Source organism: Lactuca virosa, chromosome 5 (assembly GCF_052849685.1).
Source record: "Lactuca virosa cultivar CGN04683 chromosome 5, Lactuca_virosa_CGN04683_v6, whole genome shotgun sequence".
In the NCBI taxonomy this organism is placed as follows: domain Eukaryota; kingdom Viridiplantae; phylum Streptophyta; class Magnoliopsida; order Asterales; family Asteraceae; genus Lactuca; species Lactuca virosa.
The window spans coordinates 354,768,849-354,913,027 of record NC_136430.1 but is presented as its reverse complement, the minus strand read 5'-3'; positions in this window follow the sequence as shown (position 1 = coordinate 354,913,027).

Here is a 144,179-nt window from a genome sequence, read left to right as displayed (position 1 = left end):
TTTCAGAACTATGAAAAGGGATGCCGTAATCATAGTCTCAATTGTTTAGACCTTTTGTCATCTGCTTCAAATCTACTTGGTGGAAGTGTTTCCTCACCATCATTTTCATGAATCGGAGAGAAACCTTATGACCCTTAGATTTTATGGTGTATGTGTTCTTATCCATGTGAATCTTCAAAACCATAGTCACAAGACAAGGATAATGACAAATCCAAACTCATATGGACTGAACTTATGCAATCTTAACTTCTTGCCACCTGGCAGTACAGGGCCTGCCAGTGCTTCCAAGTTGTTATGCAACCAATTGAGAACTTTCAGAACTCCTATGCAAAGCCAACTTTAACTGGAATGGGCACAGAATATGTCAACATGATAGGTTATAAACCTCAAGTCGTGTGCGAGTGAAGAACCTCAGGTTTTATTCTTGATTAGTTCTTGAAATTCTTTTTAGGATCTTTAAGACTCCCACTATCCTCTTGACATATAAGACTATCTTGCCAAATATTCAAGAGACAGTGCGGATTCTTTATCAAGACAAACACTTCACACAATTGGCCTTAGTTGGTCTTTGTTTTATCCAAAACATCACAACTTACCAATTTCAAATGTACAAGAGTAGGACACTTTTACTCTTACATTTGACAAGTGTTTTAAACCTTTCTTTAAGATATGTCACTCAAGTTACAATCTTGGACTATGACTCTAAGAATTGTTTTGGAACGAAGTATGACTCATCTTCCTGATCTAACCATTTCAACAATTCATGACTCCTCTTCTTAGTCATAAGAATGCACTAAGATGACCTTTAGAGGACTAATTGTGATATGATTTCTAAATCATTAAGATGATCACAAACATGATACTAAAGTACTCTCCCATCTTTTCAGATTTGAGAAACTTTTATCTTTCTGCCTAATTTGATTCTTCCCATTCGTTCTGCCATACATTGAGACTTTTCCAATGTTTCAGAATTATACTTAAACTTGTAAGTATAACCATATTTACTAAACTTTAGTAAATCAAATAGTCTTAACGAGCTTTGTGGTGGACATGACCAGTGCACAAGAATGTGTACTCGATCCCTTTAGTCCTTCACTTGACTCACACATCCATGTGAACAAGTAATTAGTCTTGATTTTCCAATGCTTGAAAGTTCTCATTCATCATACTATTCAACTTGCATGATTCCAAGTTTCGGTCCAATTGAAACTTGGGTGATGAGGAACTTTCCTGATTTGGTAAATTTAGACACTACCACAAATGAAAGAATCAAATCCATTTTCCAATATTGCTGTCAGTGGAATCATATAAGCAACAATTTTCCACAAATGCCATTGTAAGGATACTTCAAATAAATAAAATTAAACAATTTTCTTTTATTTTAAAACTTTGCGGAAAAACTTATCCTTACAATCCACATGGAAAATTGTTGTTATCTATTCCTTAGCAATATATCATAACTTCTTAAGCAACTGCTCAAAATTCTGATGCGATCGAAATCCACCTTCGCGATCAGAATCAGCATATACTTCCTTTAAGATTTCTCTCTATTCTTTGATTCTTAAAACATCAACATGTGACCCAGTCACATCATGTAATGAGGATCTCAGAATAGAACTTAACAGAGTTAGATAATGGGCTCTACCTGATGTAGAGTCAAACTTATTGACTTTAACATCCTTAGGTAAATTTGGCAGCTTTGCAATCAACGCCCCTTCCTTTGGCAAAATAAACATATGGACCCTTTGGTAATGGGACTATCTCAGACTTAGCCTTTCTCTTTACCATTTGGTCAACCGGGTTGACTATGGCCAATCCATTTCCATTGGGAAGAGAATGCTTTTTCTGGATTTCCAGTGTCACCATTATCACTGTCCATAAAGTTTTTGGGAAGTTGATCTTCTAATCAAATTTGCTTTACTATCGTTCCAAATCATTGCTGATTCAGCAGCACCAAGCAAATAGATATGATCATTAAGGTTCATGTCATAGTCTGTTTCATAGTAGTCCCAAAGGAACTCACTATGTGACTTAGAAAGTGATTGAACATCCAACTTTCTCAAGACTTTGACACCCAACTCTCCCGGCTTGTCAATATGTGACTTCATCTCTAAGATGTGATCACACATAGACCTTGCTTGCCATTAGAGCTTGAGTGACCTTGAACTTGTGGGTTAGGGAGAATAATTGGAGGAGGTGGAGGAAGAGAAGTATGACTTCCAGGAGCCAAACTCGGGAAGTCATATTCATTAGGAAAGCTTGGTTTGGGAAGATCATTGTTGTCTAAACCAGACATCAACAATGGGAGAAATTCACGTAAAGTTGATTTAAGTCCTTAATATAACACCCAATATGATATATTAAGGCTAGGACCCAACAAACTATTTTATAACTTGGAAGAGGGATGCCGTAATCCAAGCTATAAAATATTTGAAGGTAGGTGAATGACGATTCACCAATTTCCACCAAGATAAACGAAATGTATTATTAGGTTTTAATTGGTTTTGAAACTCCTAGATTCTTTTGAGATTCATTGAACTTTTCAATGGCGTGTCTCAATCTCGAGTGTGCCCTTCAGGTTTTGTGATTGGGATGCCGAGGATCACAAAACAAGGTGTGAAGTAACCATAACCTATGAGACTTAATGACACTTTAAAAAGAAAAACTCTTCACTTTCCATAACTTGAGGACAAGTTATGGAGTTCATAAAAACCATTAAGATCAAATATTCCAATTAACACAATAATCAAATAATTTTTCTATGATCTAGATTAAACTCATAAGTAAAGATAATTCACATCAACAATTTTCAAGAAATTAGATAATCATATAAACTAATACAAATCTTGAAACTTTGACAATTATCCTTTGAAGACTCTTGGAATTCATAACCTAAAGAGTTAATAAATGAGACATTTCACATCCATAACTTATGGATGTTTCAAAACTCTTAAGATCATAACTTTAAAAAAAACTTTTAAGTTCCAAAATTTTATGACAAAATTTGTAACTCCTTAAAACCATTTAGATCAAACTTTTAAAACAAATAAAATAATCATATCATTCTATCTTTTAATAAATTGGCCTAATTCAACTCTTGTAGTAAAGTGACTCAAATTTTATAAATAATTAGTTTTTCATAAAATCAAGTAATTATCATAAAATTTGACAAACTTCATGTTTTTTTTTTCTTTTTTTTCCTTCAACTTGAAAAAAAAATACATTTGCATCAAATATAATAGAAAACAACCCATGGCTCTGATACCACTGTTGGGTTTTAGTATACTACAACATCTTATGGTGCACATACAACCCTAAATACCTTGGATCTATGTTTTCTCTATTATACATGCAAATGGTTTCCAAGGCATTAAACCTATAACTAGCATGCATTTGACATAAACCATATAATATACTAGTTAGGGAAACATACATTTTATGTGGCTTGAAGTCTTGATGTATTTGGCCTTAAGAGCTTAGCACCAATAGTATGAAATGCCTCAAATGGAATCACAACACACCTAGGACAAAGGTGGCTCTTGAGAGAGAATTCCATGCACCAAAACACCTCCATATTTCTCTAAGAAAAGAAGTGGTGATTTTGGCTATGGAGTAACCTATTTATATGTAGGATTCCAAGGGTCATGGGTATAACCCATAATCCATACCCATGGGTTTTATGATCCATGGTTCATGTGGCCCAACTCTTTATGTATCCATACATAAACTTGGTCCAACATGGATCATAAGCCCAACACATATAAATATAACTAATTATCATAATTAGTCCCCATAGATTTAATTAGTCTCTTTTGATCACTAAATTAATTCCAAATTAATTCTTGATCGATAGTAATTAAAACATATGATTTCATATTAATATATTATAACTTATAATATATTAATAAACCATAAATAACCTTCTCTCAAAAGTCCATCCTAACATATTGTCCTGATGATATGCAACCCAAATGGACCATGCTACTCTCGGGTCAAGTACATACCAATAATAGTTATGGGCTTAGACATCTAATCCAACAGTAATTACACTTAATTTCATCTTTTAGACTTGTGATCACATGGCTAGAACCCTAGTTTCTCCAATTTCATGTTTTGACGTTTTGGTTGTGAATCAAATCATATGACCTGATGTTTGTGTTTAATTTCTATCTAGTGAAACTGATTTTACTTCAATCGAATGTTTGATTCTAATAATGATTCTTATTGGCCATTTGAATTAGGGTTAGGTCATTCAAGTTATTCATTTTGCAAAATCCGTAATTGTTTTGTGAATTGAACTAAGTAACAAGCATTAAATTGATTTCTTATGAATGAATTTAGTGTAAATCTTTTCACACATTCTTACACTCCCGAGCTTGTGAGGAGTATTGGGTGTTGTTGGGAACATTCACAATAAGCTTAATGCAATCTTTTAATCTACTTCTAAGAGCTTGTTTAGATTAGGTTAGTAAGGTTCGGATTAATCAAAGAGCTTGTTTTGATTGATTAATGTGGTGAATGGAAAGTGTTAGAGCTTGTTAACACTTTCAAGTACCAACTTAGATAGAATGAAACAAATGTCTTGTCATCTTTGATTCACATTGCTAGATTATCATACATGGAGTTGGAGTCCTTACAAAATCTGAACTTAATTCATTGGTTTAGTTGTTTACTCGTGTTTTAAATTGATTTGCTACATCATTACACTCAAACCCCCCCTCTTTACTGTTGGTGACCATAGTACCTTGCGCAAAGAGGTATAGACTATTTATCCCGTGTCTCTATGGATCGACCCTGCTTGCCTTGTACTACCTTTTAGTGCAATATAGTGGGATTCTTTTGGAGTATATCGTACCCCTATTATTTGTTGGGTCTGACACGTCCTAACAAATTGGTGCCGTTGCCGGGGACACGGTGTTACTAATTGTTTATACCAAGATTTTTGTGAGCAGGTACATCTCTATAAAAAAAACAATAAAAAACAATAGAAAAAACAAAAAGTGTGGCTCGGAGATGAACACTCCTTACATTAAAGACCAACTTTCTGAGCTAGCACAAATTGTTATGATGATTGAAAATGACCAAAGTATGCAGCCCACACCTATTCCTTGTGATTTTTGCACTCAAAATGGACATGACACCAACAAGTGTCCATATTTACAAAGGGAATGGGAAGAAGTGCAGGAAAGGGGAAGCTATTACTGGCCAAATCAATGGAGTTATGATCAACCTCAACATGATCAATGGTGGGAAAACAACCAAGCTTAGGGAAACAACCAATGCCAAAACCCATACCAAGCTTGGGGAAATGACCAATACCAACTAATTCCACAGTTCCAACCACCATAGTCTGCACCTCCCCAACAAGCTGAAACTTCGAGCATGTCCTTGGAAGACATTGTGAAAAGTATTGCCACTACTACCCAAATATTCCAGGAAACAACCAAAGCTAGCCTCAAAAGCTTAGAGGAACAAATTGCACAACTTGCTCAATCTGTGAGTATATTGGAAACTCAAGGCAAATTACCATCGCAGACTGAAGAGGACCCAAGGCATACCGTTTCTGCCATTACCTTGAACGATGGGAAAAATTTTGATGACCCAAGATTGCAATTTGAAGACTGGGAGGAGGAGGAAAAAGAAGTAGAAGTGGAGAAGGTTGTCAAGGAAGAAGTAGAAATGGAGAAGGATGACATGGAAGTTGTAGAGGAGGTGTTGGAGGTTGACAAAAAAGAGGCTGAGCCACCCACTACCAATGAGAAACTCCTTTCACCGGTAGACCAACCACAAGAGCCGAAAACGACAAATTTGCTGGACCCTTCAAGGGATATGTACCCTGAGAAGGAAGACACCCAACCAGTCATCAAATCAACCACCTTATCAAAGAAGGAAGATTTGACCACCTTACCGGACAAGTACAAGAAAGGGGTCGACTGGACGATTTTTTTCATTAAGGGTCTAAGTCCAACATGGTTCCCACGCAAAAAGAAAGTCAAGTACAAGATAAGTGTTCCATTGAAGGAGGTGGCGAAAAGTTTAGTAAGTTGGAGAGCCCCACATACTTAGATTGATGCATATTCAGGGGTCATGTCGAGCCAACGACTTTAAAAAAGGGCGGCTAACCGGGAGGCAACCCGGGGTTATTTTTGTCCTTTCTTTTAAAACTTTTTAGTCTTTGGTAAATTTCAAAATTTTAATGTCCCAAATGGTTATAAACTTGTTTTTGCCTAGAAAATGACTCTCGGGCTCCAAAAATATTTCACGAATAGCTTGGGGAAGATGAAGAGAAGGTTCTCACCACAATTGTTAGACTCTAAGAACGATTCGGTAAATTCTTTCCATATCTTTAATCATCCACATTTTGCTTAAAATTTCAATTCGTGTGCACTTATGACTGTTTTGGACCTTACCCGACCCGACTACCATCCCGCACCACCTTCCTGTGATTAGGTTGTTCCACCCTCTCCGAGCATCGGGAACGATGCTTATCTTTAAGCTTGGGGAGGGGTAGAGTTGTACATTAGGTTTATCCATGCATTTCATGTTCATATTCATGCATAAAAAAAAACTCAAAAAAATTTTAGCCTTCTTATTTTCTTTTTCTTGCATTCTTCATTTTAAAATCTATAAAACCCAAAAATATTTTCTAGTTTTTGCATCCCATTTTCATTCATTGTTTCCAAAAAAAAAAAATTAATATGAGATGAATACAATCTTTACATACAATAGCTCCATGAAGTGGGAAAATGAGAATTCAAATGAAAAAAATTATGAGGCGACCGGATAGTTACCGGAAGTGTAGAATCAGCTGTCATAACTAGGGGGCCCAAACACCGTAATTCGAGACCCCAGCCTTAGATAATAAAAAAAAATGGCATACTGAAACGTTTTTGTGGGCGGTAATAACAACTTTAGGATGATTTGCTTCTGAATGTTTAAAAAGAATCCTTATCGACAACTCTGAACCCACAGAACACAGACCTATTTGTTGACACGTGTTACCCTCACGGTAACAGAGAGCTTAAGTATCAGATCCACACAGTCAAGAAGGAAGAAAGGGTACAACTGTCATATTCAGTACCCAAATCAGAATTTCAAGTACTCAAACGAAGAAATTTTCAGAAATTCAAAAGATTGAAGAACTCAAGCTCAAAACGAAGATACAAATCCAAGTTCAATCAAAAAAAATCAAAAGCCATCTCAAAGTCAAATCTGGCGAATGAAGAACTGTGTGATATGATACTTGTGGCTCTCGAAAAAGTGAAAGCATAGGAGCTGGGCCCCTTCGGGTGGGCTCACTGTTTCAAAGAAAGTTGATTCGCCGTGACGGGTTCTTAAGGATGCGTCGATTCTGATTCTTGACTATCTAGTCTTAAGGACATGAGATCCCGAACTGTGTTATTTTCGCTCGCAAAAGCTAATTAAGGTATGAAGTTTAAATAAAACTATGGTTGGATTATTGGATTACACTGTTTCGTGGTCTTCCTCACTTTGGGAGTCTGTGATATGTGGAAGGTAGCAGGATGGTCGCCTAGGTATTAATGATTGGAGCCCCATTGATGTAAGGTTTGATCGTATATGTCCATATTTATAAAAATAAATAAAAAGATTACCTGTGTTCTTAAATCTTTCGTTGGTTCAATGTTTGTTCCTTAAGTATCTTTTGTACATATGTTTCATTTTCATGGTTTTCATCGCATGCATTCATTCTTAGCTTTTAGGATCTTTCTGTCCACATTTTTTCTATGTTTCTCTTTGCCATCTAGAAATCGTCCTGTTTGTCCGGTTCTTGTTTTTTCTTGAGGACAAGAAAGGTCTAAGCTTGGGGAGATTTGTTAGGTGCTATTTGTGCACCTTTTTGCACACCTTTTAGTCCCATTTCATGCATCTATTTAGCATAATTGTTCTTCCTTTTTCTTGCATTTCATCATATTCATGTTAGTCTCTAGAACAACCTTATTTGCACACTTTCATGTCTTTTTCAGGTAAACCGGAGGTTGGAACGCGCTTTGGGAAGTGCCGGGAAGCATTGGTGAAGATTTCGGGATGATCGGGCGAAGAATGAAAAAGTTGGAAAAATCAAGTTTGGAATTGGAGTCAGAGAGGTACACGGGGCGTGTTGAATTTACACTGAAAAGTGGGCACGGGGCGTGTTTGACCAAAATGGGAGCTGTTGACCATGCTGACACGAGGCGTGTCAGTTTAGTGCAAATCAACACGGGGCGTGTTGGCTGCTGAACACGACCCGTGTCAGTTTAGCCTATTTTAACACGGGCCGTGTTCGACCCAAAAACCAACTTTTGGCAGTTTTTCCTATCTTTCATATTACGGGTTGAGGGCCATTTTTACAGACACACAACATATCAGAGCACCATTGGAGAGGAGAATTCGAAGGTTTTTGCAAGGGTTTGTCCGTTAATCATTTGGAAACATTAATTCTCGTTTTTGTAAGTTGTAATTACACTTAATTTCATCTTTTAGACTTGTGATCTTGTCCTAGCCATGTGTGGCTAGAACCCTAGTTTCTCCAATTTCATGTTTTGACTTTTTGGTAGTGAATCAAATCATATGACCTGATGTTTGTGTTTAATTTCTATCTAGTGAAACTGATTTTACTTCAATCGAATATTTGACTCTAATAATGATTCTTATTGGCCATTTGAATTAGGGTTAGGTCATTCAAGTTATTCATTTTGCAAAATACGTAATTGTTTTTTTGAATTGAACTAAGTAACAAGCATTAAATTGATTTCTTATGAATGAATTTAGTGTAAATCTTTTCACACATTCTTACACTCCCGAGCTTGTGAAGAGTATTGGGTGTTGTTGGGAACATTCACAATAAGCTTAATGCAATCTTTTAATCTACTTCTGAGAGCTTGTTTAGATTAGGTTAGTAAGGTTCGGATTAATCAAAGAGCTTGTTTTGATTGATTAATGTGGTGAATGGAAAGTGTTAGAGCTTGTTAACACTTTCAAGTACCAACTTAGATAGAATGAAACAAATGTCTTGTCATCTTTGATTCACATTGCTAGATTTTCATACATGGAGTTGGAGTCCTTACAAAATCTGAACTTAATTCATTGGTTTAGCTGTTTACTCGTGTTTTAAATTGATTTGCTACATCATTACACTCAACCCCCCCCCCCCCTCTTTACTGTTGGTGACCATAGTACCTTGCGCAAAGAGGTATAAACTAATTATCCCGTGTCTCTGTGGATCGACCCTGCTTGCCTTTTACTACCTTTTAGTGCAATATAGTGGGATTCTTTTGGAGTATATCGTACCCCTATTATTTGTTGGGTCTGACACGCCCTAACAGCGCCGTTGCCTCATGTTCAATTCCTTCTGATTAAGGAGATATTGAAGACTCTTATGATCAGTGAAAAGTTTGCATTTAGTACCGTAAAGATAGTGCCTCCATATCTTTAAGGCGAATACTACCGCTGCCAACTCCAGATCATGAGTGGGGTAGTTCTTTTCATGCTCTTTCAATTAACTCGATGCATACGCTATCACTTTATCCCTTTGGGTCAGAACACAACCTAACCCAACTCCAGAGGCATCACTATAAACTGTGAAGTCATCAACTCCTTCAGGTAACGAAAGAATCGGTGCTTCACACAATCTCTTCTTTAATTTCTCAAAAGCTTCCTTATGCTTCTCATTCGAAGTATAAACAGATCCTTTGTGGGTCAAAGTTGTTAATAGAGTAGCGATCGAAGAAAAGTCTTGGATAAACCTTCAGTAATATCCAGCTAATCCTAAAAAGCTTCAGATCTCCATAGGACTTTCAATCGTAACCTTCAAGTTACAAAATAAATCCTTATTGAGGACTCCTTCTTCTTCTTCTTAGAATAAGTACTTTCCTTCATTTATTGTAACAGACCGATGGGTCATGTTCTAATGATCTCTCATCGTATAATGCACTACTTAGACTCAGATCTCCTAGGGACAAATTTCGGAACAAACTATACCTTCCTTCATGTTCTAATGTGATACAATCACAGTTCAACATGTATCATTTCTAACTACCAACTTCTTTAACAATGAGTGCGATACTTCTATTGATCGCTTTGATCATCTTTCACTTCAATCTTCTGGCTTAAGTCAAATGCTACATCGAACTTGGTTCTCTGAACCACGTGACATACTTATCTTAGTCGGACTTGATTCGATATGACCTCTAAGGTCAGAATAACAATTATCTTCTTAGTCATTACCGAAACGATGGTAACGACAGACTAGAACAAGACGGAATCAATTACTAGCTCCTTGCTAACCTTGTGACTTTCCTTGATCCAAGTACAAGTCCTGTGCTTCCGGTAGTATAGGCCTCTACTACTATTCACACCTACTCATACTCGTCCCAAGTATTGTCTCGCAGTTCCCCAAATCACCATACAAGAATTTCACATAGTCATTCAATTCAGCAGATGACAAAACTAGGGTTTATATTATTTCCTTGAAACGATTACATAGAGCTTCAAGTTTACCTTATACTATGCCTCTAATAGGCTAAACCACTTGTTACTATTCACATTACTACTTCATAACTTGATCTTTGGGTATCAAGTCTTTACTTCTAATTCCTAGCGTTGTTATTTGCTTCGTCAAGGATATTCTGAAATTCCCTTGGCATTGGCGGTGCACTTGGCCTTGTTATTTCATTTTTCTTCAGGCAGTCCTTAGAAATATGGCCTTCTTCCTTACATCTGTAACACACCCCCTTGGGAATCGTACACTCATTGGCGTAATGCCGAATTTCTCCACACCTAAAGCAATTCACCTTCCTGCCACAATTCCCAGAGTATTTATTTTTGCACTTCCCGCACCATTTTCCTTTACCTCCTCCTTTGCCAGACTTTGAGAATATGTTGCTCTTGTTGGGCCTTGAAGACCCCTCAAATTTCCTCTTCTTGCCAACTTCAACCTTGTTGGCGGTCGTGTCATTGATCATTTCTTCAATAGACTTAGCAATCCAGATAGTTACCTCAAGAACAGATGCCTGACGTACTGGCACAGTAAGTTCATCCTTACTTTGTTGAAGTAAACGTTTTATTTCTTCCATCTGTTGATCCAACATCGTACGCACCATTTCCTGCATCCCAACCATCGTGATTGGCTCAGGCTGCAGGTTATCATTTCCGAATTCACTTTGCGTACTCGCCATTTCGATATATACACAAATCGTAGGTGAATTTAGATCTTTATTTTCGATAGACGTTAAATCTTCGTTATTACTCCGAAACGTTTATATGTTAGTTCTAATATCGTAGTCATACGTTTAGAATCCTACACACATAAGGTTTCCAGATCCGGTCGGCAACAGACCATAGATCCGAACAAATAATGGTATATATGGCAAACATATAGCATTTAGCACATAAAAGCATTTTAGGCATCTTTCCTAAAATAAACTAGTGCTCGTGTCTAAAATATGGTAGACACTCATCTCACAATCATCACTTAGCATTCTAAGTTTAAGTCTAGAAATCCTACAATTTCTTAGTTCGCTTAAACTAATGCTCTGATACCAACTGTGACATCCCCTAATTTCTCGGCCAGAAAAGACCGATTTAATTTATGCTTTTTAAAATAAAATCAGAGAAATCCTTTTAAAAGATGTTGCGGAATTGGTCCCCAAAACAAAACATGATAAAAGTTTATCAAAACCTTTCTTTAAGAAATATATAATTTCCTTTTATATCAAAACCTCGGGATGTCATGTTCCGATACAGATCAAAAGCATAAACAAGACATTATAAGCCTTACAACAGTTATTTACAACTACTGGCCTATAATCCAAAAATCTCTCATTATCATCATCCGACTATGCTCGGGGTCCACTACCTGTAATATAAAAAGCTGAGTGGGTCAGGCTTGGAAGTCTGGTGAGCATATAGGGTTTTCAACCCACAATAAATAAATTTATTATACTTAAACATCAATCAATAAACCAAATTACCCCAACCCCATTATCTTATTTATTTCTTAAGGATTTACCCTAAGATTCAACTATCACTCATTCCTAAGGACTCATCCTAAGGAATAGGCATGAAGTCACATCGTCGCCAGGGTTTATACAACAGGCACTAAGTTCATAGCTGCCAAGGTTTATTCAACATGTGCTAAGTCCATAGCTCTTATTTATCGACAATATTATTCATGGGAATCCCCCCTGTAATACATGTCAATGGGTTTTTAGAGTACAACTGATGAACATATAGTTCACACACCCACAGGTTGTGAGCCTGCTAGTGTTCCACAGATCATCTAGAATAATCCATGGTTGTCATCGATACTCTGCTGAATGACGGGGGCCAACGTTTGGGTAAGGGCTTTTCTCATATTTCACCACTCACCGTCAACTCATGATCTATATCACTGATCATCTAATTTATCCAACTCACCTTTCATCACACACCCACTATTTCATCTACCCATGTTTTACCCAACATTTTTGTAGATAAAAATACATATATAGTTTAAATTATTTAAAAACCTGTATAAATCATTCCTTCAACATCCATCTCAAATAAACAAACAATATATATTCACACATCACGTATTTTATATAAAATACTTCATATTTATGTGTAAGGTGAAAGTAACTACACACTCACATGATTTAATGATAATCGGGCAGCACTTCGTTTCCTAAAACGATCGTTTATAATAAAACCGAGAGTTTTATTGAGAAACCGGGCTCTACGAGGGTCGAGCTTCGAAACCGAAAATATAATTTTCTCGGGCTTCTCGGGCACTTCGGGACGTGTTTAGGGTGCTATGATTGATACCGGGGCTTCGGGGGATGTCAAAATAGTAAAAATATTGAAAAAGGGGTGAAAATGGCAAAATCTCCAAAACTACCCGGGAAGGCTCGCAAGCCTTCTATTTATAGGCGAGTCCGAAGGTCGGCTAAGAAGGCTGAGTCAGCAGCGAGGGAAGGTGGCAGCAGGAGGCGAAGGCACGCAGATGGCTCGCACGTGAGAGGGGTGAGCTATTGGCCTCTGATTGGACCGAGGTCTAGGTCCGAGACTCGGAGTCCTGGTACACCGTGCGAAGGTCGGACACCCGAGAAAGGACACGCGTCAGATTCTTATTGGACCACTTCGTATGGCTCTCCGGTTCAGACACGCTTCTGATGACACGACAATTTTGGACACGTGGCACGCATGTGGTGAAGGTGACGTGGCCGAAGTCCACCTTGTGAAATTTCTCGGATTTGGCAATTTTTCTCGATTTTTGTGCCAAAACTTCTAAAATCCATAACTTTTGTATACGGGCTCCGTTTTTGACGTTCTTTATATGCATGCGTAGGTACAATTAGGCTCTACAACTTTCGTTTAGACTTCGTCGGCTAATTTTGACTTTAATTTTTATATTATTATTTTTAACAGACCGGGACAGAAATCCGTTAAAAATTCATAACTTCTTCATCCGACGTCCGTTTTCGTCTGTCTTTTTACCGTTGTGCTACTATTGACGAGACCTTCGATTCTCGTTTAGGTTGTGTCGGTTAAAAATCACTCGATCTAACATTCGAGTTTTTAGTTGTCTACTGCTAAGCTGAAACATAGAAAAATCATAACTTCCTCATACGAAGTCAGATTTGGGCGTTCTTTTTATACATACTCTCGGTTTAACGAACACTACGACTTTCATTTAGATCACTAAGGCTAAAAAGTAGTTTATCAAAAACTCACTTTTTACGACATTCGGCACCGTGCCGGTTTTGTCGCGAAACTTCGACAGGTCATAACTTCTTCGTTATAACTCGGATTTCGGTATTCTTTATATATCCGTAATCTTTGTCATGACCACTACAACTTCCTTAATAGATATCGGCTTTATCTAATATTTATTTTCGATGCTCATTTTTACTCTTAATTAATTAAACTCTAATAATTAAGCATAAAACACATAATATTCACATAATTCCTTTTCATTTCTTCAAAATGAGTTACAAAGGTTAACCTAGACTATTATGTCAATATTAATGCCTAGCCTAGAAATACGGGCGTTACACTTGATCATTCTTTTCTTAGATCTATTTACTTCCATTTTATAAGGGTTTTGGTTCAAGAATCTTGGTCTTTGGGATTTGGACGTCCCAAGTGACTGATATCTCAGATCTAAAATCTAGAAGGGGTTCCATGGCATAAAGGTGCAAACTTTATGACCATGGAAGCCCTATGCAAGCTTATAAGCATTAATATGGCCTTTTTAGCCCTAAGAAGCCATGCATGGGAGGAAAGCTAGGAACTTTACGTGTCCAACTGATGTTTAGAGCCTAGATCTGGTATAGTGTGCCTTGGTTTAGGGTATTATGGCTTGTGGACCAAGATCTATGTTCTAGAGAGTTAGGGTTTGAGCTAAACCAATTAAGAAGGACTAAGAGTAGGTAAAGTTGGAAACTTTACCCTTAAAAGTGTATTCCCATTGGGTAGATGAAGTTTGGAGCTTGGATCTGAAGAATAGGAGCTTAATCCATTAAGATGGATCAATCAGACAGGGACTCGGTGAGTCCATAGAGGGACTTGACGAGTTAATTTGGTATGTCCCGTTTTAGATTAAGGCAGAACTCGATGATTCGGTGAAGGGACTCGGCGAGTTAAATCGGTAGATCGTGACTGTGAGTAGCCTGGAAACTCGACGAGTCAGGGGGAGACTCGACGAGTTAGATCGCGATTTCAGGATCTAGGACTCGGATAGTTGATGGAGCAACTCGACGAGTTGGGTCAACCAGAAGGTTGACTTTGACCCAAACGTTGAATTTGACCAGGGGTAAAATTGTCATTTTACCCTGAGAAGGATTATCAGATTTTGATTAAGTGTTATTATGAAATTGATAGTCGGGGAGTCGCCGGAGCAGTAGTCATAAATTCCTCACTCGAGTTTTTAGCAGTCAGCCTTGCGAGGTGAGTTTCCTTCAGTAGGAACGGGTCTACGACACCAAGGACAGCCTGTTGTATGATTAAATTAGTAGCTGAGTGTGGGCGAGGCCCGTATCTCCGAGTTAGCTGAGTGTGGGCGGGGCCCGTATCTCATAGCCCAGTTTCATTATGGATATGTGCCTGATTGATAAAATAAGTTATACTTGTTGTCTGTGTGATACTTGTATGTATGTTTAGTAGCTGAGTGTGGGCGGAGCCCGTATCTCATAGCATCTGAGTATGGGCGGGGCCCGTATCTTGTAGTAGCTGAGTGTGGGCGGGGTCCGTATCTCCTAGTTAGCAGAGTGTGGGCGGGACCCGTATCTCCTAGTTAGCGGAGTGTGGGCGGGGCCCGTCTCTCCATGAGTGTGGGCGGGGCCCGTATCTCCTAGTTGCATGTTATGTGTATGGTATGTGGTAGTTTGGGGAGACTCACTAAGCTTCGTGCTTATAATTTTCAGTTTTGGTTTCAGGTACTTTCGGTAGCAAGGGGAAGGGCTCAGGATGATTGCAGTGCACACACCATTCGTTAAGCCTTGGATGTTTTTACTCTGATGTTATGATATACATTGATATGATGTTTGAGATATTATGACATGGGTTTTGGATAACTATGGTTTTATTAATAATTAAAAATGAAATTTTTGGTCTGTATTTTTGGGATGTTTCAAGTTGGTATCAGAGCCTTGGTTTGAGGGATTCGGGCACACTCTTGGGTGTGTTTGAACTCAAACTAAGGACTTGGTATAAAATTTTTCAAAAGAAAAGCATTTTTACAAAAAGAATTTTGAAAAGAGAAAAGAACTATGAAAAGAGAAAAAGGGTGTGGTGCATGCAATCGGCCGAGATCAAGTAAGTACTCCCAAATTACCCATACAAGTTTATGTTATGATATGTTTATGAGAACTGCATGCTAGATTAGGACTAAGGATCCAAGAAGGATGCCTTATGTTCCTGTATTATGTATTTCAGCTTTATGAACCGCATGCTAGTACAGATTAGTCAGGGATAGCCTGAGAGAGATATGATTGATTATGTTTACTTGATGCTTGAATGCTGCTTGCTTTGTGCTTTTAGGAGTTCTAGTTATCCCTAACTAACTAGTAGACGAATATGTTAAGCTACATATTGCATGGATTAAATAATTTTAGAAGGTTAGGTTTAGCTCTATTTCATAGCTCTTGTTTGAGTCTAACCGTTGTAGGGTAGGACCATCATTCGAAGAATTATCTAGTCTTAGTGATATGTAATAGTATTCGCGAACTAGTTAGGGGGAGATAGGAGGGACTTCTTATGCAAGTGATGGCAGATAGTGGATTGGTGATTAACCTAAGGCAAGCCTAGGATGAGATTAGCAGAGAGCAGTAGTAGTAGAAGGGACTTGGTGGAGTCAAGGCAGTTCTTGAAGAAAGTACGGATAGATGTGGAAGGTAGTATGGGCCTGTACTACTGAAAGCATAGGATCCGTACTCGAATCAAGGAAGGCTGAGATGAACCCATGGAACTTGTAGTGTGTGTGATCCCTTGATTTATGATGAGTATTCTGATATTGTTATAGTATACTTGAGTATGGTGACACTACGTGGTAGACCAGATTTCAGATCTGGTGCCGGCAAGGGATCAAGCTCGGACTCTGGAGCCGGGCAGCTTGATGATCAGATGAGGGAGTTCATTCCATCTAATAGTATGCATGGTATCACTTACCAGACTCCTATGATCTTCGGTATGGTCAAGGAGGGCATTTGGAGATTTGTGATGAGAGGATGAGTGCGTTCTACACTAAGATAGCAGCCATGATAGGGACGCGTATGTTAATGTTTCGGGAGTTCAGAGCTTGTGAAGATCCAGATTATCATGGGGCTAGGGACCCCATTGCTAGCAGTAGATGGTTGGCAGATGTCGCCAATGCTTTTCGTACTAGTCGTTGCTCAAGAAGGACAAGGTCCGACTTACTTCCTGCCTCCTGAAGGACATGGCACGAGAAAGATAGGAAGAGGTTGGTAGTGAGTGGGGTGATGATGCGGTCGATGTTATGCCATGGGATGACTCTTCGACCAGATTCTGGGCAGAGTTTTCCCAGGCGATTGAGGCGCAGTAGTTGGCGCAAGAGTTATTAGATCTCCGCCAGATGACAGAGACTGTGGCGGAGAGCACCGCCAAGTTTAGGGAGAAGGCCCTTCTCGTTCCGCAGTACGTGGAAGACGAGGAAATGAAGAACGCCCGATATCATGAGATGTTGCGGAGTGATATCCGCCAGTTTGTGAGCCACTCCAGCTGCAAGACGCTGGAGGACATGATTGCTAGGGCTTGTGAGTGAGAGATTGATTTAGAGATGGAGAGGAAGAGGAAGCCAGAGTCTGTGTCTGGCATGGAGGGCTCGGGCAAGAAGCCCAATACAGATTCCCGAGGGAAGGGCCAGCAGGGCCGAGGCTGCTGCGGAAAATGCGGTAGGTCGCACGAGGGGACGTGCAGGGCGGGTAGTTCGGGCTGCTTCAAGTGCAGCCGAACTGGACATGTGAGCAGGGATTGTACTGCTGCTTCTACCACCACTACCACCACATTATCTGATCTGATTTTCTTTCAGTGCAATCAGAGGGGCCACAAGAGGTCCCAGTGTCCGAGTTTGGCACTAGCAGGGAAGGTGGCGGTACCCGCCCCTGCTACATTGAGGATTATAGATGGCCGTCAGGGCCAGGCAGAAGCGCCAGTGGCGAAGAGCAGAGCCTTCCAGTTGATAGCAGAGGAGGCACGTGCAGCTCCTGATTTCATTACAGTGTGTACCTTCTCCTTATCTCTTTAGTTGTAATAATTATTGCTTATGTTTATGTGTTTGTTATAGGATCATTCTTAGTGAAAGGTATATCTGCCTTGGTACTGTTTGATTCGGGTGCCACCCGATCTTTTGTGTTGCTCGCACTCAGCAAGAGATTTGTAGGAGCTACAGGAGAGCTTGATTGCCTACTTGATGTGGAGATAACAGATGACAGGACCGTTAGGGTTGCGAGGGTTCACACAGGTTGTCTACTACAGTTATTCGATGAGAAGTTCTCAGTAGATCTGGTTCCTATTCCCCTGCGAGGGAATAAGGTTATAGTGGGTATGGATTGGTTGATCCCTAATGGGGCAGTGATCGATTGCGAGCAGCAGCTAGTGAGGGTTCGGACTCCCAGTGGGGGAGGGTTAGTGATTCAAGGGGAGAGGCCACAGCGCGGACCGGTTTTATGTTCAACAGCGAGGGCGAGGCATTACCTTCAGTAGGGTTGTGCATGTTATGTCGCTCATGTGATGGATACCTGGGATAATGGTAAGGCGACATTGGATGATGTGCCAGTCGTGTGAGAGTACTCAGATGTATTCCCGGAGGATTTGCCTGGGATACCTCCGGAGAGACAGGTTGAGTTCAGGATCGACTTAGTCCCTGGTGCATCTTCGATAGCCAAGGCACCATATCGGTTGGCTCCTCCCGAGATGCATGAGTTGTCTATGCAGCTGCAAGAGCTTCTGGATAAGGGATTTATCAGTCCGAGTAGTTCGCCATGGGGAGCACCCATCCTTTTTGTGAAGAAGAAGGATGGTTCGCATCGGATGTGCATAGACTACCGGGAGCTGAATAAGGTAATGGTGAAGAACCGTTATCCCCTCCCGAGGATCGATGAATTGTTTGACCAGCTACAGGGTGCATCTTGGTTCTCCAAGATTGATCTACGATTGAGTTATCACCAGATGCGAGTCAGAGAGGAGGATGTACGGAAGACGGCTTTTAGGACTCGCTATGGTCACTATGAGTTCGTGGTGATGCCGTTTGGGCTCACCAATGCTCCAGCCGCGTTCATGGACCTCATGAACCGCGTGTGCAAACCGATGCTGGATCGGTATATGATAGTATTCATCGATGATATCTTGGTCTATTCCAAGACTCAGGAGCAGCATGAGGAGCACCCGAGGGAGGTGCTGGAGACACTGAGGAGGGAGAGACTTTTTGCAAAAATCTCCAAGTGTGAGTTCTGGTTGAGTGTGGTGCAGTTTCTTGGGCATCTCGTCAACCAGAAGGGTATTCTGGTCGATCCGGCCAAGATAGAGGTCGTGATGCAGTGGGAGGTTCCGAGGTCTACTACTGAGATTCGGAGTTTTCTGGGTCTAGCAGGTTATTACCGGAGATTCATCCAGGATTTCTCCAAGATCGTCGTTCCTTTGACCTGACTGACCAAGAAGTCGGTGACATTCCGCTGGGCGCCTGAGCAGCAGGCAGCCTTCGAGACTCTTAGACAGCGGTTATGCGAGGCACCGATTTTGACTCTGCCCGAGGGAGTTGATGACTTCGTAGTTTATTGTGGCGCGTCGATTATGGGCATGGGTGCAGTTTTGATGTAGAGGGGTCATGTGATAGCTTACACGTCGAAGCAGCTGAAGCCTCACGAGGCTAACTATCGGACGCATGATTTAGAGCTGGGGGATGTGGTTTTCGCCCTCAAGATTTGGCGTCATTACCTCTTCAGAGTCCGTTGTACCATTTACACGGACCATAAGAGTTTGAGGTACCTCATGGATCAGCTGAATCTGAAAATGAGGCAGCGTCGGTGGTTAGATGTGGTGAAGGATTATGACTGTGAGATCCTTTACCACCCGGGCAAGCCCAATGTGGTGGCCGACGCCCTGAGCCACAAGTCGGTCGCAACTCCGATTAGAGATATATGTTTGAGGATGACAGTGATTACTCCACTTCTAGAGCAGATTAGAGAGGTGCGGGTTGAGGGCCTGAAGGAAGAGTGCCAGAAGTGTGAGCGGATTGTAGGCCAGGTGGCCTCGTTTGATTATGATAACTGAGGATTGTTGACCCTTCATGGGAGGGTATGGGTTCCGTACTGGGGCGGAGTGCGGCAGGTTCTGATGGATGAGGCCCATAAGTCGAGGTGCTCCATCCATCCTGGGGCGAAGAAGATGTACCAGGATCTTCGCCCTGACTACTGGTGGCCATACATGAAGCGGGACGTTGCTTGGTACGTGGAGCGGTGCTTGACCTGCATGAAGGTCAAGGCTGAGCACCAGATACCACATGACAAGATGCAGCCATTAGACATTCCCGTGTGGAAATGGGAGGATATCACCATGGATTTCATTACCAAGCTTCCCAGGACCGTACGTGGAGTAGATTCGATATGGGTCATCGTGGACCAGTTGACCAAGAGTGCTCATTTTATCCTGATCCAGGACATCATATCGGCCGAGAAGTTGGCCGAGATATACGTGCCTGAGATAGTGGCAGGGCATGGAGTGCCTATCTCGGTGATGTCAGACCGAGATGTCCGTTTCACTTCCAGATTTTGGAAGCAGTTGCACGAGGAGATGGGTACTCGTCTCCACTTCAGCACCGCTTTCCACCCTCAGACAGACGACAGAGCAAGAGGACGATACAGACTCTCGAGGACATGCTACGCGCATGTGTTTTGGATTTCGGTGGCAGTTGGGATACGTATCTTCCGTTCGCGGAATTTTCGTATAACAACAGTTACCACGCCAGCATAGACCGGCCTCCCTTCGAGATGCTCTACGGGAGGAAGTGTAGGACCCCAATATGTTGGAGTGAGGTCGGTCAGAGAGTCATGGGGAGTACTGAGGTAGTAATCAAGACTACATAGCGGATCCAGTAGGTCCGAAGTAGGCTCCAGACTGCTCAGAGTCGGCAGAAGAGCTACGCCGACAAGCGGCGTTCAAATTTAGAGTTTCAGGTGGGCGATATGGTCCTCCTGAAGGTGTCACCTTGGAAAGGTGTCATCAGGTTCCGGAAACGGGGCAAGCTGGGCCCCATGTACATTATTCCTTTCAGGATTATAGCCCGGGTGGGTAGGGTGGCTTATCGGTTCGATCTACCGGCAGAGCTCAGTCAGATCCACAACACTTTCCATGTTTCCCAGTTGCGGAAGTGCTTAGCGGATGACTCAGCGATTGTGCCCGTGGAGGATATTCAGTTTGACGACAGCCTAAACTACATCGAGAGACCGGTGGCGATTCTGGATCGCAAGACGAAAACCTTGAGGAACAAGGTTGTTCAGTTAGTGAAGGTGTAGTGGCAGCACCGCAAGGGTTCAGAGTGGACATGGGAGCCCGAGGAGGAGATGAGGGAGCACTACCCGAAGTTGTTTTCAGACGCATCAGACTTCGAGGACGAAGTCTAATACAAGTAGGGGAGAATTGTAACGCCCGGACTCTGGTACACATTTATTTAAAAATTATTCTTGTTTGAAAGGCTAATCGACGAGTTGGAAGCCCCAAACTCGTCGAGTAGAAGTTAGTCTTGGACGTGGGATTCAGCCACCTACTCGACGAGTCAAGAGCTCTGGACTCGGCGAGTAGGCCTGGCAGAGTGAAACCCTAATTTCGGGGTTTTGCACCCTATTTAAGCATCTTAATCCCCACCCATGGCCTCATTTACAGCCTCCTTGTCCCAAACCCTAATCCACGAAACCCTAGAGCTTTCCTTGAGTGTGTGAGCCATTTTGAGTGATCTTTGTGCACTTTTGAAGCTTGTGGAAGAATAAGAAGACAGAAGGCTCAAGAGGGAAGGAGTAGATCCAGAAGCTACACTCCATTTGCTACATTTTCTGGTAATCAAGTCTCTAACTTGATCATTTTTTTCTTAGATCTATTTACTTCCATTTTATGAGGGTTTTGGTTCAAGAACCTTGGTCGTTGGGATTTGGATGTCCCAAGTGACTGATATCTCAGATCTGAAATCTAGAAGGGGTTCCATGGCATAAAGGTGCAAACTTTATGACCATGGAAGCCCCATGCAAGCTTATAAGCGTTAATATGGACTTTTTAGCCCTAAGAGGCCATGCATGGGAGGAAAGCTAGGAACTTTACGTGTCCAACTGATGTTCAGAGCCTCGATCTAGTATAGTGTGCCGTGGTTTAGGGTATTATGGCTTGTGGACCAAGATCTATGTTCTAGAGAGTTAGGGTTTGAGCTAAACCCATTAAGAAGGACTAAGAGCGGGTAAAGTTGGAAACTTTACCCTTAAAAGTGTATTCCCAGGAGGTAGATGAAGTTTGGAGCATGGATCTGAAGAATAGGAGCTTAATCCATTGAGATGGCTCAATCAGACAGGGGAACTCGGCGAGTCCATAGAGGGACTCGACGAGTTGATTTGGTATGTCCCATTTTAGCTTAAGGCAGAACTCGACGAGGCGGTGAAGGGACTCGGCGAGTTAAATCGGTAGATCATGACTATGAGTAGCCTGGAAACTCGACGAGTCAGGGGGAGACTCGACGAGTTAGATCGCAATTTCAGGATCTAGGACTCGGTGAGTTGATGGAGCAACTCAACGAGTTAGGTCAACCAGAAGGTTGACTTTGACCCAAACGTTGACTTTGACCAGGGGTAAAATGGTCATTTTACCCTGAGAAGGATTATCAGATTTTAATTAAGTGTTATTATGAAATTGATAGCCGGGGATGCGCCGGAGCAGCAGTCAGCCATGCGAGTGAGTTTCCTTTAGTAGGAATGGGTCTACGGAACTAAGGTCGACCCGCAATATGATTATGTTAGTAGTTGAGTGTGGGTGTGACATCCCCTAATTTCTCGGCCAGAAAAGACCGATTTAATTTATGCTTTTTAAAATAAAATCAGAGAAATCCTTTTAAAAGATGTTGCGGAATTGGTCCCCAAAACAAAACATGATAAAAGTTTGTCAAAACCTTTCTTTAAGAAATATATAATTTCATTTCATATCAAAACCTCAGGATGTCATGTTCCGATACATATCAAAAGCATAAACAAGACATTATAAGCCTTTCAACAGTTATTTACAACTACTGGCCTATAATCCAAAAAATCTCTCATCATCCTCCAACTAAGCTCGGGGTCCACTACCTGTAACATAAAAACCCGAGTGGGTCAGGCTTGGGAGCCTGTTGGGCGTATAGGGTTTTCAACCCATAATAATAATAAACTTATTAAGTTCATCAATCAACAATAACCCTGATTACCCATTCCCGTTATCCTCACTTTACGTCCCTAAAAACTTATCACAAGGGACCTAGCCTAAAGAATATCATCGGGATGGACACTACTGATAAGGGGGCTCCTCACCCATACATGTCCTAAAGGCAACTATGAGGGGGATGGAGTACAGCAAATGAACACCCAAGTTCATTAACACCTGCAGGTTGCGGGCCTGCCATCGTTCCACTGGACTGTCTAGAAAAGTCTGTGGTCGTCATCCATACTCCACTAGATGACTGGATCACTATCACATCGAGGCCTCTCATCATTTTATTTCATCACACATCAACTATCTACCCATGTTTTACCCAACATATTTGTAGATAAAAATACATATACAGTTTAAAACTTGTATAAAACATCTATTCAACAGTCACCTCAATTAAGCAATTAATATAATTACACATAGCACGTATTTTATAGAAAATACTTCATATCTAGGTGTAAGATGAAGGTGGCTACACACTCACTTGATTTGATGATAATCGGGCATCACTTCGTTTCTTAAAACGATCGTTTCTAATAAAACCGGGAGTTTTATTGAGAAGCCGGGCTCTGCGAAGGTTGGGCTTCGAAACCGAAAAGATAAATTTCTCGGGCTTCTCGGGCACTTCGGGGCGTATTTCGGGTGTTTGGTATAATATCGGGGCTTTGGGGGAAGTTGGAATGAAAGAAATATTGAAAAAGGGGCTAAAAATGGCAAGTTTTCAAAGTATCCCCGGGAGGTCTCACACCCTCCTATTTGTAGGGGCGAGGCTCCTGATCCAAGGGCTGAGAAGCCTCCACGCGTCAGCAGATCCGAAGCGAAGTCACGTGGGTCGCACATGCGTGGGTCTTGCTGTGGCCTTCTGATTGGACTGAGGTCTAGGTCCGAGGCTTTGGTCGTGGCACACCATGCGAAGGTCGGACACGCTTCTGATGACACACGAGATCGGACACGGGGCGACACGCGAACTGCTTCGGTTCGGCCTCCCTTCAGTTGAATCAGCAGTGAGCACGTGGCATGCATACGAGATTCCGGGTGACGTGGCCGAAGTCCCACCATGCAAAATTCCTCGGATTTGATATTTTTTTCTCGATTTTTGTGCAAAAACTTCTAAAATCCATAACTTTCGCATACGGGCTCCGTTTTTGACGTTCTTTATATGCACGTGTAGGTAAAATTACGCTCTACAACTTTCGTTTAGACTTCGTCGGCTAATTTTGACTTTAATTTTTATATTATTATTTTTAATAGACTGGGACAAGAAATCCGTTAAAAATTCATAACTTCTTCATCCGACGTCCGTTTTCGTCTGTCTTTTTACCATTGTACTACTATTGACGAGACCTTCGATTCTCGTTTAGGTTGTGTCGGCTAAAAATCACTCGATCTAAAATTCGAGTTTTTAGCTGTCTACTTCTAAGCTGGAACTTAGAAAAATCATAACTTCCTCATACGCAGTCAGATTTGGACGTTCTTTTTATACATACTCTCGGTTTAACGAACACTACGACTTTCGTTTAGATCACTAAGGCTAAAAAGTAGTTTATCAAAAACTCACTTTTTACGTCATTCGGCACCGTGCCGGTTTTGTCGCGAAACTTCGACAGGTCATAACTTCTTCGTTATAACTCGGATTTCGGTATTCTTTATATATCCGTAATCTTTGTCACGACCACTACAACTTTCTTAATAGATATCGGCTTTATCTAATATTTATTTTCGACGCTCATTTTTATTCTTAATTAATTAAATCCTAATAATTAAGCATTAAACACATAATTCACATAATATTCACATAATTCGCTTTCATTTCTTCAAAATGAGTTACAAAGGTTAACCTAGAATATAACGTCAATATTAATTCGTAGCCTACAAACGCGGGCGTTACAATTCTCTCCCCCTTAGGATGATTCCGTCCCCAGAATCACACATCAGCAAACAAATGTGGGTAGCGACTTATCATGTCACTCTCCGTTTCCCAGGTGAGATTTGGCCCATTCGTATGTTTCCATCGCACAAGCACTAAATCGACCATCTTTCATCGCAACTTCTTAGTCTTACGGTCAACGATTGCCTCAGGTTCTTCAATCAACCTCTTGTTTTCATCCAACCTTAATTCAGAAATGCGAACTATGTCGGGCACATCCCCCGTGAACTTTCTCAAATAACACACATGAAAGGTGTTATGAATACCCTCTAGTTCTTCCGGTAACTCTAGCTTGTAAGCTTGATTCCCGATCATCTGAAGAACTTTAAATGGTCCAATAAACCTTGGACTCAACTTTCCCCTTTTACCAAATCTTATAAGTCCCTTCCACGGCGAGACTTTAAGTAAAACCGAATCTCCAACTTCGAAGGATATCAGTTGTCTTTTCTTGTCAGCATAACTCTTTTGCCGATCTTGAGCTGCCAACATCCTTTCTCTAATCACTTTTAACTTTTCAGCAGTCTGATGAACTATTTCAGGCCCCACAAACTGCTTTTCCCCAACCTCCAGCCAACATGACGGCGTTCGAGACTTTTCTCCATACAAAGCGTGATAAGGTGCCATCTTGATGCTTGAGTGGAAACTATTATTATAGGAAAATTCTACTAGAGGTAAGTGTTCATCCCAGTTACCTTGGAATTCTAGGGTACATGCTCTCAACATATCCTCCAATGTTTGAATTGTTCGTTCGCTCTGACCATCGGTTTGCGGATGGTAAGCTGTACTCAAACACAACTTGGTACCCAATTCCTCTTGTAGACTTCTCCAAAACCTTGAGGTAAAACGGCTGTCACGATCGAATACAATCGTTAACGGAACACCGTGAAGCCTCACAATTTCCTTCACGTAAGAATTCTCAAGTTTATCCATAGACCATTTCTCGTTGGCTGCTATGAAATACGCACTCTTAGTGAAGCGTTCAACGACCACCCAAATCATGTCGTGACCGTTCCTTGTTCTGGGCAGTTTAGTCACAAAATCCATGGTGATGTCTTCCCATTTGTTGGGTCAAAAATATGGTTTATACTTTGCTTTTCTAGGAAAATGTATTTATGTGTCTTTGGTCAGAAAATGTGTTTGCGACCGTAAACACGTTTACGGCCGTAAACCCAGTTTACGGTCGTAAACCCTGTTTCCGGTCTTGTTCAGTATAAATAGTGGAGGTGTAGGTCATTGTGTGGTTTTTGATGCCATTGCGTTTACAGAGTGTTCCATCGAGTTGTACCTGACGTTTTTCTGAATATAAACGTGTGCAAGCTCGATTTCTTTTCATCTTATTCTTCTTTTTGTGATTGTTTGTTGCTTGATCATTGGTAAAGATCCTTTTCAGGACCTTACAATTGGTATCAGAGCAAAAACCGATGTCAAAGCTTCATTCAATCGTTTTTTGGGCTGTTTACACTGATATTCTTATTGTTCGAGCCTGGTTTTAGTGTTTTAGTGGTTAAAGGAACTGAATCAACTGCAAAAATGTGTTTTTGAAGGTTTTCTTGGAGTTTACTGCCAACCGTAAACCCTGTTTACGGTTGTAAACTCAAGATCTTGAAGAACCGTAATCTGTGAATCTTCAAAAACCGTAAACCAAGCTTCATTAACCGTAAACACATAAACCGTAAACTCACCAACCATAAACTCATCAACCGTAAACATAGTTTACGGTCGTAAACTGCTCAACCGTAAACCAAGTTTACGGTCGTAAACCTTCAACCATAAACTCAGTTTACGGTCGTAATCATCATCAACCGTAAACACCTTTGTGACTTTAATTTGCTTCAATTTCAAATGGAATCTCAAAGTCAAAATCATTTTCACGAACTTGATACTGTCATGGGCACTACCATGCACATTCCAAGATTAATGTCTGCAGATGGTTTCCCTGAGTGGAAGTATAGAATTGAAAAGTACATCAAAATGAAGGACTTTAAAGTCTGGAGAAGCATACTTAGAGGACCTGTCAGAATCACTGTTACAGTTGGAGGACAGGTGATTGACAAGGCTGTTGAAAACTACACAGATGAGGAGTTTGAAAAAGTGGAAGAACAGGAAAGGGCTTTAGCCACTCTAACCATGGCATTATCTCCTGATATTGCTCAAGGTTTCCGAGAGTACACATCAGCTAAAGATTTGTGGGAAGCCCTAATTGAGGTATATGAGGGCAATGAAGATATGAAGGAGAGTCGCCAGGACATGTTGAGACAAAAGTTCAACATGTTCAACTACATTCCCGGAGAGACTCTTGAGATACAGCTGCAACGGTTCACAACTCTCACCACTGACATGAATATATCTGGGATTTTCTTGACCAAGTCAGAGATTAACAAGAAGCTTCTAAATGCTCTTCCTAGATCATGGGATATGAATGTTGTTGTGATTAAGAAGACCAAGGATCTAAACCGCCTTACTCTTGCTGAAATCATGGCAATCATCAAAGCTTGTGATATTGATGACAAGCAGAGAGAAATCAACCATGTGAACTCGTACTCTACTGCGAATCTTGGAATCTCATCCAACAATGCTCTCTCATCAATCATGACTTCCTCAGGCCAAGTGTTTGCTGCTCAACAACCTCAGATTCAAACCTTTGCTGCTGCATCATCTATTCCACAAAGTCAACCATTTGTCACTCCACAAGCTGTTCCCCATCCAAATGTACCAGTTGTAGCATCTTCCTCAAACACAAAGGACACTGATGAAAATCTGGCTCTAACCACTGGGCTTGTTAACTGCTACAATGCTTTCGTAGCTGGAGAGCTTCCACCTCAGCTGTCATTTGCTGATCTGGATCAGATTCATCCAGAAGACGTGGAGGAGATGGATATCACATGGCAGATTGCTATGGCTGTCTTTAGGGCCAAGCAGTTTGCTAAGAAGACAGGGAAGAGAAACTGGGGCATGAATGCTGACAAGAAGGTGGGATTCAACAAAGGCATGATGCGCTGTTTCAACTGCCACGAGCCGGGTCATTTTGCTCGTGAGTGTCCAAAGCCAGATCGTAGGACGAACAACAACAGGACGATGGTTGCAGTGGGAAACAACCGTGCAGGTGCTGCGGTCAATGGTGAGACTGCTATGGTCGCTCAGTCTTTTGACTGGGAGGACCAGATTCAGGCTTTGAATATGTCAGGGCCAGAAAATGCTCACCTAGCTCAGATTGATGATGCTTCCTTGAAGAATGATGCAGCTAATCCCGAAGCAGAAATGATGGAGCTGCAGTTTGCTCTAATGGTGTCTACTACTTCCGAGCCCAGGAAAAGTGAGGTAAATCTACCGTCTTGTTCTCAGGCCTGTAATGAATATGTTAAACTTCTTCATGATGAAATTCAGTTATTACGTAGAGAAGTAGAGGACCTTAGATATGAGGGCTACTAACTTAGGAAAGGACAAAAGCCCCTTAAGGCCCAGTTAGAAACTAAGATAAAAGATTTTAGAAGAATTCAGGCAGAATATAGTGAGAAATGTGAACTATATGATTATGTTAAAAGACAAAATGATGAGTTAATTACCGAGCTTGATACATTGAAAAGACAATTTGAAACTGCAAATTTTAATTTTAGAAAATTTGATGGATCAAGCGAGGTAGTTGCCAACATGATTGATCACTGCATGCAGTTCAAACGAAATCAGTCAAAGGGTTTAGGATATGATAGTATACCTCCTCCTTATAATCATACATATCAGTATCAACCCCTATCCAAGGATGAGATTGCCAATGAACCATTTATGGTTTATGGCAAGCCATCTGGTTTCGTTTCAGGCGGACTTATTAACGTTGAAAGTTCTAACATTTCTACTTCCCCTGCAGATCAACCATTAGATCAGGCAAAGCGTGAAGCTGGAGATTCTGTTTCTGTTTCTGTTTCTAATCCTGATGTTTCTGTTTCCAATGAACAACCTTCTGTTTCTGATATTAAAGTTGATGATACATCTTGTGATGATTTTGATGCTTTTGCATCGGATCAGGTTGAGTTAATTTTTTTGACATATTTGATTATTTGTTTGAAAATACTGATGTTCCTGTTTCTAGCACATCTACTTCATGTGCAGGTAAAGTAGTAGAGGATGAGAACAAGGAGAACACCACTGAACAAACCAACATCTCCTTGAGCCCTGAATCTGTTGCTTCGAACTCAGCTGCTTCTGATAAACCTGCTGTTGAGAAATACAGGCCACCAATTCCAGCGAAACAGAGTGCGTCCTGAAATTGTGCTTGTGGGAACAATAAGAAACAAGGCAAAGATACACCACCAGGGGCAGGAAGAAACAACTTCACAGTGAAGAAAAAGATATGTTTTCACTGTGGAACACCTGGTCACATTGCCCGAAATTGTCCTAATCGCGCATACGTTCCTTACTACGCACAAGGCTGGCAGAACGCGCCAAGAGGGAGATACTTCAAAAGAAACCCCTCAAAGTCACGTTCAGACCATGGTGACTGGAACGCGCAGAAGGCCAAGAATCAAACCTACAAGGCCAAGAATCCGAATCCCAAGGGCAAAAAGGAAATGTCGGCCAAGAAGCCCAATCCAAGAGATGCTCCAGTGAAACAAAGACCGGTTAGGTCAAAGTCATCTCAACGGCCGACATCAAGCGCAAAAGCAAGTACTGAGCCACCCATCAGATCTAAAAAGAAATGGGTTAAACCCAACTACAAATGGGTTCCAAAGGTTCAATCTCCCAAATCTTCTAACGATTCTAATATTTCTACATCTTCTGTTTGTGATAAACAGGACATGTCGTGGGAGAATGTATCTTGTGTAGATGACAAAGGTCGACCCAGTTTCAAAATGGATTGGGTTCCAAAGACCAACTAATCCCGCTCTGTGTCGGAGCAGCTATGGAGGCATATCTTCAGACTTTGGTTTGTTGGTAGTGGCTGTTCCAGGCACATGATAGGGGACATCTCTCAACTGTACAACATTCAGACCTTTGTTTGAGAGTATGTGTCCTTTGCGGGAAAGGAAGAAAGGAAGGGATCACTCATGGGGTTAGTGCTTAACGATGTGAAGAATTTTTGGATCTGTTCTGAGATTACGCGTGCTGTTCTCAGACCTTCTGGATGCAAATTCAATCGGTGACTTACGGTTTGAGTTTTCTTCTTTATACTCCTGAGTTTTTCTTAAGCTGATTCACTTTAAAGACTAATTTTTGTTTTAGGATAGTTTAAATTTGTGCATTTACTTTCGTTTCTCTCCTATGCACAAATTTAGGGGGAGAAATAAAAACAAAACAAAAATTAGAAAAGTTTAAAAAAATCCAAAAAAAAAAACATTAGAAAATCAGAAAATCAAAAATATGTTGTTAATGGAATGTGCTTGAGGGAGATGTTTTGGGAAGTGATATAATCATGTGATAACAGGCAATCTGAATCTGTGTAAGGGACTGAATCTGAATTGTCTAGGCTCTGTGTTCGATGCGCTGGTAGGCACGAGAGATTAAAATGGACTTGACTAGGCATTAATAAACTTAAGGAATCTAGAGACTTGAAAAATCTTGACCTAGATAGATCCATTTAGCCTGACAATACGACGCTCAGATAGGTTGAGCAGGGAGATATACATGATAATCCACCGGTCACACTAAAATAATCTGTATCTAGAACCGTGGTTTAACTCTTCCTCGATGTACGGACTTTATCCTTAATTCCGGTATTGATGGGGCGACTGGGGAATTCCGATAAAGTAGGTCGGTAGGAAATTACTTTCTTGCTTTCTATCTGTTAGTCATATGTTGCCTCCTCTGCGTGATCGAAAGATCCGACCTGGACTGCAACATATGCAACTCTATTTCTATGCATCTTTTATCTATGCAATTCTTTCTATCTGTTAGCCATATGCTGTCTCCTTTGCGTGATTAACCATCCGACCTGGTACACAACATATGCACCATTCTACTTCTCAATCCCTCTAAATCTGGTTAGTCATATGTTTCACCCTTTGCATGATTGGAAGAGATCCGACCTGGGTGTATAGAATATGCATTCCAAATCTGACTTCTCTCATAATAATTGTCTGCTCACCTAAAGTAAGGAGTACTTTGGAAGTTCCTAATTATTAGGGTATGTCAGGAAGCGGGAAACATGTTCTAGTACATTTAAAATTGAACAATCACTAGGTTGTCTATAGATCTCGCTGCTCAATTTAGGTGGACAACAATATCTTTGGTCGTCGTCAGCTGAATGGTCCTTAAGGAATATTATCTAGGAACTTAGGATCACATTGTCTTGTCACTTATAGTATGTCCTAATTTTGTTACAATCTCCCGTGTTTAAGTGGAACACAATACCGGCGATTGACCAGATCTATTCATGAAGGGAGAGGTACTGATAAACGGATAAAGGCTGTCTAAAAACTTTGATCCCAAATCACTCTTAAAGTTAGATATCATTTTATTTTTGTTAAATTTGTTCATAGTTTTCTTCTAATTTAAATATTAGGGGAGAATTAAAAATTTTAAAAACCAAACAAAAATCAGAAAATAAAAATCCAAAAATAGTATTATTTCTGTTTTATTTCTTTTTCAGAAAATATGAAAAATCCAAAAATATTGTGTGCTAAAATTTTCTTTTAGTTTTGTTTTGTCTTGAATAGTGAATTCAGGTGAAGATGAAACTCATGGAAGTTTGTGTCGAAGATTTCTGAGCCAAGGCTTCATCCGTGATCATCGAAGAATTCTCATTCGAAGGAGCAAGAAATGAAGATTATTCTTTGGACATTCAATCTTTCAACCCCAGAAGCAAGGTGAAGCTGAAATTGAAGATTATGTGACGGATTGCATTGAAGCCTCCTCAATCAGTCTGCTGCTATCTTGAACCTGCTGAAGTGATCCAGAAGATTATTTCTCTCTGTTAGTTCTCTCTGAAGATTCTCAAGCTGAAAGCGCTATCTTTCAAGAATCAGTACGTCAAGCCTCCTCACCCAATGTGTGTTCAATTTCAAATCTTGAAGAAATGCCCAAGTGCTCAAGATGAAGTCATTCATTGAAGTTAAATGCTGAAGCCAAGCTTACAATGAAGATGAACAAGAAAGCCAACTACTTTTTAGGGGGAGCTTGTTGGGTCATTTAAGAAAAGAAAAGAAAGCTATAAACCAAGGGGGAGATTGTTGGGTCAAAAATATGGTTTATACTTTGCTTTTATAGGAAAATGTATTTATGTGTCTTTGGTCAGAAAATGTGTTTGCGACCGTAAACAGAGTTTACGGCTGTAAACACGTTTACGGCCGTAAACACGTTTACGGCCGTAAACCCAGTTTAGGGTCGTAAACCCTGTTTCCGGTCTTGTTCAGTATAAATAGTGGAGGTGTAGGTCATTGTGTGGTTGTTGATGCCATTGCATTTACAGAGTGTTCCATCGAGTTGTACGTGACGGTTTTCTGAATATAAATGTGTGCAAGCTCGATTTCTTTTCATCTTATTCTTCTTTTTGTGATTGTTTGTTGCTTGATCATTGGTAAAGATCCTTTTCAGGACCTTACACCATTTACCCATGGGTACCGGTAAAGGTTCTAAACTCCCATACGGTTTCTGATGTTGTGCCTTAACCCTAGCACAAGTTACACTCTCGGCCACATACTTAGCAACATCGAGCTTCATCGTCGGCCACCAATAATAGGGTTTTAGATCCCTATACATTTTTGTACTGCCGGGATGAATCGAGTACATGGTCTTGTGAGCTTCTTCCATCAGAAGATCTCTTACTCCTCTCGTCTTAGGTACCCAAATTCTATCTTTGAATACCTTCAGTCCTTGACCGTTTGTATCAAACACCAACGTTTTACCCAAACGTTCCTCCTTTCGGTCATTTTTCTCTAAAGCTTCCTCTTGAGCTTTATTTATACTTTCCACAATTGTCGAGACAACTTCAATTCTCAACGCTCTTGGCCTTTTCTTTTGAAGATTTACCTTCCGACTGAGAGCATCAACAACAACATTTTCTTTACCAGGGTGGTAAAGTATCTCACAGTCGTAGTCCTTGAGTAATTCTAGCCAGCGCCGTTGCCTCATGTTCAATTCCTTCTGATTAAAGAGATATTGAAGACTCTTATGATCAGTGAAAAGTTTGTATTTAGTACCATAAAGATAGTGCCTCCATATCTTTGAGGCGAATACTACCGCTGCCAACTCCAGATCATGAGTGGGGTAGTTCTTTTCATGCTCTTTCAATATCCTCGATGCATACACGATCACTTTATCCCTTTGGGTCAGAACACAACCTAACCCAACTCCAGAGGCATCACTATAAACTGCGAAGTCGTCAACTCCTTCAGGTAACGAAAGAATCGGTGCTTCATACAATCTCTTCTTTAACTTCTCAAAGGCTTCCTTATGCTTCTCATTCCAAGTATAAGTAGTTCCTTTGTGGGTCAAAGCTGTTAATGGAGTCGCGATTGAAGAAAAGCCTTGGATAAATCGGCGATAATATCCGACTAATCCTAAAAAGCTTCGAATCTCCGTAGGACTTTTTGGTTGTTCCCACTTCATCATAGCTTCAATCTTTGCTGGGTCAACCGTTATTCCTTCTTGGTTAACCACATGACCTATAAATTGGACTTCTTGAATCCAAAATTCACATTTGGAGAACTTTGCAAACAACTTCTCCTTTTTCAAAACTTCTAGCACTTCACGCATATGCTTATTGTTGAATCATGAAAAGTGACCCTCTTCAACTTCAGCTACCGCAGTCCACAAGGATCCGCAGTCAAGGTTTCATCAGCAACCTCACCCGAAGTCATCATCTACCGCAGTCACTCTTAGTTACTAGATTACTTTACTTGTCTAACTTTTATGTAATTCTCTCTATTGTCCAGTATGCCTTGCATGGCTACTCTTAGAGATGTAATCTAGTGTAACTCTTGAGACTCTATAAATAGAGCTCATTCTCACTTATTCAATACAACTCTTGGTGCTATCATTTCTATCTCTCTATCTAATTACGCATCTCTCCTTACTCTCAAATTCACTAGAATATAACTGAATACAATCTCTCTTCGGAGCAAGTCACTTGTGACTTAATCACTAAGTTTGATCTCACTTACTAACTTGGTCTGAATGCATTCCTCATTATGAATCAACTTATGTGTATACTTGATATAACAATTGTTTTCATTTACATTTCTTTACTTTTCCGCAACTGACTTTCTAACCTTCTAACTCTAACTTATTAATATTATTGTTGAGCTTTTAGATCCTTCGAGATAAACTATTCCGCAATATACTTGTTCTAACGTTTGTTCAAGTGTGTCTCAAAGTTTTTCTCTCAACAATTGGTATCAGAGCCATAATGGTTGCTTTTTGAAAAACATAACTCTGATTTTCAAAGGGCCTTCTATACCACTGAAGCTCATTTCTTAAAAAAAAAAAACAAACTCACAAAAAAAAAAGAAACATGGCACAATCGTTATCTCTGAATGTCTCTAACAGTGTTGGTGGTTCTAATCGAGCCCTAATATTGGTGGCAAATGAATATCATCACTGGTCTCAGAGAATGGAAAGATACTTAAGGAGACTTGGTAGAGATGTATGGTGATCAGTAGAAGAAGGACCACATGTCCCAGTTCTTACACCAGTCCAAACTGATGGTGCTACTGCCAGACTAGGAGGAGGTCAACCAGTCATGAACCGTCCCACCAAGGATGATCTCGATAAAATGAAAAATGATGCTGTTGCTTTTTATGAAATCTCTTGTGGAGTTGCTCCTGACAACTTCGATATTATCATAAATTGTAAATCAGCAAAAGAGATCTGGGAAGTTCTCAAGAATCTGTACGAAGGCTCAGAACAAGCACAAGATAAGAAGCTTACAACTGCACTCAATGAGTTCAACAATTTCAAAGCTCTTACTGGAGAAAGTTTGGAGGATTCTTTCAAAAGGTTTAACTTGATAGTCACGAAGCTATCCAATGAAGGCACCATCTGCAGTAACCATGAAACAAATCTTCAGTTTCTTAATGGTTTGGGAAGACATTGGACTACGGCTAAGATGATAGTCCAAGGAGATAGAAAAATTCATTCTTTGTCTCTCTACAAGCTCTACGGAGAACTGCAAGCACAAGAATCCACTGTACTCAAAGATTGTGCTGACTTCGGAGGACCACTTGCTCTCATAGCACAAGCTCCACATAATCAACCCTACTCTCCCTCGTATGACACTCCTCCGCAGTCATACGAAGCTGACTCAGAGTATGATGATGAAGAAGAATTTCAGAAGGCTATTGCTCTAGTTAGCCAACAGTTCAATCGACTACCACCTCCTTCCTTTTGCAAGAATCAGCAGTTCAACAAACCTCCATTCAACCGTAACTTCAACCCACAGAATAACCATTCTCGTTACCCCAAAGGTTCTCATCCACCGCCGCAATCTCAAAATACTCAACCAAAGGAGGCACCGCAGTCTACTCAAACCACTGACTCCGGTACTCCCTCAGAAGACAAAACTGATGTTGTGATTTGTCACAAATGCAACAAAGAGAATCATTTTGTAAGAGATTGTAAGGCCAATGTAGTAAAAGACAGAGCATTTTACCTTAGAATGGCTCAAGAGTTGGAAGATAAGGAAAAGGCAAGGGCATACATAGCCCATGTCAAAAGAGACCACCAAGTTTGGTCATCTGGAGATGAAGAAGAAACCATCAACAGTATCAAAGGAAAGGGCAAAATTTGCATGCTGGCAACTGCGGATGACGATGGGTCTTCAAAGCTGGAAAAGAATTACTGCTACATGGCTAAGGATGGAACTCTAAGCATCGTCGAACAGGTAAAACTCATGATCCAAACTCTAAACTATAACATGCATGACTGTCAACCCTTCATAGATAATCTTAATGACACGTGTGCTGCCGTCCTTACAGACTATAACAAAGCCTTAGATGAGAAGAACATTGCGTCCCAAGAGATGTTCCATGTGAGAGGACGATTGGATAACAAAAGACTCAAAATGGCTATGTTAGAAAAGGACTTAGAGTTAGAAAAAGATGCAAGAATGTTGAGTGAAACACAATTAGAGATAACTTTGAACTAGAGAGATTTAGCTCAGAGTGAAATTGTACGCTTAAATCTTTTAATAGAAAAATTGTTCAATGAAAGTGAAGCTATTGAAAATTTGGTAAATAATGGAACCGTGGACAATACATACAATTGGGGTTGGTCAAATGGATATCCTACCGCAATGGATTCCTCACCCCGGTTTAACAAAGATCGACTGTATGTCCCTCCTGACCGAGAATTTCATTTCCCAGTCACTGATAAGACTTTTCCCGAAGACATCAAAACACACTTCGGTAGACTTCATAATCTAAGCAATAATTGTGTCATTGAGGAAATTGTGCCTGAGGTTTCGGGTCACACAAGTGATCAAATTCCTATCTGTGGCACAATCTACCCAAATTCTCAAACCTCATCCGTAGTTGATGAAGTAATTGTTATTGAGGGTCCTGAAGTCTCGCAAGACTTCCCATCTCTGCCCTCAGACCGCAGTGTCTCTCACTGTAGTCATGAACCACAGAAGTCCCACAAAAGTCCCATTGAAGTCCCAACTCAGACTTACTCTGCGGTAGTCAATTCATCCCTACCGCAGTCCTCATTAAAAGGATATGTGACTCTTCAGCCAATTCATCATGAATTACCCATAGAGAACTTTGAAGTGGGTCAATGCTCTCAAACCCATGAATCTTCGAGTTCGAATGACTCGAGCCCTCGTTTTCAAAAATTTTCAAAGACTTCCAGGAAACCGCATCTGAACACTAATGACTACGGTTCTCCAAAAACTTTAGCGAAAAAGGCTTTCAAAGAAGAAATTCGATCCCAAGGTACAAACAGACAAAATTTTTCGAAAAACAAAAGGCATGTCAGATTGCCAAAATCTAAGAGTCCAGAAAAATTTGTTTTCTCACACTACTTTTCAAAAAACTCTCCCATCAAGAAAACTTGCAAAAAGGAATGTACAGTTTCATCAGTCATTCCAAACTCTTCTGACATAACCCAAATGAAAGAAAGGTCTTTTCGAAGCAATGGCTTTCAAATCTATTCCTCAGATGATCCAAAATGGAAGGGTATCTTACCCACTCCAACACTTTTAAAATCACATCAGAACTTTAACAAGTGGAAGGGTATTTTACCAAAACCAATAAAAAAGTCCCAAAGATCTACACGTGCTAAACCTTTTCCAAAACAAACTTTTCAGAAGTCCAAAAGCACCAATGTCAAATATTACCGACCTCGGACCGGTCACAAGCCCAACTCATCCTTTAGACCGTTGACCAAACAAGGTGTCAGAACAAAAGATAAAACCTCAACCTGTCAATGTCAATGTAGCTGCCAAAATGGTTCATCCTATGTCAAATCAAGTTGGATTCAGAAACCTCGTATTTTTTCAAAAAGATACAACACTCCAAAATCTCACAAACACCCAGGACTAGGATTCAACATTGACACGAAACCCGTCCCTGCAACCTCGGTTCATGCATCAATCAGAAATTCACCTTTTGTCCCAGGCTCCAAACTAGTTTGGATGCCTAAACTAACCGTGTAATTTTCAGGCCTTGTGCAAGGAGGAACAAGAAGATGAATGGTGAATTGACAGTGCCTACTCGTTGAACATGACCGGAAGGTTAGAATACCATCGGGATTTCAGGCCAATTTGCAACAGTGGAAATGTTACATTCGGCAACAATGCGAATGGGATAATCCGAGGTTATGGTGTTCTTACTACGGGAAACTTCTCTATTCAAAAGGTTGCTTATGTAGAAAGCCTTAAACACAATCTCATCAGTGTTGGCCAACTATGTAAGGCAGGCCATCGAGTTGAATTTGATGATCAATTTTGCTATGTAATGACAAGTGATAGGAACACATGTCTGATCAAGTCCCGATCCGAAGGTACTATGTATCCTCTGGATGTCTCTCTGATCATAGGCAAACCGCAGTTATGCTTCCTATCCAAAGCAGTATCCGAAGTCAGCTGGCTATGGCACCGCAAGCTAGCTCACCTCAACTTCAGATACATCAACAATTTGGTCACTAGAGAACTAGTCAGAGGACTCCCTATTCTCAAGTTCAGCAATGATACTCTCTGTCCTGCATGTGAATGTGGAAAGCAATCCAAAGCAAGTCACCCCATGGTGATTGACTCTTCAATTTCTGAACCATTAAAGCTCTTGGACATTGATCTCTGCGGTCCATCTACCGTAGCCAGTCTCCATCACAAGAAATACATACTGGTTATAGTAGATGATTACACACGCTTCACATGGGTCTTCTTTCTTATAATCAAATCAGAAACACCGCAGATTCTAATCAATTTCATCAAGGAGATAGAACTCCAGATCAAGCTGCCAGTTCGACGCATCCGAAGTGATAAAGGAACCGAGTTTACTAATCTTCTCCTCAATAGTTTCTTGGTTTCTAAGGGTATCATTCACAACTTCTCTGCTCCCTATACACCGCAACAAAATGGGGTAGTAGAACGAAGGAACCGCACTCTAGTAGAAGCAGCCAGATCCATGCTCAACTTCGCACACCTTCCTCTCTACTTCTGGGCCGAAGCAGTGGCCACCACATGCTTTGTGCAGAATCATAGTATTGTATGCAAGCGTCTCAGCAAAACACCGTATGAGGGCCTTAACAATCGCAAGCCAAATGTCCGTTTCTTTCATATCTTTGGGTGTAGATGTTTTGTGATCAACAACATAGATCATCTTAACAAGTTTGCACCGAAGTCTGATGAAGGCATCTTCCTTGGCTATTCCACAAACAAAGTTGCTTACAGGGTTCTCATTAGACGTACAAGGCTAATCATTGAAAGCTTCGATGTGAAATTTGATGACTATCACATCCGCAACACCGCTCCATCGACTGAAACCACAGCAATCCTAGAAAGTGATATTCCTGCCTCTTCGGGTCCTTTAAACCTAGTTGAAGTCAACTATGACGATCTCTTCGACCCGGTCGAAACAGCCAAATTATCCGAAGTTCTTGTGTCTCAGGAAGCTCAACAGTAGCATGCTGATGTATCTGGTCCATCTCTATCCGAAGTAGCATCTCTCAATACTTCCACCTCGCCGGTTGAGGGGGAAAGCTCTACTCCGGATCAGGCAACAACCATCGAGGTTCCAGTACTTAATGAAGTTCAAGTTTCCAACCGTAGAGTATCATTACCATCCAACGTTTCTTCCGACTCGGATGATGAAAACATAGAGAACATTGACACAAGAACAGACTGAAGAATTATCACTCTCCCATCTGCAATCCAGGAGGAACCTTCTAAGGATCAAGGAGAACTCCCTTCTGCAATCCAGGGGGAACCAGCACCATCTGCCCAAGAAAACTTTAATCCCACCTTCCCAGTTCAAGATAATTCAGCAGGATGTTCTCAAGTCCAGGGGGAACTGCCATCTCCAACCGCAGAGTTGTCCGATATCGAAGATATTCCCTCTACCGCAGCTGCTGATCATCTGCAACCCCGTCTACACGTATGGACGAAGGACCACCCACCAGGACAAATCATTGGCAACCCATCCGCAGGTATCCAGACTCGATCTTCCAAGGACTTATCTGATCATTGTCACTACGCAGCATTTATGTCCTCGGTCGAACCCCGAACGATCAAAGAAGCATTACTAGAACCCGACTGGATATCCGCAATGCAAGAAGAGCTAAAAGAATTCAAAAGAAACAAATTATGGCAGCTTGTCCCGAAGCCGCAAGGTCATACAATTGTTGGTACTAGATGGGTGTTAAAAAAAAACTGGATGAATCTGGTGCGGTAGTCAGAAACAAGGCAAGGCTAGTTACAAAGGGCTATAGTCAACTTGAAGGTATTGACTATGATGAAATGTATGTTCCGGTGGCACGAATGGAAGCCATCCGAATCTTCTTAGCATACGCAGCCCACAAAAACATCAAGGTACACCAAATGGATGTAAAAAGTGTCTTTCTCAATGGGGAATTAAAAGAAGAGGTTTATCTTCAGCAAACTCCAGGCTTTGAAAGTATTGAATTCCCAGACTACTGCTACAAACTTGAAAAAGCAGTCTACGGTCTGAAGCAAGCCCAAGAGCATGGTACGAGACTCTATCTGAATTTCTTGTCTCGTCCGGATACAAAAGAGGAGTGATTGATCCCACTGTATTTAGAAAAGCAAATGGTAATCACCTTATGCTTGTACCAATATATGTGGATGATATCATCTTCGGATCAACTGATGAAAAGATGGTGAATGAATTCGCTAAGCTCATGACCAACAAGTTCCAAATGAGCATGAATAGAGAGATCAAATTCTTTCTAGGACTTCAAGTGAAACAAGTTCCGCAAGGGATATTCATTCATCAGGAGAAATACACCACTGAACTGTTAAAGAAATATTCTATGGACAACTGCTCTTCGGCTAAGGTACCCATGGCCTTCGGATATAAGATATCTGCTGATCCCTTGGGCGAATCAGTGGATCACAAGACTTATAGAGGTATCATTGGTTCATTGATGTACCTCACCGCAAGCCGACCAGACATTGTCTTTGCAACAGGTGTATGCGCAAGGTACCAGGCTGACCCAAAAGTGTCACACATGACCGCAGCCAAACAAATTCTACGATACCTGAAAGGAAGTAAGTCTCTTGGATTATGGTACCCCGCAGGCAATGACTTCAGCCTTCAAGCATTCACAGACGCGGATCATGCCGGATGCAGACTAGATCGAAAAAGCACCTCAGGTGGATGTCAATTTCTGGGTGGAAGACTCGTCAGCTGGTCATCAAGGAAACAAAGTTGTGTATCTCTGTCTACCGCATAAGCTGAATATGTGGCCGCAGCCAGCTGTTGTTCACAAGTCCTATGGATGAAGACACAACTTATGGACTACGGATACAAAATGCTGCGGATACCAATTTACTGTGACTCTGAAAGTACTATAGCTATTTCACACAATCCAATTCAGCACTCCAAGACAAATCATATTGAACTACGGTATCACTTCATCAAAGACCACATCCTTAAAGGTAACATTGAACTCATCTTTGTCCATACTCATGAAGAGATTGCTCATGTGTTCATAAAGGCACTTGACTCTACAAAGCTCAACAGTTTCTTACAAATGTTAGGAATGATGAATCTGGACCCACAATTCTTTCTGAATTGATAGGTACCGCAGACCATCCTTGGTCTCTGTTGCGGTCCTAACTGAAGTTACTTATGATAGATGGTTTTGGTTTATTCTGTGTACCGCAGTCTATGTACCGCAACCATATATCATATTTATCTCTCAATGGTCCTTATTGTCTGTTATTACTAATTTTTGTTCAAGTGCTCTCCTCAGTTCTTCCACTTCAGTCATACATCTGATCCATCCGCAATGACAATTGATCCATCCGCAATGAAGTTTCAATCCACAACCACATTGATAGTTTCTCAACTGTTTCATTAATTCTTGATTCATGGTGTGCTATTTAATGATCCTTAATTAAATAAGAAAATCATTAACAAAAAACATTCTTTGAGTAACTGTCTCATTCTCCTTTTGAAAAACCTTGTGTCAGACCTATTTTAGGTATGATGACAGAAAGAGCGTTTTCCCATAACTAATCCGTTTAACCTGTCCCTTCATATTTCCTCAGCACGTGTAATCCATTACAACTTCTCTTTTATACAACGGATTAACTCCACCCTCACCACACGATCACAGACGTGATGTTTTACGTCTGACACTTCATTAATTGCAACCCTTTTTAGTTAATCTAAAAAAAACTTTAAACGTTTTCATAATATGTGGCTGTGATTTCATCTTCCGAATCACAGAAAAACCCCCAAACGTTTTTTTACCTTATTTACTTTCACCCAGGTTAAACTCAATTACCGTTCAAAATCTATTACTATAAAATCCTTTCTTCTTCCCCAAGAACAGTTTACGCTCTCTGAACCTTGAACTTTCTCTCCATCTTTCTTACCCTCTGTTTCTGCAACCTTTCTCAAGCACTCAACAATGGTGAAATTAGGCATCTCGAAGAAAATCTCCAAGGCTTCTGCCTCTGCAAACCCAACTGGGTCCGATTCTGAAACAAGAAATCCAATGCCTACGATTGCTTCAAGCAATTTTAGGGCTGTGTTCGAAGATCATTCATCCTACAATGCTCCGATCAAGTTAATGATCAAGTTCTTGACCAATCACCCTCTATTTGGCCCCTTCGATGCATTCACAGACGTCGTTCCTCTTTCAACCTTGTTCAAGTATGCATTCTCTGCTTACAGACCCCTCGAGAATCCTCAAGAGGTGCATCTGCACTTACTAAACGATTCTTTGGTCATTCTGAGCAAAGAAAAGTTTCTCAACGCCATTAATCTGCTGATTCATCCTTCAACCAAGATTTTTACTCCAAGTATGGCTGACGTCCTCTCAACTCTCTACCAAATGGGTTACCAGAAAAAGATCAAAGGAATTGGCGAATTCAAGAAGAATCAACTGCCTGCGGTGTGGCAATTCGTTTGCCACTTCGTCATCCGCAGCCTGTCAGGCCGAACCGGAGGCACTAACAATATGGGTCTCAAGCTTTTGGAACTGGTATGGAGCATCTTCACTGGCCACGACGTCAACTACGCTCAGATCTTGTGGGATGATTTCCTACAGTACATTCCCAAGGAGAGCCCAAGAGAAAACCCCACCAAACTCACATTTGCAAGGTTCTGGTGACTGTGCATCTCAGATCTCCATGCGGATGCAGGAATTAGCATGGGCAACGACACCAATCTCTTCATCACCAAAGACCTCAAAAGGTACAATCCTTCCAAGGATCAATCTAACTTCGGACCTATAAGACGACTACCGGTCCACATTTTGACATCACTTGGACTTGAAACCCCTGATGTCACAGACCATATGGAGGCTACGGAAGGTATTAGCACATACCTTTCTACCCCGCCTCTACAAGCCACATCCGCACTCACCATCCCTGGTAGTACCGCAGTCCCTTCTTCCACTACTCTCTCCAATCTTTCTCAAAGACGAAAGAAATTAGTCTCAGCCCATCAAGGCCCCCACAACGTTTCCAAGAAACAAAGAACTCCAAAGAAAGTTGATCCCAAACCAACCGAACCCTCAAAGAAACACAAAATCACCCAAAATGAACCCTCAAATGATAGTGATTCTGATGAGGATGCACAACCCATAGCTATCCTTAAGAAAAAGAAAACCAATCCCACTGGCCAAATGCGTGACCGGACTGATACCTCAGCCTCTCAAAAGGCTCCGGTAGTCCTTGGGGTGGCCGCAGACCCATTCAACACCACAATCGAATACCACTCAGACTCAGAAAGTGAGTCTGTTTCAACGCATCGTGGAGACTCACCCCCTGTTCACTCCCAAGAGGATGACACTAGTTCTCGCCCTAAGGTCTCCAGGGCTTCCCGACTGCACTTCTTTTCTTCTGAGGAGTTGAACTCCATACTTTTCATTGTCACCCAAACACTGCAAACACTTTCCCAACCGCAGGGCAATTTTTTCGCCCTTGCCAGAACTGAGCCGAGGCCAGACTTGACCACCGGTCAAGGAGACTGAGGAAGCTCAGGAAATCCTACTCTGCTTACATCTGTTCCAGGTGGTTTAGGCATGGTGAGCACTAATGTGCAAGGATCCGTGAACCCGGAGGACACTTCGGTGCGATTCCAAAGATTTGACGGAGATGAGTCTGATGATTCATGGTTACATTACACTCCTGTGTCTGAGGCCGACATCAAGAAATATGCCGCTTTCTGTAGGTCATTTCAAGCAAGGAAGGAACGACAAATCAAGCAACTTCAGCAAAAACAACAGGAGATCTAATCCGTAGCCAAGTATTGGGCGGACGCCATCAACAATGCCAATACCGTAACCACCATCCTGAAAGTACAAGATTGGATGACCGAAATGGCTAAGACGATCCTCAAAGCTCAGTCCACTCATGGTGGTGAAGGTACATCTAAGGTCCCTCCAGTTCAAACTCCAACTCCAGTTCAAACTCCAACTCCAACTGTTAGAGATTCACAAGAAGACGGAACCGCAATCGAAGTTAGCTCTGCTCCTACCTTCGGATTCGACGATTTCGATCTCAATGAGGTAAATCAACCTAATCCTTCTGATGATGACTTAATGATGTTTGATGAAGAAGAATAATCTAGTGGCTCTCACCATTCGACCTCCAAGCCCAAAGAGAAAAAGAAGAAGAAGAAGAAGAATGCGGTGACTAGAAAAGAATTTATGAGTCTTCAAGCAAAAGTCGACCAGATCCTGGCTGCGGTCAAGCCCACTCAACCGCAACCTGAAGACTTGCCAGGACTGCAGTCACTGATTGAGCGAATCGAATGATTGGAAACTCGTGAACAATTGGCTGCAGAGCGTATTTCCCTGAAAGTTGAAATGGGAATTCGATCTCTCGACACAAGTAGACAAGCTGATCATAAGCAATTCATGGATACTGCAGAGCGCCTCATCTCTGAGGTATCCGCAATCAAGGCAGACTTACAAACTGCCATTGCGGATCAATCTACTCACTCCCAAAAGCTGATAGCAGAGACCCACACTGCTTTTGAGTCCACCATCTCAGTCCTCCAATCTACCATCAACAGATTCCAACGCTCTCTCTCTTCAAATTTTCATGGCCCGGAGATTCTTCAACTGACAAAGGAGATTCACAGGTTTCTCTTCAACACCGACATTCCCAACAATCAACAACTGGCTGATGTTCTTAAAGCACAATTCCAGGAGGTTTATGCCAAGGTCGATGGTCTCAGACAATGGCTTGAGGAAGCCCCGGTGTTGCATTCCTCAAGAGGGGGAAGTGATGAAGACCATCACTCGAACATCGTCTCTCACCAAAGGAGCCCCCCCCATCATAACTGAAAAAATTCCCTCACCGCAACCATCTCCTCATCAAACACAACTGCATCAAACCCCACCGCATCTGTCTCCACCGCAAAAGGAGATCAGTCAAAAAACCCCTTCTCCTGAGCGACCAGAGACCCCTCCCCACTTCAAAAATCTTGCATCCAATATGTCATCCGAACACTCCAACGACTCTCCCACAACAAAACAGAAGAAAGCAGATTGAAAAGCAGCCAAGTTTGTTGAACTTATCTGGAGAGAGAACGGACTCGACATCACCCTGGATGAATCCTTAATCAACTCTTGGATCAATCCCCATCGAAGACTGCTGGATGATGACTACAAACCTTACCTTACTTATGCTGAACCCCCTTCTGATGGCTACTGGGATGTTCCAATCTCCCCAAATGCTAAATGCTTCACTGTATTTGAGCAGTTCGATCGTAGCATACCCGATCACAAAAGACTGCCTATGGAATTCGAAAGACTTAACCGTTTCTATGCCAAACATGCTTCTTCCATAGAGAAAATCTGGTCTAATGATAGACCATCCGCAGTCAAGAACTTTAAGCCCCGAAAATTCATGAAAGCTGACTTCATTCAGTACACGCTTACTAGAAGGAATCAGGACTATGTCTGCACCTAAGCTGACTTCCCATGTATGAATCCAGAAGAAGTCTTCCTGATAGCAAAGGTGTTCAAAAACAAAAGCGAGAAGCATCCGAAGATGAAGATAGCACTTGAAAGGGCAAGCACGTTTCTGAGGGAAACTGTATGTGTCTTTGCAAAAATCGACGCAGACATCTACCCCACAAGTGCTAAAAAGTTCGATCTACCACCACTTGATCCTGCACCGATGCCTACCGAAGGTTATCAAGAGAGATCCTTAGGTGCAACAAACTTCCCTGAACTCAGAGTCATTTTCAAGAGGAAGGCCGATAAAATTAAATAATTCATTCCTATGACTGCAATGAATCGCCTCACAAGGAAGCAACTTGAAATTTGTCGAACCGCAGTTGAAAGATCAAAACACACAACTGCCGAAGTCAAGTTCGAGATTTTGAGAAGGATCACATGGTTGGAAAATATCAGAAAATTTTGGTGGATACTGATCAAGTTTCTAAAACTTGACAACTGAAGAAAAGTTAAAGAGGTCACTTAGGGGGAAATTGTTGAATCATGAAAAGTGACCCTCTTCAACTTCAGCTACCGCAGTCCACAAGGATCCGCAGTCAAGGTGTCACACCCCAACACCGGAACGGCGGAAACGTTCGGGGGTGGAGGACGTCATGTACAGTATCACAACAATGTAAAGTAGTAAACAAGCAACAACATCATCCATTGCATTAATAATATAATTTAATACAAGGGTGTTCTGTCAAGTTATATAGACACCAAAAATATACATCAAAATAAAAGATGAGTCTTGAACGAGCTCATTCTTCTCAAAACCTGGCTCCGATACCTGTCTACTGGCGACCTGAGAATACAAGTTATTTTGAAAGAGTTTATCAGCTTTAAAGCTGGTGAGATCATAAGTATATTAGTGTCTGTATTTGTATGAAAGTGTTTGTAAGTCTGTAATGTATAAGTTTTGTAAAAGTTTGTAATTGTTTTGAACTCTCCTAGAAAACCCTATGTTTCCTACTAAAAGTAGCCTTCTACCAAGGCATCTAGTATCTCTGTGTGTGTGTCTCTTGTAAGAGTGTGTATTTTCCCAAATCTGACTATCATTAACCAAAAATATAGTTTTTACATTATTGTTTATTGTGTGAATATCACAAAGTAAATGTAAAGGGAAAATGAAATAGTACTGTAGTGTTGTATTAAGTAACTACTACTCTACTAATTACTTTAAACCAATTGTTATTTAAAGTACCATGTGATCGGCCTGTATCCTGCTACCGACTCTATAGAAAAACGACGATGTAAGACGTCGTAAGAAATGACGTTTGGCACCCGTAGACTTGCAAGTCCCACTGTAGCGAGCAGCAAGGTGTAGGATAGTCAATCCAGTATAGATCTATACACAAACTCATACGCTCTCCACTTAAGGAGATTCTGGATACAAAACGGGTCATGACAGGTAGTGCCATGCCCCCGTTAAGTGGCTCACATAACTGTAAGTAATGTATATGTATATGTATATATATGTGCTAGCTGTATTGTGTGTTCTTTCTCTATCTAGCCTCTATGTTTTGTTTCTCATCACTGTATTATGTTTGTTTCTCATCACTATGTATTATGTTTGTTTCTCATCACTATGTATTATGTTTGTTTCTCATCACTATGTATTATGTTTGTTTCTCATCACTATGTATTACTCATGAATGAACTGACTCATTGTATGTTTCATTGTTCTAGTAATAATATCTTCCTAAACTATACCTATTACAGTTTACTAGTAATGTTGTTTGTGTATATGAACATGTTTGTATACCTTTGCTACCCAAAGGCATTGAACTGAATGAAAGAAGTAACCTTTTATATCTATACACATATACATGATATATAACTAGGATTTAAACGACCTTCGGACAAATAACCCGAATACCCTAAGTCCACAACCAAACAAGGAACAGGAAGTAAGGTGAGCTATCAGTCCTAAGTCCTTTCAATCCTACTTATATAATTATATCCATATAGATACACAGAATATAAGTTAAAAGAGTTTAATAAAAGTATTTGATATGTAAAAGAGTTTGTAAAACAGTTTGAAGTAAAACAGTTTGATAACACAGTTTGAAAAGTAAGAAATCCACTTGTTTGGTAGTTATTAATCACATGTGATTGATATAATAACTATAATAGTTCAACTTGTATTCCCCCCCATAAAAGCATTTAAAAACATTTAAAAGGTTAATTAAGGGGTATGAACTCACCTGTAGTGAGTGGTTTGGATGAACGGAATGTATAAGATGCTAAGTGTCAAGTGAAGACTTGTACACACACAATGATCCTAGTTAACATATAATATCACATATATGTATCCAATTAGTCTTTAAACAACTAATTAACAAAGTTAAGACATCCTAGGACATGTAAAACACCTTATTTAAGTGCTATAAGTCCTAAGGATTGCATCTAAGTGTTGTAGGACATTGCTATTGAGTTTAGGGTTCAAGGGGACCCTTTATTGGAGTTTACGGTTTTATAACCATAACTCATCGAGTTTACGGTCGTAAACCCATGAGTTTACGGCCGTAAACTCATGGTACTTTTACCATGTTGAGTTTTGAAGCTTTACAAGTCCTAAGAAGCATTCCTACTTCATGTATAAGCCTTAGGAAGAGATTAGGGCACCATTTCACTCCTTTAGGGAGTTTACGGTCCTTGGACCATTTGTCTTTGGGTTTACGGCCGTAAACCCAAATTATTTATGGTCTTTTGATGTTTTCAAGTACTAAACACATTAAGGAAAGGGTCTAGACTAGTTTCCAAGGCTTAGAAGGAACTAGGTCACACTTTGGCACCCTTACTAGGGTTTACGGTCCAAGGTGTTCTTGGACCGTAAACACCTTTGATCCTTTGATTCTTGGTGTTTTCTAGTTGATTAAGAAGTATAACAAGCCCTATAACATACTAGGGTAAGAGTACTTACAAGTAGAAGCTTGAAAAGGTGCTAAAAGTCCAAGAACACTAGTGTGTGTTCTTGGTGTTCTTGGTGAAACTTGAAGATCTACACTTTTGGAATGATTTCACGGATGGAATCATGTTAGATCACTAGATTAAGTAAGATATCAACTTTTTAGGGCTAGAAACACTTACAATGTTGAAGATCAAGAAGAAAAGTCGATGATACTTGAGAGAGAATTGAGTTTTGGATCTTGAAATTGTGAAAAGTGATAAATAATGACTACGTGTTATATTTATACCCTCTTTTAGGGTTTACGGCCGTAAACACCTTTGTTTAGGCCGTAAACTCGAAACTCTTGGAGTTTTGGGACATTATTGATGCACAATAAACCCTAGGGCATCCTCTCTCCTGATATCTCCTGAAGTACTAATCTTAAAATACTCAAACTTATTCCAAAAAGCTTGAAAATTAGCAGAAACAGTTTTGACTCCTATTGAAGTGAATGGTTGTACATAATAGAAATTTCGGGTTGTCATACAAAAATTTCATCAGCAACCTCACCCGAAGTCATCATCTACCGCAGTCACTCTTAGTTACTAGATTACTTTACTTTGTCTAATTTTTATGTAATTCTCTCTATTGTCCAGTATGCCTTGCATGACTACTCTTAGAGACGTAATCTAGTGTAACTCTTGAGACTCTATAAATAGAGCTCATTCTCACTTATTCAATACAACTCTTGGTGCTATCATTTCTATCTCTCTATCTAATTACGCATCTCTCCTTACTCTCAAATTCACTAGAACATAACTGAATACAATCTCTCTTTGGAGCAAGTCACTTGTGACTTAATCACTAAGTTTGATCTCACTTACTAACTTGGTCTGAATGCATTCCTCGTTATGAATCAACTTATGTGTATACATGATATAACAATTGTTGTCATTTACATTTCTTTACTTTTCCGCAACTGACTTTCTAACCTTCTAACTCTAACTTATTAATATTATTGTTGAGCTTTTAGATCCTTCGAGATAAACTATTCCGCAATATACTTGTTCTAACGTTTGTTCAAGTGTGTCTCAAAGTTTTTCTCTCAACACTTATCATGCTCCTGCTTGCTTTTCGAATAAATAAAGATATCATCTATGAATACTATCACGGATTTATCAAGGTATGGTTTACAAACCCTGTTCATCAAATCCATGAAAGCTGCTGGGGCATTGGTTAGTCCGAACGACATAACCAAAAATTCATAGTGTCCATATCTTGTTCTGAACGCAGTCTTTTTGATATCCTGCTCTCTCACCTTTAGCTGATGGTATCCTGACCAAAGATCGATCTTCGAGAAATAGCTCGAACCTTGTGACTGATCGAACATGTCATCGATCCTCGGCAACGGGTACTTGTTCTTTATTGTCGCTTTATTTAGCTCTCTGTAATCGATGCACATTCTCATGCTCTCGTCTTTCTTCTTTACAAATAACACCGGGGCTCCCCAGGGTGATGAACTAGGTTGAATGAAAGCTTTGTCCAATAACTCCTGAAGTTGTGTCATAAGTTCTTTCATCTCTGTTGTTGCTAATCGATATGGTGCTTTTGCTATCGGCGTCGTTCCTGGTAACAAGTCGATACGAAATTCTACTTGTCGATCAGGGGGCAATCCGGGAAGATCTTCGGGAAAGACTTCCAGATAATCACACACCATCGGAATATTCTGCACCTGCTTCTTTTCCTTCTTAGCATCGATCACGAATGCTAGATATGATGTACATCCGTTGGCCAAACACTTTCTGGCTTTCATTAGGGAAATCATTCCAGAGTTTCCTCTGCGTTTGTCTCCACACACCATACACGACTCTTTCCCTGGCGGGTTTACTTTTACTATCTTCTTCCTACACAATATTTCGGCATCATTGGCGCTAAGCCAATCCATTCCTAAAACTATGTCGAAACCATTTAACTCGATAGGTAATAATTCCTCGTGGAACTTATTCCCATTCAAGTCAAAGAGGATATTTTTCATACGATGGCTAACAGGTACAAACTTGCCACTAGCAATCTCGACTATTATAGCATTAACTAGTTTATCTACAGGCAAAGCTAGTTTTCTACCAAATTCATGCGAAATAAAGGAGTAATTAGCTCCAGAATCAAACAAAATTTGGGCAGGCAATTCGTTTACGAGAAAGGTACCTGAAGCGACATCGGTTTCTTCTTTCGCAGCTTCAAGTGTCATTTGAAAGGCTCTCGCCTTTGGCTTTGGTTGAATATTGGGCTTTGCTGCATCCTTCCTCTTCAGACAGTCTTTTAAAACGTGCCCTTCTTCGTTACATCCAAAGCATACCCTCTTGTTGGACGGACACTTGTTGGCATAATGCCCAGTCTTTCCATATTTGTAGCAAGTCACCCCCTCACTACATTTCCCAGAGTGCTTTTTCTTGCACTTCTCACACCATTTCGCTTCGCCTCCTCCTCCTCGAAACTTCTTACACTTTGAAAATTTGCTTTTCTTATTGGAACCTGATGTTCCTTCAAATTTTCTCTTTTCACCAACTTCTACCCTCTCCAGACCCTTCTCTCTGATCTGAATCTCAACGTTCTTAGCAGCCCAGATGGCGGCTTTCAAAGTGGTTGTTTGCTTGACCATCGGACCAAAGTCCGCTGGTAATCCGAGGGCAAACTTGTTGACCTTGGAGAGTTCAGTTGGAACTAAATAAGGAACAAGCTTCATCTTTTCTGTAAAACTAACAGCGCATTCAGTAACGCTCATCTTTCCCTTCTTCAAATTCTGGAACTCATTATTGATTTCCAGAAGATCCTGCTCAGAGCAGTATTGCAATTTCATTTGTTCCACAAAGTCTTCCCAAGACATCTTGCTAGCTTCGGCCTTGGGCATCGAATCAGCTAGTAACTTCCACCGGCTCAATACACCAGATTTTAACAGAGGAATTGCAAGTGCGGTCTTTTGTTTGTTGCTGCACTCACAACTTTCAAACATCGTCTCCATTTCGGAGATCCAATTCATGACTTCCACCGGTGTCGGACTTCCAGATAGACACGGTGGTTTGGATGCCATGAAATCTTTGTATTTGCATCCGCGTCCATCAACTCCTCCATCCTGGTTGTTTTGTCTAACTATCGGTGGGTTGGCTTGACCAAGACTCCCACTGTAGTTCCCTCCTACTGATTGCCCTTCATTTAATTCGGGCTGTTCAACAGGTATCGTAGTTTCTTCCCTATTCTGTTGTAGTAATCGACTTGTCTCCTTCATTTGGCGATCTAACATCATCTGCATCATTGCTTGTACCCCAGCCATCGTCATTGGCTCAGGTGCAGCTCCTACAACAGGTACTTGCTCAACTACTTGGGGTTGAGGTTGTTGATTCCTGTTTCCGTTTGCATTTGCAACTCCACTGCGAGTTCTTGCCATTATAATCTATATACCGAATAAGGCGAATTTAGGTCTTTATCCTCGATAGGTATTTAAATTCCCTTATCACCCCGAAACGTTTACATGTTAGTTCTAATATCGTAATTGTACGCTTAGAATCCTACACACATAAGGTTTCCAGATTCGGTCGGCAACAGACCATAGATCCGAACAAATAATGGCATATATGGCAAACATATAACATTTAGCACATAAAAGCATTTTAGGCACCTTTCCTAAAATAAACTAGTGCTCGTGTCTAAAATATGGTAGACACTCATCCAACAATCATCACTTAGCATTTTAAGTTTAAGTCTAGAAATCCTACAATTTCTTAGTTCGCTTAAACTAATGCTCTGATACCAACTGTGACATCCCCTAATTTCTCGGCCAGAAAAGACCGATTTAATTTATGCTTTTTAAAATAAAATCAGAGAAATCCTTTTAAAAGATGTTGCGGAATTGGTCCCCAAAACAAAACATGATAAAAGTTTGTCAAAACCTTTCTTTAAGAAATATATAATTTCATTTCATATCAAAGCCTCGGGATGTCATGTTCCGATACAGATCAAAAGCATAAACAAGACATTATAAGCCTTTCAACAGTTATTTACAACTACTGGCCTATAATCCAAAAATCTCTCATCATCCTCCGACTAAGCTCGGGGTCCACTACCTGTAACATAAAAACCTGAGTGGGTCAGGCTTGGGAGCCTGGTGGGCATATAGGGTTTTCAACCCACAATAATAATAAACTTATTAAGTTCATCAATCAACAATAACCCTGATTACCCATTCCCGTTATCCTCACTTTACGTCCCTAAACACTTATCACAAGGGACCTAGCCTAAAGAATATCATCGAGATGGACACTACTGCTAAGGGGACTCCTCAACCATACATGTCCTAAAGGAAACCATGAGGGGGATGGAGTACAGCAAATGAACACCCAAGTTCATTAACACCTACAGGTTGCGACCCTGCCAGCGTTCCACTGGACTGTCTAGAAAAGTCTGTGGTTGTCATCCATACTCCGCTAGATGACTGGATCATTATCACATCGAGGCCTCTCATCATTTTATTTCATCACACATCAACTATCTACCCATGTTTTACCCAACATATTTGTAGATAAAAGTACATATACAGTTTAAAACTTGTATAAAACATCTATTCAACAGTCACCTCAATTAAGCAATTAATATAATTACACATAGCACGTATTTTATAGAAAATACTTCATATCTAGGTGTAAGATGAAGGTGGCTACACACTCACTTGATTTGATGATAATAGGGCAGCACTTCGTTTCCTAAAACGATCGTTTCTAATAAAACCGAGAGTTTTATTGAGAAACCGGGCTCTGCGAAGGTTGGGCTTCGAAACCGAAAAGATAAATTTCTCGGGCTTCTCGGGCACTTCGGGGCGTATTTCGGGTGTTTGGTATAATACCGGGGCTTTGGGGGAAGTTGGAATGAAAGAAATATTGAAAAAGGGGCTAAAAATGAAAAGTTTTCAAAGTATCCCCGAGAGGGCTCGCACCCTCCTATTTATAGGGGCGAGGCTCCTGATCAAAGGGATGAGAAGCCTCCATAAGTCATCAGATCCGAAGCGAAGTCACGTGGGTCGCACATGCGGGGGTCTTGCTGTGGCCTTCTGATTGGACCGAGGTCTAGGTCCGAGGCTTCGGTCATGGCACACCATACGAAGGTCGGACACGCTTCTGATGACACACGAGATCGGACACGGGGCGACACGCGGACTGCTTCGGTTGGCCCTCCCTTCGGTCGAATCAGCAGCGAGCACGTGGCATGCATGCGAGATTCCGGGTGACGTGGCCGAAGTCCCACCATGCGAAATTCCTCGGATTTGATATTTTTTTCTCGATTTTTGTGCAAAAACTTCTAAAATCCATAACTTTCGCATACGGGCTCCGTTTTTGATGTTCTTTATATGCACGCGTAGGTAAAATTACGCTCTACAACTTTCATTTAGACTTCGTCGGTAGCAAAGGGAAGGGCTTGGGATGATTGCAGTGCACACACCATTCGTTCAGTCTGGGATCTTTTTACTCTGATGTTATGATATACATTGATATGATGTTTGAGATATTATGACATGGGTTTTGGATAACTATGGTTTTATTAATAATTAAAAACGAAATTTTTGGTCCGTATTTTTGGGATGTTTCAGATAAGGTCCTTCACTGATGAGGATCTATACCGATGAGGATCCTTAATGATGAGGATCCTTAATGATGAGGATCATACGAGGGAATTCCCTTCTTAGGATAACCTGTTTAGGTAATAGACTTTGACAACATTCTTGGGTAATACCATAAATTCAATTGATAACGTGTTAATATTATATACTGGGGAGGATCCCAACTTGTGACGTATCTTATGGGAAATATCCTTATTTATGATAATATGAAAATGTTATGATTCATGTGTATTTTCAGGGGAAAAATCCTAATGTTTGATAAGATGGAAATGTTATAAACCTTATGTAATTTCTAGGGTAAAATCCCAATTTTAGATAACATGAAAATGTTATAACCCGTAAGGATCTTAACTTATGTTCAAAGATACGAGGGTTACTAAGTCATTGTATCGTTAAATGATCCCCTTATTCATATCTCATAGTTAGATATTGTGCGTTCAAGCGAGGTGTATAAACCTTAGTTCGTGTGAAAGAGGTAATTAACTCTTTAAACCTTAGAGGGGATTAAGTACCCTTAAGCGTAGAAGAGATGATCACTCTCTAGCTTGTGTATACGATAGTTTAAAGATCATATCATTAATCTAATGGAATTGTTCAAGTGTCAAGATGCTAAGATCTTCGTGTGTCAAGATCCCTATATTTCAGGATCTTCAACCTTGAGGATCCTCATGTTTCAGGATCTTCGACCTTGAGGATCCTCATGTTTCAGGATCATTGCTTATGGAGATCCTTAGATGTACGTTGTTCTGCATAGCAAACGTTAGCTAGGGGTGGGAGTTTTTCTAGCTAACGCCCCTCCGATGCTTAAGTTAGTAATGTATCTGAGGAGAAAATAAGTAATGATGAAAAGTTTAAGGTAAAGAACATATGCACCTTGGTCTTGTTGAAGATCAATCGATCTTATTTACATATAGTATGCTTTGAGATGTATAGCATTCCAGGATCTTGGCAAAATGTCTCCTTCGAGTGTTGCTAGCCAATATGCTCATTTTCCTGCTTCAACATCTATGAGACATGGTCCTTCCCACTTAGGAACTAATTTACCTTCACTAGGATCCTTTATGTTTTGGAATGTTTCCTTAATACCAAGTCTCATGTTTGGAATCTTCTGACTTTTATGTTCTTATTGTAAGCCTTGGTGATCCTTTGTTGATGAGCAGCAATGCATATCTTGGCAAGATCTATGAGTTCATCAACAGTGTCAAGATCCTGGGCTAGGATCCTGTCATTGTTTTCTTGGTTTTGGAGAAAGTATCTTGCCGTCGGGATCACTACTTCGGTAGGGATCACTGCTTCTGTCCCAAACAACAAGGAGTAGGGGATGTGACCTGTGGCTACTTTGGAAGTAGTCATATCTTCCCATAGGATGAAATGGAGCTCTTCTACCCATCTTACTTTCTTTTTATCTAGCCATTTCTTCAAGTTGTTTACTATGATCTTATTGCTAGATTCTGCTTGACCGTTAGCTTGGGGATGAATAGGAGTGGACGTTATCATTTTGATTCCCTAACTCGTACAAAAGTCTCTTGTCTTATTGCTTATGATTGGGATCCATTGTCACTTATGATTTCAGCAGGGATCCCGAACCTATTCAGGATATTACGATTAATATATGAGACTACCTCTTTGTCTCTTACCCGTACGAAGGCTTCATCCTCGATCCACTTCGAGAAGTAATCAGTCATCACCAACATGAATACTTTTCCTCCTGGAGCTATTAGAAATTTTCCCAGTATATCCATTCCCCATTTCATGAATGGCCCTGGAGAGATAATAGGATGTAGAGGTTATGCTGGTTGATGTAGGATGTTGCTGTGTCTTTGGCAAGCATCACACTTTTGAGCATGTAGAAAAAAATCTCTCTTCATGTTTGGCCAGTAGTATCCTGTTCTTAATACCTTGCAGCATAGGGATCTGCCCCCAGTGTGATTGCCACAGTCTCCTTCATGTATGTCCTTCAAGACTTCTGCAGCTTCAGGATCTTCCAAGCACCTGAGGTATGGACCTGCTATAGACTTTTTATAGAGTTTACCTTGGATTATTACGAATCTCTAGACTCTTGTTCTGAATGTTCTTTCCTTTTTTTCTTCTGTTGGAATCGTGCCATTTTGGAGATACTCCATAATGGGTTGGATCCATGATCGTGGACTTCTTCGAGGATCCTGTTCGTCGGGATCCCTTTGAGGAGGGATCAGAGGGTCAGGATCTCTGATGGCTGCTACACTTATTGATTGTTCAGGATCATCGGGTTTGTCGAAAAGGGCTTGTATAACTGGAGTTATTATGTGGGTTATAGGGATCTTCATTTCTGGTGGGGTCCTTAGGGAGGATCCTAATTTGGCTAAGGCATCTGCTTCTGTGTTTTCTTCCCTGGGAACTTGGGTTAGGCTAAAGTTTTCAAAATCAGAGGCTAATTTTTTGAGGACCTTGAGGTATAATGCTAATCTTTCACCTTTCACTGCATAAGATCCATTGAAGTGGCTGGTTAATAATAAAGAATCAACAAATACCTGAAGATCCTTGATATGAAGATCCTTATCCAATTGTAGTCCCATGATGAGTGCTTCATATTCCGCTTCGTTGTTGGCTGCGTTGAATTCGCAACTAACTGCCTGGGGTAGGATGTCCCCCTGTGGCAATTTTAGTATGATACCTAGCCCAGTTCCTTTTTGGTATGAAGCTCCATCCGTGAATAATGTCCATTTTACCAAGTGCTCATCTTCTAGGAGTTGTTTAGCTTCAATGTCTACTTCGCTTTGTAGATCATCACTAAAGTCAGCCACAAAGTCTAGTAATGCTTGTGACTTTATGGCGGATCTTGGCTCATATTTGATGTCAAACGTGCTTAACTTCACTGACCATTTTTCCATCCTTCCTGACATCTCTGGTATTCTCATCACATTCTTAATAGGATAATTAGTTTTCACATGTATAGTATGTGTCTCGAAATAATGTCTTAACTTAGTAGAAGCAGTTACTAATGCAATAATTAATTTTTCGAGATGGGAATACCTGGTCTCAGGATCCATAAGACTTTTACTTACATAGTAGATAGGATGATGGTCTCCGTTAAGATCCTTGGATAGGACAACACTTACCACACTTGAGGATACCGAGAGGTAGAGGATAAGTGGTTCTCCATCTATAGGCTTCACCAGTAGTGGCACAGAACTTAAGTATCTTTTGAGTTCCTGAAAAGCTTCTTTGTATTCTTCGGTCCATTCAAACTTTTTTTTCTTCTTCAAGATGTCATAGAAGGGCTTGCACCTTTCCGAGGATCTTGAAATGAATCAGTTGAGTGCCGCTACTCTTCCGGTTAGCCTTTGGATGTCTTTTGTTGAAGATGGATATTTCAACTCGATGATTGCTTTGGCTTTAGGATCCTCGATGCTCAGGGGCACTTCCTTCACGTCTTGCTCCTTCGTTTCTAGAACATGTCGCGCCCCTGCCTTAATTGCTATGCTTGTTGGGGTTTTGTCGTAGGCTTCATAGAGGTTTTGTAACATTCCTTCGACTCTTGTTGATCTCCCACGATCTTCACTATTCCCCATGGAGTAGGCATCTTTACACATTGATGATATATTGATGGAACCGCTTTCATCTCGTGGATCCATGGTCTACCTAATATCACATTATAAGAAGATAAAGTGTCAATAACACATAAATTTTGTATAGTGTTTACCCCCTCTATGTATATTGGTAGCTTTATCTCCCCATTAGTGTGTTTCGTTTCTCCGCTATATCCTATGACGATAGAGGATCTTTTGATTATCTCTGATTCCAAGATGTTCATCCTCTTTAGTGCGTCCAAGAGTAAGATATTGACTGAGGATCCTCCGTCAACAAGGATGGTTGGCAATGTACAGTGTTATCACGAGTCCGTCATGGTGAGGATCCTGGATCCCTTCCCTGTTCGTCTCGTCAAACGTGATTTCCTTTTCATTGCTAACCAAGGTATTCTTCTGTGGTCTATCCTCCTTTTCTGTTTTAGAGACCTTGGCGTGTCTTTTAGCATGAGAGTAAGAAGTACCACAAATGTTAGATCCGCCTAAGATAACGTTAATTATCTTGGCGTTTGGGGGTGGAGATCCTGGTTTCTTCGGTATCTTGAGACCATCATGGTTGCTCTCCTTGGAATTTTCTTTCTTTCTTCTGAGGATCTCTTTGAGATGCCCCTTGCTAAGGAGGTAGCTGATCTCCTTTCTTAGGGCTATACAATCATCCGTCATGTGACCAAAATCTTCGTGGTAAGCACACCATTTGGACTTGTCTTTCCAACTGGTGGACTTGTTATCCTTTTTTGGCCACCTTGCTTTGTCTCCAAGATCCTGCATAGCATGGATTAAACCTGAAACATCCATAGAAAAACAATAGTCAGTGATCTTAGGAAGTTCCTCTTCCTCTCCTTCATCTTTGAGAGCATTAACCCTGTGATGATCTGCTTTGGAATAGGGCTTCGATTTGTAGGATCTTGGGGCCGAGGATTCAGCCTTCCTATTAGGATTCTCATATTGACTTGAAGGGTTTCTCCTCTTCTAAACTTCTTTATCCTCTTCAAGCCTTATAAACCTCAATTCTCGGCACCTAACTTCGTCCAATCTCTTGCATGGGGTCATCACAAGATCTTCATAGAAGGGTGAATCCTTCCTTAGACCCATCTTGAAGGCCTCTACAACAGTCGTCATGTCAATGTTGGGGATGCTTAGAGCTTCCCTACCAAACCCATTAACAAAATCCCTAAGTCGTTCCTTGGGATCCTGAACCACCGACAGAGATCACTAGTGATCTTCTCGAAGGTTCTGCTACAAGAAAACTGGTTATTGAAAACATTGACTAAGTGTGCAAATGAAGTAATAGAATAGGGAGGAATGTTTATCATCCATTTAAGAGCTGATATCGTAAGGGTTGAACCAAAGCCTTTGCATAGGCAAGCTTCCTTCAAGTGCAATGGGATGGGAATGATCTCCATCCTTTCTCGGTATTGTGCTACGTGCTCTTCAAGATCTTTAGTTCCATCGTAAGGCTTCATGCTAGGAATCTAGAAGAACTTAAGAACTTTGGTATTGGCTATCGCAGGAGCAAATCTCAATATCATGTGACTTGTTGGAGATGCTTCTGGTATGGGTTAAACTACTCCGGGTACGCTTGAGATCATCTGTCTCAACTGCTGAAGTTCCCTAGCCATATTTGGACCTATTCCTGCATCAACATTTGTAGAGTTTGTATTGATAATATTGCTATTTAAGAAGTTACTAGAATCAAGGTTTCTAGGAGTATTGAAAGGCTCATTGAGATTATTGAGCATAGATGCTCGATTGTTTATAGTTGTCCCCCAGGGCGACGCAACAGTAGTAGGAGCTGTGTTCTCCTGATGATTTCCTGAGGATCTTGCACAGGATCCTTGGTTGTACAACTGTGGGCATCGTTTCCTGGGATCTATGAAATTTCGCCTTCATCCTCTCCACTTCTCTATGTAGTGTTCTATTTTCATCTTGCAGCTGAGTCATCTGTTGCGTCATTTTCCTCATCATAGCGAAAAGTTCAGCAGTAGTGACCGAAGCTGTCGGATCCTGGAGTCCCGAAGATCCCAAACTTCCTTGGCTAGTGACCGGAGGGGTGTTTCTCTTGGAAGTGTCAGACGCTTTCCTCTGACTAGGGGGTCCACTCGGAGGAGGTGGTAGGTTTTTGGTTGGAATGGAAGGAGCGGAGGATGAAGAAAGGAACAGTTGTGTAGACATGATCTTTCGAGGATTCTGAACACCACGACCCCACGGTGGGCACCAAATTGTTTTGGTCAAAAATTACACAAGTATAAATCAACCAAATTGAATGAGAGGCTGTGATGTTCGAATTGTGCAATAGAAAAAGGTAAAGAGAATGAAACGATTGTTTATAAGGAAAGCTCTTGATCCTTGCTAGGATCTCTGGCACAAGACCTTCGGAGGTGATAATGATCACCTTCCTTGATTATTTTATTAATATAAAATGGTGATTACAGAGAGAATTTTAGTAAGAACAAGTGAAAAAATCCGTAGAGTAAGCTCAGAGTTACTAGTGTGTGTCGTGTGTGAGATACATGTGTCAATTTATAGTCTAAGCTAGCTAACAAGATGTTCGATATTCTCAGGATCATCTATGACCAGTTTTGTAACGCCCCGTTTATTTAAATAAATTAATAAATATAATTCCCGGACTAATTTGTGAAGAATTTTGATAGTGGGGGCTGTTTAGTAAATTATGAAGTTGATTTGAGAAGAATATGAGAAGCGGGGGTATGTTTGGTAATTATCAGGACTTATTATGAAAGGGAATTATGGAATCAGGGGCAAAAAGGATAAATATTGGATCTAATTTGAAAAGATCCCATGGGGAGGGACCAGGATTGTAATTATGGAAAATTTGTTAAATGATCGGGGTAAATATAGAGCTGATGGCTTCTTAGTCCAAACCCTAACCCTAACATAAACTCATCAGCCGTCACCCTCCCAAGGACACCTCCAGCCACCTCCTCTTTTCTTCATTGTTTCCAATCAGACGAGTAGCCATCGAAGCCTCACCGTCACCGTGACAGCGGGACTCCATAGCCGTGAACCGCTGCTGCCGGAGACCGACGACGACAGGGACCACCGGCATCCACTCTTTAGTTCGACGGCCACCTTCGTCCGTTGCTGCTGCTGCCGTTCGCCAGCCGAGACCGCTAACCCTAGCCGCCACCCTCGTTAACGGAGACTGTTGAAGAAGATAAGTTCCTGCCGCCATCTCGCGCCACCGCCGCCTCAGCGGCTGTTCCTTGCCGTTGTCGACCTCCGTCTACTCACGCCACCAGGTGGGTGGTTCGTTCAAATTAGCTTGCGATGCTGTTGCTGATTATGTTGTTGTGTGTGCGAGATATCCTAGCCTGACATCGAGAGAAAAACCCACCATGGCGGCCGACCATGGTGGTTGTAGCCCTGAAATCGTTTTCTGCCACTCTCTACCGTCGACAGTCGCCTTAAGGTGGCTGTGGGTGTAGTTTTGCGTGTGTATTCATGTGTTGTTACTATTTCGGCAGTTAAGAGATTGTATGTGTGGTTGTATTTTATTAGTTGTATGTTTGTTGGGGGTTTTGGGTAGCCGGAGTCCACAGAAGAGCCACCGCCGGCCACTATGGTATGGTTGTGTGTGTGTGTATTAGTCAGTGTGTGTATTTTGAATAAAAGCCTTGTAATTGTAATTATTATGAAATAATGAAAATAATAATAGTAACCACCACCGTAAGGTGGTGGCCGCCGCCGTGAGCCGCCATTGACCATCACTACCCGGGGTGGTAGTGGGTGGTGCCTCACAAGCAAAACCCTAATGGACCTAGCCAAAACCCTAATGGGCTTAAGGATTAGTTTTGGGCTTATTGTGCCACGTTTGGGTGAAAACCCTAATTGTGAGTAACTGGGCTTTAGACTTATTGGACCCACTTTTGGGCTATTGAGATTGGATTGTGTATTAAGCCCAATTTCTCCATATCATTGATCTAGTAGAGTAAAGGACTTAATGGATTAAGTCCTTAATGGGATAAGTAAGAAACACATAACCCTAATCATCATTTTATGTGAAACCCTAATTTTACTTGGGCTTTGTGTTGGTCCATCCAAGAATAATCAAATGGACTAGAGTAATTAGTTGGGCTTTAGGGTAAGGCCCATATGAAGGATTGGGCCCAATTTGGAAAATTGGGCCATAGTTTGGGCCTAGATGGTTGTATGATATTGGGCCCCTAGAATGAGACATGTTGGACCGGACTGAACAATTGGGCCTTAAGGGAAGTCCATGTAGAGGTTTGGGCCCAATTTGGAAAATTGGGCCAAAGGTTGGGCTTTGAGCCATAGTTGGACTTTGGGCCTTTGGATTGGGCCTTGGGACTGAGTCAAGCTAAGTGAAGGGTAAAGTAGTCTTTTACCCCAAGCATGGAATTATGGATATGTGATAGAACCCAATTATTAATTGGGTGTTATTTTGGTGTTGATAGTTCGGGAATCTGTCATCCAGCAGCTGGGGTGGAGTCTGCTGGACTTCAGCAGTGTGGGATTGTGTCTACGAGACTTCAGCAGTGTGAGGTGAGTCCTCTTCCAGTAGGAACAGGTCTAAGGCACCAAGGCCGACCCGTATATGTGATGCATTAGTAGTTGAGTGTGGGCGGGGCCCGTATCTCATTATTATCTGAGTATAGATATCAGTTAGATTATTGGATTGCTATACTTGTTGTCTGTGTGATGCTTGTATATGTTGTTAGGAATGCGAGTGTGGGCGGGGCCCGAATCTCATAGTAGCTGAGTGTGGGCGAGGCCCGTATCTCATAGATAGCTGATATGGTATATATTTATAAGCTAGTGATATCTGTTGTTCGTTTAGAGCTTGTATGCATTTTCATGACTAGTGAGTGTGGGCGGGGCCCGTATCTCATAATAGTTGAGTGTGGGCGGGGCCCGTATCTCTTATTAGTCGAGTGTGGTCGGGGCCCGTATTTCATAGTAGTAGTTGATTATGATGTATGAACAGTAGATTAACTTTACATGTTGTCTGTGTGATACTTGTATGTTGGGTTTAGTAGTCGAGTTTGGGCGAGGCCCGTATCTCGAAGTAGCTGAGCGTGGGCGAGGCCCGTACCTCAGAGATAGTGGAGTGTGGGCAAGGCCCGTATCTCCCAGATAGTGGAGTGTGGGCGAGGCCCGTATCTCCTAGATAGTGGAGTGTGGGCGAGGCCCGTATCTCCCAGATAGCGGAGTTGGGCGAGGCCCGTATCTCCTAGATAGTAGAGTGTGGGCGGGGCTGTATCTCCTAGTTGCATGCTATGTGTAGATGGTATGTGGTAGATTGGGGAGACTCACTAAGCTTCGTGCTTACGGTTTTCAGTTTTGGTTTCAGGTACTCAGTTTTCAAAAGAGGAGCTTGGGAAGATTGCAGTGCACACACCATTTGTTTTACCTGGGATGTTTATACTCTGATATATTTTACATGTGACTGTGATACATGACTTATGATTTTATATGAAGAAGATATTTATGGCTTTATTAATGGTTTAAAAACGAAATTTTTGGACTGTATTTTTAGGATGTTGCAAGTTGGTATTAGAGCCTTGGTTTGAGGGATTCGGGCACACTTTCGGGTGTGTCTGAACTCAAACTAAGGAAGTGGTATAAAGTTTTCTAGAGAAAAACCATGTTTACAAAAGGATTTTGAGAAAAGAAAACAATTTTAGAAAAGTATAGAGAAAAGAGTTTTAGAAAAAGCGAAAGGAATTTTGAAAAAAGAAAAGGGTGTGGTGCATGCAATCAGCCGAGCTCAAGTAAGTACTCCCAAATTACCCATACAAGTTTATGTTATGATTATCAGTTTTAGTTTCAGTAGAACAACATGCTAGAATAGGACTAAGGATCTAGGAGTATGCCTTATGTGCCTGCTATATGTGTTTCAGCTTTATGAGAATTTCATGCTAGTATTGAGTAGACAGTAGTAAGATAGCCTGTTTAGGTTGTGCCTGATAGTATGAGCTTAGCATTGTATGCTAGTACAGTTTCTCGTTATAAGAATAGATTTGCTTGAGTAGTCTCCTTTGTCCGAATGTTGCTTGCTTTGTGCTTTGTAGGACTTTGAGTGATGGGAGTTATCCATTAGGTGAATACGTCACGTCACATGTGACCAGGGTTGAATAATCTCAGAGTGCTGGATTTGGCCCTATTGCACAGCTCTTGTCTGAGTCTAACCGTTGTGGGGACGAGTCTTTTACTCGAAGGATTATCTGAGCCTCGTCACATGTGATGGTATTCAGGTGATGGCTAATTGGAATTACAAGGAGGCCTTCAACAGCTGAGGACTGGTTTGGGTCAAAGATTTCCTTGGAGTAAGCCTAGGATGAGAGTAGTAGAGAGCAGTAGCAGTAAAAGGGACTTGGTGGAGTCAAGGCAGTTCTTGAGGAAAGTACGGATAAATGTGGAAGGTAGTATGGGCCCGTACTACTGAAAGCAGAGGATCCGTACTCGAATCAAGGAAGGCTGAGATAAGACCAGGGAACTTGTAGTGTGTGAGATCCCTCGAGTTTGGATGAGTATTGTGATGTTAGTGATCGTGTGTTGCCGAGTATAGTGGCGCTACGTGGTAGACCAGATGGTAGTTCTGGTGTCGACAAGGGATCAGGCTCGGACTCTGTAGCCGGGAAGATTGATGGACAGGTGAGGGAGTTCATTGCATCTGAGAATGATGCGCAGTATCATTGACCAGAATCATGTGATCCTCAGTGTGATCAAGGAGGAAATTATAGAGATTTGTGAGGAGAGGCCGAGTGTTTTCCGCACAGAGATAGCAGGCCAGGAATTCAGAGTTTGTGAGGCTTCAGATTGCCATGGGGGTTAGGGACCCCATTTTTAGTAGCAGATGGTTGGCAGATGTCACCAACACTTTCGTACCATACGTTGTCTCGAAAGGAGACAAGATCTGACTTACTTCCTATCTCCTGAGGGATAGAGCACGAGATTGATAGGAAGAGGTTGGTAGTGAGTTGAGTGATGATGTGGTTGATGCTATGTCATGGGATGACTTCCAGACCAGATTATGGGCAGAGTGTTCCCAGGTGATTGAGGCACAGCAGTTGGCGCAAGAGTTGTTAGATCTCCACTAGACGACTGAGACTGTGGCAGAGATCACTGCCAAGTCTCGGGAAAGAGCTTATATGGTACCACAGTATGCAGCAGATGAGGAAATAAAGAAGGTAAGTTATCAGAACATACTGTAGAATGATAGCAGGGATATTATGAGTATCTCGGGGTGCAAGACCCTGAATGGTATGACTTCTAGAGCTTGGGAACGGGATTGGGAAAGTACAACATCATCTTGGTTTATTCCAAGACTGAGGAGCAGCACGAGAAGCACCTGAGGGAGGTGCTAGAGACTTTGAGCAGGGAGAGAATTTTCTCAAGGTTCTCAAATTGTGAGCTCTGGTTGCGCGAGGTGCAATTTCTTGGGCACCTTGTCAATCAGAAGGGTATTCTAGTCATTCTGGCCAAGATAGAGGCCGTGATGCAGTGGGAGATTTCGAGGTCTCCAATTGAGATTCGGAGCTTCCTGGGTCTAGCGGGTTATTACCGGAGATCTATTCGGGTTCTTGGAAGTGGTGTGATCTTTTGGACTGGCTAGTATTGAAACACTAGCAATGGCAAACGTGGTTTTTAGCAGATTGGGCATAAAATGGTAAGAAGGATTGAGAATCCTTCCGGTATTGTGTGCTGTAAGACGTTAGTTGAACCAAAGTGGGGGAGAATCATCCAAGGATTCAGAAGTAGGAGCAGTGTTGAAACTGGGATAAGTTTCGCATCCTGGTCAGGAAGGAAGACAACTCAAGCGGCTGTATGGTTTAAGGATAGTGTGAGAGGGAAGTTCGGAAAAACTTGCCAATAAGGAGATCGTTTTCCCGTAATGTTTGCTAGCAAGCCTTAGAGAATCAGGTTGGGGATTCCAGTCAGGACATGAATTCAGCTGAGTGCGGGTGTAGCCGTAGCATTCACTAGCAGCCAGATAGTGTTAGAGTGTTGTAAGTCTGCGGGTGTAGCCGTAGCATTCACTAGCAGCCAGATAGTGTTAGAGTGTTGTAAGTCTGCGGGTGTAGCCGTAGCATTCACTAGCAGCAGATAGTGCTTGAGTGATGTAAGTCTGTGGGTGTAGCCGCAGCCTTCACTTGGTTGGTAGATAGCATGATCGTGTTGTTAGGACGCGAAAGGAACAGTAGTACCCACCAGTTCGGGTGTAGCAGTAAGGATATGGAAATCCACGGATTGGATTTCGGAATTACCCAGAAGGATTAGATCAGGTTGAGTCATTGATACGACTGCAGGAGTGCCACTGTAGTTGTGGGATCAGGGAAGCAATGGACTATATAAGATTGCTTGTGATATAGGGCTACCATCGGTTAGGTAGCAATCACTTTTAGCCTGTATTTGGTGACGTCAGGATTCGACGTACGAACCCGATCGGTTGGATCAGGAGGTTGTTAGAGCCTCAGTGACATGATAACTAGTGGCAACTAGTTCCAGAGAAGGATTTTGTTCAGAAGTCGTGTGAGGCGACCAGATAGGGAGTCCTTTGGCTCCGCAGCCGGGCTGGAACCCGATATTTCAGATGACTGACGAATGAATTGAGACCAGGAAGATCTCGATAGATGTTGGAAAAGCAGCCATGTAGCAGCATGGTGTTTCAGGCGATACAGTGTTTCAGACAGTCCAGTGTTCAGGCAGTTCAGTGTGTCAGGCAGTTCAGTGTTCAGACAGTTCAATGTTTCGGGCAGTTCAGTGTTCAGGTAGTTCAGTGTTTCAGACAGTCAGTGTTTCAGGCAGTTCAGTGTTTTCAGGCAGATCAGTGATTCAGACAGTTTCGGGTCTCCAACAGTAATGGTATTTGAGGATCTCATGGATGATAAGCGTAACAAATTGCTGAGTAACGCTTAGTCTCAGGGTTTATCCATAATGATTTAGTATGAGTAGTCTGTCCGGGAATCAGACCATCTCGAGACAACAGATTCCAGACGGAGTAGATGTGATCAAGTTGTAGGGAATTCATTCATCTTCAGGTTTTAGAACCCTATTAGAGTGGGTTATGGTTGCCTTGAAAAGGCTGGTCACGGTTACCCTGGGAGGACTAGGATGTGCCCGGGATGGTGACCATGTTGCTAGAGTGCTTTATCGTGTAACGAATGGTAAGAAATGATTTCGAGGACGAAATCTAATTTAAGTGGGGGAGAGTTGTAACGCCCCGTTTATTTAAATAAATTAATAAATATAATTCCCGGACTAATTTGTGAAGATTTTTGATAGTGGGGGCTGTTTAGTAAATTACGGAGTTGATTTGAGAAGAATATGAGAAGCGGGGGTATGTTTGGTAATTATCAAGACTTATTATGAAAGGGAATTATGGAATCAGGGGCAAAAAGGATAAATATTGGATCTAATTTGAAAAGATCCCATGGGGATGGACCAGGATTGTAATTATGGAAAAGTTGTTAAATGATCGGGGTATATATAGAGCCGATGGCTTCTTAGTCCAAACCCTAACCCTAACATAAACTCATCAGCCGTCACCCTCCCAAGGACACCTCCAGCCGCCTCCTCTTTTCTTCATTGTTTCCGATCAGACGAGTCGCCATCGAAGCGTCACCGCCACCGTGACTGCGGGACTAAGTAGCCGTGAACCGCTGCTGCCGGAGACCGATGACGACAGGGACCACCGACATCCACTCTTTAGTTCGACGGCCAACTTCGTCCGTTGCTGCTGCTGCTGCCGTTCGCCAGCCGAGACCGCTAACCCTAGCCGCCACCCTCGTTAACGGAGACCGTTGAAGAAGATAAGTTGCTGCCGCCATCTCGCGCCACCGCCGCCTCAGCGGTTGTTCCTTGCCGTTGTCGACCTCCGTCTACTCACGCCACCAGGTGGGTGGTTCGTTCAAATTAACTTGCGATGCTGTTGCTGATTATGTTTTTGTGTGTGCGGGATATCCTAGCCTGAGATTGAGAGAAAAACCCACCATGGCGGCCGACCATGGTGGTTGTAGCCCTGAAATCGTTTTCTGCCACTCTCTACCGTCGACGGCCGCCTCAAGGTGGTTGTGGGTGTAGTTTTGCGTATGTATTCATGTGTTGTTACTATTCCGACAATTAAGAGATTGTATGTGTGGTTGTATTTTATTAGTTGTATGTTTGTTGGGGGTTTTGGGTAGCCGGAGTCCACAAAAGAGCCACCGCCACCACGAGCCACCGCCGGCCACCATGGTGTGGCTGTATGTGTGTGTATTAGTTAGTGTGTGTATTTTGAATAAAACCCTTGTAATTGTAATTATCATGAAATAATGAAAATAATAATAGTAACCACCACCGTAAGGTGGTGGCCGCCGCCGTGAGCCGCCATTGACCATCACTACCCGGGGTGGTAGTGGGTGGTGCCCCACAAGCAAAACCCTAATGGACCTAGCCAAAACCCTAATGGGCTTAACGATTAATTTTGGGCTTATTGGGCCACGTTTGGGTGAAAACCCTAATTGTGAGTAACTGGGCCTTAGACTTATTGGACCCACTTTTTGGCTATTGAGATTCGATTGTGTATTAAGCCCAATTTCTCCATATCTTTGATCTAGTAGAGTAAAGGACTTAATGGATTAAGTCCTTAATGGGTTAAGTAAGAAACACTTAACCCTAATCATCATTTTATGTGAAACCCTAATTTCACTTGGGCTTTGTGTTGGGCCATCCAAGAATAATCAAATGGACTAGAGTAATTAGTTGGGCTTTAGGGTAAGGCCCATGTGATAGATTGGGCCCAATTTTAAAATTGGGCCATAGATGGGCCATAGTTTGGGCCTAGATGGTTGTATGATATTAGGCCCCTAGAATGAGACATGTTGGACCGCACTGAACAATTGGGCCTTAAGGGAAGTCCATGTAGAGGTTTGGGCCCAATTTGAAAAATTGGGCCAAAGGTTAGGCTTTGAGCCATAGTTGGACTTTAGGCCTTTGGATTGGGCCTTGGGACTGAGTCAAGCTAAGTGAAGGGTAAAGTAGTCTTTTACCCCAAGCATGGAATTATGGATATGTGATAGAACCCAATTATTAATTGGGTATTATTTTGGTGTTGACAGTTCGGGAATCTGTCATCCAGCAGCTGGGGTGGAGTCTGCGGGACTTCAGCAGTGTGGGATTGTGTCTACGAGACTTCAGCAATGTGAGGTGAGTCCTCTTCCAGTAGGAACGAGTCTAAGGCACCAAGGCCGGCCCGTATATGTGATGCATTAGTACTTGAGTGTGGGCGGGGCCCGTACCTCATTATTATCTGAGTATAGATATCAATTAGATTATTGGATTGCTATACTTGTTGTCTGTGTGATGCTTGTATATGTTGTTAGGAATGCGAGTGTGGGCGGGGCCCGAATCTCATAGTAGCTGAGTGTGGGCGAGGCCCGTATCTCATAGATAGCTGATATGGTATATATTTATATGCTAGTGATATCTGTTGTTCGTTTAGAGGTTGTATGCATTTTCATGACTAGTGAGTGTGGGCGGGGACCGTATCTCATAGTAGTTGAGTGTGGGCGGGGCCCGTATCTCTTATTAGTCGAGTGTGGTCGGGGCCCATATTTCATAGTAGTAGTTGATTATGATGTATGAATAGTAAATTAACTTTACATGTTGCATGTGTGATACTTGTATGTTGGGTTTAGTAGTCGAGTGTGGGCGAGGCCCGTATCTCGAAGTAGCTGAGCGTGGGCGAGGCCCGTACCTCAGAGATAGTGGAGTGTGGGCGAGGCCCGTATCTCCCAGATAGTGGAGTGTGGGCGAGGCCCGTATCTCCTAGATAGTGGAGTGTGGGCGAGGCCCGTATCTCCCAGATAGCGGAGTTGGGCGAGGCCCGTATCTCCTAGATAGTAGAGTGTGGGCGGGGCCCGTATCTCCTAGTTGCATGCTATGTGTAGATGGTATGTGGTAGATTGGGGAGACTCACTAAGCTTCGTGCTTACGGTTTTCAGTTTTGGTTTCAGGTACTCAGTTTTCAAAAGAGGAGCTCGGGAAGATTGCAGTGCACACAACATTTGTTTAACCTGGGATGTTTATACTCTGATATATTTTGACATGTGACTGTGATACATGACTTATGATTTTATATGAAGAAGATATTTATGGCTTTATTAATGGTTTAAAAACGAAATTTTTGGACTGTATTTTTGGGATGTTGCAAGTTTTGTGAACGTTGTTTGACTTGGTATTCCGGGTCTTTAACATAGTTGAGACGAAACTCTGTTGAGAATAAGTCTTCTCTTGACTATTTCTGCACATGTGTTTGTTAAGAACGAAATATAACTGTTATAAATGTTAGTAAATAATAATACCGGTCATAGTCGCGATCTTGAGATAGTTGAGGATCCTGAATATCTGATGAGGTTTGAGGATCCTGAATGCTTTGAGGATCATGGCCCTAACAAGGCTGCTGAAGGTTTCCATATGGGATACTTAAGTGAAGCTGAAGCCTTCAGAGTATTCAATCTTTGAAGACAAGTTGTGGAGGTAACTATCCATGTCACATTTGACGAGGCCTCATATATTCAAGATCGAATGCATCATCCTGAAAATGTTCTAAATGAACTCGTTCATAATTCCTAGGATTCTCTCACTGTGCCAATCGTCCAAATCATTGATGTTGTTCCTCACTCACTTCATGTTGAGGATCAATCTCTCAATGTTGATGAACCAATCCCTGATGCTCCTTCTAATCACGAAGAATCACCTTCTAGTGATGAGCCTATTATTGATAATGCAAATCTTCATTTTCATCGTGATCATACTAAATCCCAGATCATTAGAGATGTGAACTCAAGAATCCTTAATCGTAGCAAAGCCACAAGCAATTTCTACATGTTTGTTAATTTTGTGTATGATCGATCCAAAGAAAGTGATGGATGCGCTGAAAGATGTTGAATGGATCACGACAATGCAAGACGAGCTGAATGAATTTTAATGTCACGCTGTTTGGAATCTTGTTCCTCATCCTCAAGGAAAATCCATCATTGGTACTCATTGGGTCTTCAGAAACAAAATCGATGAAGAAAGGATCCTCACAAGAAAAAAAAAACAAGATTAGTTTCTCAAGGATTTAATCAATTGGATGGTTTGGATTATGATGAAATGTTTGTCCCTGTTGCAAGACTTGGGGCAATAAGGTTGTTTCTTGCATATGCTTCTTTTATGAAATTTATGTTTTATCAAATGGATGTCAAGACTTCTTTTCTGCATAAAGATCTTGAACAAGAAGTCTTCCTAAAGCAACCTCCTAGATTTGAAAATTCTTAATTCCTTGATCATGTGTACCGTCTTGATAAGGTTGTATATGACATAAAACAAGCCCCCAGTGCCTGGTACCACACGTTAGCGAACTATCTTTTGGAAAATGGATACAAGCGATGGGCCATTGATAATACTCCTTTTATCAAACAGTTAGGGTCTCATATTATTCTTGCTCAGGTGTACATAGATGACATCATTTTTGTATATACCAATGAGACACTGAGTACTGAATTCGCTGAAATCATGGCCAAGAAGTTTAAAATGAGCATGATGGGTGAACTAACCTTTCTCTTAGGGTTACAAGTCAAGTAAATCGTTGATGGGATCTTTATTTTCCAAACTAAATTCATCAATGATCTATTGAAGAAGTATGGTGTCACTGATAGCAAACCAGCAAAAAAATCCAATGGCTACATCAGCGACAGTTTCAGCTAATCCAAACGACACTGATGTCAATGCAAATAGTGTATAGAGGAATAATAGGGTCTCTACTTTATATCACAGCCAGTCATCCAAATATAATGTTTGCCACCTTTCTATGTGCTCGATATCAAATTAATCTCAAGGAATCTCATTTTCATGTTGTAAATATAATCTTTCGCTCTCTCAAGCACACACCCAATCTTAGGTTATGGTATCTACAGGACTCGAAATTTAAACTTGAACTGATTTTGATCATGGTGGAGGTGGCATTGATTGTAAAAGTACTTTAGGAGGAGCTCAACTGTTGTGGAATATACTTATAAGCTGGTCTAGCAAAAAGCAATTGTCTGTAGTCTGCTCTACTGCTGAAGCAGAATACATAGCTGCTAGAAGGTGTTGTGCACAAATCCTTAGGATTCAAAATCAGCTCTTGGATTATGGATTTAAACTATCCAAAACCCCGATTTTTTGTGACAACACCAGTGGAATGCTTATGATTTAGAATCCAGTCCAGCACTCTAAGACTAAACATATTGATATTCGTTATTACTTCATCAGAGATATCGTTCAAAAGGAAAAGTGGAATTGCTCTACATTCCAATATCTAATCAATTGGTATATATCTTTACTAAGGCATTGGATGATAAGACCCTGAACAAGTTGATTACTAATCTCAACATAGTTTCAATGACTTAAAAATTTCTTTGCTTACAAACAATTTTGCTTCTTCTTACACTAGCTTTTTCTTAGCTTTCAAATTTACAAAAATACAAAAAAAAGTTTTTATTATTTTATTTGTTTGTCGCTTTCAAATATACAAAATCACAAAAATATCTCTTATTCTGTGTTATTTTTCTTCTTTTTTGTACCATTAAATGAACTGATGATGAATCTTTGATTCTAGACTACAACTAACTCCATGACACAAGGATTAAACCACTTATTGCTGATGAGTTACACATTGTCTATGATTTACGCTGATGTCACCTTAGCGTGATGGAGACATTTTATATCTTTCACTACAAGTCTTCTATCAAAGAACTTGATGATTCATTATGTAATACCACACACTAATAAAAGTTCGAAGGTTTGTGCTGATGGTTAGACTATGTATCATAATCTATCACACGCATCACTTCCTTTTCACCCTTTATTCTTCTTTAAAGTTTTATGATTCAGTTTATAATGCCAAAGACTGATGAGAATCTGAAAAATCTATGCCGATGGATATATCATGTATCGTGGTATATTACACCCAGCTACCCACTCTCACGCTACAAATCTTCTACCAAATAAGTTGATGATTCATTATATTAACCATACATTGATAAAAATTTGACACTCTATTCTGATGGATTCATTTAAACGCCAGAGTGTATTACAAACATCATTCCTCTCTCATCCCTTTCTTATAATAAAAGAAGTAAATGAATCAGCATATAAGACCATACATTGATGATATTTCGCAATACTATGTCAATGATCTATAGTATCACCACATACTATCAAGAGACATCACGAACTCATCCATTTTTCCACTACAAAACTTTGATGATATCAAAAAGGGGGAGATAAATTATCCTTAGGGGGAGTTTGTACAAAATGACTCATATCCTGAGGGGGGGGGGGTTGTACAAATAGTCTATTGAAGCTGGTTTTGACATCATCAGATTGGGGGAGATTGTAAGGTCAAACCTTATCAATTGATGAGTCAAACACTATCACACGCTGACCACCAGTGTCAGCGGCAGCTCCTTCACTTACTTATGAAGCCCAGCGTCAGTGTGTAACCTTTTTACATTTTTCCTTAGTTTGTAATTGTATTTATAGTAACTATAGTTTTTAGATAATTGATCTGATATCTTGGTGATGAGGATCAGTTATTAGTATACATTAGATACAATATCATTAATGTAGGGATTTCAATAATTGACTTTCTATATATTCTGGTAATAGGGTTCAACCCTAACAGCCACTTTGTGCACTTTGTTCTCTTCGTGAGAATTATTCTTAGTGAAAACATCTTTGTGATAATCATATTGTTCTTACTTGTTTGTATCTGATCATCGAACCTACAAAGTAGACACGTGTCGAATGAGTCTAGAGCATCATGCCTAGACTACGCCTATGTAACAAGTACTAGACTATGGGATTACTAATGTATCGTTCTTGGTATGTCATGACAAGACGCGAGAGACAACACAACCTCATTCCCATCATGTGGGACTCGTTGGATTTCGAATTAACTGATTGTCAAGACAACACTTCTACCCGGAATATGCATGCCATGAATGTGTGAGCAACATGTAGGACGGACATTTGACAGTATACAGAAGAGACGTCAGGTCGAGGAATGTCCATGCCACTAACTGAGATTCCTTTTACACCAATCAAGGCTCGATAAGATCCTCCAGAGGACAGGTGGACCAATCCGCATCTCGAGATTATGGCAAGGAACGTTCAGGTGGTCCATATAGTGAAGTGGTCCTCACTACCAGGTATGAAAAAAACCCTAACTTTAAAAGGGTATGAATGACTTAGTTATGGGATCGCCTCCTTCACAATCTAATCATCTTCTCAGACACCTTTTCTGATTACCACTGATTTGACCTTTGGAGCAACCTCCCGGGGTCTCCTCTCGGTAGGTGACTGATGTTTTCTGTTTATGAGTGTGACAACAGGTTCCAATTAGGTTTCCGAGAAAAACACTTAATCCAGGGAACAACGTCACATCAAGCTTGATGTCTTATATATGTGTGTTTGGGTGCTTAGTTAATGTTCAAATTGAACCTCCAAAGCATTCAAGTTTTAGACCTCATAAATGATAAGAAACATATGTTGGTTATGAATCCTTGTGCATCATATGCTATGTAGAACCCTTGACATACGATCTCTTAATGTTGTACATGCGGATTGTGACTTTGATATAACAAAATACTCGTCGTAAGGGGAAATATGCATGTTATCGTTGATATGGAACAACCTGTAATAACATGGCATGTATCAAATTTGTCTCATATGGATCTTCATATTGAACATGGTGATTACGAAGTGCAACAAATTCTAAGTCTACAAAATTTTTCTAATCAGCTACCAGACGCAATCAATGAGTCAACAAATGTCATGAGATCAAATATCCATATATATATATATATATATATATATATATATATATATATATATATATATATATATATATATATATATATATATATATATATATATATATATATATATATATATATATATATATATATATATATATATATATATATATATATATATATGCTACGAATATGCCTACAAGGATAAACGTCCTAGTGTTATGCCATGTTTGGTTCAACATGTTGCACCGGTTGTACCCACCGTGCAAAGAACGATGTCATTGGCTGTCTAGTCCGTCACCCTTCCTAAGAAAAGAGGAAGATCAGTTGGTTCCAAGGATGTTTTACCTCAGTAAAGGATAAATGTTATTGACTATGACAGCTTAGACAATATTTTTGTAGCAAAACTATATTTTCATCGAGGATGTTTCCATATATGCATTGCCCACTGGTATTTTGAGAAATGATAACATAAAACCACATATTGCTATTAAGTCCCAATGTAGAACAAACTTGCCTTAGTAGAAATAAGCAATCCATGATTAACTGGATTGCTTAGCGAAAAGAAGAGTGTTTGGACCTTTGACCCAACACCACCCAATGTTGAACTAATTGGTAATAAATGGGTTTTTGTAAGGAAGCATAATAAGAATACTAAGATTATAAGATACAAAGATCGCCTCATGGTGAAAGTCTTCTCTTAACACCCTGGAATTAATTACGATGAGACATATTCTCTCATAATAGATGTTATAACGGTTTGTTACTTAGTCATTTTATTAGTTTCCAAAAACTAAATATACAACTCATGGATGTGGTCACAACCTATCTTTATTGGGATTTGGACAAAAAGATATACATGATAGTCCCTAATGGACTTAATTTTCCTGAATCAAGTAGTTCTAAACTACAATACATGTTCTCGATAGGACTGAGATAGATACTTTATGGATTGAAACAATATGGATGGATGTGAAATAACTGTCTAAGTGAGTACTTGATCATTGGGATGTTTTAATAATAAGATATGCCCATGTGTGTTTACAAAGAAATTCATTTCAGGATACACTATTATTGTAGTGTACACAGATTATATGAGTCTCGTAGTAACAATGAAAGAATTATTCAAAACTACTAAAATGTTGAATACAGAATTCAAGATGAAAGATCTTGGGAAGACACGGTATTGCATCTACCTGTAGATCGAGTAACATGAAGATAGGATCTTACTCCATCGATAAACATACACCCATAAGGTTTTGAGATGCTTTATCATCATGACATCAGTTCATCATTTACTCTCATGATCGTTTGTTCTCTATACATTAAAGCGGAACCATTCTATCCAAAGTAAGGCGATGGAGAGATATTGAGCAATCAGTGTTCATATATAGGTGAAATAATCACATTTTTGTACTTGGCCCAATGTACTAGACTAGACATCTTGTTCATTGTTAACTGTATTGCTTCACACAACACTACATCTGATGGGTTTTAGGTACAACAAATAAACTAGAAAACAATTCCTAAGTTCACATGCAACCTACTTTGGATCTATGTTTTAACTATTGAACATACAACTTTGAATTGCAATACAAGAACCCTAGAGGAGAGAGGCTATTATCGAAAATAGTAAACTAGGGTTTAGGGTTTACATACCTTTCAATTGTTATAGCAAACAATTGATATTCCCTTGATCTTGATCTTGATCTTCTTGGAAGCTTTAGCACCACAAGTGTAATGCCTCTAATGGAGTCACACCCAAACTAGCAAGAAGGAAAGTAGAAGAGAGAGGAGAGGGAGTATGCAATTTCGGCCAAGGTATTCTTCCAAAGAATCAGTACACTAAAATGTGAGCCAGAAGGCTCCTTAAATAGTTGAGGGAACTAGGGTTTAGGGAAAACCCTAGTTATCCTTTGCTTAGGGCCTAAGCAAGACCCAAGGGCCTTATCCAAGCCCCTATGGACGAAATTATTAGGGTTTCCCCTAAAGATTTCGTCCACCCTCTTCCAAGGGGGTTCTAGAGCCTTCCACTCAACTATTAGATAATTGCAAACTAGTCCCTGCACCTTATAATTAATTCTTTTAACCCCAAAATCAATTCTGATTAATTTCTGGCTAACAATTAATTAAACATAATGATTTCTAATTAATATATTAATCCATTAACATATTAATAAATCATTATATATATATATATATATATATATATATATATATATATATATATATATATTAATTTATTAATCTTATAAATTAATATCTCTCCTTTCATAATTTCCTTGTCCAGTTGCTAGGTTGAGGGCAACCCAAAAGGACTGTGCTGCTATCAATTCAAGTACATACCAATTATAGTTATGGGCTTAGACACCTAATCCAACAGTCTCCCACTTGGATAAGTCTGTAACTATAATTGCTAGTATGCCTTCTAAATTTGACCAGCAAATTGTAGCTTCCAAAAGCTGCTGCCGAACTCTGACCCAGTCAGTTACGTGTCCTAAGATAAGTGATCATATAACCCTTCGTTCTGCTTGATATCCCCAGACAAAAGACATGGAATGTAATCAATCTGTTTGTCCAGAATCTATGTTTCCCGATTCCTGATTTGTGATGATGTAGGACTTCTAATCGAACACATCAATTTAGTCCTGGCTGGGCCCAGCACATAAGTCAACACCAAATCATCGAGGGGCCCACAGATATCGCTTTTCCTGTTAGGGCAAAAGGAACGAATAAATGTTGACTCATATGCTTGTATCTTTTACTCATCAAATTATGCATGACAATACGTTTTATAACACCAAGTTACTGATGCGTTTTCGTATCACCAATGCACAACCGACTTGTAAATTACAACTCATATATCTTCGTTTCAAGATTATAAGATATTATCGTCTCAGTATTACTCGTGATGAATTCCATGAAGTGATACTCTGAGAGTGGGTTTATCCAATACTCAAATCTCAATTTCTGAGTACTCATGAACATTGCAGCAGTTCTATTGCCATGTCTATCCTTAGACAATCTGCAATCCAATTCATGACAGTCTTAATTCACTACTTACTTCCAAGAGTACGAGCGACTGTGGAGTTTGAATAATCTCATTATTCAGGAAGTAAAACATGCAAAATATGAAACACAATAATAAACAATTGACAAAAGGTAGTAGCCAAACTTATAAATAATACTTTATTATTTAATCACCAAAAGTCAATTACATTTACTTTGTTACAAGTTTCAAAAACTAATCTAACTACTAAAACTAATATCATCTTTCAGTCCTATGCTCCGAGCATGCTGAATATGCTTAGCCCTACTCAGACCCTTTGTGAGAGGATCTGCTGGGTTATCTTCAGATGACACCCTCTTTACTATAAGATGGCCTTCTTCTACTCTATGTCTGATGAAATGGTACTTTCTGTCGATATGTCTGGTCTTACCATGATCTCTTGGTTCCTTTGTCAAGGCAACCGCTCCTTCATTATCGCAGAAAAGTTCCATAGGCTCCTGGATGGTTGGAACAACTCCGAGATCCCCGATGAAGTTCCTCAACCAAGCTGCTTCTTTCGACGCTTCACTTGCTGCTATGTACTCTGATTCACAAGTAGAATCAGCCACCGTATTTTGCTTGGAACTCTTCCAAGTAACTGCTCCTCCATTCAGTAAAAACACCCAGCCTCACTGAGAACGGAAGTTATCTCTATCCGTCTGAAAGCTGGCATCACTGTAACCATCTACTCTCAAAGTATCACTGCCACCAAGCACAAGGACCCAGTCCTTTGTCCTTCGCAAATACTTGAGTATATTCTTAACTGCTATCCAATGAGCTCTACCTGGGTTTCCCTGATAGCGACTGACCATGCTCAAAGCAAATGCCACATCAGGGCGAGTACATGTCATAGCGTACATGATCGATCCGACAGCGGAAGCATAAGGTACACGACTCATGTCATCTATTTCAACATCTGTACTCGGGCATTGAGTCTTACTCAATTTGGTATTGCTCTGGATAGGTAGCTCTCCCTTCTTGGAATTTTCCATACTAAACCTCTTTAGTACCTTATCCAAGTATGTGCTCTGACTAAGTCCAATTAGTCTCTTCTTTCTATCTCTCAATATTCTAATCCCAAGAATATAGGCAGCTTCTCCAAGGTCTTTCATGGCAAAACACTTTCCAAGCCAAGACTTAACTTCTTTCAAGGTTGGAACGTCGTTACCAATGAGTAATATATCATCGACATACAACACCAGAAAAGTTACTATACTCCCACTAGCTTTGATATACACACAGAACTCATCTTCACTTCTAGAGAAACCAAATTCTTTGACTTTCTCATGGAAGCAAAGATTCCAACTGCGAGATGCTTGTTTCAATCCATAAATGGATTTCTCAAGCTTGCACACTCTATTGGGGAACTTTGCATCAACAAAACCCTCTGGCTGACTCATGTAAACATCTTCAGCCAACTTCCCATTAAGGAAAGCAGTTTTGACATCCATCTGCCAGATTTCATAATCATGAAAGGCAGCTATGGCGAGCAATATCCTAATAGATTTAATCTTAGCCACTGGCGAGAAGGTCTCATCATAGTCAACCCCTGGGGTTTGAGTGAAACCTTTTGCAACCAGTCGAGCCTTGAATGTGTGCACATTTCCATCCATGTCTGTCTTCTTCTTGAAGATCCATTTGCACCCAACTGTCTTACGACCTGGTGCACTATCAACCAAATTCCAAACTTGGTTGTCATACATGGACTTAATCTCGCTGTCCATTGCCTCTTTCCACTTGGAAGACTCTGGGCCTGCCATTGCTTCCTTATAAGTGACTGGTTCATCTAAGTTTACCAGTATTCTGTCACTTATGAATGTGTCACCATCTGAAGTAATATGAAAACCATACAACTCAGATGGCACACTCACCCTAGTGGATCTTCTAAGAGGTAATGAGTTATCGATTGGTTCAACAGGAACTGTTTCCTCTGGTTGAGTGCTAGTGTCATCTAAGGTTCCTTCATTGGCTGACTCTTGAATTTCTTCAAGATCAATAGTGCTCCCACTGTCCTCTTTGAATATGAGCTCTCTTTCAAGAAAGACTCCTCTTCGTGCTACAAAGACCACGTTCTCACTAGGCCTGTAGAACAAATATCCAAAAGACTGCTTTGGGTAACCAATGAAAACACATTTCTCACTTCTAGCTGCTAGCTTGTCGTGAGTCTCTCGTCTTACGAAAGCTTCACAACCCCAGACTTTAACATGTGCTAACGAGGGAACTTTCCCTGTCCACATTTCGTGAGGTGTTTTGGCAACCTTCTTTGTAGGGACAAGATTGAGGATGTGGGCGGCTGTCTCTAAGGCATACCCCCAGAAGTGAATAGGAAGCGAAGCCCGACTCATCATAGAACGAACCATGTCTAACAAGGTTCGATTGCGCCTCTCAGCTACACCATTTAACTGTGGTGTCCTAGGAGGAGTCAATTGTGAGACTATCCCACATTCTTTCAGATAGTCGTTAAACTCGATACTAAGATACTCCCCGCCTCTATCGGATCTAAGTATCTTTATCTTTCTGCCCAATTGATTTTCGACTTCATGTTTAAACTCTTTGAACTTTTCAAAAGTTTCTGACTTATGCTTGATCAAGTAGATATATCCATATCTGCTATAATCGTCAATGAAAGTCACATAGAATCGATTAGCATCTCTTGTAGTTGATCTGAAGGGCCCACACACATCCGTGTGTATGAGATCCAACAGACCTTCACCTCTTTCACAAGACCCTGTGAATGGTGATTTTGTCATCTTTCCCAAAAGACAAGATTCACACATATCATCTGACTTTAGGTCAAATGATTCCAACACTCCATCCTTTTGGAGTTGGGCTATGCGTTTCTTGTTAATGTGTCCAAGACGACAATGCCACAAGCATGCCTTGTCTACACTATTAGACAAGTCAATATTAAGTACACTATTTCCTAAACTATCAACACAAGTCACTGTTTCATACACACCATTACAAGGCAAAGCTTCAAACATAAAAACACCATTCTTATAAACAGAAATTGAACCATTCAAATCATTAAAAGAATATGTAAAACCTTGTCTGAACAATGCATGAAATGAAATAATGTTTCTCGTCATCTCAGACGAATAGCAACAATTTATTAAATCTAATCTAACATCATTACTAAGCAGAAGCTGATAAACTCCGATCTTGGTTACTGGTGAAGACTTTCTGTTTCCCATGATCAGGTTTATCCTTCCTCGCTCTATCTCCTCACTTTCCTTTAGACCCTGCAAATCAGAACAGATATGAAAACCACATCCTGTGTCAAGGACCCATGAACGAGAAGATAATGAGTTATTAGCAGAAATAGTGTAAATAACTGCCGAAGATGGCTTCACTTTGCCATCCTTGATATCTTGCAGATATTGTGAGCAAGATCTCTTCCAATGCCCTTTTTAGTTACAGTAAAAGCAAACTGCCTCTTTTGGATCAGAAACATGGGGGGTGGAACCATTGGGCTTAGCCTTTGGGCCATTACTAGATGACCCAGCTTGAGCCTTGCTCTTCCAGTTTTGCTTGGGAGGACCTTTCCTCTTTTTCCCCTTTCCCTGTCCAATAGCCAAAACAGGGGCACTAGCAGGTGTGGAGGGTATACTTTTACCTTTCATCCCTGCCTCAGCTGTCTGCAACAAGTTGTGCAATTGGGCCAAGGTCTGCTCAGTATTGTTCAAATGGTAAGTTAGAATAAACTGACCATAACATTCAGGAAGTGAGTTCAAGACCATGTCAATGGCCAATTCCTCATCAAAGTGAATATTGAGCTTGACCAAACACTCTATGTAGCGTTGCATTCTTTGCACATGTGACACAACTGACTCCCCATCTTTCATCTTGCAAGCCATGAGTGACTTGACTACTTCGAACTTTTCTTGACGAGCTCGCTTATGGCACTTTTCCATAAGGTCCTTGTTCATCTCGAAAGGCCAGTAGTCCTCATAGTACCTCTGCAGTTCTGGGGACATAGTTGCCACCATGATGCATGCCACTTTGGTAGCATCATCGTAATGTTTCTTGTAGGCAGCAAGATCTTCAGGAGTAGCTTCATTCTCATCAAGCTCTTTGAGCTCCTTTTCAAGAACATATTCTTTGTTCTCGAAACGAAGAGCCATCTTGATGTTGCGCATCCAATCGTTATAGTTTGAGCCATCCATAACGACTTTGGAGCATATATTGAGCAAGGAGAAGTTCTGGTTGGAGGAGGATGAAGTAGAAGTGTTTCCAGGAGTAGACATCTGAAAAGAAAGAAAGTTTTAGTTAGATTTCAAGATACCTTAATAGAATAACCCAAAGATATAATATCAAGGTTAGGATCCAACTATGAAGATTCACAACTTAGAAATGGGATGCCGAGATCCAAGTGCAAATTTCATAAAGGTAGGTGAATGACGATTCACCAATTCCACCATTAGACGAAACAAACGAAGTGAAATTCCTAATTCTTTTGAGATACATTGAAACTATTCAATGGCATGTTTTATTCTCAGATTATGCTCTTCTATTTGTGACTGGGATGCCGAGGATCACAAACAAGATGTGAATAACCATGCAAATGTGCTTGGTAACCTCATTGTCTTTATCATTAACTATTGATGTGCTGGTAAACCACACACGCTCCATCAAAATGACAATTATGAGATACCCATTGCTACTCTTTATTAGTGCCTTTTAGTGTGCTGGTTAACCACACACGCTCCACTAACGACCAATAAAGCATAATGTGCAATTTCATGGATTAGCATACTTTTCACATTTTTCCTAAAGTAACTAGAGTTGGGATTTTGAAAATAATGTTCTAGTACTTTCTTTGATATCATTATACTTTTAATGAGAAGTAGTTGTCCTATCAAATCCGTTCTGCTAACGACCCTCCACTAATCAAGGAAGCGGTGGGTGAGAGTGGACACCCATTCAACTACCATTTTATAGGCAGTTTCCTTATACCCCCCTTATAGATTAGCTTCGTGAATGAGGCATACTAGCGATTTGACTGACCATATTCTTATACATATAATATTAAACCTTTAATTATAATATATATATAAGGTGTGTTTTAAAACTTTTTAAAACTTCAAGGGTTTATATAAATTTCGAAATTTAAGCTGTTAAATTCAAATTTAAATAAACCAATTCACTAGATTTAATATTTATCTATTAATTAACTATTAATCAAATTATTAAATCTTGTAAGGATTATCTAATTAAATTAATCAATTAATTTAATCCTAATCCTTATCCCTCTAATTTCGAAAAATAAGGTAAGGATAATTATCCAATTAATCTAATTAAGTAACAATTATCCAAAAAACAAGAAACCCTAGTTATCCTCTAGCATATTTCGAAATTTACAAGGGAGGAGGCTAGGGTTTTTCAAAACCCTAACCCTAATTTCGATTAGGGTTCTTTGGAGGCTAGGGTTTTCGAAAAAACCCTTTGATCCAAAACCCTAGAAATCGAAAATTTGGCCTTTAGGGTTTAATAGCTATAAACCCTAATTTGCAATTCAACAATTGTAGCAATTCAATTTAAAACAACAATGGCTCTGATACCACTGATGGGTTTTAGGTACAACAAATAAACTAGAAAACAATTCCTAAGTTCACATGCAACCTACTTTGGATCTATGTTTTAACTATTGAACATACAACTTTGAATTGCAATACAAGAACCCTAGAGGAGAGAGGCTATTATCGAAAATAGTAAACTAGGGTTTAGGGTTTACATACCTTTCAATTGTTATAGCAAACAATTGATATTCCCTTGATCTTGATCTTGATCTTCTTGGAAGCTTTAGCACCACAAGTGTAATGCCTCTAATGGAGTCACACCCAAACTAGCAAGAGAGAGGAGAGGGAGTATGCAATTTCGGCCAAGGTATTCTTCCAAAGAATCAGTACACTAAAATGTGAGCCAGAAGGCTCCTTAAATAGTTGAGGGAACTAGGGTTTAGGGAAAACCCTAGTTATCCTTTGCTTAGGGCCTAAGCAAGACCCAAGGGCCTTATCCAAGCCCCTATGGACGAAATTATTAGGGTTTCCCCTAAAGATTTCGTCCACCCTCTTCCAAGGGGGTTCTAGAGCCTTCCACTCAACTATTAGATAATTGCAAACTAGTCCCTGCACCTTATAATTAATTCTTTTAACCCCAAAATCAATTCTGATTAATTTCTGGCTAACAATTAATTAAACATAATGATTTCTAATTAATATATTAATCCATTAACATATTAATAAATCATTTATATATATATATATATATATATATATATATATATATATATATATATTAATTTATTAATCTTATAAATTAATATCTCTCCTTTCATAATTTCCTTGTCCAGTTGCTAGGTTGAGGGCAACCCAAAAGGACTGTGCTGCTATCAATTCAAGTACATACCAATTATAGTTATGGGCTTAGACACCTAATCCAACAACATCAACACGTCGTCAACTGGAATGGTGTTAAAGATATCTTTTTTTACCTTAAAGGTACTACGTATATGGTTTTTTTATCCCTACGTTCCATAGAGTGGATCTACCCCAAATGATATTCTAAATAACATGACCCTTGTCATCTATGCCAATGCAGGTTACTTATAAGACTTATATAAGGGATGTTCCCAATCAAGATATGTCTTTACCATCAAGAATATGACGATATCATGGAGGTCCTGTAAATAGCCTCTAGTTGAATCTTTTACTAATAACTCCAAACTACTTGCACTCTATGAGGTGACTAGAGAGTGTATACGACTTTGAGCTGTAATTGTCGATATTCGAAGTACATGTGATTTAGCTTATGATCCCCATGAACCATTTTACATAGCATAGACAACAAGTATTCAGACAATATGCACACATAACACGAAATTTAAATAAAATACTTCATATCTATGTGTAAGATGAAAGTAACTATGCACTCACCTGAAAGGTGGTGACTCTGCACTCGAACAATGCTTTGTTACTTCAAAATAAATTTCCCTCGACAAAACCTAGTATTAATACCACTAGTGTTTAGTCTAACGTTAACCGCGACTAATTAATAGTCTAGCTATTATTATTATTATATAAGCGTTAAACAACACTCTATATAACTCATAATAATAGCCCAAATACTTATTATAAGGTCCTAATAACAATACTAATATTAATCATAAGCTATACTTAAAGTAGGGTAAGCATAACTCACTTATATTGGGGTTTAGCGAATAACCGGGCTCTGCGCGGGCATAACTTCTAAGCCGAAAGCTCTTCTTCTCGGGCAGAACTTCGGGACTCGCTACTAACTCCTAAGAAAGGCTAGAGAAAAGCCTTGAGGCTTTGGGGGTGTTTGGGAGAGAAGTTGAGAAAAGGTGTGAAGCAAAATGAGGAAGAAGGTGGGCGTAATGTGCCACGTGTCATGATCTCATGCAAAGCCGTGGGGAAGAAGGTGTGGCCCATATTGTGCCACGTGTCACTCGCACATTACTCCAAAAACTAATTATCTTCTAAAATCCGTAACATTCGCATACGAGCTCCGTTTTTTAACGTTCTTTATATCCACGCGTAGGCGGGAACGTACTCTACAACGTTCGTTTAGACTTCGCGGCTAATTTTGAATTTAGATTAAATTTATATTTTTAACAGACCCGGATAGGATTGGTCCGTTAAAAATTCATAACTTCTTCATCCGACGTCCGTTTTCGTCTGTCTTTTTATAGATACGCTACTATTAACGAGATCTTCGATTCTCGTTTAGGTTGTCCCGGCTAAAAACCGCTCGATCTAATATTCGAACTTCGGGCTGTACACTAGTAAGCCGAAACTTCGAAAAATCATAACTTCCTCATACGAAGTCAGATTTGGGCGTTCTTTTTATGGACGCTCTCGGTTTAATGTTTTCTACGACTTTCATTTAGATTGCTAAGCCTAAAAGTCGCTCTATCGTAAATTCACTTTTTACGTCTCTCGGTGCCGTGCCGGTTTTGCCGAAAAACTTCGGCGGGTCATAACTTCTTCGTTATAACTCGGATTTCGGCGTTCTTTATATGTACGGAAACCTGGAGACATATTCTACAACTTGGTTAAGATTATTTATTCTAAATAATCTTTTTGTCGAAAAGTCGTTTTCGACCCCTATCATCCCTAAGCTGACTAGCCCGGATCTACGGACGTTACAATTATCTCCCCCTTAGGATGATTACGTCCCAGAATCATCAACGAAACAGGGCTCTCATGATGACTCCATAAGTTATCTCTTCATCCTAAGTAATAATCGTAACTTCTTTGTTTCTTCGAACGAGTATCTAACTCTAAGACTTCCTGACTGCAGGCGGTGCCCGATCTTGGACCCGCTCTCTATCTCATGTTAGACTTCCAATCATGATCATTATGTCACGATCTCGATCTTTATTGGAGACTCCTTCTTTAACAAACTTGAGATAAGTTTCTTCCTTCGATTATCAAAATAGACTGATGGGTCGTGTTCTAAGGACCTCTCATCGTATGATGCATTGCTTGGACTCAGGTCTTTTAGAGTCAAGTTTTAGAACAGACTATACGTTCCTTTACGTTCTAATCATATCTTAAATGGTAGCATTTCTAGCTACCAGCTTCTTTAACTAGCACGATACTTCTATTGATCGCTTCGATTATCTTTCACTTCAATCTTCTGGCTTAAGTCAGATGCTACATCGAACTTGGTTCTCTGAACCACGTAACATACTCATCTTAGTCAGACTCGATTTGATATGAAAACTAGGGTCGAAACAAAAGTCATCTTCTTAGTCATTACCGAAACAATGGTAACGACATACTTGAATAAAACGAAATCAATTACTAGCTTCTTGGTAACCTTGTGACTTTCCCTGATCCAAGTGTGAGTCTTGTGCTTCCGGTAGTATATGCATCTACTACCTTTCACACCTACTCATACTCGTCCCAAGTATTGTCTCGCAGTCCCCAAGTCCTAAAATCACAAAACTATTTAACACATACGAGTGTGTCCAAACAATCATATAATTTTACCTAGACTCTACTAGGACTTCTTCCATGCGTATCTTCAATCATCAATTCTGCTTCAACTCGATTGGTGATGGAAGTGTCAGACGATGGGATAACTTCACGGATAATCTTTCTTTCTGCTAATCGAAAGTGTACTTCTCCCGTACTAGACGTATTATTTCTTAGATGCGTTCTAAAGGCAAGATATCACTCTTAAAATATCTTCCGATAGGTATCATTCAATATCGTAAGCCTTCTCATTTCCTCCATTTACTCAGTCTGCTATGAGTCCTTATCATCACATTCTATACACCAAAGCAAGCGTTCGGTGTATTGAGACGAGAATATAGATAAAGGAAGATTTAGTCGCGTATTCCTCCTTATTACTCCGAAAATTTACATGCCAGTTCTAATATCGTAATTAAACGTTTAGAAACCTAAGCACATAAAATTTCCAAATCTAGTTGGCAACAGACCATAGATCCGATCAAACGATAGCATAAAGCATCACAAATCATTTAGCACATAAAAGCATGTTAGGCATTTTCCCTAAATAAGCTAGTGCTTGTGTCTATTCAGGTGTATTACCTAAATTTTATTAGATACACTCCTCACAATCATCGCTTAGCATTCTAAGTTTAAGTCTAGAAATAAATCCATATTCCTAGTTCGCTTAAACTAATGCTCTGATACCAACTGTGACATCCCCATTTTCACGGCCAGAAAAGACCGATTTTTGTTTATGCTTTATAAAAATCAGAGTACCTCTTATAATAAAAAAATGTTGCGGAATTTGTTCCCAGAAAAACATGATAGATACGTTATCAAAGCATTTCCGAAGTAATGTATTTTTATTCATTTTCAAAACATTTGGGATGTCATCGTCAATACAGAAACATAAGCATAAACAGAACTTACATTCATTTACACTAGTGATCTACATCTCTTTAATCTCTCAGTGTAAAGTGACTTCGTATCGACACTTCTGATACAAATAAGCTTGAGTGGGTCAGGTTGGGAAACCTGGTGAATACATAGGGTTTTCAACCCACAATAATATAATTATTATGTTTAAACATCAAACAATCAACCCAATTACCCATCCCCATTATCTTCTTTACTCTTAAGGATCTACCCTAAGAATCAGCTATTCCTCGTTCATTCATTCCTAAGGATTATCCTAAGGAATAGGCACGAAATCCATCGTTGCTAATGACACATCTGTCAAGCACAACTGCTAATATTATCACTTAGGCGCATCTGCCAGAATTGTGACATTTTTTATGGGGCGCTTCTGTCGGTATTGTCCTTTAAACACTACTGTCACGGTTATAATGTCCTCTATTAGGCGCAGCTGCCGATACTATCCTTAGAGCGCAGCTGCTAGGATGTTTAGAGTACCTCGTAGATCCAACAACATCTACAGGTTATGGCGCATCTGCCAATGCTCATCTATAGGGTACTAGGTCCATTGCTGCTAATGTCCACCTATAGGGCACTATATCCACACTACCAATGTTCCTCTATATCAGCTTTCGTCCCTCATCATTCATCTACCCATGTTATACCCAACATATTTGTAGATATAAAATACATATACAGTTTAAATCATTTAAAACATGTATAAAAATCTTTCACACAGCATAGACAACAAGTATTCAGACAATATGCACACATAGCACGAAATTTAAATAAAATACTTCATATCTATGTGGAAGATGAAAGTAACTATGCACTCACCTGAAAGGTGGTGACTCTGCACTCGAACAATGCTTCGTTACTTCAAAATAAGTTTCCCTCGACAAAACCTAGTATTAATACCACTACTGTTTAGTCTAACGTTAACCGCGACTAATTAATAGTCTAGCTATTATTATTATTATATAAGCGTTAAACAACACTCTATATAACTCATAATAATAGCCCAAATATTTATTATAAGGTCCTATCAACAATACTAATATTAATCATAAGCTATACTTAAAGTAGGGTAAGCATAACTCACTTATATTGGGGTTTAGCGAATAACCGGGCTCTGCGCGGGCAGAACTTCTGAGCCGAAAGCTCTTCTTCTCGGGGCCTTCTGGCGCTTCAGGACTCGCTACTAACTCCTAAGAAAGGCTAGAGAAAAGCCATGAGGTTTTGGGGGTGTTTGGGAGAGAAGTTGAGAAAAGGTGTGAAGAAAAATGAGGAAAAACGCCTCTAGTTATAGCCTGCTAGCACCGAGTACGCTGAGCGTACTCAAAAGTTACGATGAGTGTAATGGGGTTTTAATGGTTACGCTAAGCGTACTCAAAGTTACGTTGGGCGTAATGTGCCACGTGTCGCGATCTCATGCAAAGCCGTGGGGAAGAAGGTGTGGCCCAGATTGTGCCACGTGTCACTCGCACATTACTCCAAAAACTAATTATCTTCTAAAATCCGTAACTTTCGCATACGAGCTCCATTTTTTACGTTCTTTATATCCACGCGTAGGCGGGAACGTACTCTACAACTTTCGTTTAGACTTCGTCGGCTAATTTTGAATTTATTTTAAATTTATATTTTTAACAGGCCGGGACAGGATTGGTCCGTTAAAAATTTATAACTTCTTCATCCGACGTCCGTTTTCGTCTGTCTTTTTATCGATACGCTACTATTAACGAGATATTCGATTCTCGTTTAGGTTGTGTCGGCTAAAAACCGCTTGATCTAATATTCGAACTTCGGGTTGTACACTAGTAAGCCGAAACTTCGAAAAATCATAACTTCCTCATACGAAGTCAGATTTGGGCGTTCTTTTTATGGACGCTCTCGGTTTAACATTTTCTACAACTTACGTTTAGATTGCTAAGGCTAAAATTCGCTCTATCGTAAATTCACTTTTTACGTCTCCCGGTGTTGTGCCGGTTTTGCCGAAAAGCTTCGGCGTGTCATAACTTCTTCGTTATAACTCGGATTTCGGCGTTCTTTATATGTACGGAAACCTTGAGACATATTCTACAACTTGGTTAAGATTATTTATTCTAAATAATAATTTTGTCGAAAAGTCGTTTTCGACCCCTATCATCCCTAAACTGATTAGCCCGGATCTATGGACGTTACAATTATCTCCCCCTTAGGATGATTACGTCCCAGTATCATCAACGAAACAGGGCTCTCATGATGACTCCATAAGTTATCTCTTCATCCTAAGTAATAATCGTAACTTCTTTGTTTTTTCGAACGAGTATCTAACTCTAAGACTTCCTGACTGCAGGTGGTGCCCGATCTTGGACCCGCTCTCTATCTCATGTTAGACTTCCAATCATGATCTTCATGTCACGATCTCGATCTTTATTGGAGACTCCTTCTTTAACAAACTTGAGATAAGTTTCTTCCTTCGATTATCATAATAGACTCATGGGTCGTGTTCTAAGGACCTCTCATCGTATGATGCATTGCTTGGACTCAGGTCTTTTAGAGTCAAGTTTCAGAACATACTATACCTTCCTTTACGTTCTAATCATATCTTAAATGGTAGAATTTCTAGCTACCAGCTTCTTTAACTAGCGCGATACTTTTATTGATCGCTTCGATTATCTTTCACTTCAATCTTCTGGCTTAAGTCAGATGCTACATCGAACTTGGTTCTCTGAACCACGTAACATACTCATCTTAGTCGGACTCGATTTGATATGACCACTAGGGTCGAAACAAAAATCATCTTCTTAGTCATTACCAAAACAATGGTAACGACATACTTGAATAAAACGAAATCAATTACTAGCTTCTTGGTAACCATGTGACTTTCCCTGATCCAAGTGTGAGTCATGTGCTTCCGGAAGTATATGCATCTACTACCTTTCACACGTACTCATACTCGTCCCAAGTATTGTCTCGCAGTCCCCAAGTCCTAAAATCACAAAACAATTTAACACATACGAGTGTGTCCAAACAATCATCTAATTTTCCCTAGACTCTACTAGGACTTCTTCCATCCGTATCTTCAATCATCAATTATGCTTCAACTCGATTGGTGATGGAAGTGTCAAACGATGGGATAACTTCACGGATAATCTTTCTTTCTGCTAATCGAAAGTGTACTTCTCCCGTACTAGACGTATTATTTCTTAGACGCGTTCTAAAGGCAAGATATCACTCTTAAAATATCTTCCGATAGGTATCATTCAATATCGTAAGCCTTCTCATTTCCTCCATTTGCTCAGTCTGCTATGAGTCCTTATCATGACATTCTATACACCAAAGCAGGCGTTCGGTGTATTGAGACCAGAATATAGATAAAGGAAGATTTAGTCGCGTATTCCTCCTTATTACTCCGAAAATTTACATGCCAGTTCTAATACGTAATTAAACGTTTAGAAAGCTAAGCACATAAAATTTCCAGATCTGGTTGGCAACAGACCATAGATCCGATCAAACGATAGCATAAAGCATCACAAATCATTTAGCACATGTTAGGCATTTTCCCTAAATAAGCTAGTGTTTGTGTCTATTCAGGTGTATTACCTAAATTTTATTAGACACACTCCTCACAATCATCGCTTAGCATTCTAAGTTTAAGTCTAGAAATAAATCCATATTCGTAGTTCGCTTAAACTAATGCTCTGATACCAACTGTGACATCCCCATTTTCACGGCCAGAAAAGACCGATTTTTGTTTATGCTTTATAAAAATCAGAGTACCTCTTTTAATAAAAAAATGTTGCGGAATTTGTTCCCAGAAAAACATGATAGATACGTTATCAAAGCATTTCTGAAGAAATGTATTTTTATTCATTTTCAAAACATTTGGGATGTCATCGTCAATACAGAAACATAAGCATAAACAGAACTTACATTCATTTACACTAGTGATCTACATCTCTTTAATCTCTCAGTGTAAAGTGACTTCGTATCGACACTTCTGATACAAATAAGCTTGAGTGGGTCAGGTTGGGAAACCTGGTGAGTACATAGGGTTTTCAACCCACAATAATATAATTATTATGTTTAAACATCAAACAATCAACCCAATTACCCATCCCCATTATCTTCTTTACTCTTAAGGATCTACCCTAAGAATCAGCTATTCCTCGTTCATTCATTCCTAAGGATTATCCTAAGGAATAGGCACGAAATCCATCGTTGCTAATGACACATCTGTCAAGCACAACTGGTAATATTATCACTTAGGCGCATCTGCCAGAATTGTGACATTCTTTATGGGGCGCTTCTGTCGGTATTGTCCTTTAAACACTACTGTCACGGTTATAATGTCCTCTATTAGGCGCAGCTGCCGATACTATCCTTAGAGCGCAGCTGCTAGGATGTTTAGAGTACCTCGTAGATCCAACAACATCTACAGGTTATGGCGCATCTGCCAATGCTCATCTATAGGGTACTAGGTCCATTGCTGCTAATGTCCACCTATAGGGCACTATATCCACACTACCAATGTTCCTCTATATCAGCTTTCGTCCCTCATCATTCATCTACCCATGTTATACCCAACATATTTGTAGATATAAAATACATATACAGTTTAAATCATTTAAAACATGTATAAAAATCTTTCACACAGCATAGACAACAAGTATTCAGACAATATGCACACATAGCACGAAATTTAAATAAAATACTTCATATCTATGTGGAAGATGAAAGTAACTATGCACTCACCTGAAAGGTGGTGACTCTGCACTCGAACAATGCTTCGTTACTTCAAAATAAGTTTCCCTCGACAAAACCTAGTATTAATACCACTACTGTTTAGTCTAACGTTAACCGCGACTAATTAATAGTCTAGCTATTATTATTATTATATAAGCGTTAAACAACACTCTATATAACTCATAATAATAGCCCAAATATTTATTATAAGGTCCTATCAACAATACTAATATTAATCATAAGCTATACTTAAAGTAGGGTAAGCATAACTCACTTATATTGGGGGTTAGCGAATAACCGGGCTCTGCGCGGGCAGAACTTCTGAGCCGAAAGCTCTTCTTCTCGGGGCCTTCTGGCGCTTCAGGACTCGCTACTAATTCCTAAGAAAGGCTAGAGAAAAGCCATGAGGTTTTGGGGGTGTTTGGGAGAGAAGTTGAGAAAAGGTGTGAAGAAAAATGAGGAAAAACGCCTATATTTATAGCCTGCTAGCAACGAGTACGCTGAGCGTACTCAAAAGTTACGATGAGTGTAATGGGGTTTTAATGGTTACGCTAAGCGTACTCAAAGTTACGTTGGGTGTAATGTGCCACGTGTCGCGATCTCATGCAAAGCCGTGGGGAAGAAGGTGTGGCCCAGATTGTGCCACGTGTCACTCGCACATTACTCCAAAAACTAATTATCTTCTAAAATCCGTAACTTTCGCATACGAGCTCTATTTTTTACGTTCTTTATATCCACGCGTAGGCGGGAACGTACTCTACAACTTTCGTTTAGACTTCGTCGGCTAATTTTGAATTTATTTTAAATTTATATTTTTAACAGGCCGGGACAGGATTGGTCCGTTAAAAATTTATAACTTCTTCATCCGACGTCCGTTTTCGTCTGTCTTTTTATCGATACGCTACTATTAACGAGATATTCGATTCTCGTTTAGGTTGTGTCGGCTAAAAACCGCTTGATCTAATATTCGAACTTCGGGTTGTACACTAGTAAGCCGAAACTTCGAAAAATCATAACTTCCTCATACGAAGTCAGATTTGGGCGTTCTTTTTATGGACGCTCTCGGTTTAACATTTTCTACAACTTACGTTTAGATTGCTAAGGCTAAAATTCGCTCTATCGTAAATTCACTTTTTACGTCTCCCGGTGCTGTGCCGGTTTTGCCGAAAAACTTCGGCGGGTCATAACTTCTTCGTTATAACTCGGATTTCGGCGTTCTTTATATGTACGGAAACCTTGAGACATATTCTACAACATGGTTAAGATTATTTATTCTAAATAATATTTTTGTCGAAAAGTCGTTTTCGACCCCTATCCTCCCTAAACTGATTAGCCCGGATCTATGGACGTTACAATTATCTCCCCCTTAGGATGATTACGTCCCAGTATCATCAACGAAACAGGGCTCTCATGATGACTCCATAAGTTATCTCTTCATCCTAAGTAATAATCGTAACTTCTTTGTTTCTTCGAACAAGTATCTAACTCTAAGACTTCCTGACTGCAGGTGGTGCCCGATCTTGGACCCGCTCTCTATCTCATGTTAGACTTCCAATCATGATCTTCATGTCACGATCTCGATCTTTATTGGAGACTCCTTCTTTAACAAACTTGAGATAAGTTTCTTCCTTCGATTATCATAATAGACTCATGGGTCGTGTTCTAAGGACCTCTCATCGTATGATGCATTGCTTGGACTCAGGTCTTTTAGAGTCAAGTTTCAGAACATACTATACCTTCCTTTACGTTCTAATCATATCTTAAATGGTAGAATTTCTAGCTACCAGCTTCTTTAACTAGCGCGATACTTCTATTGATCGCTTCGATTATCTTTCACTTCAATCTTCTGGCTTAAGTCAGATGCTACATCGAACTTGGTTCTCTGAACCACGTAACATACTCATCTTAGTCGGACTCGATTTGATATGACCACTAGGGTCGAAACAAAAATCATCTTCTTAGTCATTACCAAAACAATGGTAACGACATACTTGAATAAAACGAAATCAATTACTAGCTTCTTGGTAACCATGTGACTTTCCCTGATCCAAGTGTGAGTCCTGTGCTTCCGGAAGTATATGCATCTACTACCTTTCACACGTACTCATACTCGTCCCAAGTATTGTCTCGCAGTCCCCAAGTCCTAAAATCACAAAACAATTTAACACATACGAGTGTGTCCAAACAATCATATAATTTTCCCTAGACTCTACTAGGACTTCTTCCATCCGTATCTTCAATCATCAATTATGCTTCAACTCGATTGGTGATGGAAGTGTCAAACGATGGGATAACTTCACGGATAATCTTTCTTTCTGCTAATCGAAAGTGTACTTCTCCCGTACTAGACGTATTATTTCTTAGACGCGTTCTAAAGGCAAGATATCACTCTTAAAATATCTTCCGATAGGTATCATTCAATATCGTAAGCCTTCTCATTTCCTCCATTTGCTCAGTCTGCTATGAGTCCTTATCATGACATTCTATACACCAAAGCAGGCGTTCGGTGTATTGAGACCAGAATATAGATAAAGGAAGATTTAGTCGCGTATTCCTCCTTATTACTCCGAAAATTTACATGCCAGTTCTAATACGTAATTAAACGTTTAGAAACCTAAGCACATAAAATTTCCAGATCTGGTCGGCAACAGACCATAGATCCGATCAAACGATAGCATAAAGCATCACAAATCATTTAGCACATGTTAGGCATTTTCCCTAAATAAGCTAGTGTTTGTGTCTATTCAGGTGTATTACCTAAATTTTATTAGACACACTCCTCACAATCATCGCTTAGCATTCTAAGTTTAAGTCTAGAAATAAATCCATATTCCTAGTTCCCTTAAACTAATGCTCTGATACCAACTGTGACATCCCCATTTTCACGGCCAGAAAAGACCGATTTTTGTTTATGCTTTATAAAAATCAGAGTACCTCTTTTAATAAAAAAATGTTGCGGAATTTGTTCCCAGAAAAACATGATAGATACGTTATCAAAGCATTTCCGAAGAAATGTATTTTTATTCATTTTCAAAACATTTGGGATGTCATCGTCAATACAGAAACATAAGCATAAACAGAACTTACATTCATTTACACTAGTGATCTACATCTCTTTAATCTCTCAGTGTAAAGTGACTTCGTATCGACACTTCTGATACAAATAAGCTTGAGTGGGTCAGGTTGGGAAACCTGGTGAGTACATAGGGTTTTCAACCCACAATAATATAATTATTATGTTTAAACATCAAACAATCAACCCAATTACCCATCCCCATTATCTTCTTTACTCTTAAGGATCTACCCTAAGAATCAGCTATTCCTCGTTCATTCATTCCTAAGGATTATCCTAAGGAATAGGCACGAAATCCATCGTTGCTAATGACACATCTGTCAAGCACAACTGCTAATATTATCACTTAGGCGCATCTGCCAGAATTGTGACATTCTTTATGGGGCGCTTCTGTCGGTATTGTCCTTTAAACACTACTGTCACGGTTATAATGTCCTCTATTAGGCGCAGCTGCCGATACTATCCTTAGAGCGCAGCTGCTAGGATGTTTAGAGTACCTCGTAGATCCAACAACATCTACAGGTTATGGCGCATCTGCCAATGCTCATCTATAGGGTACTAGGTCCATTGCTGCTAATGTCCACCTATAGGGCACTATATCCACACTACCAATGTTCCTCTATATCAGCTTTCGTCCCTCATCATTCATCTACCCATGTTATACCCAACATATTTGTAGATATAAAATACATATACAGTTTAAATCATTTAAAACATGTATAAAAATATTTCACACAGCATAGACAACAAGTATTCAGACAATATGCACACATAGCACGAAATTTAAATAAAATACTTCATATCTATGTGGAAGATGAAAGTAACTATGCACTCACCTGAAAGGTGGTGACTCTGCACTCGAACAATGCTTTGTTACTTCAAAATAAGTTTCCCTCGACAAAACCTAGTATTAATACCACTACTGTTTAGTCTAACGTTAACCGCGACTAATTAATAGTCTAGCTATTATTATTATTATATAAGCGTTAAACAACACTCTATATAACTCATAATAATAGCCCAAATATTTATTATAAGGTCCTATCAACAATACTAATATTAATCATAAGCTATACTTAAAGTAGGGTAAGCATAACTCACTTATATTGGGGTTTAGCGAATAACCGGGCTCTGCGCGGGCAGAACTTCTGAGCCGAAAGCTCTTCTTCTCGGGGCCTTCTGGCGCTTCAGGACTCGCTACTAATTCCTAAGAAAGGCTAGAGAAAAGCCATGAGGTTTTGGGGGTGTTTGGGAGAGAAGTTGAGAAAAGGTGTGAAGAAAAATGAGGAAAAACGCCTCTATTTATAGCCTGCTAGCACCGAGTACGCTGAGCGTACTCAAAAGTTACGATGAGTGTAATGGGGTTTTAATGGTTACGCTAAGCGTACTCAAAGTTACGCTGGGCGTAATGTGCCACGTGTCGCGATCTCATGCAAAGCCGTGGGGAAGAAGGTGTGGCCCAGATTGTGCCACGTGTCACTCGCACATTACTCCAAAAACTAATTATCTTCTAAAATCCGTAACTTTCGCATACGAGCTCCATTTTTTACGTTCTTTATATCCACGCGTAGGCGGAAACGTACTCTACAACTTTCGTTTAGACTTCGTCGGCTAATTTAGAATTTATTTTAAATTTATATTTTTAACAGGCCGGGACAGGATTGGTCCGTTAAAAATTTATAACTTCTTCATCCGACGTCCGTTTTCGTCTGTCTTTTTATCGATACGCTACTATTAACGAGATATTCGATTCTCGTTTAGGTTGTGTCGGCTAAAAACCGCTTGATCTAATATTCGAACTTCGGGTTGTACACTAGTAAGCCGAAACTTCGAAAAATTATAACTTCCTCATACGAAGTCAGATTTGGGCGTTCTTTTTATGGACGCTCTCGGTTTAACGTTTTCTACAACTTACGTTTAGATTGCTAAGGCTAAAATTCGCTCTATCGTAAATTCACTTTTTACGTCTCCCGGTGCTGTGCCGGTTTTGCCGAAAAACTTCGGCGGCTCATAACTTCTTCGTTATAACTCGGATTTCGGCGTTCTTTATATGTACGGAAACCTTGAGACATATTCTACAACTTGGTTAAGATTATTTATTCTAAATAATATTTTTGTCGAAAAGTCGTTTTCGACCCCTATCATCCCTAAACTGATTAGCCCGGATCTATGGACGTTACAATTATCTCCCCCTTAGGATGATTACGTCCCAGTATCATCAACGAAACAGGGCTCTCATGATGACTCCATAAGTTATCTCTTCATCCTAAGTAATAATCGTAACTTCTTTGTTTCTTCGAACGAGTATCTAACTCTAAGACTTCCTGACTGCAGGTGGTGCCCGATCTTGGACCCGCTCTCTATCTCATGTTAGACTTCCAATCATGATCTTCATGTCACGATCTCGATCTTTATTGGAGACTCCTTCTTTAACAAACTTGAGATAAGTTTCTTCCTTCGATTATCATAATAGACTCATGGGTCGTGTTCTAAGGACCTCTCATCGTATGATGCATTGCTTGGACTCAGGTCTTTTAGAGTCAAGTTTCAGAACATACTATACCTTCCTTTACGTTCTAATCATATCTTAAATGGTAGAATTTCTAGCTACCAGCTTCTTTAACTAGCGCGATACTTCTATTGATCGCTTCGATTATCTTTCACTTCAATCTTCTGGCTTAAGTCAGATGCTACATCGAACTTGGTTCTCTGAACCACGTAACATACTCATCTTAGTCGGACTCGATTTGATATGACCACTAGGGTCGAAACAAAAATCATCTTCTTAGTCATTACCAAAACAATGGTAACGACATACTTGAATAAAACGAAATCAATTACTAGCTTCTTGGTAACCATGTGACTTTCCCTGATCCAAGTGTGAGTCCTGTGCTTCCGGAAGTATATGCATCTACTACCTTTCACACGTACTCATACTCGTCCCAAGTATTGTCTCGCAGTCCCCAAGTCCTAAAATCACAAAACAATTTAACACATACGAGTGTGTCCAAACAATCATATAATTTTCCCTAGACTCTACTAGGACTTCTTCCATCCGTATCTTCAATCATCAATTATGCTTCAACTCGATTGGTGATGGAAGTGTCAAACGATGGGATAACTTCACGGATAATCTTTCTTTCTGCTAATCGAAAGTGTACTTCTCCCGTACTAGACGTATTATTTCTTAGACGCGTTCTAAAGGCAAGATATCACTCTTAAAATATCTTCCGATAGGTATCATTCAATATCGTAAGCCTTCTCATTTCCTCCATTTGCTCAGTCTGCTATGAGTCCTTATCATGACATTCTATACACCAAAGCAGGCGTTCGGTGTATTGAGACCAGAATATAGATAAAGGAAGATTTAGTCGCGTATTCCTCCTTATTACTCCGAAAATTTACATGCCAGTTCTAATACGTAATTAAACGTTTAGAAACCTAAGCACATAAAATTTCCAGATCTGGTCGGCAACAGACCATAGATCCGATCAAACGATAGCATAAAGCATCACAAATCATTTAGCACATGTTAGGCATTTTCCCTAAATAAGCTAGTGTTTGTGTCTATTCAGGTGTATTACCTAAATTTTATTAGACACACTCCTCACAATCATCGCTTAGCATTCTAAGTTTAAGTCTAGAAATAAATCCATATTCCTAGTTCCCTTAAACTAATGCTCTGATACCAACTGTGACATCCCCATTTTCACGGCCAGAAAAGACCGATTTTTGTTTATGCTTTATAAAAATCAGAGTACCTCTTTTAATAAAAAAATGTTGCGGAATTTGTTCCCAGAAAAACATGATAGATACGTTATCAAAGCATTTCCGAAGAAATGTATTTTTATTCATTTTCAAAACATTTGGGATGTCATCGTCAATACAGAAACATAAGCATAAACAGAACTTACATTCATTTACACTAGTGATCTACATCTCTTTAATCTCTCAGTGTAAAGTGACTTCGTATCGACACTTCTGATACAAATAAGCTTGAGTGGGTCAGGTTGGGAAACCTGGTGAGTACATAGGGTTTTCAACCCACAATAATATAATTATTATGTTTAAACATCAAACAATCAACCCAATTACCCATCCCCATTATCTTCTTTACTCTTAAGGATCTACCCTAAGAATCAGCTATTCCTCGTTCATTCATTCCTAAGGATTATCCTAAGGAATAGGCACGAAATCCATCGTTGCTAATGACACATCTGTCAAGCACAACTGCTAATATTATCACTTAGGCGCATCTGCCAGAATTGTGACATTCTTTATGGGGCGCTTCTGTCGGTATTGTCCTTTAAACACTACTGTCACGGTTATAATGTCCTCTATTAGGCGCAGCTGCCGATACTATCCTTAGAGCGCAGCTGCTAGGATGTTTAGAGTACCTCGTAGATCCAACAACATCTACAGGTTATGGCGCATCTGCCAATGCTCATCTATAGGGTACTAGGTCCATTGCTGCTAATGTCCACCTATAGGGCACTATATCCACACTACCAATGTTCCTCTATATCAGCTTTCGTCCCTCATCATTCATCTACCCATGTTATACCCAACATATTTGTAGATATAAAATACATATACAGTTTAAATCATTTAAAACATGTATAAAAATATTTCACACAGCATAGACAACAAGTATTCAGACAATATGCACACATAGCACGAAATTTAAATAAAATACTTCATATCTATGTGGAAGATGAAAGTAACTATGCACTCACCTGAAAGGTGGTGACTCTGCACTCGAACAATGCTTTGTTACTTCAAAATAAGTTTCCCTCGACAAAACCTAGTATTAATACCACTACTGTTTAGTCTAACGTTAACCGCGACTAATTAATAGTCTAGCTATTATTATTATTATATAAGCGTTAAACAACACTCTATATAACTCATAATAATAGCCCAAATATTTATTATAAGGTCCTATCAACAATACTAATATTAATCATAAGCTATACTTAAAGTAGGGTAAGCATAACTCACTTATATTGGGGTTTAGCGAATAACCGGGCTCTGCGCGGGCAGAACTTCTGAGCCGAAAGCTCTTCTTCTCGGGGCCTTCTGGCGCTTCAGGACTCGCTACTAATTCCTAAGAAAGGCTAGAGAAAAGCCATGAGGTTTTGGGGGTGTTTGGGAGAGAAGTTGAGAAAAGGTGTGAAGAAAAATGAGGAAAAACGCCTCTATTTATAGCCTGCTAGCACCGAGTACGCTGAGCGTACTCAAAAGTTACGATGAGTGTAATGGGGTTTTAATGGTTACGCTAAGCGTACTCAAAGTTACGCTGGGCGTAATGTGCCACGTGTCGCGATCTCATGCAAAGCCGTGGGGAAGAAGGTGTGGCCCAGATTGTGCCACGTGTCACTCGCACATTACTCCAAAAACTAATTATCTTCTAAAATCCGTAACTTTCGCATACGAGCTCCATTTTTTACGTTCTTTATATCCACGCGTAGGCGGAAACGTACTCTACAACTTTCGTTTAGACTTCGTCGGCTAATTTAGAATTTATTTTAAATTTATATTTTTAACAGGCCGGGACAGGATTGGTCCGTTAAAAATTTATAACTTCTTCATCCGACGTCCGTTTTCGTCTGTCTTTTTATCGATACGCTACTATTAACGAGATATTCGATTCTCGTTTAGGTTGTGTCGGCTAAAAACCGCTTGATCTAATATTCGAACTTCGGGTTGTACACTAGTAAGCCGAAACTTCGAAAAATTATAACTTCCTCATACGAAGTCAGATTTGGGCGTTCTTTTTATGGACGCTCTCGGTTTAACGTTTTCTACAACTTACGTTTAGATTGCTAAGGCTAAAATTCGCTCTATCGTAAATTCACTTTTTACGTCTCCCGGTGCTGTGCCGGTTTTGCCGAAAAACTTCGGCGGCTCATAACTTCTTCGTTATAACTCGGATTTCGGCGTTCTTTATATGTACGGAAACCTTGAGACATATTCTACAACTTGGTTAAGATTATTTATTCTAAATAATATTTTTGTCGAAAAGTCGTTTTCGACCCCTATCATCCCTAAACTGATTAGCCCGGATCTATGGACGTTACAATTATCTCCCCCTTAGGATGATTACGTCCCAGTATCATCAACGAAACAGGGCTCTCATGATGACTCCATAAGTTATCTCTTCATCCTAAGTAATAATCGTAACTTCTTTGTTTCTTCGAACGAGTATCTAACTCTAAGACTTCCTGACTGCAGGTGGTGCCCGATCTTGGACCCGCTCTCTATCTCATGTTAGACTTCCAATCATGATCTTCATGTCACGATCTCGATCTTTATTGGAGACTCCTTCTTTAACAAACTTGAGATAAGTTTCTTCCTTCGATTATCATAATAGACTCATGGGTCGTGTTCTAAGGACCTCTCATCGTATGATGCATTGCTTGGACTCAGGTCTTTTAGAGTCAAGTTTCAGAACATACTATACCTTCCTTTACGTTCTAATCATATCTTAAATGGTAGAATTTCTAGCTACCAGCTTCTTTAACTAGCGCGATACTTCTATTGATCGCTTCGATTATCTTTCACTTCAATCTTCTGGCTTAAGTCAGATGCTACATCGAACTTGGTTCTCTGAACCACGTAACATACTCATCTTAGTCGGACTCGATTTGATATGACCACTAGGGTCGAAACAAAAATCATCTTCTTAGTCATTACCAAAACAATGGTAACGACATACTTGAATAAAACGAAATCAATTACTAGCTTCTTGGTAACCATGTGACTTTCCCTGATCCAAGTGTGAGTCCTGTGCTTCCGGAAGTATATGCATCTACTACCTTTCACACGTACTCATACTCGTCCCAAGTATTGTCTCGCAGTCCCCAAGTCCTAAAATCACAAAACAATTTAACACATACGAGTGTGTCCAAACAATCATATAATTTTCCCTAGACTCTACTAGGACTTCTTCCATCCGTATCTTCAATCATCAATTATGCTTCAACTCGATTGGTGATGGAAGTGTCAAACGATGGGATAACTTCACGGATAATCTTTCTTTCTGCTAATCGAAAGTGTACTTCTCCCGTACTAGACGTATTATTTCTTAGACGCGTTCTAAAGGCAAGATATCACTCTTAAAATATCTTCCGATAGGTATCATTCAATATCGTAAGCCTTCTCATTTCCTCCATTTGCTCAGTCTGCTATGAGTCCTTATCATGACATTCTATACACCAAAGCAGGCGTTCGGTGTATTGAGACCAGAATATAGATAAAGGAAGATTTAGTCGCGTATTCCTCCTTATTACTCCGAAAATTTACATGCCAGTTCTAATACGTAATTAAACGTTTAGAAACCTAAGCACATAAAATTTCCAGATCTGGTCGGCAACAGACCATAGATCCGATCAAACGATAGCATAAAGCATCACAAATCATTTAGCACATGTTAGGCATTTTCCCTAAATAAGCTAGTGTTTGTGTCTATTCAGGTGTATTACCTAAATTTTATTAGACACACTCCTCACAATCATCGCTTAGCATTCTAAGTTTAAGTCTAGAAATAAATCCATATTCCTAGTTCCCTTAAACTAATGCTCTGATACCAACTGTGACATCCCCATTTTCACGGCCAGAAAAGACCGATTTTTGTTTATGCTTTATAAAAATCAGAGTACCTCTTTTAATAAAAAAATGTTGCGGAATTTGTTCCCAGAAAAACATGATAGATACGTTATCAAAGCATTTCCGAAGAAATGTATTTTTATTCATTTTCAAAACATTTGGGATGTCATCGTCAATACAGAAACATAAGCATAAACAGAACTTACATTCATTTACACTAGTGATCTACATCTCTTTAATCTCTCAGTGTAAAGTGACTTCGTATCGACACTTCTGATACAAATAAGCTTGAGTGGGTCAGGTTGGGAAACCTGGTGAGTACATAGGGTTTTCAACCCACAATAATATAATTATTATGTTTAAACATCAAACAATCAACCCAATTACCCATCCCCATTATCTTCTTTACTCTTAAGGATCTACCCTAAGAATCAGCTATTCCTCGTTCATTCATTCCTAAGGATTATCCTAAGGAATAGGCACGAAATCCATCGTTGCTAATGACACATCTGTCAAGCACAACTGCTAATATTATCACTTAGGCGCATCTGCCAGAATTGTGACATTCTTTATGGGGCGCTTCTGTCGGTATTGTCCTTTAAACACTACTGTCACGGTTATAATGTCCTCTATTAGGCGCAGCTGCCGATACTATCCTTAGAGCGCAGCTGCTAGGATGTTTAGAGTACCTCGTAGATCCAACAACATCTACAGGTTATGGCGCATCTGCCAATGCTCATCTATAGGGTACTAGGTCCATTGCTGCTAATGTCCACCTATAGGGCACTATATCCACACTACCAATGTTCCTCTATATCAGCTTTCGTCCCTCATCATTCATCTACCCATGTTATACCCAACATATTTGTAGATATAAAATACATATACAGTTTAAATCATTTAAAACATGTATAAAAATATTTCACACAGCATAGACAACAAGTATTCAGACAATATGCACACATAGCACGAAATTTAAATAAAATACTTCATATCTATGTGGAAGATGAAAGTAACTATGCACTCACCTGAAAGGTGGTGACTCTGCACTCGAACAATGCTTTGTTACTTCAAAATAAATTTCCCTCGACAAAACCTAGTATTAATACCACTACTGTTTAGTCTAACGTTAACCGCGACTAATTAATAGTCTAGCTATTATTATTATTATATAAGCGTTAAACAACACTCTATATAACTCATAATAATAGCCCAAATATTTATTATAAGGTCCTATCAACAATACTAATATTAATCATAAGCTATACTTAAAGTAGGGTAAGCATAACTCACTTATATTGGGGTTTAGCGAATAACCGGGCTCTGCGCGGGCAGAACTTCTGAGCCGAAAGCTCTTCTTCTCGGGGCCTTCTGGCGCTTCAGGACTCGCTACTAATTCCTAAGAAAGGCTAGAGAAAAGCCATGAGGTTTTGGGGGTGTTTGGGAGAGAAGTTGAGAAAAGGTGTGAAGAAAAATGAGGAAAAACGCCTCTATTTATAGCCTGCTAGCACCGAGTACGCTGAGCGTACTCAAAAGTTACGATGAGTGTAATGGGGTTTTAATGGTTACGCTAAGCGTACTCAAAGTTACGCTGGGCGTAATGTGCCACGTGTCGCGATCTCATGCAAAGCCGTGGGGAAGAAGGTGTGGCCCAGATTGTGCCACGTGTCACTCGCACATTACTCCAAAAACTAATTATCTTCTAAAATCCGTAACTTTCGCATACGAGCTCCATTTTTTACGTTCTTTATATCCACGCGTAGGCGGAAACGTACTCTACAACTTTTGTTTAGACTTCGTCGGCTAATTTAGAATTTATTTTAAATTTATATTTTTAACAGGCCGGGACAGGATTGGTCCGTTAAAAATTTATAACTTCTTCATCCGACGTCCGTTTTCGTCTGTCTTTTTATCGATACGCTACTATTAACGAGATATTCGATTCTCGTTTAGGTTGTGTCGGCTAAAAACCGCTTGATCTAATATTCGAACTTCGGGTTGTACACTAGTAAGCCGAAACTTCGAAAAATTATAACTTCCTCATACGAAGTCAGATTTGGGCGTTCTTTTTATGGACGCTCTCGGTTTAACGTTTTCTACAACTTACGTTTAGATTGCTAAGGCTAAAATTCGCTCTATCGTAAATTCACTTTTTACGTCTCCCGGTGCTGTGCCGGTTTTGCCGAAAAACTTCGGCGGCTCATAACTTCTTCGTTATAACTCGGATTTCGGCGTTCTTTATATGTACGGAAACCTTGAGACATATTCTACAACTTGGTTAAGATTATTTATTCTAAATAATATTTTTGTCGAAAAGTCGTTTTCGACCCCTATCATCCCTAAACTGATTAGCCCGGATCTATGGACGTTACAATTATCTCCCCCTTAGGATGATTACGTCCCAGTATCATCAACGAAACAGGGCTCTCATGATGACTCCATAAGTTATCTCTTCATCCTAAGTAATAATCGTAACTTCTTTGTTTCTTCGAACGAGTATCTAACTCTAAGACTTCCTGACTGCAGGTGGTGCCCGATCTTGGACCCGCTCTCTATCTCATGTTAGACTTCCAATCATGATCTTCATGTCACGATCTCGATCTTTATTGGAGACTCCTTCTTTAACAAACTTGAGATAAGTTTCTTCCTTCGATTATCATAATAGACTCATGGGTCGTGTTCTAAGGACCTCTCATCGTATGATGCATTGCTTGGACTCAGGTCTTTTAGAGTCAAGTTTCAGAACATACTATACCTTCCTTTACGTTCTAATCATATCTTAAATGGTAGAATTTCTAGCTACCAGCTTCTTTAACTAGCGCGATACTTCTATTGATCGCTTCGATTATCTTTCACTTCAATCTTCTGGCTTAAGTCAGATGCTACATCGAACTTGGTTCTCTGAACCACGTAACATACTCATCTTAGTCGGACTCGATTTGATATGACCACTAGGGTCGAAACAAAAATCATCTTCTTAGTCATTACCAAAACAATGGTAACGACATACTTGAATAAAACGAAATCAATTACTAGCTTCTTGGTAACCATGTGACTTTCCCTGATCCAAGTGTGAGTCCTGTGCTTCCGGAAGTATATGCATCTACTACCTTTCACACGTACTCATACTCGTCCCAAGTATTGTCTCGCAGTCCCCAAGTCCTAAAATCACAAAACAATTTAACACATACGAGTGTGTCCAAACAATCATATAATTTTCCCTAGACTCTACTAGGACTTCTTCCATCCGTATCTTCAATCATCAATTATGCTTCAACTCGATTGGTGATGGAAGTGTCAAACGATGGGATAACTTCACGGATAATCTTTCTTTCTGCTAATCGAAAGTGTACTTCTCCCGTACTAGACGTATTATTTCTTAGACGCGTTCTAAAGGCAAGATATCACTCTTAAAATATCTTCCGATAGGTATCATTCAATATCGTAAGCCTTCTCATTTCCTCCATTTGCTCAGTCTGCTATGAGTCCTTATCATGACATTCTATACACCAAAGCAGGCGTTCGGTGTATTGAGACCAGAATATAGATAAAGGAAGATTTAGTCGCGTATTCCTCCTTATTACTCCGAAAATTTACATGCCAGTTCTAATACGTAATTAAACGTTTAGAAACCTAAGCACATAAAATTTCCAGATCTGGTCGGCAACAGACCATAGATCCGATCAAACGATAGCATAAAGCATCACAAATCATTTAGCACATGTTAGGCATTTTCCCTAAATAAGCTAGTGTTTGTGTCTATTCAGGTGTATTACCTAAATTTTATTAGACACACTCCTCACAATCATCGCTTAGCATTCTAAGTTTAAGTCTAGAAATAAATCCATATTCCTAGTTCCCTTAAACTAATGCTCTGATACCAACTGTGACATCCCCATTTTCACGGCCAGAAAAGACCGATTTTTGTTTATGCTTTATAAAAATCAGAGTACCTCTTTTAATAAAAAAATGTTGCGGAATTTGTTCCCAGAAAAACATGATAGATACGTTATCAAAGCATTTCCGAAGAAATGTATTTTTATTCATTTTCAAAACATTTGGGATGTCATCGTCAATACAGAAACATAAGCATAAACAGAACTTACATTCATTTACACTAGTGATCTACATCTCTTTAATCTCTCAGTGTAAAGTGACTTCGTATCGACACTTCTGATACAAATAAGCTTGAGTGGGTCAGGTTGGGAAACCTGGTGAGTACATAGGGTTTTCAACCCACAATAATATAATTATTATGTTTAAACATCAAACAATCAACCCAATTACCCATCCCCATTATCTTCTTTACTCTTAAGGATCTACCCTAAGAATCAGCTATTCCTCGTTCATTCATTCCTAAGGATTATCCTAAGGAATAGGCACGAAATCCATCGTTGCTAATGACACATCTGTCAAGCACAACTGCTAATATTATCACTTAGGCGCATCTGCCAGAATTGTGACATTCTTTATGGGGCGCTTCTGTCGGTATTGTCCTTTAAACACTACTGTCACGGTTATAATGTCCTCTATTAGGCGCAGCTGCCGATACTATCCTTAGAGCGCAGCTGCTAGGATGTTTAGAGTACCTCGTAGATCCAACAACATCTACAGGTTATGGCGCATCTGCCAATGCTCATCTATAGGGTACTAGGTCCATTGCTGCTAATGTCCACCTATAGGGCACTATATCCACACTACCAATGTTCCTCTATATCAGCTTTCGTCCCTCATCATTCATCTACCCATGTTATACCCAACATCTTTGTAGATATAAAATACATATACAGTTTAAATCATTTAAAACATGTATAAAAATCTTTCACACAGCATAGACAACAAGTATTCAGACAATATGCACACATAGCACGAAATTTAAATAAAATACTTCATATCTATGTGGAAGATGAAAGTAACTATGCACTCACCTGAAAGGTGGTGACTCTGCACTTGAACAATGCTTCGTTACTTCAAAATAAGTTTCCCTCGACAAAACCTAGTATTAATACCACTACTGTTTAGTCTAACGTTAACCGCAACTAATTAATAGTCTAGCTATTATTATTATTATATAAGCGTTAAACAACACTCTATATAACTCATAATAATAGCCCAAATATTTATTATAAGGTCCTATCAACAATACTAATATTAATCATAAGCTATACTTAAAGTAGGGTAAGCATAACTCACTTATATTGGGGTTTAGCGAATAACCGGGCTCTGCGCGGGCAGAACTTCTGAGCCAAAAGCTCTTCTTCTCGGGGCCTTCTGGCGCTTCAGGACTCGCTACTAATTCCTAAGAAAGGCTAGAGAAAAGCCATGAGGTTTTGGGGGTGTTTGGGAGAGAAGTTGAGAAAAGGTGTGAAGAAAAATGAGGAAAAACGCCTCTATTTATAGCCTGCTAGCACCGAGTACGCTGAGCGTACTCAAAAGTTACGATGAGTGTAATGGGGTTTTAATGGTTACGCTAAGCGTACTCAAAGTTACGTTGGGCGTAATGTGCCACGTGTCGCGATCTCATGAAAAGCCGTGGGGAAGAAGGTGTGGCCCAGATTGTGCCACGTGTCACTCGCACATTACTCCAAAAACTAGTTATCTTCTAAAATCCGTAACATTCGCATACGAGCTCCATTTTTTACGTTCTTTATATCCACGCGTAGGCGGGAACGTACTCTACAACTTTCGTTTAGACTTCGTCGGCTAATTTTGAATTTATTTTAAATTTATATTTTTAACAGGCCGGGACAGGATTGGTCCGTTAAAAATTTATAACTTCTTCATCCAACGTCCGTTTTCGTCTGTCTTTTTATCGATACGCTACTATTAACGAGATATTCGATTCTCGTTTAGGTTGTGTCGGCTAAAAACCGCTTGATCTAATATTCGAACTTCGGGTTGTACACTAGTAAGCCGAAACTTCGAAAAATCATAACTTCCTCATACAAAGTCAGATTTGGGCGTTCTTTTTATGGACGCTCTCGGTTTAACGTTTTCTACAACTTAAGTTTAGATTGCTAAGGCTAAAATTCGCTCTATCGTAAATTCACTTTTTACGTCTCCCGGTGCTGTGCCGGTTTTGCCGAAAAACTTCGGCGGGTCATAACTTCTTCGTTATAACTCGGATTTCGGCGTTCTTTATATGTACGGAAACCTTGAGACATATTCTACAACTTGGTTAAGATTATTTATTCTAAATAATATTTTTGTCGAAAAGTCGTTTTCGACCCCTGTCATCCCTAAACTGATTAGCCCGGATCTATGGACGTTACAATTATCTCCCCCTTAGGATGATTACGTCCCAGTATCATCAACGAAACAGGGCTCTCATGATGACTCCATAAGTTATCTCTTCATCCTAAGTAATAATCGTAACTTCTTTGTTTCTTCGAACGAGTATCTAACTCTAAGACTTCCTGACTGCAGGTGGTGCCCGATCTTGGACCCGCTCTCTATCTCATGTTAGACTTCCAATCATGATCTTCATGTCACGATCTCGATCTTTATTGGAGACTCCTTCTTTAACAAACTTGAGATAAGTTTCTTCCTTCGATTATCATAATAGACTCATGGGTCGTGTTCTAAGGACCTCTCATCGTATGATGCATTGCTTGGACTCAGGTCTTTTAGAGTCAAGTTTCAGAACATACTATACCTTCCTTTACGTTCTAATCATATCTTAAATGGTAGAATTTCTAGCTACCAGCTTCTTTAACTAGCGCGATACTTCTATTGATCGCTTCGATTATCTTTCACTTCAATCTTCTGGCTTAAGTCAGATGCTACATCGAACTTGGTTCTCTGAACCACGTAACATACTCATCTTAGTCGGACTCGATTTGATATGACCACTAGGGTCGAAACAAAAATCATCTTCTTAGTCATTACCAAAACAATGGTAACGACATACTTGAATAAAACGAAATCAATTACTAGCTTCTTGGTAACCATGTGACTTTCCCTGATCCAAGTCTGAGTCCTGTGCTTCCGGAAGTATATGCATCTACTACCTTTCACACGTACTCATACTCGTCCCAAGTATTGTCTCGCAGTCTCCAAGTCCTAAAATCACAAAACAATTTAACACATACGAGTGTGTCCAAACAATCATATAATTTTCCCTAGACTCTACTAGGACTTCTTCCATCCGTATCTTCAATCATCAATTATGCTTCAACTCGATTGGTGATGGAAGTGTCAAACGATGGGATAACTTCACGGATAATCTTTCTTTCTGCTAATCGAAAGTGTACTTCTCCCGTACTAGACGTATTATTTCTTAGACGCGTTCTAAAGGCAAGATATCACTCTTAAAATATCTTCCGATAGGTATCATTCAATATCGTAAGCCTTCTCATTTCCTCCATTTGCTCAGTCTGCTATGAGTCCTTATCATGACATTCTATACACCAAAGCAGGCGTTCGGTGTATTGAGACCAGAATATAGATAAAGGAAGATTTAGTCGCGTATTCCTCCTTATTACTCCGAAAATTTACATGCCAGTTCTAATACGTAATTAAACGTTTAGAAACCTAAGCACATAAAATTTCCAGATCTGGTCGGCAACAGACCATAGATCCGATCAAACGATAGCATAAAGCATCACAAATCATTTAGCACATGTTAGGCATTTTCCCTAAATAAGCTAGTGTTTGTGTCTATTCAGGTGTATTACCTAAATTTTATTAGACACACTCCTCACAATCATCGCTTAGCATTCTAAGTTTAAGTCTAGAAATAAATCCATATTCCTAGTTCCCTTAAACTAATGCTCTGATACCAACTGTGACATCCCCATTTTCACGGCCAGAAAAGACCGATTTTTGTTTATGCTTTATAAAAATCAGAGTACCTCTTTTAATAAAAAAATGTTGCGGAATTTGTTCCCAGAAAAACATGATAGATACGTTATCAAAGCATTTCCGAAGAAATGTATTTTTATTCATTTTCAAAACATTTGGGATGTCATCGTCAATACAGAAACATAAGCATAAACAGAACTTACATTCATTTACACTAGTGATCTACATCTCTTTAATCTCTCAGTGTAAAGTGACTTCGTATCGACACTTCTGATACAAATAAGCTTGAGTGGGTCAGGTTGGGAAACCTGGTGAGTACATAGGGTTTTCAACCCACAGTAATATAATTATTATGTTTAAACATCAAACAATCAACCCAATTACCCATCCCCATTATCTTCTTTACTCTTAAGGATCTACCCTAAGAATCAGCTATTCCTCGTTCATTCATTCCTAAGGATTATCCTAAGGAATAGGCACGAAATCCATCGTTGCTAATGACACATCTGTCAAGCACAACTGCTAATATTATCACTTAGGCGCATCTGCCAGAATTGTGACATTCTTTATGGGGCGCTTCTGTCGGTATTGTCCTTTAAACACTACTGTCACGGTTATAATGTCCTCTATTAGGCGCAGCTGCCGATACTATCCTTAGAGCGCAGCTGCTAGGATGTTTAGAGTACCTCGTAGATCCAACAACATCTACAGGTTATGGCGCATCTGCCAATGCTCATCTATAGGGTACTAGGTCCATTGCTGCTAATGTCCACCTATAGGGCACTATATCCACACTACCAATGTTCCTCTATATCAGCTTTCGTCCCTCATCATTCATCTACCCATGTTATACCCAACATATTTGTAGATATAAAATACATATACAGTTTAAATCATTTAAAACATGTATAAAAATCTTTCACACAGCATAGACAACAAGTATTCAGACAATATGCACACATAGCACGAAATTTAAATAAAATACTTCATATCTATGTGGAAGATGAAAGTAACTATGCACTCACCTGAAAGGTGGTGACTCTACACTCGAACAATGCTTCGTTACTTCAAAATAAGTTTCCCTCGACAAAACCTAGTATTAATACCACTACTGTTTAGTCTAACGTTAACCGCGACTAATTAATAGTCTAGCTATTATTATTATTATATAAGCGTTAAACAACACTCTATATAACTCATAATAATAGCCCAAATATTTATTATAAAGTCCTATCAACAATACTAATATTAATCATAAGCTATACTTAAAGTAGGGTAAGCATAACTCACTTATATTGGGGTTTAGCGAATAACCGGGCTCTGCGCGGGCAGAACTTCTGAGCCGAAAGCTCTTCTTCTCGGGGCCTTCTGGCGCTTCAGGACTCGCTACTAATTCCTAAGAAAGGCTAGAGAAAAGCCATGAGGTTTTGGGGGTGTTTGGGAGAGAAGTTGAGAAAAGGTGTGAAGAAAAATGAGGAAAAACGCCTCTATTTATAGCCTGCTAGCACCGAGTACGCTGAGCGTACTCAAAAGTTACGATGAGTGTAATGGGGTTTTAATGGTTACGCTAAGCGTACTCAAAGTTACGTTGGGCGTAATGTGCCACGTGTCGCGATCTCATGCAAAGCCGTGGGGAAGAAGGTGTGGCCCAGATTATGCCACGTGTCACTCGCACATTACTCTAAAAACTAATTATCTTCTAAAATCCGTAACTTTCGCATACGAGCTCCAATTTTTACCTTCTTTATATCCACGCGTAGGTGGGAACGTAGTCTACAACTTTCGTTTAGACTTCGTCGGCTAATTTTGAATTTATTTTAAATTTATATTTTTAACAGGCCGGCACAGGATTGGTCCGTTAAAAATTTATAACTTCTTCATCCGACGTCCGTTTTCGTCTGTCTTTTTATCGATACGCTACTATTAACAAGATATTCGATTCTCGGTTAGGTTGTGTCGGCTAAAAACCGCTTGATCTAATATTCGAACTTCGGGTTGTACACTAGTAAGCCGAAACTTCGAAAAATCATAACTTCCTCATACGAAGTCAGATTTGGGCGTTCTTTTTATGGACGCTCTCGGTTTAACGTTTTCTACAACTTACGTTTAGATTGCTAAGGCTAAAATTCGCTCTATCGTAAATTCACTTTTTACGTCTCCCGGTGCTGTGCCGGTTTTGCCGAAAAACTTCGGCGGGTCATAACTTCTTCATTATAACTCGGATTTCGGCGTTCTTTATATGTACGGAAACCTTGAGACATATTCTACAACTTGGTTAAGATTATTTATTCTAAATAATATTTTTGTCGAAAAGTCGTTTTCGACCCTTGTCATCCCTAAACTGATTAGCCCGGATCTATGGACGTTACAATTATCTCCCCCTTAGGATGATTACGTCCCAGTATCATCAACGAAACAGGGCTCTCATGATGACTCCATAAGTTATCTCTTCATCCTAAGTAATAATCGTAACTTCTTTGTTTCTTCGAACGAGTATCTAACTCTAAGACTTCCTGACTGCAGGTGGTGCCCGATCTTGGACCCGCTCTCTATCTCATGTTAGACTTCCAATCATGATCTTCATGTCACGATCTCGATCTTTATTGGAGACTCCTTCTTTAACAAACTTGAGATAAGTTTCTTCCTTCGATTATCATAATAGACTCATGGGTCGTGTTCTAAGGACCTCTCATCGTATGATGCATTGCTTGGACTCAGGTCTTTTAGAGTCAAGTTTCAGAACATACTATACCTTCCTTTACGTTCTAATCATATCTTAAATGGTAGAATTTCTAGCTACCAGCTTCTTTAACTAGCGCGATACTTCTATTGATCGCTTCGATTATCTTTCACTTCAATCTTCTGGCTTAAGTCAGATGCTACATCGAACTTGGTTCTCTGAACCACGTAAGATACTCATCTTAGTCGGACTCGATTTGATATGACCACTAGGGTCGAAACAAAAATCATCTTCTTAGTCATTACCAAAACAATGGTAACGACATACTTGAATAAAACGAAATCAACTACCAGCTTCTTGGTAACCATGTGACTTTCCCTGATCCAAGTGTGAGTCCTGTGCTTCCGGAAGTATATGCATCTACTACCTTTCACACGTACTCATACTCGTCCCAAGTATTGTCTCGCAGTCTCCAAGTCCTAAAATCACAAAACAATTTAACACATACGAGTGTGTCCAAACAATCATATAATTTTCCCTAGACTCTACTAGGACTTCTTCCATCCGTATCTTCAATCATCAATTATGCTTCAACTCGATTGGTGATGGAAGTGTCAAACGATGGGATAACTTCACGGATAATCTTTCTTTCTGCTAATCGAAAGTGTACTTCTCCCGTACTAGACGTATTATTTCTTAGACGCGTTCTAAAGGCAAGATATCACTCTTAAAATATCTTCCGATAGGTATCATTCAATATCGTAAGCCTTCTCATTTCCTCCATTTGCTCAGTCTGCTATGAGTCCTTATCATGACATTCTATACACCAAAGCAGGCGTTCGGTGTATTGAGACCAGAATATAGATAAAGGAAGATTTAGTCGCGTATTCCTCCTTATTACTCCGAAAATTTACATGCCAGTTCTAATACGTAATTAAACGTTTAGAAACCTAAGCACATAAAATTTCCAGATCTGGTCGGCAACAGACCATAGATCCGATCAAACGATAGCATAAAGCATCACAAATCATTTAGCACATGTTAGGCATTTTCCCTAAATAAGCTAGTGTTTGTGTCTATTCAGGTGTATTACCTAAATTTTATTAGACACACTCCTCACAATCATCGCTTAGCATTCTAAGTTTAAGTCTAGAAATAAATCCATATTCCTAGTTCGCTTAAACTAATGCTCTGATACCAACTGTGACATCCCCATTTTCACGGCCAGAAAAGACCGATTTTTGTTTATGCTTTATAAAAATCAGAGTAAATCTTATAATAAAAAAATGTTGCGGAATTTGTTCCCAGAAAAACATGATAGATACGTTATCAAAGCATTTCCGAAGAAATGTATTTTTATTCATTTTCAAAACATTTGGGATGTCATCGTCAATACAGAAACATAAGCATAAACAGAACTTACATTCATTTACACTAGTGATCTACATCTCTTTAATCTCTCAGTGTAAAGTGACTTCGTATCGACACTTCTGATACAAATAAGCTTGAGTGGGTCAGGTTGGGAAACTTGGTGAGTACATAGGGTTTTCAACCCACAATAATATAATTATTATGTTTAAACATCAAACAATCAACCCAATTACCCATCCCCATTATCTTCTTTACTCTTAAGGATCTACCCTAAGAATCAGCTATTCCTCGTTCATTCATTCCTAAGGATTATCCTAAGGAATAGGCACGAAATCCATCGTTGCTAATGACACATCTGTCAAGCACAACTGCTAATATTATCACTTAGGCGCATCTGCCAGAATTGTGACATTCTTTATGGGGCGCTTCTGTCGGTATTGTCCTTTAAACACTACTGTCACGGTTATAATGTCCTCTATTAGGCGCAACTGCCGATACTATCCTTAGAGCGCAGCTGCTAGGATGTTTAGAGTACCTCGTAGATCCAACAACATCTACAGGTTATGGCGCATCTGCCAATGCTCATCTATAGGGTACTAGGTCCATTGCTGCTAATGTCCACCTATAGGGCACTATATCCACACTACCAATGTTCCTCTATATCAGCTTTCGTCCCTCATCATTCATCTACCCATGTTATACCCAACATATTTGTAGATATAAAATACATATACAGTTTAAATCATTTAAAACATGTATAAAAATCTTTCACACAGCATAGACAACAAGTATTCAGACAATATGCACACATAGCACGAAATTTAAATAAAATACTTCATATCTATGTGGAAGATGAAAGTAACTATGCACTCACCTGAAAGGTGGTGACTCTGCACTTGAACAATGCTTCGTTACTTCAAAATAAGTTTCCCTCGACAAAACCTAGTATTAATACCACTACTGTTTAGTCTAACGTTAACCGCAACTAATTAATAGTCTAGCTATTATTATTATTATATAAGCGTTAAACAACACTCTATATAACTCATAATAATAGCCCAAATATTTATTATAAGGTCCTATCAACAATACTAATATTAATCATAAGCTATACTTAAAGTAGGGTAAGCATAACTCACTTATATTGGGGTTTAGCGAATAACCGGGCTCTGCGCGGGCAGAACTTCTGAGCCAAAAGCTCTTCTTCTCGGGGCCTTCTGGCGCTTCAGGACTCGCTACTAATTCCTAAGAAAGGCTAGAGAAAAGCCATGAGGTTTTGGGGGTGTTTGGGAGAGAAGTTGAGAAAAGGTGTGAAGAAAAATGAGGAAAAACGCCTCTATTTATAGCCTGCTAGCACCGAGTACGCTGAGCGTACTCAAAAGTTACGATGAGTGTAATGGGGTTTTAATGGTTACGCTAAGCGTACTCAAAGTTACGTTGGGCGTAATGTGCCACGTGTCGCGATCTCATGAAAAGCCGTGGGGAAGAAGGTGTGGCCCAGATTGTGCCACGTGTCACTCGCACATTACTCCAAAAACTAGTTATCTTCTAAAATCCGTAACATTCGCATACGAGCTCCATTTTTTACGTTCTTTATATCCACGCGTAGGCGGGAACGTACTCTACAACTTTCGTTTAGACTTCGTCGGCTAATTTTGAATTTATTTTAAATTTATATTTTTAACAGTCCGGGACAGGATTGGTCCGTTAAAAATTTATAACTTCTTCATCCAACGTCCGTTTTCGTCTGTCTTTTTATCGATACGCTACTATTAACGAGATATTCGATTCTCGTTTAGGTTGTGTCGGCTAAAAACCGCTTGATCTAATATTCGAACTTCGGGTTGTACACTAGTAAGCCGAAACTTCGAAAAATCATAACTTCCTCATACAAAGTCAGATTTGGGCGTTCTTTTTATGGACGCTCTCGGTTTAACGTTTTCTACAACTTAAGTTTAGATTGCTAAGGCTAAAATTCGCTCTATCGTAAATTCACTTTTTACGTCTCCCGGTGCTGTGCCGGTTTTGCCGAAAAACTTCGGCGGGTCATAACTTCTTCGTTATAACTCGGATTTCGGCGTTCTTTATATGTACGGAAACCTTGAGACATATTCTACAACTTGGTTAAGATTATTTATTCTAAATAATATTTTTGTCGAAAAGTCGTTTTCGACCCCTGTCATCCCTAAACTGATTAGCCCGGATCTATGGACGTTACAATTATCTCCCCCTTAGGATGATTACGTCCCAGTATCATCAACGAAACAGGGCTCTCATGATGACTCCATAAGTTATCTCTTCATCCTAAGTAATAATCGTAACTTCTTTGTTTCTTCGAACGAGTATCTAACTCTAAGACTTCCTGACTGCAGGTGGTGCCCGATCTTGGACCCGCTCTCTATCTCATGTTAGACTTCCAATCATGATCTTCATGTCACGATCTCGATCTTTATTGGAGACTCCTTCTTTAACAAACTTGAGATAAGTTTCTTCCTTCGATTATCATAATAGACTCATGGGTCGTGTTCTAAGGACCTCTCATCGTATGATGCATTGCTTGGACTCAGGTCTTTTAGAGTCAAGTTTCAGAACATACTATACCTTCCTTTACGTTCTAATCATATCTTAAATGGTAGAATTTCTAGCTACCAGCTTCTTTAACTAGCGCGATACTTCTATTGATCGCTTCGATTATCTTTCACTTCAATCTTCTGGCTTAAGTCAGATGCTACATCGAACTTGGTTCTCTGAACCACGTAACATACTCATCTTAGTCGGACTCGATTTGATATGACCGCTAGGGTCGAAACAAAAATCATCTTCTTAGTCATTACCAAAACAATGGTAACGACATACTTGAATAAAACGAAATCAATTACTAGCTTCTTGGTAACCATGTGACTTTCCCTGATCCAAGTCTGAGTCCTGTGCTTCCGGAAGTATATGCATCTACTACCTTTCACACGTACTCATACTCGTCCCAAGTATTGTCTCGCAGTCTCCAAGTCCTAAAATCACAAAACAATTTAACACATACGAGTGTGTCCAAACAATCATATAATTTTCCCTAGACTCTACTAGGACTTCTTCCATCCGTATCTTCAATCATCAATTATGCTTCAACTCGATTGGTGATGGAAGTGTCAAACGATGGGATAACTTCACGGATAATCTTTCTTTCTGCTAATCGAAAGTGTACTTCTCCCGTACTAGACGTATTATTTCTTAGACGCGTTCTAAAGGCAAGATATCACTCTTAAAATATCTTCCGATAGGTATCATTCAATATCGTAAGCCTTCTCATTTCCTCCATTTGCTCAGTCTGCTATGAGTCCTTATCATGACATTCTATACACCAAAGCAGGCGTTCGGTGTATTGAGACCAGAATATAGATAAAGGAAGATTTAGTCGCGTATTCCTCCTTATTACTCCGAAAATTTACATGCCAGTTCTAATACGTAATTAAACGTTTAGAAACCTAAGCACATAAAATTTCCAGATCTGGTCGGCAACAGACCATAGATCCGATCAAACGATAGCATAAAGCATCACAAATCATTTAGCACATGTTAGGCATTTTCCCTAAATAAGCTAGTGTTTGTGTCTATTCAGGTGTATTACCTAAATTTTATTAGACACACTCCTCACAATCATCGCTTAGCATTCTAAGTTTAAGTCTAGAAATAAATCCATATTCCTAGTTCCCTTAAACTAATGCTCTGATACCAACTGTGACATCCCCATTTTCACGGCCAGAAAAGACCGATTTTTGTTTATGCTTTATAAAAATCAGAGTACCTCTTTTAATAAAAAAATGTTGCGGAATTTGTTCCCAGAAAAACATGATAGATACGTTATCAAAGCATTTCCGAAGAAATGTATTTTTATTCATTTTCAAAACATTTGGGATGTCATCGTCAATACAGAAACATAAGCATAAACAGAACTTACATTCATTTACACTAGTGATCTACATCTCTTTAATCTCTCAGTGTAAAGTGACTTCGTATCGACACTTCTGATACAAATAAGCTTGAGTGGGTCAGGTTGGGAAACCTGGTGAGTACATAGGGTTTTCAACCCACAATAATATAATTATTATGTTTAAACATCAAACAATCAACCCAATTACCCATCCCCATTATCTTCTTTACTCTTAAGGATCTACCCTAAGAATCAGCTATTCCTCGTTCATTCATTCCTAAGGATTATCCTAAGGAATAGGCACGAAATCCATCGTTGCTAATGACACATCTGTCAAGCACAACTGCTAATATTATCACTTAGGCGCATCTGCCAGAATTGTGACATTCTTTATGGGGCGCTTCTGTCGGTATTGTCCTTTAAACACTACTGTCACGGTTATAATGTCCTCTATTAGGCGCAGCTGCCGATACTATCCTTAGAGCGCAGCTGCTAGGATGTTTAGAGTACCTCGTAGATCCAACAACATCTACAGGTTATGGCGCATCTGCCAATGCTCATCTATAGGGTACTAGGTCCATTGCTGCTAATGTCCACCTATAGGGCACTATATCCACACTACCAATGTTCCTCTATATCAGCTTTCGTCCCTCATCATTCATCTACCCATGTTATACCCAACATATTTGTAGATATAAAATACATATACAGTTTAAATCATTTAAAACATGTATAAAAATCTTTCACACAGCATAGACAACAAGTATTCAGACAATATGCACACATAGCACGAAATTTAAATAAAATACTTCATATCTATGTGGAAGATGAAAGTAACTATGCACTCACCTGAAAGGTGGTGACTCTACACTCGAACAATGCTTCGTTACTTCAAAATAAGTTTCCCTCGACAAAACCTAGTATTAATACCACTACTGTTTAGTCTAACGTTAACCGCGACTAATTAATAGTCTAGCTATTATTATTATTATATAAGCGTTAAACAACACTCTATATAACTCATAATAATAGCCCAAATATTTATTATAAAGTCCTATCAACAATACTAATATTAATCATAAGCTATACTTAAAGTAGGGTAAGCATAACTCACTTATATTGGGGTTTAGCGAATAACCGGGCTCTGCGCGGGCAGAACTTCTGAGCCGAAAGCTCTTCTTCTCGGGGCCTTCTGGCGCTTCAGGACTCGTTACTAATTCCTAAGAAAGGCTAGAGAAAAGCCATGAGGTTTTGGGGGTGTTTGGGAGAGAAGTTGAGAAAAGGTGTGAAGAAAAATGAGGAAAAACGCCTCTATTTATAGCCTGCTAGCACCGAGTACGCTGAGCGTACTCAAAAGTTACGATGAGTGTAATGGGGTTTTAATGGTTACGCTAAGCGTACTCAAAGTTACGTTGGGCGTAATGTGCCACGTGTCGCGATCTCATGCAAAGCCGTGGGGAAGAAGGTGTGGCCCAGATTATGCCACGTGTCACTCGCACATTACTCTAAAAACTAATTATCTTCTAAAATCCGTAACTTTCGCATACGAGCTCCAATTTTTACGTTCTTTATATCCACGCGTAGGTGGGAACGTAGTCTACAACTTTCGTTTAGACTTCGTCGGCTAATTTTGAATTTATTTTAAATTTATATTTTTAACAGGCCGGCACAGGATTGGTCCGTTAAAAATTTATAACTTCTTCATCCGACGTCCGTTTTCGTCTGTCTTTTTATCGATACGCTACTATTAACAAGATATTCGATTCTCGTTTAGGTTGTGTCGGCTAAAAACCGCTTGATCTAATATTCGAACTTCGGGCTGTACACTAGTAAGCCGAAACTTCGAAAAATCATAACTTCCTCATACGAAGTCAGATTTGGGCGTTCTTTTTATGGACGCTCTCGGTTTAACGTTTTCTACAACTTACGTTTAGATTGCTAAGGCTAAAATTCGCTCTATCGTAAATTCACTTTTTACGTCTCCCGGTGCTGTGCCGGTTTTGCCGAAAAACTTCGGCGGGTCATAACTTCTTCATTATAACTCGGATTTCGGCGTTCTTTATATGTACGGAAACCTTGAGACATATTCTACAACTTGGTTAAGATTATTTATTCTAAATAATATTTTTGTCGAAAAGTCGTTTTCGACCCTTGTCATCCCTAAACTGATTAGCCCGGATCTATGGACGTTACAATTATCTCCCCCTTAGGATGATTACGTCCCAGTATCATCAACGAAACAGGGCTCTCATGATGACTCCATAAGTTATCTCTTCATCCTAAGTAATAATCGTAACTTCTTTGTTTCTTCGAACGAGTATCTAACTCTAAGACTTCCTGACTGCAGGTGGTGCCCGATCTTGGACCCGCTCTCTATCTCATGTTAGACTTCCAATCATGATCTTCATGTCACGATCTCGATCTTTATTGGAGACTCCTTCTTTAACAAACTTGAGATAAGTTTCTTCCTTCGATTATCATAATAGACTCATGGGTCGTGTTCTAAGGACCTCTCATCGTATGATGCATTGCTTGGACTCAGGTCTTTTAGAGTCAAGTTTCAGAACATACTATACCTTCCTTTACGTTCTAATCATATCTTAAATGGTAGAATTTCTAGCTACCAGCTTCTTTAACTAGCGCGATACTTCTATTGATCGCTTCGATTATCTTTCACTTCAATCTTCTGGCTTAAGTCAGATGCTACATCGAACTTGGTTCTCTGAACCACGTAACATACTCATCTTAGTCGGACTCGATTTGATATGACCACTAGGGTCGAAACAAAAATCATCTTCTTAGTCATTACCAAAACAATGGTAACGACATACTTGAATAAAACGAAATCAACTACCAGCTTCTTGGTAACCATGTGACTTTCCCTGATCCAAGTGTGAGTCCTGTGCTTCCGGAAGTATATGCATCTACTACCTTTCACACGTACTCATACTCGTCCCAAGTATTGTCTCGCAGTCTCCAAGTCCTAAAATCACAAAACAATTTAACACATACGAGTGTGTCCAAACAATCATATAATTTTCCCTAGACTCTACTAGGACTTCTTCCATCCGTATCTTCAATCATCAATTATGCTTCAACTCGATTGGTGATGGAAGTGTCAAACGATGGGATAACTTCACGGATAATCTTTCTTTCTGCTAATCGAAAGTGTACTTCTCCCGTACTAGACGTATTATTTCTTAGACGCGTTCTAAAGGCAAGATATCACTCTTAAAATATCTTCCGATAGGTATCATTCAATATCGTAAGCCTTCTCATTTCCTCCATTTGCTCAGTCTGCTATGAGTCCTTATCATGACATTCTATACACCAAAGCAGGCGTTCGGTGTATTGAGACCAGAATATAGATAAAGGAAGATTTAGTCGCGTATTCCTCCTTATTACTCCGAAAATTTACATGCCAGTTCTAATACGTAATTAAACGTTTAGAAACCTAAGCACATAAAATTTCCAGATCTGGTCGGCAACAGACCATAGATCCGATCAAACGATAGCATAAAGCATCACAAATCATTTAGCACATGTTAGGCATTTTCCCTAAATAAGCTAGTGTTTGTGTCTATTCAGGTGTATTACCTAAATTTTATTAGACACACTCCTCACAATCATCGCTTAGCATTCTAAGTTTAAGTCTAGAAATAAATCCATATTCCTAGTTCGCTTAAACTAATGCTCTGATACCAACTGTGACATCCCCATTTTCACGGCCAGAAAAGACCGATTTTTGTTTATGCTTTATAAAAATCAGAGTAAATCTTATAATAAAAAAATGTTGCGGAATTTGTTCCCAGAAAAACATGATAGATACGTTATCAAAGCATTTCCGAAGAAATGTATTTTTATTCATTTTCAAAACATTTGGGATGTCATCGTCAATACAGAAACATAAGCATAAACAGAACTTACATTCATTTACACTAGTGATCTACATCTCTTTAATCTCTCAGTGTAAAGTGACTTCGTATCGACACTTCTGATACAAATAAGCTTGAGTGGGTCAGGTTGGGAAACTTGGTGAGTACATAGGGTTTTCAACCCACAATAATATAATTATTATGTTTAAACATCAAACAATCAACCCAATTACCCATCCCCATTATCTTCTTTACTCTTAAGGATCTACCCTAAGAATCAGCTATTCCTCGTTCATTCATTCCTAAGGATTATCCTAAGGAATAGGCACGAAATCCATCGTTGCTAATGACACATCTGTCAAGCACAACTGCTAATATTATCACTTAGGCGCATCTGCCAGAATTGTGACATTCTTTATGGGGCGCTTCTGTCGGTATTGTCCTTTAAACACTACTGTCACGGTTATAATGTCCTCTATTAGGCGCAACTGCCGATACTATCCTTAGAGCGCAGCTGCTAGGATGTTTAGAGTACCTCGTAGATCCAACAACATCTACAGGTTATGGCGCATCTGCCAATGCTCATCTATAGGGTACTAGGTCCATTGCTGCTAATGTCCACCTATAGGGCACTATATCCACACTACCAATGTTCCTCTATATCAGCTTTCGTCCCTCATCATTCATCTACCCATGTTATACCCAACATATTTGTAGATATAAAATACATATACAGTTTAAATCATTTAAAACATGTATAAAAATCTTTCACACAGCATAGACAACAAGTATTCAGACAATATGCACACATAGCACGAAATTTAAATAAAATACTTCATATCTATGTGGAAGATGAAAGTAACTATGCACTCACCTGAAAGGTGGTGACTCTGCACTTGAACAATGCTTCGTTACTTCAAAATAAGTTTCCCTCGACAAAACCTAGTATTAATACCACTACTGTTTAGTCTAACGTTAACCGCAACTAATTAATAGTCTAGCTATTATTATTATTATATAAGCGTTAAACAACACTCTATATAACTCATAATAATAGCCCAAATATTTATTATAAGGTCCTATCAACAATACTAATATTAATCATAAGCTATACTTAAAGTAGGGTAAGCATAACTCACTTATATTGGGGTTTAGCGAAAAACCGGGCTCTGCGCGGGCAGAACTTCTGAGCCGAAAGCTCTTCTTCTCGGGGCCTTCTGGCGCTTCAGGACTCGCTACTAATTCCTAAGAAAGGCTAGAGAAAAGCCATGAGGTTTTGGGGGTGTTTGGGAGAGAAGTTGAGAAAAGGTGTGAAGAAAAATGAGGAAAAACGCCTCTATTTATAGCCTGCTAGCACCGAGTACGCTGAGCGTACTCAAAAGTTACGATGAGTGTAATGGGGTGTTAATGGTTACGCTAAGCGTACTCAAAGTTACGCTGGGCGTAATGTGCCACGTGTCGCGATCTCATGCAAAGCCGTGGGGAAGAAGGTGTGGCCCAGATTGTGCCACGTGTCACTCGCACATTACTCCAAAAACTAATTATCTTCTAAAATCCGTAACTTTCGCATACGAGCTCCATTTTTTACGTTCTTTATATCCACGCGTAGGCGGAAACGTACTCTACAACTTTCGTTTAGACTTCGTCGGCTAATTTTGAATTTATTTTAAATTTATATTTTTAACAGGCCGGGACAGGATTGGTCCGTTAAAAATTTATAACTTCTTCATCCGACGTCCGTTTTCGTCTGTCTTTTTATCGATACGCTACTATTAACGAGATATTCGATTCTCGTTTAGGTTGTGTCGGCTAAAAACCGCTTGATCTAATATTCGAACTTCGGGTTGTACACTAGTAAGCCGAAACTTCGAAAAATTATAACTTCCTCATACGAACTCAAATTTGGGCGTTCTTTTTATGGACGCTCTCGGTTTAACGTTTTCTACAACTTACGTTTAGATTGCTAAGGCTAAAATTCGCTCTATCGTAAATTCACTTTTTACGTCTCCCGGTGCTGTGCCGGTTTTGCCGAAAAACTTCGGCGGGTCATAACTTCTTCGTTATAACTCGGATTTCGGCGTTCTTTATATGTACGGAAACCTTGAGACATATTCTACAACTTGGTTAAGATTATTTATTCTAAATAATATTTTTGTCGAAAAGTCGTTTTCGACCCCTATCATCCCTAAACTAATTAGCCCGGATCTATGGACGTTACAATTATCTCCCCCTTAGGATGATTACGTCCCAGTATCATCAACGAAACAGGGCTCTCATGATGACTCCATAAGTTATCTCTTCATCCTAAGTAATAATCGTAACTTCTTTGTTTCTTCGAACGAGTATCTAACTCTAAGACTTCCTGACTGCAGGTGGTGCCCGATCTTGGACCCGCTCTCTATCTCATGTTAGACTTCCAATCATGATCTTCATGTCACGATCTCGATCTTTATTGGAGACTCCTTCTTTAACAAACTTGAGATAAGTTTCGTCCTTCGATTATCATAATAGACTCATGGGTCGTGTTCTAAGGACCTCTCATCGTATGATGCATTGCTTGGACTCAGGTCTTTTAGAGTCAAGTTTCAGAACATACTATACCTTCCTTTACGTTCTAATCATATCTTAAATGGTAGAATTTCTAGCTACCAGCTTCTTTAACTAGCGCGATACTTCTATTGATCGCTTCGATTATCTTTCACTTCAATCTTCTGGCTTAAGTCAGATGCTACATCGAACTTGGTTCTCTGAACCACGTAACATACTCATCTTAGTTGGACTCGATTTGATATGACCACTAGGGTCGAAACAAAAATCATCTTCTTAGTCATTACCAAAACAATGGTAACGACATACTTGAATAAAACGAAATCAATTACTAGCTTCTTGGTAACCATGTGACTTTCCCTGATCCAAGTGTGAGTCCTGTGCTTCCGGAAGTATATGCATCTACTACCTTTCACACGTACTCATACTCGTCCCAAGTATTGTCTCGCAGTCCCCAAGTCCTAAAATCACAAAACAATTTAACACATACGAGTGTGTCCAAACAATCATATAATTTTCCCTAGACTCTACTAGGACTTCTTCCATCCGTATCTTCAATCATCAATTATGCTTCAACTCGATTGGTGATGGAAGTGTCAAACGATGGGATAACTTCACGGATAATCTTTCTTTCTGCTAATCGAAAGTGTACTTCTCCCGTACTAGACGTATTATTTCTTAGACGCGTTCTAAAGGCAAGATATCACTCTTAAAATATCTTCCGATAGGTATCATTCAATATCGTAAGCCTTCTCATTTCCTCCATTTGCTCAGTCTGCTATGAGTCCTTATCATGACATTCTATACACCAAAGCAGGCGTTCGGTGTATTGAGACCAGAATATAGATAAAGGAAGATTTAGCCGCGTATTCCTCCTTATTACTCCGAAAATTTACATGCCAGTTCTAATACGTAATTAAACGTTTAGAAACCTAAGCACATAAAATTTCCAGATCTGGTCGGCAACAGACTATAGATCCGATCAAACGATAGCATAAAGCATCACAAATCATTTAGCACATGTTAGGCATTTTCCCTAAATAAGCTAGTGTTTGTGTCTATTCAGGTGTATTACCTAAATTTTATTAGACACACTCCTCACAATCATCGCTTAGCATTCTAAGTTTAAGTCTAGAAATAAATCCATATTCCTAGTTCGCTTAAACTAATGCTCTGATACCAACTGTGACATCCCCATTTTCACGGCCAGAAAAGACCGATTTTTATTTATGCTTTATAAAAATCAGAGTACCTCTTTTAATAAAAAAATGTTGCGGAATTTGTTCCCAGAAAAACATGATAGATACGTTATCAAAGCATTTCCGAAGAAATGTATTTTTATTCATTTTCAAAACATTTGGGATGCTCAATACAGAAACATAAGCATAAACAGAACTTACATTCATTTACACTAGTGATCTACATCTCTTTAATCTCTCAGTGTAAAGTGACTTCGTATCGACACTTCTGATACAAATAAGCTTGAGTGGGTCAGGTTGGGAAACCTGGTGAGTACATAGGGTTTTCAACCCACAATAATATAATTATTATGTTTAAACATCAAACAATCAACCCAATTACCCATCCCCATTATCTTCTTTACTCTTAAGGATCTACCCTAAGAATCAGCTATTCCTCGTTCATTCATTCCAAAGGATTATCCTAAGGAATAGGCACGAAATCCATCGTTGCTAATGACACATCTGTCAAGCACAACTGCTAATATTATCACTTAGGCGCATCTGCCAGAATTGTGACATTCTTTATGGGGCGCTTCTGTCGGTATTGTCCTTTAAACACTACTGTCACGGTTATAATGTCCTCTATTAGGCGCAACTGCCGATACTATCCTTAGAGCGCAGCTGCTAGGATGTTTAGAGTACCTCGTAGATCCAACAACATCTACAGGTTATGGCGCATCTGCCAATGCTCATCTATAGGGTACTAGGTCCATTGCTGCTAATGTCCACCTATAGGGCACTATATCCACACTACCAATGTTCCTCTATATCAGCTTTCGTCCCTCATCATTCATCTACCCATGTTATACCCAACATATTTGTAGATATAAAATACATATACAGTTTAAATCATTTAAAACATGTATAAAAATCTTTCACACAGCATAGACAACAAGTATTCAGACAATATGCACACATAGCACGAAATTTAAATAAAATACTTCATATCTATGTGGAAGATGAAAGTAACTATGCACTCACCTGAAAGGTGGTGACTCTACACTCGAACAATGCTTCGTTACTTCAAAATAAGTTTCCCTCGACAAAACCTAGTATTAATACCACTACTGTTTAGTCTAACGTTAACCGCGACTAATTAATAGTCTAGCTATTATTATTATTATATAAGCGTTAAACAACACTCTATATAACTCATAATAATAGCCCAAATATTTATTATAAGGTCCTATCAACAATACTAATATTAATCATAAGCTATACTTAAAGTAGGGTAAGCATAACTCACTTATATTGGGGTTTAGCGAATAACCGGGCTCTGCGCGGGCAGAACTTCTGAGCCGAAAGCTCTTCTTCTCGGGGCCTTCTGGCGCTTCAGGACTCGCTACTAATTCCTAAGAAAGGCTAGAGAAAAGCCATGAGGTTTTGGGGGTGTTTGGGAGAGAAGTTGAGAAAAGGTGTGAAGAAAAATGAGGAAAAACGCCTCTATTTATAGCCTGCTAGCACCGAGTACGCTGAGCGTACTCAAAAGTTACGATGAGTGTAATGGGGTTTTAATGGTTACGCTAAGCGTACTCAAAGTTACGCTGGGCGTAATGTGCCACGTGTCGCGATCTCATGCAAAGCCGTGGGGAAGAAGGTGTGGCCCAGATTGTGCCACGTGTCACTCGCACATTACTCCAAAAACTAATTATCTTCTAAAATCCGTAACTTTCGCATACGAGCTCCATTTTTTACGTTCTTTATATCCCCGCGTAGGCGGAAACGTACTCTACAACTTTCATTTAGACTTCGTCGGCTAATTTTGAATTTATTTTAAATTTATATTTTTAACAGGCCGGGACAGGATTGGTCCGTTAAAAATTTATAACTTCTTCATCCGACGTCCGTTTTCGTCTGTCTTTTTATCGATACGCTACTATTAACGAGATATTCGATTCTCGTTTAGGTTGTGTCGGCTAAAAACCGCTTGATCTAATATTCGAACTTCGGGTTGTACACTAGTAAGCCGAAACTTCGAAAAATTATAACTTCCTCATACGAAGTCAGATTTGGGCGTTCTTTTTATGGACGCTCTCGGTTTAACGTTTTCTACAACTTACGTTTAGATTGCTAAGGCTAAAATTCGCTCTATCGTAAATTCACTTTTTACGTCTCCCGGTGCTGTGCCGGTTTTGCCGAAAAACTTCGGCGGGTCATAACTTCTTCGTTATAACTCGGATTTCGGCGTTCTTTATATGTACGGAAACCTTGAGACATATTCTACAACTTGGTTAAGATTATTTATTCTAAATAATATTTTTGTCGAAAAGTCGTTTTCGACCCCTATCATCCCTAAACTGATTAGCCCGGATCTATGGACGTTACAATTATCTCCCCCTTAGGATGATTACGTCCCAGTATCATCAACGAAACAGGGCTCTCATGATGACTCCATAAGTTATCTCTTCATCCTAAGTAATAATCGTAACTTCTTTGTTTCTTCGAACGAGTATCTAACTCTAAGACTTCCTGACTGCAGGTGGTGCCCGATCTTGGACCCGCTCTCTATCTCATGTTAGACTTCCAATCATGATCTTCATGTCACGATCTCGATCTTTATTGGAGACTCCTTCTTTAACAAACTTGAGATAAGTTTCGTCCTTCGATTATCATAATAGACTCATGGGTCGTGTTCTAAGGACCTCTCATCGTATGATGCATTGCTTGGACTCAGGTCTTTTAGAGTCAAGTTTCAGAACATACTATACCTTCCTTTACGTTCTAATCATATCTTAAATGGTAGAATTTCTAGCTACCAGCTTCTTTAACTAGCGCGATACTTCTATTGATCGCTTCGATTATCTTTCACTTCAATCTTCTGGCTTAAGTCAGATGCTACATCGAACTTGGTTCTCTGAACCACGTAACATACTCATCTTAGTCGGACTCGATTTGATATGACCACTAGGGTCGAAACAAAAATCATCTTCTTAGTCATTACCAAAACAATGGTAACGACATACTTGAATAAAACGAAATCAATTACTAGCTTCTTGGTAACCATGTGACTTTCCCTGATCCAAGTGTGAGTCCTGTGCTTCCGGAAGTATATGCATCTACTACCATTCACACGTACTCATACTCGTCCCAAGTATTGTCTCGCAGTCCCCAAGTCCTAAAATCACAAAACAATTTAACACATACGAGTGTGTCCAAACAATCATATAATTTTCCCTAGACTCTACTAGGACTTCTTCCATCCGTATCTTCAATCATCAATTATGCTTCAACTCGATTGGTGATGGAAGGGTCAAACGATGGGATAACTTCACGGATAATCTTTCTTTCTGCTAATCGAAAGTGTACTTCTCCCGTACTAGACGTATTATTTCTTAGACGCGTTCTAAAGGCAAGATATCACTCTTAAAATATCTTCCGATAGGTATCATTCAATATCGTAAGCCTTCTCATTTCCTCCATTTGCTCAGTCTGCTATGAGTCCTTATCATGACATTCTATACACCAAAGCAGGCGTTCGGTGTATTGAGACCAGAATATAGATAAAGGAAGATTTAGTCGCGTATTCCTCCTTATTACTCCGAAAATTTACATGCCAGTTCTAATACGTAATTAAACGTTTAGAAACCTAAGCACATAAAATTTCCAGATCTGGTCGGCAACAGACCATAGATCCGATCAAACGATAGCATAAAGCATCACAAATCATTTAGCACATGTTAGGCATTTTCCCTAAATAAGCTAGTGTTTGTGTCTATTCAGGTGTATTACCTAAATTTTATTAGACACACTCCTCACAATCATCGCTTAGCATTCTAAGTTTAAGTCTAGAAATAAATCCATATTCCTAGTTCGCTTAAACTAATGCTCTGATACCAACTGTGACATCCCCATTTTCACGGCTAGAAAAGACCGATTTTTGTTTATGCTTTATAAAAATCAGAGTACCTCTTTTAATAAAAAAATGTTGCGGAATTTGTTCCCAGAAAAACATGATAGATACGTTATCAAAGCATTTCCGAAGAAATGTATTTTTATTCATTTTCAAAACATTTGGGATGCTCAATACAGAAACATAAGCATAAACAGAACTTACATTCATTTACACTAGTGATCTACATCTCTTTAATCTCTCAGTGTAAAGTGACTTCGTATCGACACTTCTGATACAAATAAGCTTGAGTGGGTCAGGTTGGGAAACCTGGTGAGTACATAGGGTTTTCAACCCACAATAATATAATTATTATGTTTAAACATCAAACAATCAACCCAATTACCCATCCCCATTATCTTCTTTACTCTTAAGGATCTACCCTAAGAATCAGCTATTCCTCGTTCATTCATTCCTAAGGATTATCCTAAGGAATAGGCACGAAATCCATCGTTGCTAATGACACATCTGTCAAGCACAACTGCTAATATTATCACTTAGGCGCATCTGCCAGAATTGTGACATTCTTTATGGGGCGCTTCTGTCGGTATTGTCCTTTAAACACTACTGTCACGGTTATAATGTCCTCTATTAGGCGCAACTGCCGATACTATCCTTAGAGCGCAGCTGCTAGGATGTTTAGAGTACCTCGTAGATCCAACAACATCTACAGGTTATGGCGCATCTGCCAATGCTCATCTATAGGGTACTAGGTCCATTGCTGCTAATGTCCACCTATAGGGCACTATATCCACACTACCAATGTTCCTCTATATCAGCTTTCGTCCCTCATCATTCATCTACCCATGTTATACCCAACATATTTGTAGATATAAAATACATATACAGTTTAAATCATTTAAAACATGTATAAAAATCTTTCACACAGCATAGACAACAAGTATTCAGACAATATGCACACATAGCACGAAATTTAAATAAAATACTTCATATCTATGTGGAAGATGAAAGTAACTATGCACTCACCTGAAAGGTGGTGACTCTACACTCGAACAATGCTTCGTTACTTCAAAATAAGTTTCCCTCGACAAAACCTAGTATTAATACCACTACTGTTTAGTCTAACGTTAACCGCGACTAATTAATAGTCTAGCTATTATTATTATTATATAAGCGTTAAACAACACTCTATATAACTCATAATAATAGCCCAAATATTTATTATAAGGTCCTATCAACAATACTAATATTAATCATAAGCTATACTTAAAGTAGGGTAAGCATAACTCACTTATATTGGGGTTTAGCGAATAACCGGGCTCTGCGCGGGCAGAACTTCTGAGCCGAAAGCTCTTCTTCTCGGGGCCTTCTGGCGCTTCAGGACTCGCTACTAATTCCTAAGAAAGGCTAGAGAAAAGCCATGAGGTTTTGGGGGTGTTTGGGAGAGAAGTTGAGAAAAGGTGTGAAGAAAAATGAGGAAAAACGCCTCTATTTATAGCCTGCTAGCACCGAGTACGCTGAGCGTACTCAAAAGTTACGATGAGTGTAATGGGGTTTTAATGGTTACGCTAAGCGTACTCAAAGTTACGCTGGGCGTAATGTGCCACGTGTCGCGATCTCATGCAAAGCCGTGGGGAAGAAGGTGTGGCCCAGATTGTGCCACGTGTCACTCGCACATTACTCCAAAAACTAATTATCTTCTAAAATCCGTAACTTTCGCATACGAGCTCCATTTTTTACGTTCTTTATATCCCCGCGTAGGCGGAAACGTACTCTACAACTTTCATTTAGACTTCGTCGGCTAATTTTGAATTTATTTTAAATTTATATTTTTAACAGGCCGGGACAGGATTGGTCCGTTAAAAATTTATAACTTCTTCATCCGACGTCCGTTTTCGTCTGTCTTTTTATCGATACGCTACTATTAACGAGATATTCGATTCTCGTTTAGGTTGTGTCGGCTAAAAACCGCTTGATCTAATATTCGAACTTCGGGTTGTACACTAGTAAGCCGAAACTTCGAAAAATTATAACTTCCTCATACGAAGTCAGATTTGGGCGTTCTTTTTATGGACGCTCTCGGTTTAACGTTTTCTACAACTTACGTTTAGATTGCTAAGGCTAAAATTCGCTCTATCGTAAATTCACTTTTTACGTCTCCCGGTGCTGTGCCGGTTTTGCCGAAAAACTTCGGCGGGTCATAACTTCTTCGTTATAACTCGGATTTCGGCGTTCTTTATATGTACGGAAACCTTGAGACATATTCTACAACTTGGTTAAGATTATTTATTCTAAATAATATTTTTGTCGAAAAGTCGTTTTCGACCCCTATCATCCCTAAACTGATTAGCCCGGATCTATGGACGTTACAATTATCTCCCCCTTAGGATGATTACGTCCCAGTATCATCAACGAAACAGGGCTCTCATGATGACTCCATAAGTTATCTCTTCATCCTAAGTAATAATCGTAACTTCTTTGTTTCTTCGAACGAGTATCTAACTCTAAGACTTCCTGACTGCAGGTGGTGCCCGATCTTGGACCCGCTCTCTATCTCATGTTAGACTTCCAATCATGATCTTCATGTCACGATCTCGATCTTTATTGGAGACTCCTTCTTTAACAAACTTGAGATAAGTTTCGTCCTTCGATTATCATAATAGACTCATGGGTCGTGTTCTAAGGACCTCTCATCGTATGATGCATTGCTTGGACTCAGGTCTTTTAGAGTCAAGTTTCAGAACATACTATACCTTCCTTTACGTTCTAATCATATCTTAAATGGTAGAATTTCTAGCTACCAGCTTCTTTAACTAGCGCGATACTTCTATTGATCGCTTCGATTATCTTTCACTTCAATCTTCTGGCTTAAGTCAGATGCTACATCGAACTTGGTTCTCTGAACCACGTAACATACTCATCTTAGTCGGACTCGATTTGATATGACCACTAGGGTCGAAACAAAAATCATCTTCTTAGTCATTACCAAAACAATGGTAACGACATACTTGAATAAAACGAAATCAATTACTAGCTTCTTGGTAACCATGTGACTTTCCCTGATCCAAGTGTGAGTCCTGTGCTTCCGGAAGTATATGCATCTACTACCATTCACACGTACTCATACTCGTCCCAAGTATTGTCTCGCAGTCCCCAAGTCCTAAAATCACAAAACAATTTAACACATACGAGTGTGTCCAAACAATCATATAATTTTCCCTAGACTCTACTAGGACTTCTTCCATCCGTATCTTCAATCATCAATTATGCTTCAACTCGATTGGTGATGGAAGGGTCAAACGATGGGATAACTTCACGGATAATCTTTCTTTCTGCTAATCGAAAGTGTACTTCTCCCGTACTAGACGTATTATTTCTTAGACGCGTTCTAAAGGCAAGATATCACTCTTAAAATATCTTCCGATAGGTATCATTCAATATCGTAAGCCTTCTCATTTCCTCCATTTGCTCAGTCTGCTATGAGTCCTTATCATGACATTCTATACACCAAAGCAGGCGTTCGGTGTATTGAGACCAGAATATAGATAAAGGAAGATTTAGTCGCGTATTCCTCCTTATTACTCCGAAAATTTACATGCCAGTTCTAATACGTAATTAAACGTTTAGAAACCTAAGCACATAAAATTTCCAGATCTGGTCGGCAACAGACCATAGATCCGATCAAACGATAGCATAAAGCATCACAAATCATTTAGCACATGTTAGGCATTTTCCCTAAATAAGCTAGTGTTTGTGTCTATTCAGGTGTATTACCTAAATTTTATTAGACACACTCCTCACAATCATCGCTTAGCATTCTAAGTTTAAGTCTAGAAATAAATCCATATTCCTAGTTCGCTTAAACTAATGCTCTGATACCAACTGTGACATCCCCATTTTCACGGCCAGAAAAGACCGATTTTTGTTTATGCTTTATAAAAATCAGAGTACCTCTTTTAATAAAAAAATGTTGCGGAATTTGTTCCCAGAAAAACATGATAGATACGTTATCAAAGCATTTCCGAAGAAATGTATTTTTATTCATTTTCAAAACATTTGGGATGCTCAATACAGAAACATAAGCATAAACAGAACTTACATTCATTTACACTAGTGATCTACATCTCTTTAATCTCTCAGTGTAAAGTGACTTCGTATCGACACTTCTGATACAAATAAGCTTGAGTGGGTCAGGTTGGGAAACCTGGTGAGTACATAGGGTTTTCAACCCACAATAATATAATTATTATGTTTAAACATCAAACAATCAACCCAATTACCCATCCCCATTATCTTCTTTACTCTTAAGGATCTACCCTAAGAATCAGCTATTCCTCGTTCATTCATTCCTAAGGATTATCCTAAGGAATAGGCACGAAATCCATCGTTGCTAATGACACATCTGTCAAGCACAACTGCTAATATTATCACTTAGGCGCATCTGCCAGAATTGTGACATTCTTTATGGGGCGCTTCTGTCGGTATTGTCCTTTAAACACTACTGTCACGGTTATAATGTCCTCTATTAGGCGCAACTGCCGATACTATCCTTAGAGCGCAGCTGCTAGGATGTTTAGAGTACCTCGTAGATCCAACAACATCTACAGGTTATGGCGCATCTGCCAATGCTCATCTATAGGGTACTAGGTCCATTGCTGCTAATGTCCACCTATAGGGCACTATATCCACACTACCAATGTTCCTCTATATCAGCTTTCGTCCCTCATCATTCATCTACCCATGTTATACCCAACATATTTGTAGATATAAAATACAGATACAGTTTAAATCATTTAAAACATGTATAAAAATCTTTCACACAGCATAGACAACAAGTATTCAGACAATATGCACACATAGCACGAAATTTAAATAAAATACTTCATATCTATGTGGAAGATGAAAGTAACTATGCACTCACCTGAAAGGTGGTGACTCTGCACTCGAACAATGCTTCGTTACTTCAAAATAAGTTTCCCTCGACAAAACCTAGTATTAATACCACTACTGTTTAGTCTAACGTTAACCGCGACTAATTAATAGTCTAGCTATTATTATTATTATATAAGCGTTAAACAACACTCTATATAACTCATAATAATAGCCCAAATATTTATTATAAGGTCCTATCAACAATACTAATATTAATCATAAGCTATACTTAAAGTAGGGTAAGCATAACTCACTTATATTGGGGTTTAGCGAATAACCGGGCTCTGCTCGGGCAGAACTTCTGAGCCGAAAGCTCTTCTTCTCGGGGCCTTCTGGCGCTTCAGGACTCGCTACTAATTCCTAAGAAAGGCTAGAGAAAAGCCATGAGGTTTTGGGGGTGTTTGGGAGAGAAGTTGAGAAAGGTGTGAAGAAAAATGAGGAAAAACGCCTCTATTTATAGCCTGCTAGCACCGAGTACGCTGAGCGTACTCAAAAGTTACGATGAGTGTAATGGGGTTTTAATGGTTACGCTAAGCGTACTTAAAGTTACGCTGAGCGTAATGTGCCACGTGTCGCGATCTCATGCAAAGCCGTGGGGAAGAAGGTGTGGCCCAGATTGTGCCACGTGTCACTCGCATATTACGCCAAAAACTAATTATCTTCTAAAATCCGTAACTTTCGCATACGAGCTCCCTTTTTTACGTTCTTTATATCCACGCGTAGGCGGAAACGTACTCTACAACTTTCGTTTAGACTTCGTCGGCTAATTTTGAATTTATTTTAAATTTATATTTTTAACAGGCCGGGACAGGATTGGTCCGTTAAAAATTTATAACTTCTTCATCCGACGTCCGTTTTCGTCTGTCTTTTTATCGATACGCTACTATTAACGATATATTCGATTCTCGTTTAGGTTGTGCCGGCTAAAAACTGCTCGATCTAATATTCGAACTTCGGGCTGTACACTACTAAGCCGAAACTTCGAAAAATCATAACTTTTTCATACGAAGTCAAATTTGGGCGTTCTTTTTATGGACGCTCTCGGTTTAACGTTTTCTACGACTTTGGTTTAGATTGCTAAGGCTAAAAGTCGCTCTATCGTAAATTCACTTTTTACGTCTCCCGGTGTCGTGTCGGTTTTGCCGAAAAACTTCGGCGGGTCATAACTTCTTCGTTATAACTCGGATTTCGGCGTTCTTTATATGTACGGAAACCTTGAGGCATATTCTACAACTTGGTTAAGATTATTTATTCTAAATAATCTTTTTGTCGAAAAGTCGTTTTCGACCCCTATCATCCGTAAACTTAGTAGCCTGGATCTACGGACGTTACAATGCACACTTGTTCACCAAGGTGGTGTTTCTTTTTTCTATAGATCTTCTTGATCTCTTTTATCAACGCCACACAGACCATGCACAGACTTTAACCTTTGCAGACTATTTGGTTTTTAGAAGACAGCCGACCTAAAAAGGTATGTACATTCTTGCGCAGATGTGGACTAGAGACTTTTAACATCTTCAGGCATCATCTAGACTAAAAAAACACTCTTCTTATTTTAACCAATTTATATAAATGGAATATTTACATTTTCTCGAATGAATTTTTTTAAATGCTTCTTTTTTTGTAACCTCTTTAGGCATTAATATATTTTGTTCAAATGCCAATTTTTTTGTAATATTTCCTCATTTTGGCTACAATGAAATACAATAAATATCAAATATATATGTTAAATCATATCATTTACTTTCATTTTTTATATTACAACACATTGTTTGAAAAATAACCTAATTATCCTATTGTTATTAAAATACAAAATAATTTAGGCAGGCGCATTAACCATAATATAATGTCACAATAAATAAATAAAATAAAAAATTGACTATGAAAAACGAAAGTTTTATACAATAATATATAAAATTTTATCTAGATTTGTTAACTATTTATAATAAAGTCATAAAAGTGCTTAGTTTAAAAGAGAATTTTGTTATCTAAAATATTGACCAAAGACAAAGGGTCTATATGATTCCAATGTGGAATCTCTTAAATGAATTGAAATATTTGAATTTGATTGGAACCTTTCAGAGTTGTAAAGCTAAAAATATTTAAATTTCAGTATTAAAAAAGGGTAAATTACACCATTCGTCCCTCGTGTATGTGTCAAAAAGCACGTTTAGTCCCTATTTTCAAAAATTAACTCGGACCGTCCCTGGGTTTGTTTTTTCTTGCACGCTTAGTCCCTATTGACATAAAATGACTATTTTGCCCTTAATAAATTATTTTTTAATTTAATTTATTTATCATTTTAAATTAATAAAAAAAAGAAAAAAAAATATTATGTCCAAACCCACCCACCCCTCCTTTCCCTTTCCCAGATTCTATCCTTCTTTCTCACCTATTCATCTTCCTTTCGAACTCATCTTCCTCTCTAATGATTGGCACCCCTGAAGCTACTCTGATGAGATAATGAAACCATCCACACTCAATGCACGATGTAGAACAAAAGCAACAACAGAGAGAGAAAGAAGCTGGTGGCGGTTCAAACACGAGTTTCAGATGGGAGTTTCATATCCGGTGGAGCTGGTGGTGTTTAGGGTGGTTTCCGGTAAAAAAAAACCCTCATACTTTCTCCTCTAAACCCACTGATCAGAGAGAGAAAGAAGTCGAGGGAAACAAAATCGATGAGAGGAAGAGGAAGAGGAAGAGGATATCAAGGAGATCGGTTTTACGGAACTGAAATAAAATCCTCCATGTGTCGCCTCCAATCCACCACCGTCCTCCCCTGCAAGCCACTACTGAAGTTGTAATCCATGGATTTGCACTTCATGGATCTGCACTCTGTCGATATGCACGCTAGAGATCGTCTCTTCGAACTCTTCTAGGTACTGGTACACGAGACGTCAGGTTTAGAGATGAAGAAGGGGACAGAGGGGGTTAGTGAAGTTTGGTCGGAGACGGAGGGGGACGACGACGTCTGGTCGGAGAAGAACGTTGTTTTCCCCATTTTGATTTTGCCCTAATTCTGGATTGTTTGCATAATAATTGGTTTGCTTATATTTTTTGGGTTTTTCGGTAGTAATGATTGAGCAATGACAGGTGGTGTTCGAAGGGGGTGGGGTGAGCTGAGAGCAGATTTCTGGTGGTGGTTGTCTATGTTTCCAATGGTGGTTGTGCAGGTTTTCAGTGGTGCTGCAGATGTCCGATGAGGGTGGTGGTTTAGTGTTCTTTAAAATAAGAGAAAGAGCATGTAAAAGTGTTAGGTGGACCCACAAATTTAATTAAAATATTTTTTAGTAATTCAAAATAATCAAAAATATTAAAAATAAATGAAAAAGAAATTGGAAAGGGCATTTTGGTCATTTCAAGTCTCACAAGGGATGAAACATGATAATTTAAACTAACGAGGGATGAAGCGTGCACCTTTTTATGATATAAGGGACGGTCCGAGTTAATTTTTGTAAATAGGGACTAAACGTGCTTTTTGGCACATGTACGAGGGACGAATGGTGTAATTTACCCATTAAAAAACTATTTTTAAGTATAAAAAATCAGGTTATTTAAATTTTAGTTTATTTTAGCAGTATGTAGACGTTAACAAACAAACCATCTTTTTCTTGCTTACTACAAACATTTGGTCTACCTCTTCTGCTGCAGAGGTCTACAGATGTGGTCCACATACATGGTCTACAAACTACAAACCTTTTACCTCTGAAAAAACAGACACCCAAGTCACGGTCATAGTATGCGTTCCAAAAACATGTCGGGACCATTGGACTTAGGAAGCTCTCTATCTACCTAAATGACATGTATCATGCATCCAATTGTGTGCAAGTAAGGATTACATCTTGATGTATGTTTAGTACCATGTTGAGTGAAAGTGAGGAGGGGGTGGGGGGATCCCAAACAATGCTTGTGTACCTTTTTTATCTTTAATTTAATGGTTTTGTCCCATTGGGTTTACCTTGACAAAGTCGTTTATAATGAGACATGCATTGTATCCCATTCTCACTAAGGATTGATGAAATTAGAGGGAGTGTCTAGTTGAATACTTCTTTAACCATAGTACATTCTTTTGTCATTTGTTTAGAGTTTTTGTCCCACTGAGTTTTATTTAAGGTTTTAATAAAGCACATCATGTATGGTTATTTCCTTCGTTCAAGACATTCAATTCATACTCTTTTATCCTTCGACTAGAGTTTTGTCTCAAATGGTTTTGTTCGACAAAGTTTTTAATGATGCAAATGTTTAATTTATTGTCTGAAGATACAACATAAAAAAGTACAACTATTATTTGGTATTAGATCTAAGCATCCAAGGGAGAGAGTTGTAACTTATAGAATACTAATAGTTGTTTATAATTAAGTCTTTTATAAGTAGAAGTTCTATAGATAAATCCTATAACTTTTGTTTTATCCAACCTTGTCTTATGTATAATAGGTTATATATATATATATATATATATATATATATATATATATATATATATATATATTGATTATTTATATAAAAAATTAAAATAATTTACAGCTTAACCAAACATATCATAAGCCATATTAAAAAGGGAAATTGAGTAATCTAACCTATATAAACGAAGTCTTTGATGAAAATAACCTAAATTTTTTTATTTTTGTAAAACAACCACTTTGTCCAGAATAATCTATTCTGGAGCGTTGATTCCGGAAAATCGTTCCAGCTTAGTCATTTTTTTATGTATAATATGTGTTTGGTGATTTTGTATATATATATATATATATATATATATATATATATATATATATATATATATATATATATATATATATATATATATAATCTAAGTACATGGAATCTTAAAATCTACAAAAAAAAATTCGTAAACTTAATTTTTAATAAACCATATTATAATCTTCAAATGGACTTTGTCCTCGTACCCCAAAAAATTACCGCCAATCGTTTACGATATGAAATGGACGATGGATCGATTTTACCTCTATAAAATACAATTTCCCGACGATCAACATCTCGAGGAACCAACACAAAAACACGTCACAATCCCCTCTACTGTCAATATGTTGTGGTACATCTGGGGTCTTATCAATGATCATGTTGAAACTCTCAATTGGGATTACATCAGTTGGTTCGGTACCCCGGTAGTTGATACCCACTAGCAGTCTGTGGATGCGGGCTCGCATAGCTATAAACCAATCATCATCTTCCCAACAATAACCGTTCTTCCATTAACTATCGTATATAGTCATTTTGAATGTCTTCAAATCCAAAACACCAAAAAACCAGTGAGTACTAGATATGTTGATTGGGATGTAAAGCTACGCAAAAAGTTGGAATTAATCGATCATAAAATCCCATTATATTATAAGTTACTATTACTTAGGTAATGTAATCCAAACATAATTATATCGACTTGATGTATATGTTTCTCAACCTTATTGAATACTAGTTGTGAGTACAAATGATTCCAAATTATCCTCCCCACGGATATTTGTGACATAAATAATTCCAAATTAAATTTTAGAAAATATTACTAATGATAATTATAATTCTTAATAATAAATTAACGACATGAAACATGTTGAATTCGTCAAGGTTGGATACCAAAGCGATATACCCTTCTAAAATAGGTTGTTTAGCCAACTGCCCATTGAAACCCTTCGCTAACAGATGTAAAAGACATAAACAGACCACATCCTCATCTGATAAGTCATTAAGCGAATGTTTAAACACATTCACCACGTCGTCTAATTTCACTGATATATTCCTCGCGACTATAGGAAACACACGAGAACGGAAGACGGCGACAGAACTAGAGGCTGAAAAATATCTCCAAAGCAGAAGTCAGTGACAAGATAAATTTATTTTTTTCCCAAAAGATAGCTCGTAACCCCCAATCTCAAAAATCATTTCCTCTACTTCGCTTCGGGGGTCTATGATAACTTCGTGGCAAAACCCAAAATGTAGATGTAAAGGATTCACATCTACCTTAGGAATGTCAAACCACCTCCCAAAACATGAATTTCGGAAAATATTCTCGTATGCCAGTCTGTCTTTGACTGTCCCAAGAATATCTACACAATGTTTGGGTTTACAAGACAGTGTAATGGATGCATCAAAAACCCTATCGTACAGCAGAGAGAAAACTTGTTATAATAGAAAACTTTGGGTGGACAGTGTAATAGTCTCGCAACTCTGGAACGAACAACAACGACCATTCTGGATCATGTTCTTGACATTTGGAGACGTTCTATGTGTTCCAGACCAATTTTCCGCCTTCCAGAATGCAATTTTTTGTTCCGGAACATTATTTTTCGATGTATAATAACATTATATAAAAAACTAAAGCATTGTTGGGTTGGTCCTAATGAACTGTGATCATAAATTGTTACTCCGAAATGTGGTCAATTCATTCCAGATGTGTTCTTCACATTCCGGAAGGAAAATTTTTGTTCCGGAACAGTAGTTTTCAATGTATAATAACATTATATAAACAAATAAACTAATCTTAATGCACTGTCATCATCTAAATGTTACTTTGGAACGTGGTCAGTTCACTTCGGATATGTTCTTCCCATTTCGGAGGAAGTTCTATAAACAAAAAGTCTTTAATACTAAAATAATAACAATATAAGAGTAAATGACTTACATGTAAAACAACATGGTCATAGTGATCGTCTTCCATATCTTAAGTCGGAGTTCGAAATGTATGTCGGAGATTGGAATTGGAAAGTCGGAGTGTGTCGGATTGCTGAAGAACGTGTCGGAGATCGGAATCGGAAAGTCTGAATGCGTTTGTAAATCATGATCCGGATTGTTTCCGAATATATTCCAAAAAATGAATTTCAAAATTGAAGTTTGGAATTTGTACTGTTACTCCGGAATAGAGTCCAAAATTGTTTTCAGGACGGCCCATTCCGAGTAAAAAAGTTATTTTAAGAAAACAATTTAAATATTGTATTTTTTTTAAAAAATACACAGAAAAAAGGTTAGATTATTCAATTTACATATGGGGTACCAAATAATAAAGCATATCCATGAAGTAATTGTTGAAAAAAAAAAAACCAACTGGCCACTTTTCTTATGCGGCTTTGCTTTTGCCACCTCTTAGAACTTTGCACTTTTGTCGTATTATTATTAGGATTAAATTTATTAGTATTATCATGTTTTCAACATTCTACCTCGATAAATAATATTGTAACATTTCTTTTTCATGCCACATGTATCTAAACCAGAGACACGCAGAATCCAAATGTGTCTAGACAGGTTCCGACGATTTTTGCACCCACCTGTCTCGAATGTCCATCCCCGCCAACCCAATAGGTCTTAATATAACTTATATCTATGTAAGCTTTTACGAGTTTTTGACTAAATAAAATAAGATTATTGAAAAAGTATTTACCGAATAACAGTGTATTTGCCTTCCAAATGTGTGAACTGGGGTTATCTTGACTCAGTGATGGAGGTGATGGAGCAGATGGCTTTTGGGAGCAAATGGAGAAACTGGATTCGCGAGTGTCTATCAAGCTCCAGAGCATCAGTTATTGTAAATGGCACACCTACAGATGAATTCCCAATTTTACGTGGGGTAAGGCAAGGAGACCCTCTCTCCCCTTTTCTCTTCATACTTGCCATGGAGGGTCTACATGTGGCCATCAAGGGTGCTTGCAACAAATCCCTAATTCAAGGTGTCAAACTTCCTCACGAAGGGCCAACCATTTCACACTTATTTTATGCCGACGATGCCATCTTTGTAGGAAATTGGGATAGAGGCAGCATTCAAAATCTCTCACGTATACTCAAATGCTTTCAAATATCTTCAGGACTGAAAGTAAATTTCGACAAATCTTGTCTGTTCGGAATTGGCACTACGGATATTGAACTACAAAGTATGGCTCAAGTTCTTGGATGTCTAAAGAGTTCTCTTCCTTTAACATACCTCGGCGTACCTGTTGGCGCCAACATGTTGCTAAAAAGAACTGGGAACCGTAATGAAGAAATTTCAGGCAAAACTTTCCTCTTGGAAGGCAAATACACTGCCATTCGGGGGGCGACTGACACTCATCAAATCCGTACTTGGAAGCCTTCCTACCTATTATCTATATTTATTCAAAGCACCACAAGGTATTTTAGATTCTCTTGAACAACTCAGGCGCAGATTCCTATGGGGTGGCACAGGTGAAAAAAGAAATATACATTGGGTGTGTTGGCAAAAAGTTGTTGCAGTGCGCCTGGTACGTGGGTCCTAGGGGTAGCAACCCCTGACATGATACAAGAGGTAGAGCCCCTGGTTAGCGTCGAGCTGTCAGGTCAGCATAGAAATTTTTATTTGGGTTATTACTGCTTTGTTATGCATAGAAATCCTAATTTGAGAAAATAGATTCGGTTTTGACTCTTATCTTGAACCCTTTTTTTATGATAGTTTTATGATAATTAATTAACGGTTATTAAACTGTTTTATGAGAGTTTTAAGATAGTTTTTTTTGTCAGTTTTCAGAAAAGGGTGATATTCCTGTTTTGGTCATTATTTAGGTACACAGTAGACATAACATCCAACATTCTCTATTCTTGATATCATATTGAGTTTATTCGATTGGATATTTAAAGTGTACCATCGAAATGTTTTAATCTAAAAAGCATAATTCACGACTCTCAGTAATCTACATATTCTTGACCTCGGTTTTCTAACACATGCCCCTCACATAAGGGGCAAATTCATCATTCCATATTTATAATGTCAATTTGGGTGATTTTAATCCTTCTTCCTTCCTTATACATTCTCAAAATATGTCAAGTTTTTCCTAACAACTTCTTCTTCACTTTTCTCCAAAATTTCTCTCAAGATTCCTACATACAAACTTCTTCTCTTTTGTCATCAAATTTACTCAAGATTCCTACATACAAACTTCTTCTATTTTCTGCTCAATTTCTCTTAAAAACACAAAACATGGTTTTGTGTGTTTCTGGAAGACCTACGATTGTTGTAACCTCTTCGACTGATTTAAATACTAGAAGGAGGTTCTGGACTTGCTTTAAACCTTGATCACAATGTCGATCCGTTGGTTGGTCCGACCCACTATATGTCAAAGGGTAGTTGGTATGATTCCATGTCTTTTATACTCAAAACATTTTACTTGAGCAAGCCCTAAAAAAACAAAACATACACACACACATGAAACAATGGTGTTGAAGATATTTCAAGTAATCAGTTGGGTGTTTTTCTTCTTTCATGTTTTTCAAAGTTGAAGAAGTTTGTATGA